Genomic DNA, 144,179 nt, shown 5'->3' on the forward strand with positions numbered 1-144,179 from the left:
CAGTCATATTTTGGTTCCCATAATGAGGTTGGTGTTACCGAGAGATTTGGTACACAGTTGTGACTAACAATTGTGTTAAATACAGGGCGACAGTTACTGAACTACATGAAATACAATCTTCAAACTGCATGGTTGGCCACAGGGCATGATGGGAATTGGCATGCACAGTATGGTTTGGTTTAGCGGTGAAGCCCGTTTTCATTTGGATGAGTTCACCAAGAAGTAAAATTGGCGCATTTGGGGGACTGAGAATCCAAATTTCACAATCGAGAAGCCTTGTCATGCTCATTGGGTGGCTGTGTGGTGTGCAATGTCTGTTCACGGAATAATTGCTGTGATATTCCTTGAGGGCACGGTGACTACTGAAAGTCAGGTGGAGGTTTTGGAAGATGATTTCATCCCCATTATCCGAAGTGATGCTGATTTTGACATGATGTGGTTCAATCAAGACTGACCTTGACCCCATCAAAGCAGGAGTGTTTGATGTCCTGGAAGAGCACTTTGGGGACCGTATTCTGGCTCTGGGGTACCCAGTGGTCACTGGCACTCGATTGGCCACCATATTCTCCAGATCTGAACACGTGACTCCTTTTTGTGGGGCTTTATTAAAGACAAGATGTACACAATAACCCCAAAACTACTGATGAGCTGAAAACAACCATTCAGGAGGTCATCGACAGCATCGATGTTCTGACACTTCAGCGGATCATGTAGCATTTCGTTATTCGTCTGTGCATCATCACCAATGATGGCAGGTATATCAAACATGTCATAAGCTATATCCAAATATCTGTGGTGATGTTTACATGTTGAGTAAAGTGTGTGTACACTGAAGTTTGTATCTAATTTACGTTTTTTTTTCCATATAGTTTAATAATTGTCATCCTGTACATTCAGATAATAGGCAACTGTGTTAAATACATTCAGATACTATAACCTCAGGCACCAAAGTATTTCTTGTTGTAAACAGTACAGGACATTCTGTTAATTGCTACCATCATTCTTTATAAATCAGGAGAAGCGAACTGTGCCATTCAGTCACTACAGCTGTCAGCCATGAACAAAAGGAGATCAGTGACAGTCAGGTAAGTACAGTAACAGCAGCACTGCCAGTTCCTAATGACAGCTGTGGCATGAGAATGGGGCTGCTGCAAAATGTTCCTGAGACCCAGCAAACACTAAAATCAGGTTGCTGCTTCTGATTCCCACTTTAAGAAAATGCTTATGCTGTACGTGATATGTCTTGTCTACATAGTATTTGTTCTATTGCATGATCTGAAGTGATAAATTTAATTTTATAATCACTATTTAAACAAACTGTTATCCTGTTTAAAAGTTCAATTCTTCAAACTGGAATACTTCAAAAGTACCTGATCATGCAAGGGACAGGCATAAATTGAGTGTGTTCCATCCTCCAGACAGCCCTCCATTACAGCACTTGATGAAAACACAGTCAGTTGTTAAAATATACACCTCTGCTACCACTATCAGATTGATTTCTTCATAAACTGACAAATTCTGTCATCCTAGTATACATATTAGTATTACACGAGTGCTGCACAAAATACGTATTTACTAAGAGAAAAACTATTTTGGAAAAGCTCTTTTCATAATTCCAATTATGAAAGAAAATAAGATACATAAATAGGAGAACAATAAAAAGAAATTGCTCCACTTTGAGATCAGAGATTTTGTTTCTCAGATGAAAGGGAAAGAAGGGAGCCAGGGAGCAGGAAGGTTACTATTTAACATCACTTCATTGTTACTAATGATTAACGTTAATTAATGATGTTAATGTTTACGGGGCAACACACCAATATGAATGGCATCCATTTCCTGACATGCCACGCTGTAACATTATACCTCAAAACATGTGTTTTTGAGAGTGCATTAATCTTTTATTTAACACATCTTCAGATGTTTACATTTATTTGTGTGTCTTGAAAATGGTTTCTTTACTTAAATGATGTTTTACAGTAGCTGTCTTAAAACATCTGATGCAACATTCTGCAACACCATTAGTAAAGAAACAATGTTCATGACTTAGTCTTTAGTATCCACAAATACTATTAGCAAGCATTTTTTTAAAATGTTTATCCAAAAATACTTTTGATAACTGACTGTAGAACTATCTGAAAATGCATTCTGGATGTAGTATAATGCGAGTACCTTGCGGTGTCTCGCCCACACAAACTACTTCTGTGGGCCTGACTGAAATCAATTACGATATGGATCTGGCTTGCATTTGTCAACTTGTGTGTTAGTGTACACAACTTTATAATTGTTTTTGCCATGTAATCTTTCAACAGTGATATTTTTCTGCTGCAATTTCAGTTAGGGTTATTCCTTGAAAATGAAAGATCTACATGCAACTTCCTATTCATTTCAATAAAAACACAAATGCCAAAGTAATTTCAGTTTGATATGAAATAAAAAAACTGTTTAAATGTTGCACCTGTAGAGTATGTTACTAAAGCTCTCTCTTTGATTATCAATTACAAAAATTATATCACACAACATTCAAAATTACAATTTAAAATTTATTTGATGCAAAGATACACGTTTCTTCAATGACTGGTATCCCCACACACTTCTCTCCACATCTGAAATTATTTTATCTTCCTTTTGATTAAGTGGCCCCATGAAAATGTGTAGATTTTAGAGTAATCTTATTTAAATCACAGTCTGCCAGTGTTTGATAACACCTTTTCTCTTCAAAAATGCCAAAAAACCTGATCAATGCTTTGTCATCATCAGAGAGTAGTAGTATCAACTGAAAAGAACCATGAAGTTCATGTATCATTCACATGAAGAGGTATCACGAACTTCGGTCCAAAAGGTGATGTGTATTTGATACCAATTTCCTCAAAAACCTGTTGTGGACACCCAAGGTTACAAAGATAAAGCTTTCCATTATTTGAACTGTGAGCAAGTGGCAAAAATGGAAGCAATGAGAATTTAGTGTCAACAAATGCTGTCCCACCAGCTGGTGGATCCAGGGCAAGAACAGGAGCACGACACTCATTTGCCCACATTGCTGCAGGCATGTAGTTAACAAAGTTCCTTTCAGGTGTGCTGGACTGCTCATCCAAAAGTGCCAGAATGATTAAATCAATAGCCAGTGATGGTAAGTCTGCAACGTAAGAAAACAGTGTCAACAGAAACATGAAAGTTGGACACTCACATCAATGACGTTCACTACACTGAACAACAAAACTCTTATAGACTAATGAAATAATAATTTAAAAAAACTTAAAACTTTCACAACAGATTTTTTCTCCATTTAATCTGATGGTTAGGCAATGTTCATGTAAATAAAAAATTATGATGTGAAGCAAAAATCCTTACTTTAAACATAGTGTCAGCCTGACTGTCTTGTTACTCACAAATGATATGGCTGCCTGCTATGACAGAAATGTGTGACAAAACAACTGGGAGGTTCTTTGTTGGTGTCTTTAGAATATGGTGATTACTATACAATAGATAAATAAAAACACTGACAAGTTAACAGTAATTTGAAAAGGAGGAATATCTACTTGGCAATTGTTGAACCAACCAAATTCAGGCACAAGCATGTGCACACGTCATGAATTTAAAGCCATTTTTACTACATATTTTCACTTAAATTTGTTGCCCATGATGTTTTATGAGAGAGACTGGAATCAGACACACACAAAATACAAGTATGTCATGAAATCAGAGAAACTGACCATCTCTCAAATAGCTGAGTTTGGAAACGCTGTGTTAGGGAAAAAGTGAGATTAGAAAACATTTATGGATGTGTACACTGGCAAAATTTCACCACAGACTTTCTGCCTAAGTGCGTTTTGTTTTCATTCTTTGTAGTTCACAATTTTAGAAATGTAGCTTTGCACTCTTGTAGTGCCGCTGACATTTAATTTGTTCTTGTGTTATACAAACTCTCACTACATTCTCCTATTAGTCTCCCACTACTTCCTGTGTGTAATTATATTGGTTCATGCTTGACAACATAAAATATGGCACTTACAGCAACTTTTCAATTTCTTGTGGGTAATTAAAAATATTTAATAAAACTTAAGATTAACTTTATTATGAATAAGATGGACTGTTATTAACCATAAAAATGAGACGTGAGTTGTGGACAGGCTCAACAAAAAGGCTGTTACACACTGAGCTTTCAACCAATTGCGCGAATGCGTATTGTTTTTTATTTTCTGAAGGCAGCTTTGCCTGAAAGCTCAATGTGCAATCATCTTTTTGTTGTACCTGTCTGCAACTTGATGTGTCATCTTTACAGAGAGTAGCAATGTCCTATTCATAATATGGTTGATATTCCAATTTGGACTTCTGATTGTTTGATTAAGATTAACTTTACTGTGAACAATAATTAAAGGACAAAATAGTAATATAGATAAGAACAATTCAATATGCAATTATGAACAATTGTAATACATTTGTATTGTGCAGGCAGTCTCTTATTAACGAATCATGAGAGGAAGCATTTTCATGAATATAATCCAAATTTCATTTCTGGCAACTATTAAGGGAAATAAATCTGCATACACCAAACTGTCTTATTCACAGTGCATGGTGTGTAAGACTTGTATATTTTGAATGCTTTTTGGTTTCTCTCACCCAAAGCACTGTCAAGAGGGAAGTTCAGCATGAGACTACCTGTATAGTAATGTAAACAATTCTCTAGTTGTGACTCTTCAAACTTTCCCAGTGGGTGTGTTGTAAATAGTCTTCACGGGTTTGCCACCGCATCACGTTGTGCAAATTCTACAATATTTCCTCGGAGAAACTGTTCGACATCTTCAGGTGGTTCAACCTTGCTCGTGGCTAGGTACGACTGACGGTATCCGCACACCGACGCCCCGTTTTTAGAACACGGGCGCATGAAGAATGCACAGCCGCGGACATGGACATCACGCATGCGCAGTGATTTGCCATATTCAAACTCCCTCTGCCGAAAACCGCAGAGCAGCTCTCCCGCGCGTGCGCTGTACACTGCGTTTGTCAACAGTGAGACCAGACATTACTCACCAATGGCCGTAACTAGGGCAGTGCTATAAACGGGCCTGTTATCGAAGAATCTCGATTTTCACGTTGTGATTTAATAGCAGCCAATGCAGTGTTCCAGGCTGTGCTCAGTTTAAATCCTGTATCTTTGTTGATGAGATTATACGCTGTACGGATATGTATTGCTTCCTTAATGTCGCAGTCCCAGAAAGATGATGCCGGGGATAAAAGTTCCGCCTTTTCATAAATCATACAATGTCCTGTATTCAGGCAGTGTTCCGCAATTGGCGACTTTTTCGGTTGACAAAGGCGTGTATGACGCTGATGTTCATTGCAGGGTTCTTGTACTCTACAGAATATCTGGCCTATATACGATGCCCCACATTGACAAGAAATCTTGTACACACCACATTTCCTCAGTCCAAGGTCATCCTTAACTGAACCCAAAACTGCAAAACTGAGAAACCTGTTGGCAGAATGTGAGTGTCATACATTTGTCTTTCTCCTGCAGACTGGAGAGGGATACTATAGGCCAGAGCATCAATTACGTGACATTCAGAGACAGGACTAAATAAATAAATCAGACACATTAAATACTGAAGGGAACATTTCTCCTTTGAAGGCAGAAAGGGAAAATGCTATAGTGTAAATAACCTCCAGAAATACCCATGGTAAGAACTCTTAATCAGTTCCTCTCCACAAAGGAAATAATGCACATAGAGTGTTGTGGTGGTCTTCAGTCCTGAGACTGGTTTGATGCAGCTCTCCATGCTACTCTATCCTGTGCAAGCTTCTTCATCTCCCAGTATCTACTACAACCTACATCCTTCTGAATCTGTTTAATGTATTCATCTCTTGGTCTCCCTCTATGATTTTTACCCTCCACGCTGCCCTCCAATACTAAATTGGTGATCCCTCGATGCCTCACAACATGTCCTACCAACCGATCCCTTCTTCTAGTCAAGTTGTGCCACAGACTCCTCTTTTCCTCAATCCTATTCAATACCTCCTCGTTAGTTATATGATATACCCATCCAATCTTCAGCATTCTTCTGTAGCACCACATTTCGAAAGCTTCTATTCTCTTCTTGCTCAAACTAGTTATCATCCATGTTTCACTTCCATACATGGCTACGCTCCATACAAATACTTTCAGAAACGACTTCCTTACACTTAAATCTATAGTCGATGTTAACAAATTTCTCTTCCTCAGAAACGCTTTCCTTGCCATTGCCAGTCTACATTTTATATCCTCTCTACTGCGACCATCATCAGTTATTTTGCTCCTCAAGTAGCAAAACTCCTTTACTACTTTAAGTGTCTCATTTCCAAAGTTTTTATTTCTTCTCCATGGATTTTAATACCTACTCCAAATTTTTCTTTTGTTTCTTTCACGCAATATACAGATTGAATAACATCGGGGAGAGGCTACAACCCTGTCTCACTCCCTTCCCAACCACTGCCTCCCTTTCATGTCCCTCGACTCTTACAACTGCCATCTGGTTTCTGTACAAATTGTAAATAGCCTTTCGCTCCCTGTATTTTACCCCTGACACCTTCAGAATTTGAAAGAGAGTATTCCAGTCAACATTGCCAAAAGCTTTCTCTAAGTCTACAAATGCTAGAAACGTAGGTTTGCCTTTCCTTAATCTAGCTTCTAATATAAGTCATAGGGTCAGTATTGCCTCATGTGTTCCAATATTTCTACGGAATCCGAACTGATCTTCCCCGAGGACGGCTTCTACCAGTTTTTCCATTCGTCTGTAAAGTATTCGCGTTAGTATTTTGCATCCGTGACTTATTAAACCGATAGTTCAGTAATTTTCACATCTGTCAGCACCTGCTCTCTTTGAGATTGTAATTACTATATTCTTCTTGAAGTCTGAGGGTATTTCACCTGTCTCATACATCTTGCTCACCAGATGGTAGAGTTTTGTCAGGACTGGTTCTCCCAAGGCCGTCAGTAGTTCTAATGGAATGTTGTCTACTCCCAGGGCCTTGTTTCGACTCAGGTCTTTCAGTGCTCTGTCAAACTCTTCACGCAGTATCGTATCTCCCATTTCATCTTCATCTACATCCTCTTCCATTTCCATAATATTGTCCTCAAGTACGTTACCCTTGTATATACCCTCTATATCCTCCTTCCACCTTTCTGCTTTCCATTCTTTGCTTAGAACTGGGTTTCCATCTGATCTCTTGATATGCATGCAAGTGGTTCTCTTGTCTCCAAAGGTTTCTTTAATTTTTCTGTAGGCAGTATCTATCTTACCCCTAGTGAGATAAGCCTCTACATCCTTACATTTGTCCTCTAGCCATCCCTGCTTCGCCATTTTGCACTTCCTGTCGATCTCAATAATGAGACGTTTGTACTCCTTTTTGGCATGCTTCATTTACTGCAATTTTATATTTTCTCCGTTCATCAATTAAATTCAATATGTCTTCTGTTACCCAAGGATTTCTATTAGCCCTCGTCTTTTTACCTACTTGATCCTCTGCTGCCTTCACTAGTTCATCTCTCAAAGCTACCCATTCTTCTTCTACTGTATTTCTTTCCCTCATTCCTGTCAATTGTTCCCTTATGCTCTCCTTGAAACTCTGTGCAATCTCTGGTTTAGTCAGTTTATCTAGGTCCCATCTCCTTAAATTCCCACCTTTTTGCAGTTTCTTCAGTTTTAATCTACAGTTCATAACCAATAGATTGTGGTCAGAGTCCACATCTGCCCCTGGAAATGTCTTACAATTTAAAACCTGGTTCCTAAATCTCTGTCTTACCACTACATAATGTATCTGAAACCTGTCAGTATCTCCAGGCTTCTTCCATGTATACAACCTACTTTTTTGACTCTTGAACCAAGTGTTAGCTATGATTAAGTTGTGCTCTGTGCAAAATTCTACTAGGCGGCTTCCTCTTTCATTTCTTAGCCCCAATCCATATTCACCTACTACGTTTCCTTCTCTCCCTTTTCCTACTACCGAATTCCAGTCACCCATGACTATTAAATTTTCATCTCCCTTCACTATTTGAATAATTTCATCACACATTTCTTCAATTTCTTCCGTCATCTGCAGAGCTAGTTGGCATATAAACTTGTACTACTGTAGTAGGTGTGGGCTTCGTGTCCATCTTGGCCACAATATTGTGTTCACTATGCTGTTTGTAATAGCTTACCCGCACTGCTATTTTTTTATTCATTATTAAACCTACTCCTGCATTACCCCTATTTGATTTTGTATTTATAACCCTGTATTCGCCTGGCCAAAAGTCTTTCTCCTCCTGCCAACGAACTTCACTAAATCGTACTATATCTAACTTTAACCTATCCATTTCCCTTTTTAAATTTTCTAACCTACCTGCTCGATTAAGGGATCTGACATTCCACGCTCCGACCCGTAGCACGCCAGTTTTCTTTCTCCTGATAACGATGTCCTCCTGTGTAGTCCCCACCCGGAGATCCAAATGGGGGACTATTTTACCTCCGGAATATTTTACCCAAGAGGACGCCATCATCATTTAACCAAACAGTAAAGCTGCACACAGATTAGCAGGAGAAACAAAAAAAAAAAAAAAAAAAAAAAATATCTGAAACCAGAAGTGCTTAATCTGTGAAATATTAAATTTTGGCTGGAATATATATTGCAACTATTAGTTGAACAGCATCTAATTATTCCAGTATTGGATTATCTGTAAGATACAGTGATTAAAATTTCATCCTTATTTTCATTACTGAGAAGAGCCTGTAGCCTGTCCTACAAATGTAGAACGTGAGTTTGTAATGCTATTGGGTATGTGGGGCTTCACTGCAACTTTTCAGGTGTAGATCATAACACTGCATACCCAGAGAACATGCACATGCAGTTGATTGTTATCTTTCAGATTGAAAATGGGTGAGCCACTAGCATGAGGAACATGGGAGAATCATACAGACAGACTGCACAGACAGTTGCGTGTGGTGCAATGAGATGTTATATGATTGACTCAGGACAACAAGGTTACCAGACGGCATGGGTTCTTGTAGAAGATACCACGAGAAGGTCGTAGGACTGATTGACTGGTTCTGGCGAATAGTCAGAAAACAACACCTGAAATCATGGCAGATGCAACAGCAAGATCACTATGAACTGCCAGGGACAGATTACTGGAAGTTGGGTTGACATCTTGAAGTTGGGTTGACATCTTCAACTGCCAAACATCACCTACTGCTGTCACTGTATCACGGACAACAGACATTCTTTGTGTAGAAACAGGGACATTGGGCAGCATTATGTTGTATTCAGTGTTATGTCTCACTATTTTTGCTGGCAGTCAGGCCGACATTAACACGACCATAGATGACTTGGTGAAATGCCTTGGGAAACATCAATCCTCGAGATGCATACCCCACCAACTCATGTAATCACAGTGTGGAGAGCTAGTGATTATAACAGGTTTTACTCGTTAATTGATGGAGGAACGCTGAATGCTCACCATTATGTGGCAAGAAGGAAAAACCATGTTGTCATACCAATATCCTTCATGACCAGAGTACAAAACGGCATATTTTAACATGATAATGCAAAAATCCATGCCATAGCTCACACCTAAAACACTTTGAAGAACACAAGGACCCTTTACTGGCCTGGCGATGATGATGAAATAATAATAATAATAATAATAATAATAATAATAATAATAATAATATGAAGGTTGAATGAAAAGTAATGCCTCCACCTTCGTTAATTGGGTTTGGATGCGAACATTTTAATAAATCAAATGCAGAAATAATCCTTAGAATGTGATCTTTAATTATCAATATTCACTTTTCCAGGTAATCACCAGCCAATTGGATACATTTCTGCCAATGATGAACAAGTTTCCTGAAGCCGTCACAGAAGAAGTCGTCACACTGTTTCCGCGACCAGTCTCACAGTTCTCTCAACGTCTTCATCAGAAGCATAATGATGTCCCCGTAGATCGTCTCTCATTATCGGGAACAGATGGGAGTCAGACAGTGCTAAATCTGGACTGTACGAAGGATGCTGTACTGTGGTGTGATTCAGTCTCTGAAGTTCTGCTATGGTTGCACCCATCGTGCACTTATCTTCCAATAGCCAAGCAAAGCAATGTGACCCACACGTTCTTGTGAAATGCTTATTGTGCTTGCAATTTCTCTCCAAGTGATATGATCAGCACCCTGAATCGGTCAACATATTGCTTGTGAAACTCGTTGGTTGCTGTCACAGATGTCCAACTCTGTTTGTCGCGCAGATCAGATGTTCCTGCCTCAACATCTTTAAACTTACTCGCCCAACGACACAAGTACTCACATCAACACACTCACCATAAACTGCTTTCATTCTCTGATGAATCTCCTTTGGGGTGACACCTTCTACTGTCAAGAATTCTATGACTGCACGTTGCTTAAATCGCATTGACCGACTGTCTGTGCAGGGTTCCATACTTTACACTGTAACAACACAACCGTTCCATGCTAAGGTTTCCCATCAACTGGAGCTTTAGAGAAGAGGCTACGGTACAAGCCAGTACCTGCCGCATACCAATGCTGCCTACTGTTTAAGAGTTACGAAGGTGGAGGCATCACTTTTCAGTCAACCCTCATAATAATCTGATCATCACCAACACTTCATTTAAATGTAATATGGAGAAGGTTCCATCGTTAAAGTAATTGATTTTTGAATAGGTTAACCTTATATAATTGTGTAGGCATTTGTGGCCAGCGTCAGTCAACATGAAAGTTTTCTGGGTATGGTACCGCGTCAATGTATAAAACTAATGCTGCTGAAGAAAAACCAATGTCTCGACCAGTTGCAGTGGCCCTCTTCTGGGTGTACTGGTAGACTCAGGAGGAGGTCACTGCAACCGTGGCTGAAACACTGGTGTTTCTTCAGCAGCAGTAGGTTAACCTTATCTTATTCACTCCCCCCCCCCCCCTCTCCCCCCTCCCAAGATACACCAGTGTGACCCGTGTAGTAGTTATAGCCTTGGAAACTTGAGTGAAGACAAGTGGAAGCAGCACTTAGAATGTAAAGGGCAAGCAAGGCTGCAATATGATCTGTAGTTCAATTAAAATCACATGATAGTTGACCAAAGCTATGCCCAAACCAATTGCCGTTGCCAAACTACCACTTCCAACTCCTTGTCCGGCTTTCTTTCTTGATGTGTGTGGATCCTGAATCCAGGGTCTAGTTCTTTAATTTCGTATTTCATCACACACACACACACACACACACACACACACACACACACACACAAACGAAATACACACGTGTCATACAAAGACTAACCAAATACTACTGGATCCTTCTGTACAAGACATGATTCAGTGTCATTTATACATTAGATAAGCTTTGCACAACACTTTGTGAAGCCAAATTTTCAAAGGTTGTCTATCATTGCAACTGGCACACAAGAGTCATAAATAAAACAATATTTTGCAGTGTACTGGTATAACTTAGTGGTTAGCATATAAACATGATGTGAAGAAGGTCGAAGGTTTGGATCTTGTCAAAAGCTGCACAATTTTTAATTTCTGTAAATCTAATCAAAAGATTGATTATTATTTTATTCATCTAATTGGTTTTAATGTATTTTTGTTAATTTCTAATACTTTGCCTCACCTTTTTCATCATCATACTAAGTTTTTTATTTGCTCTTATTTTATTCCTATAATTCTTTTTCGTGTGGAGTCTGCTTGTGTTGCCTATAATCTGCAACCAAGTGCCGACTAAGACTGTTCATTGATTGGTAACATGGCATCGCTTGTAGCCAGTGTGAGTATAGTTTAGGCAACCAATAACAGCAAGAAATTGGTTTGCTTTTACAGCAAAAACTGAAAATTTCATATGGAACATGGTTATGCAGACAGACATACTATGAAATTTTTCTGTCTTGAGTTTGCTCATAGAGGTTAGCCTTAAATGCCACAAACAAAATGATCATGATTTAGTTCTGCCGACCGCTGATCACCATTTTCTCAGATACACTGCACACCACAAGGTTACGGTTAGGTTAGGATACGAGTTTCAGTCCAGGACTATGAAACCCATCATCTCCTGCAGTTCAGTGGTTGGTCACTTAGAATCAGCTGTCAACAGAGTCTCTCCTACTTCCGTCATACCTTGCAGTGGCTGCTTCCAACATTCCTTCGTGTTGTACATTAACAGTATTCATGAAGTGACCATCCATATTTGTGTGTCACCTGTAACTGAGCAATAGCCAGCAGCAGATGTGGCAACACTGTAATGGCAAGTGACAGACATCAACTATCAAGTAATTTTAATTGGACTGTAGATAAGAAAGATGCCCAGTGGAAGCTTTGCTCAAAGTACACCATTGACTTGTAGGCGATGAAACTAGCTCCATTTTCACATGCAAGTGCAGTTTACAATACACAAAATTGGTTGTTCATAACTTTACAATGTATAATTTACAAAGTCAAGATGCAGTATGATACTGGTCTGATGAAACACAAGGTGAATTAGCTTCTTCAGGTTCATGTACAATGGAAACCCTGTCCAAAAATAATTAAAGACAATCTTGTCCCCCAGTCATTTAGTATTCTGAAGGCTGCACATACCAGAACAGAAAAGTGATACTATTAAATTCTTTTTTGAGATTAGCATTTGATACTAGATTACTGATCATGCAAAAGTTTTGAAAGAAGGTCAGACTCAGATGGAATGAAGGATTGTTCACAGTTCCATTGAGTGCAAGCTTAAATATGAAGTTACACTTCCTAGTTGACAAACCTTGAACCTGAAGAGGAAAAAAGAAAAGCCATGAGCTTACAAAGTCCATTACCTAGATTTTACCTGTTTCAACAACTATGCAGAGAAAAGTTTGTCGTTGTATCATTCATTTAGGCCTGGAAGAGCAGTAAAAAATGAGACTATGGTTACGGACCTGAGGGTGATACAGTACCATCCAAATGGTATTATCTGCTGCAAGTGCACTTTCAATGTAGTATTCAAATAGTATTATCTACTACACGGTGCACTTTCAACAAAGTTTGGCAAGAAATACCAAGATGTTCAAGAAAAAATCTTAGAAAAGTTTGCTTCCTGAAACTATACAAAGAAAGACTGTACATCAAGAAAGCCAAATGGGATAATTCACAACAACTTAAAGCTGTTCTTCGTAAGGACTGTCATTGGTATTATGACAAATCTCTAACAAATGATTATCACTTGGAGGTTATGGTTTTAGGAGTGACAGCGCAGTGTAGCATAGTTCTTTGTTGCTATTTCAATGACATTTGGCACTTTTTTTGGTATCAAAACTGAACAGTATGGATATTTGGAGTTGTTTTTGTGAGGCCTTTCAATAAAAAATTGTTAATGTTCCAAAATGGTGTTTTTACTAGCTTCCTCAGCATCACAAACAATGTAAAAAAGGTAAGTCTTACAGGATACACTGGCAAACAAATAGCGCATGAATAACTTAGCCTGTCATAAATACTGAGAAAATTCCGCGTACCTCCCATATTACGCTTTCCAAAGGGTATTTTCTTTGTTTCAGTTTCTGGTCTGATCCAAAATCTGATTGTAATGCTACAACACAAATTTAGTGTCCCTATGAAACTTATCACACAATGTAGACAGTTTTTACTCTCTTCTGTAAAATTCATATTTTGCTGGTTACACGCTATTATTTCTTTAACAATGAATTATTTATACACACCTAATTTCTTTTATTTATTTATATTTAATTCACATTAAAATACCAAAGTATCACATGAAGTTGTTATATTATTTCACATGAAGTAAACTGTACGTAATGGATGTAAAAATACTTCCGTTTGATAGGAAATGTAGAAAAAGAAGGACAAATGAATACAGACAGTCTTAAGCTGGACTCAGGTGTAGAGATGGATGGAAGGGACATGTCTGATATTTAAAGAAAAATCTGTTGTATTTTGAACAGTGTTTTCTTGTAATACTGAATGTACAGGGTAATGCGGAGAAGAGAACACAAGTTTTGAAGTGCTCTTAGTCTGTGCTGGGATTTGGAAATGTGATGATGGATTGAGTGTGAATATGCCATTAATAGGGAGCAACACTTAAAGTAGTAAAGGAGTTTTGCTATTTGGGGAGCAAAATAGCTGACGATGGTCGAAGTAGAGAGGATATAAAATGTAGACTGGCAATGGCAAGGAATGCGTTTTAGAAGAAGAGAAATTTGTTACATTGAGTATAGATTTAAGTGTCAGGAAGCCATTTCTGAAAGTATTTGTATGGAGTGTACCCATGTACGGAAGTGAAACATGAACAATAAATAGTTTGGACAAGAAGAGAATAGAAGCTTTTGAAATGTGGTGCTACAGAAGAATGTTGAAGATTAGATGGGTAAATCACATAACTAATGAGGAGGTATTGAATAGAATTGGGGAGAAGAGGAGTCTGTGGCACAACTTGACTAGAAGGGATCAGTTGGTAGGACATGTTTTGAGGCATCAAGGGATCACCAATTTAGAACTGGAGGGCAGCGTGGAGGGTAAAAATCATAGAGTGAGACCAAGAGATGAATAAACTAAGCAGATTCAGAAGGGTGTAGGTTGCAGTAGGTACTTTGAGATGAAGCGTGCACAGGATAGAGTAGCATGGAGAGCTGCATCAAACCAGTCGAAGGAACATGGAAGCAGGGGGAAGAAGGGGGAAACATAGCAATTTTGTGGAAAGAGAAGCAGTTTTCATTGTGGTGGAAGTCAGAAAATTTAAAGAGGAGAAGTGAAGTATTGCACTGAGAGAGAGAGAGAGGGAGAGAGAGAGAGGATGCCTTAAGAAGCATTTCAATATGGGCGAAACATATAAGTTTACAGAAAACTATTGCACTGACACAGTTGCAGTAGAACAAAAATTTTCGAGAAGAGATACGATTCCACATTTGTACAAAGAGGAAGAGTCAGAAGAGGGAAAAACTGGAACAAAGAAGAAAGCAAGAAGCAAGATTTTCAAGACGGGAGAGTCGTCAAGAAATAGGTGCAGAAAAGAATGGGCTGTCAAAACTAACAATACATTAGGAAGAACAACACTATAAATGGTTACATCATGAAACAAGTGCCAGATAAATTTGACAAGGCATTGTACTGAAGAGTTATCATCATTTTGGTTTAGGATAGACTATGAAATACGTCAGTGCTATGGACTGTGTTACTAGGAGAGCCTGTACAGTTATCATTCATGTTCGGAGAATATGGACTGCAAACAGACTGTTTAGTTGTTGGATAAGTTGGAGTACCAAAGCACGCTATTTGAAAATGAAATATTAATAAAATGACAATATAAAAAATGGAAACTCCAGGATGGAATGTAACAATACCAGAGAAGGAAAGTTACTACTCACCATATAGCGGAGATGCTGAGTCGCAAGAGGCACACTAAAAAGATTCACACAATTAAAGCTTTCAGCCATTAAGGCCTTTGTCAGCAGTAGAAGCGTGCGCGCGCGCACACACACACGCACACGCACACACACACACACACACACACACACACACACACACACTGTCATAAATACCGAGAAAATTCCGCGTACCTCCCATATTACGCTTTCCAAAGGGTATTTTCTTTGTTTCAGTTTCTGGTCTGATCCAAAATCTGATTGTAATGCTACAACACAAATTTAGTGTCCCTATGAAACTTATCACACAATGTAGACAGTTTTTACTCTCTTCTGTAAAATTCATATTTTGCTGGTTACACGCTATTATTTCTTTAACAATGAATTATTTATACACACCTAATTTCTTTTATTTATTTATATTTAATTCACATTAAAATACCACAGTATCACATGAAGTTGTTATATTATTTCACATGGAGTAAACTGTACGTAATGGATGTAAAGCGCGCGTTTTCAAACACACACACACACACACACACACACACACACACACACACATATCTGCAGTCTCAGAGAGCTGTGAATTGTGTGAATCTTTTTACTGTGCCTATCGCGACTCAGCATCTCCGCTATATGCTGAGTAGCTACTTTCCTTCTCTGGTATTGTTAAAATGACAATATGCTAGACAATTATATTGTTAATTAAGTCTACTGTTAAGCTCTAAAATACTGTTTCAGCATTTCAGCCAGGCACATTCCAGTCCCACAGCCTCTTAAAAATAGTTTTAAAATTCAACAACGAGTTCTACACCGCAGACAGATAAACTGGAGCAGCAATGGATCGTTTAGTGTTTTTCTCAAATTAATTTTTCATTAACAAGACAGCACTTGCCATCTAGTTCTGTTCCCGAAAATCATCTAACATCTACAACACAATTACACCAGAAATTGTCTGCAACTGTGCAGCATCCAGGTGAGAGAAGAAAACATTCTAGCGATTCAGTTCTGTTGTTAAACTTTGTTTTGCTTCTCAGTAAATTTAATCTCCTAACATACTCCTACATCATCATTTACAAAATACAATGAACAGTAAAAACTGAATCAATAAATAAAAAGTACAACTTGAGATTCTGTACGTATTATTTTCCTGTCAGCCTTAAATTTTCTCATGGTTAAAAGTTGTTACCATGCTATTGAAATTGACTGTGAAAGTGTAAGAGCTTAACTGTTGAATACCACATTGAACTACAGATAAAATATTGACAATGTAATTATGGAGTTGTTCATTTCTCTAAGTACATTCATATTCAATAGTTTCGATTACTTACTCTTCATGAGAATAAAATTAAAACAATACAATGCCATAGCATATAGTGGAAGTTTCTTAATAAATCTTATGTTACTGTCTTTTTAAGCTTTAAATTTTATGTAGAAGTAGCGCCATAAATTTCAATTTGTCAAGTCAATTTATACATCAGTTACTGTTCTATGTAAGCTGCATGCATTTACACACTCTTAGCTTCACACTGTAAAAGACATATTTAATGTACTCAAACAACATTTTTCAGAGAATCCAGAGAAACAGTTCATCTTTCAGATAGTTGTCGATTTATAAGCCATTTTTATTCTGTTTTTCTACTTGCCATTTTCACGTAAAGAGGTGTGTGTGTGTGTGTGTGTGTGTGTGTGTGTGTGTGTGTGTGTACTCTGCCATACATCAGAGGTGTTCATGTGTATGAAAACAGTAGCGCAGCACGCGTAGGCAATCGTGTAGTGGCAGTACGTATCATCATCATCAACTACTGACGAGCAGTTAATTAAGTATTAAACAGTTTTAGTCTGTTGCTCTGTGAGGCAATGAACTTGCCAAAGAGTTTGCTGTAGCTTTGTTGGTCATATGCTGGATTGTCATCTGACGACTGTGGCTTAAGTCTCAATTAGCAGAGTCCATTCTTCGCAGCGTGTTCAACTGGTGGCACAGGTTGGTGCTGAAGATCGACAGACCTCTTCTTTAACATTACCTATAAACTCCTAATGTATGGGGTCAAATTCATGGCCACTATCTCTTGTGTACTCAGTCTGACATTTCTGCCCACAATACACAGCTGTATCTCTTTTCTTAATATCTGGCATATGAGACAGGCAAGATCACACAGGCCTTCCACAACTGCCATAGGATCACAGTCAGGAATCACTCATATCTCTTTCATCTGACTTTTTTTCTGTTGCATTTCTTCGAAATGCTGGCACAACTTGAGAAATTATTCTACTGTTGTTACCTGCTTTACAAGAAAAGCTTAGTACATCATCTTCTGTGACCCATTTCATCAAATTTGAGTTTCTATTGGCTTCTGTCCTATCAGATTCACAATGTTGAATAGGGCCAAAACATCCTGTATGTCAGAGTGTGTTGTTTCCCCATGACAATAGGCCCCTTCTGCAACTGTTCTTTCACTAAGTGGACTTGCTGCTGACTGATTCCAGCTCAGTCTGGAATTTATCCCAGCTATTGAGCTGCTTTTCGTTGTGCTGGTACCACTGTTGGGCTGTGCCAACTATGTAGAAGTAAGTACAAATGCTATCTCATCTGCCACATTTGGAGACTCTGGTGAATCTTTGCAGCCATTTCCTTGGGTCTTGTTCATCATGTCCAGAAAATACTAATGGATGGCTGGTGGTGCAGCTGACGCACTGCTGCCTCGGAATCCAATGGTAACCTGAATATATGGGTCTTGGGAATGATGTACTGCTTGTATTCACTGCCAAAGTGAAGCCATGGTGATGTACATGGTTTGAAGTACCCTGTGTCTCCACCAAACTCTTAAATCCAAAAGCAGGGTCACCAATGAAGTACAACACTTAGCACTGAAGGCATGATTACAGACATCAACTTCCAGCCAGAAAATAACTGAGCTCCTGGACAGACAGTGCTGCTACTTATACAAACATCACTTGTGTGAGTGACTGTGGTTATGACATGACAGTATAGCATGTAAGTTGCAAGTAAAAATCAAAATTTAAAACTGTGTATGTGCTGTTCATGACAACCCTTATATCTATTTAATAGAGGGAAACATTCCAAGTGGGAAAAATATATCTAAAAACAAAGATGATGAGACTTACCAAACAAAAGCGCTGGCAGGTCGATAGACACACAAACAAACACAAACATACACATAAAATTCAAGCTTTCGCAACAAACGGTTGCTTCGTCAGGAAAGAGGGAAGGAGAGGGAAAGACGAAAGGATGTGGGTTTTAAGGGAGAGGGTATGGAGTCATTCCAATCCCGGGAGCGGAAAGACTTACCTTAGAGGGAAAAAAGGACAGGTATACACTCGCGGGGGGAAGGGGAGGGGGAAGGGGAGAAAGGGGGGGAGGGGATGAGTGCACATTTTCTGTTTGTCCTTTCTATTTTGCAAATTATCTGTTAATGATATTTTTAACACTGGTCAGGTCTTTTGCAAAACTTCCACAGAAAATTATGACCACTATATGCCCACAAACACAGCAGTTTGCAATTGTGATAAATATTTTAAGAATAACCACATAAAATGGAAAAAAAAATTCAAGAAGCTGTTGAAATTATAGTTATAAAAAGGCTGGTCAGCATTTAACTTCAGGAGATACAACAGAGTACTGCCAACAGAAATGCTCTAAACAGAAAAAAACAGTCTGTCTAGTTTTTTAATTATTTCTTGTGTCTTCAGGGAGGAAGTGGTGACTCTGGAGGGGCTGGAAAGAGTGAAAGACCTGAAATCTACCTCCCCCTTTCCCAGTTTCCTCATACAATCTGGCTTTCCTCCCAGAGAAAAGGGACGCACATTCTTGAAAGCCAGGAGGAACTTTTTTTTCTATTTTAAGCATTTTTATTGAAAATACTGCTCGCCATGATTTTTGAAGACAAGTACTGGTCAGCCCTTTTATCTCTCGAAAATGTTCTGAACAGAAGTTTAAAGTATCCATTTGGCAAACAAACCTTCAGTATTTGTAAGGATGGTGTTTCCTGTAAACTTATAAAGCTGAAGTTCAGTTCTAACTTCTGGCACCATATTGAGTTGATCCAGTAGAAATACAACTGTTTTCACACCATGGCTAGCCAACTGCCGAGCACAACTTATAGCATATGCACCCTGACGATGTGGGCCACATAACGCTACTACAGTTGGCCACTGGTGAACATTGTGAGGGTTGAGCCTAGTAAAAGAATGAATACGATTAAGTAATCAGCTACATGTATTAACGGAAACAAAAATGACCTGTAGTATTCAAGTTAACAATGAAAATAAACAAACTCTAACTACATTATAACATACAAAATAAAATTTAACAAACACTAAATCATGTAACTGAAGTAAGCATGGTCACTGCTTTTCAGTTGATGTGAGAGTATTAATTAAGTTCACTATTTTTGAAGGGGTAGTGCAGAAGATGTCTTGTAACATTTCCCACGGGCAAAAACTGGTTTATTATTAATCAACTTGCAGTTATTCCTTGTGGGGTGGAGATGGGAATTTTACATGAAAACTTAACATGCTGCTTGTATCTTTTCTGTGTTGTCACTTATCTGTTGCATAAAGATTTGTGTGTGATATGATAAGCCGGGTGGTTACAATTAAAGTGCAGCTACTCACAGAGGTCCACAGTGGGCTGTACTTATAGTATGGCAGTGAAACTTGGTAGATATGCTAACGTGTTAATGAAGAACTGATGTGCACTCGATAAAAATTTTTTTCAATTTTGGCCACCAGGTGCAAATCTGAGGAGGCACTGATCTCATCACCTCTGATGCTCATACTGAACTAACTGTGTAAGAGGTGGTTAATGTTATAATCAACATTATGCCCTACTCACTTGTTTGACCTTTCCTGCCCACGTCCCATTCCTAACCAATCATAGATGGAAACATCTCTATACATCTTTCTTGCATTCACAGTGCCTAATTTGTACCTGGTGGTTAAAAAGGCAACTAGTTTTTTCCAGCATTACTGCATTAAAAATATCTACCAAGTTCCACTGCCATATTCCAGCCCACACTGGACCTCTGTGAGTAGCTGAGCTTTAATTATAACCACCTGGTATTATTGTTGTTGTTGCTGTTGTCGTTGTTGTTGTGGTGGTGGTGGTGGTGGTGGTGGTGGTGGTGGTGGTGGTGTTCAGTCCAAAGATTGGTTTGATGCAGCTCTCTGTGCTACACTGTACTGTGAAAGCCTCATTATCTCCAAGTAACTACTGAAACCTATGTCCTTTTCAATCTGCTTACTGTATTCATCTCTGTCTCCCTCCTCGATACAATTTTTACCCCCCCCCCCCCCCCCTCCAAAAAGCTTTCCAGTACTAAATTGGTAATCCCTTGATGCCTCAGAATGTGTCCTACCAACTACCAACTGAACCCTTCTTCTAGTCAGGTTGTGCCACAAAGTACTTTTCTCCCAATTTCTACTGAGTGCTTCCTCATTAGTCACCCAATTGATCCAACTAATCTGCAGCACTGTTCCATAGCACCACATTTCAAAAGCTTCTATTACTGTCTTGTCTAAACTGTTTATCGTCCATATTTCATGGCTACACTCGAGACAAATACCTTCAGAAAAGACTTTCTAAGATTTTAATCTATATTTGATGTTAACAAATTTCTCTTCTTCAGAAACACTTTTCTCACCATTGCAAGTATACAATTTATATCATCTTTACTTCAGTCACTATAAGTTATTTTGCTGTCCAAATTGCAGAACACATCTTCAGCTTTGTGTGTCTCTTTTCCTAATCTAATTCTCTCAGCATCCAATTCCATTATCATTGTTTTGCTTTTGTTGATGTTCATTTTATATCGTCCTTTCAAGACTCTGTCCATTCCTTTCAACTGTTCTTCCAAGTCCTTTGCTGCTTCTGAGAGAATTATGTCATTGGCAAAAAATCAAAGTTTTACTCTGAAATTTTCTTTGATTTCCTTTACTGCTTGCTAAACCTACAGACTCAATAACATTGGGGATAAGCCACAAGCCTGTCTCACTCTCCTCTCAAACACTGCTTCCTTTTCATTTGCTTTGATTATCGTAACTGCAGTCTGGTTCCTGTACAAGTTGTAAATAGCCTTTTGCTTCTTGTATTTTACCCCACTACCTTCAGAATTTCAGAGAGAGTACTTAAGTCAACACTCTCAGAACTTTCTCTAAGTTTACAAATGCTATAAACATAGGTTTGCCTTTCCTTAGCCTATAGTCTGAGACACAGGGTCACTATTGCCTCACATGTTCCTAAATTTCTGAGGAATCTAAACTGCTCTTCCCCAAGGTCAGCTTGTACCAGTTTTTCCATTCTTATGTAAAGAATTCATGTTAGTATTTTGCAACCATGACTTATTAAACTGATAGTTCAGTAATATTCACACCTGCCATCACCAGCTTCCTTTGGAATTAAAATTATTATATTCTTCTTGAAGTCTGAAGCTATTTCACCTGTCTCATACATCTTGCACACCAGACGGAAGAGTTTCACAAAACTGTCAGCAGTCCTGATGGAATGTATACTCCCTCCACATTTCAGCTTCCTCTTTTTTGCTTAGTACTGGTTTTCCATTATCGCTCTTGATACTCATACCTCTGCTTCTCTTATCTCCATAGGCCTCTAATTTTCCTGTACGCAGTATCTATCTTTCCCCTAGAGAAATATGCTTCTGAATCCTTACATTTGTCCTCTAGCCATTCCTGATTGCCCATTTTACAATTCCTGTCAATTTCATTTTTTAATGGCTGCAACCCTTCCTTCCATCAGTCCCTATACCAGTTCCAAACTAAACAATCCATTGCCCTCACCCACCTAATCCTTCACCTACACATCAACTCAGCCAATGAACACACCCGTCAACTCCTATCCTTAATAAAAGTCCTTAATCTTTCCTCTCCCACATCCACACCGGCTGTTCAGAGCATCCTCCTACAGGCCAACCGTAAATTAGAACAGCATGCCACCCTCCACCTCAAAAAACTATCCAATCTCCTGGTTTCCCACCTCCAGAAAGGCAACTCACTCACCCTTCACAACCTTTCCAGCAAACCTCAACCTCCTCTCATTGCACACAAACCCAGTCTCTCCCATCTACTCGATCTCCCACTTCCAGCTCCACTCCCTCCAAAACCTCAAAATTCCGATCAACACAATCTGGAACCACAACACCCTAATTCAGTAGTTAACCTTTCCTCCATACCTCTCTCCCAATCCAAAACCTCTGTCCTATCCAAAGGCCTCACCTTCAGCCCCACTCCCAGATTCAACCACACAGCCCTCGTCAAAGATTTATTGTCCTACACTCGTACTCTCTGCTGGAAGTATCACTTTGCCACGAAGAAAAATGATCCTAATCCTACTCCTAATGATCCGACTCCCCAAGACACCATCCAAATTGAACCCTGCCTGGAACAGTTCCGTCCTCCGTCACAGCGGGACCCCCCACCTCTTCCTCAAAATCACCCTCTCCAAACCTTCCAGGAATTTCTGACTTCCAGCCTTGCATCTCAATCCTTCTTAAAAAACCTTAATCCTACACCCAACATCACCACTGCTGAAGCCCAGGCTATCCGTGATCTGAAGGCTGACCGATCCATCGTCATTCTTCCGGCGGACAAGGGTTCCACGACCGTGGTACTTGATCGTCGGGAGTATGTGGCTGAGGGACTGCGTCAGCTTTCAGACAACACCACATACAAAGTTTGCCAAGGTAACCCCATTCCCGATGTCCAGGCGGAGCTTCAAGGAATCCTCAGAACCTTAGGCCCCCTGCAAAACCTTTCACCTGACTCCATCAACCTCCTGACCCCACCGACACCCCGCACCCCTACCTTCTACCTTCTTCCTAAAATCCACAAACCCAATCATCCCGGCCGCCCCATTGTAGCTGGTTACCAAGCCCCCACAGAACGTATCTCTGCCTACGTAGATCAACACCTTCAACCCATTACATGCAGTCTCCCATCCTTCATCAAAGACACCAACCACTTCCTTGAACGCCTGGAATCCTTACCCAATCTGTTACCCCCGGAAACCATCCTTGTAACCATTGATGCCACGTCCTTATACACAAATATTCCGCACGTCCAGGGCCTCGCTGCGATGGTGCATTTCCTTTCACGCCGATCACCTGCCACCCTACCTAAAACCTCTTCCCTCATTACCTTAGCCAGCTTCATCCTGACCCACAACTTCTTCACTTTTGAAGGCCAGACATACCAACAATTAAAGGGAACAGCCATGGGTACCAGAATGGCCCCCTCGTACGCCAATCTATTCATGGGTCGCTTAGAGGACGCCTTCTTGGTTACCCAAGTCTGCCAACCCAAAGTTTGGTACAGATTTATTGATGACATCTTCATGATCTGGACACACAGTGAAGAAGAACTCCAGAATTTCCTCTCCAACCTCAACTCCTTTGGTTCCATCAGATTCACCTGGTCCTACTCCAAATCCCATGCCACTTTCCTTGACGTTTACCTCCACCTGTCCAATGGCCAACTTCACACGTCCGTCCACATCAAACCCACCAACAAGCAACAGTACCTCCATTATGACAGCTGCCACCCATTCCACATCAAACGGTCCCTTCCCTACAGCCTAGGTCTTCGTGGCAAACGAATCTGCTCCAGTCCGGAATCCCTGAATCATTACACCAACAACCTGACAACAGCTTTCGCATCCCGCAACTATCCTCCCGACCTGGTACAGAAGCAAATAACCAGAGCCACTTCCTCATCCCCTCAAACCCAGAATCCCCCACAGAAGAACCACAAAAGTGCCCCACTTGTGACAGGATACTTTCCGGGACTGGACCAGACTCTGAATGTGGCTCTCCAGCAGGGATACGACTTCCTCAAATCCTGCCCTGAAATGAGATCCATCCTTCATGAAATCCTCCCCACTCCGCCAAGAGTGTCTTTCCGCCGTCCACCTAACCTTCGTAACCTGTTAGTTCATCCCTATGAAATCCCCAAACCACCTTCCCTACCCTCTGGCTCCTATCCTTGTAACCGCCCCCGATGCAAAACCTGTCCCATGCACCCTCCCACCACCACCTACTCCAGTCGTGTAACCCGGAAGGTGTACACGATCAAAGGCAGAGCCACGTGTGAAAGCACCCACGTGATTTACCAACTGACCTGCCTACACTGTGATGCATTCTATGTGGGAATGACCAGCAACAAACTGTCCATTCGCATGAATGGACACAGGCAGACAGTGTTTGTTGGTAATGAGGATCACCCTGTGGCTAAACATGCCTTGGTGCACAGCCAGCACATCTTGGCACAGTGTTACACCGTCCGGGTTATCTGGATACTTCCCACCAACACCAACCTATCTGAACTCCGGAGATGGGAACTTGCCCTTCAGTATATCCTCTCTTCTCGTCATCCGCCACGCCTCAATCTCCGCTAAATTTCAAGTTGCCGCCACTCATACCTCACCTGTCTTTCAACAACTTCTTTGCCTCTACACTTCTGCCTCGACTGACATCTCTGCCCAAACTCTTTGTCTTTAAATATGTCTGCTTGTGTCTGTATGTGTGGATGGATATGTGCGTGTGTGCGAGTGTATACCTGTCCTTTTTTCCCCCTAAGGTAAGTCTTTCCGCTCTCGGGATTGGAATGACTCCTTACCCTCTCCCTTAAAACCCACTTCCTTTCGTCTTCCCCTCTCCTTCCCTCTTTCCTGATGGGGCAGCGGTTTGTTGCGAAAGCTTGAATTTTGTGTGTATGTTTGTGTTTGTTTGTGTTTCTGTCGACCTGCCAGCATTTTCATTTGGTAAGTCACATCATCTTTGTTTTTAGATATATTTTTCCTACATGGAATGTTTCCCTCTATTGTAACTATATATATATTTTACACCAGTATTCCTTGTTCTCATTCACCATTATTGTATCACCCAAAAGACCCCCAACCATTTGGTCGGGCCAGTACATCCTCAGCTCTTTCATGAGCCGTCCACAGGCAAGTTGTTTACTTTCCTGCCGTCAGTATGACACAGCATGTGGCTGTGTCCCCTGTTCATGATTCTGTATCGATTGGAGAAGCTGTAAGTGGGGTATTTAGGTTCTGCTTTTCTAGAAATAGATATTTATGTGTTTGGTTCAAATTGAACATGCCTCAATTTTGGGGCAACCACTTCTTGGTTTTTCTTTCTGGCCCAGAATTAAGTCTTAGCAGTTTTTCATTTATTTTTGCCTTACCATTGGATCACTATAGTATGATTTGTGTAGGACCCATCTGCTATATTGGAATTCTGCTGTTTTATTCTATGACATGCTGTCTTTGAGCAGTGTTTTGTTCTGAAGGACAATAAATGTTGAGTTCAAAGTTCTGAGCTTTTCCGCTCTAATGTTTTAGAGACACAAGCAGACATTTGTAAAGGCAAAGAGTTTGGGCAGTGTATGTGCAGATGGATGTGTGTGTGTGTGTGTGTGTGTGTGTGTGTGTGTGTGTGTGTGTGTGTGTGCGCGCGCGAGTGTACACCTGTTCTTTTTTCCCCCTAAGGTAAGTCTTTCCGCTCCCGGGATTGGAATGACTCCTTACCCTCTCCCTTAAAACCCACATCCTTTCGTCTTTCCCTCTCCTTCCCTCTTTCCTGATGAAGCAACCGTTTGTTGTGAAAGCTTGAATTTTGTGTGCATGTTTGTGTTTGTTTGTGTGTCTATCGACCTGCCAGCGCTTTCGTTCGGTAAGTCACCTCATCTTTGTTTTTATATATCATTTTTTAAATGTTTGTATTCCCTTTCACCTGTTCGTTTATCGTATTTTTATATTTTCTCCTTTCAACAATTAAATTCAATATCTCATGTGTTATCAAAGGATTTCTACTAAGCCTTATATGTGTTTGATTCTCTGCTGCCTTCCCTGTTTCATCTCTCAAAGCTATTCAATCATCATCATCTGTATTCCTTTCTCCTGTTCTTGACAACTGTTGCCTATTGCTCCCTTTGAAACTCTGAACAACTTCTGGTTCTCTCAACTTATCCAAATCCCATCTCCTTAACTTCCTACCTCTGTGCAATTTCTTCAGCTTTAACCTACAGTTCATTAGCAATAAATTGTCATCAGAGACAACATCTGTCCCTGAAAATGTCTTACAATTTAAAATCTGGTTCTGAAATCTCTGTCATACTATTATATAATCTATCTGAGATCTTCTGGTATCTCCAGGTCTCTTCCACATGTACAACTTTCTTTTGTTATTCTTAAACTAAGTGTTAGCAATGATTAAATTATGCTCTGTGCAAAATTCTACCCGGTGGTTTCCTCTTTTATTCCTTTCCCCCAGTCTATCTTCAATTACTATTTTTTCTTCTCTTACTTTTCCTAATATCTAATTCCAGTCCCCAATTGCTATTAAATTTTTTGTCTCCCTTATTCATCTGAATAATTTATTTTATCTCCTCATACATTTCTTCAATCTGAATCTCTTTGCTATCTGTGGAGCTAGTTGGCAAATAATCAATTTGAAAATTTTCAAAAGTTTTCAAGTTGTGAATTTATACATAATTGACAGTACTGTTCTATATTTGTCTTCTCTCCATATTTTGGTGGTAGTACATGGTTTTGAGGGCTCATTTCCCCGAAACTGCATTATATATCTATGTGATCAGCAATTGATTTTACATTTTAAAATTTCTTTAGCTCACCACAAATGTCCAATTTGTGTTATTTTCAGATTTATAGTGAGAATGTTCTGTACAAATTATGTTTGTTGGGACCACAGATATATTGTGAGGTCACAGATTTTCAGTTTCACTTACTGCTGATTTACTTTATATTTTTATTTGGCAGTGTTTCCACACAATATGCTACATTTACTCTAACTGAGCTATTATTTGTTTGTTTTAATTAAGAACAACACTACTGTTAACACTGTTTCCAAACACAGGACGAGATCGCTGAAATTTACAGCTAGAAACTGTGTTTACAGTACAACTTCTCAAGCCTGTAATTCAGCTAAATTTGTAGTAAATGATTTAATAATTAAGTACACATCTGACAAGGAGAGGGCACGACTTGAGAAATTTATCATGTAGCATTTGTAAAATGCACTGGCTAGCCAACTCCCAGGAAAAAGGTTTTGAAGTTTTACACCCACTTTATACACTAGTTTAATGTTCTCTTGAACTTACAATTTTTAACCTGCTGATCCAGGATAAATCCTGACTCCTGTCATAAGTTTTTTAAGTTATAGTTGGAAGGATTTTTAAATAAAATGTATAAGTAAAACCACTGCAATTGAAATCATTAATGATTTTATTTTACATATAATGCAACGGTTGGTTGGTTGGTTGGTTGGTTGGTTTGTTTGGGGTATAAAGGGACTAAACTACAGGGTCATCAGTCCCTTTCTCCTCACACAAGCAAGGCTCAAGGAACACAAAAACCCAACACCACACCTAAAAAGAAAATGAATGGAATGAACAAAAAATGGGGAAAACATACACCACAAGGAAAAGTAGAAGAAGGTATTAAAACCATAGAGCAGATGGCCTGGGCCGGGTGATCACAATAATAAAAGAGGGTGAGCCAGCCACTCTGCAACAGATTAAAATGTCCACCCCAAAAAGACAAGGCGAGATGAACACATGTAGGGAAAAGACGACCACCATGACAAACAAATGCAAAGAAAGTGCGACAGAGTTAAAATGGAGGGTGGGTGGTGACCTCAGAGAGAAGGCTAAATGCCCACCCTTAGATGGTACGATAAACCCCACCCCCCTCACGAATAAAATGTAAAATTAAATCTGCTGTTATGGCATTGTCACCCCAACACTGAAGGTAGGGTGCTGGGAAGGTTAAAAGTCCGTCGCAGTGGGCAGTCCAGCAAGATGTGGACGACAGTCATATGTAAGCCACAGTGACACTGAGGTGGATCTTCGCGAGGGAGGTGGTACCCATGTTTTAGCCACGTATGTCCAATGCGGAGCCGGCAGAGATCCACAGAGTCCTTGCAAGAGGCCTGCATGGAGGTCTTCCACAATTCCTAGTCTATTTAAGGACACACAGCTTTTGTGTGTACTGAGATTATGCTAATCCGTCTCCCACAGCTGAAAATAATGATCACAGGTCAATTACAGGGATACCAATATCCAGAAGAGGTTTCTGTGTAGCCTGTTTGGGTAGCCTGTCGGCAAGTTCATTTCCTGGCCTGGGGTCCACATAAACACCACAGAACACATGGACTGTTCCAGGTCATAGATGATGGACTCCTGGATGGCCACTACCTAAGGATGGTGGGGGTAGCACTGGTCGATAGCTTGTAGGCTGCTCAAGAAGTCTGTACAGAGGAGAAACGATTCACCAGGGCACGAGTGGATGCACTCAAAAACACGACAAATGGTCGCCAGATCTGCAGTGAAAACACTGCCGCCATCTCGCAAGGAGCGCTGTTCAATATGTCCTACATGAACATATGCGAAGCCAATGTGACCATCAGCCATCGAGCCATCAGTGTAAACCACTTCATGGTCCCGGCACATGCGAGAATTAAGAGGAAGTGACAACGGAGAGCTGCGGGGTTAACTGAGTCCTTAGGACCATGCAAAAGGTCCAGGCGAACCTTCGGCCTAGGTGTACACCATAGAGGTATACGTGAATGGACCTCCAGTATAAGTGGTAAAGGCAATGACTCCACTTCAGACAACCAAGAGATTGGATGTGAAACGCAATTGTAAACCCTGAGCTGGGCCTCCAATGCGGAAGATGAACCGCCATGGATGGGAAAAGGAGATGGTAATTCAGATGCTCAGAAGAACTACGAATGTGTGCAACGTAACTGGCAAGCAGTTGTGCACGCCTAACCTTCAATGGAGGGGCTCCGGCCTAGAAATAGAATGCTGGTCACCGGACTTGTCCTAAAAGCTCCTGTCTGCCAGTCTAACGCCACAGTGATGCACTGGGTCGAGTAAATGCAACACTGAGGGCACTGCTGAACCATACACCAGACTCCCACGCAGTCAAGGCAGGATTGAACAAGGGCTGTGTAGAGAGAGCAATGTGCACCCCAGTTGGTGTTGCTCAGGCTGTGGAGGGCAATGAGGTGCTGCCAGCACTTCCACTTCAGCTGATGAAGATGAGGAAGCCATGTCAATCAGGCATTGAAACACCGTCCTAAGAATCAATATGTCTCCACTACCATGAGTGGATCATCATTAAGGTAAAGTTCTGGTTCCGGATGAACAGTATAACGCCAACAGAAATGCACAACACACGATTTCACAGCTGAAAACTGGAAGCCGTGGGCTAGAGCCCATGACTATGCCTTGTGGAGGACTTCCTGTAGGCGCCGCTCGGCAACACCAGTGCTGGAGCAGCAGTACGAAATGTAGAAGTCGTCTACATACAGAGAAGGTGAGACCGATGGCCTGACAGCTGCTGCTAGACCGTTAATGGACACTAAAAATAGAGATACACTCAATACAGAGCCCTGCGGGACCCCATTCTCCTGGCTACGGGGGGAACTATGGGAGGAATCAACTTCGACATAGAAATTGCGGAGCAATAGGAAATTTTGGATAAAAATCCGGAGCGGGCCCCAGAGACCCTACTCATATAATGTGGCAATGATATGATGTCGCCAGGTTATGTTGTAAGCCTTTGGTAAATAAAAAAGATGGCAACCACGTGTTGGCATCTGGAAAAGGCTGTTCGGATGGCAGACGAGGGAAACTAGATCATCATTGGTAGAGCAACCCCGGCTGAATCCGCCCTGACATGGAGCCAGTAGGCCACGTGACTCCAGGACCCAACACAATCGCTGACTTACATACATTCTAAAAACTTACAAAAAAACGTTGGTGAGGCTGATGGGCCGATAGCTATCCACATCAAGCGGGTTTATACCAGGTTTGAGCACTGCTCTCCTGCCATTGCGATGGAAAGACGCCATTGCACCAGATCCGGTTGAAGATGATGAGGAGATGTCGCTTGTAGTTGGATAAGAGATGTTTGATCATCTAACTGTGGATCCAATCTGGCCCAAAAGCTGTGTCGGGGCAATGCACAAGGACGCTGAGGAGCTCCCACTCTGTAAATGGGGCGTTATGGGGTTCACTGCAGTGTGACACGCACTACATCTACATCTACATCTACATCTACATTGATACTCCGCAAGCCACCCAACGGTGTGTGGCGGAGGGCACTTTACGTGCCACTGTCATTACCTCCCTTTCCTGTTCCAGTCGCGTATGGTTCGCGGGAAGAACGACTGTCTGAAAGCCTCCGTGCGCGCTCTAATCTCTCTAATTTTACATTCGTGATCTCCTCGGGAAGTATAAGTAGGGGGAAGCAATATATTCGACACCTCATCCAGAAACGCACCCTCTCGAAACCTGGCGAGCAAGCTACACCGCGATGCAGAGCGCCTCTCTTGCAGAGTCTGCCACTTGAGTTTATTAAACATCTCCGTAACGCTATCACGGTTACCAAATAACCCAGTGACGAAACGCGCCGCTCTTCTTTGGATCTTCTCTATCTCCTCCGTCAACCCGACCTGGTACGGATCCCACACTGATAAGCAATACTCAAGTATAGGTCGAACGAGTGTTTTGTAAGCCACCTCCTTTGTTGATGGACTACATTTTCTAAGCACTCTCCCAATGAATCTCAACCTGGTACCCGCCTTACCAACAATTAGTTTTATATGATCATTCCACTTCAAATCGTTCCGTACGCATACTCCCAGATATTTTACAGAAGTAACTGCTACCAGTGTTTGTTCCGCTATCATATAATCATACAATAAAGGATCCTTCTTTCTATGTATTCGCAATACATTACATTTGTCTATGTTAAGGGTCAGTTGCCACTCCCTGCACCAAGTGCCTATCCGCTGCAGATCTTCCTGCATTTCGCTACAATTTTCTAATGCAGCAACTTCTCTGTATACTACAGCATCATCCGCGAAAAGCCGCATGGAACTTCCGACACTATCTACTAAGTCATTTATATATATTGTGAAAAGCAATGGTCCCATAACACTCCCCTGTGGCACTCAGACAGATTGTGCCAAGAAAACAAGAAGAAGAAACTGAAGAACACAAGTCATTGGCGTGCATTCCGTTTGTCGGAAACACCTCCAGAAAAATCTGTAGAATCCTGGGGAAACACAATGTGACATGAGTATTCCGACCCCCTGCAAAAACCTTGACTACTGGGTTCAGTGAAACATGACCTAGGCCTTCGAAAACCAGGCGTTTATCAAATTTCCTGTCAGTGCGGAAAGTCATACATTGGGGAGACAGTGCACACTGTAGAATAGAGGTGCGAGGTGCCGCGAACACAAGCGACATACAGAATTACACCAGGCCACTAAATCAGCCGTGGCTGACCATTGTATAAAGACTGGTCATACTACGGACTATGAAAAAACAAAAATACTCTGTCGATCCTCCTACTTTTGGGACTGCGTTAATAAAGAGGCCATCAAAATCCGAATACAGGATGATCTAATTAACAAAGACAGCAGCCTTCAACTTAGTCGGGCTTGGAACCCTGCACTCAGCCTGGAGAGAAAGATGCGGTCCCAGAGATCAAGGACCGCCCCCGACGGCGAGGACCGCCCCTGACGGCGGCAGCAGGGAGACTGCAGACCCCAGTTCAGACCCAGCCGCCGCTTCCCCCACCACCTCCAGTAGCCGCCGTGCCAGCCGCACCAAAGACACCAGGAGAGGAACGGTGGAGGGGGTAACGGCTAGTATATATAGGGCACCGAGAGGAACAGCACAGCATTCGTCAGGAACCACCTGAAGATGGCAGCGTGTAGGTCTGCTGAAATATTGTGGAGAAATTACGACGCAACCTGGTCAGATACCCGAGAACTGTTCAAATTGGAAATACGCCGGGAAAACTTCAGATCGCACAGTTTTCATTGTTGTGGATGAGTTCTTTCTCAGTAACAAATATTTTTTTCAGTCAGTAAGTCCATAGTACTCAACTATCAACATCGCTTCACAAGAAATCAAAGTTGAAGATTCTGGTGCAATCAGATCACCACCACTCAGCAAGCCTATGTAATGAACAACCGCATCTCTCAACAGTAACTCAGCTTTTCACTGTATAATGAGTGTTTAGTAATTTTATCTCCCACTTCTCCTCGTAGTTTCCTTATTAACTGACATATTCACTTCAACAATCTTTAACAATATAAACATTCCAACCTTGGCAATATTTCAGAAATAACTGGCAAGTGTATTCGAGTTTATTCAATACAACCAGTTAAATGTAGAATATGGAAAGCCTGTTTGTACTATTATTTGAATAGCTCCTGTAGTGCCTTGGATGCTCTGAAACATCTGCCTATCAACAGTTAAACTCTTCCACAGAAGAAACATGTTAAAAAAGTTCGAATGAACAACTCGCACCTGCTCACGTATAATAATAGTTAAAAAACACTAATGACTTTTTAATGGAAATAGTACTGTACTAAATCTACTTCTCTAAAAATGGATTTACTGTTACTTATCTATTTTAAAATACAATACATATTAAGTCATTTCATTAGTTTTAATAAATAGCTGCATCAGATACAAAATAAAATCATTAATGATTTCATTTACGATACTGTTTGCAACTACAAAAAATGTGTGTTTTTTTTCACCAGACATGTTCCACTTTATTGAGGTAAAGCATCATCAATGATCTGTTATTATGTTATTTACAGTTTGATTTGTTTCAAGGTTGAAAAACAGTTCATTAACAATATACTGATTTTTACTTACAGTGAGTTCTGTTTGATTTCTCACCTACATTGGGAAATGCTGTTGCTAGCACATCATTGATGTTTTTCTTCTTTAGATACTGATAGTTATTGTCTAATTGTTAGTTGCTCTGCAGAACTATGCATTTTTATTTTTTTTACTCAGCACACTTTTTTGTACACCACTGTCTTCTGTTAGTTAAGTATGTATTGTGGTTTGTGTTTTGTACTGTTGCCATTGTCATTAGTTTGTTTCTGATCTACACTTTTTATTTTTTTAGTTTATTGTACTTGTGTAATTCTATTTAATTATGCTGCCATATATTTATATACTGTGGGAGAGTATTGAAGGAATAGTGATGGAGGTTTTTTTTTGGGTGGGGGAGGGAGAAGCCATGATGAGTGGACATAAGTATGTACTAATGTGATGGAGTGTGAGTTGAAGAAGAAGGTGAGGAGCAAGAAGTGAAATGAAACTGGGAGTGGGGGATTGGGTGAGAGAGTCGGAGATGGTGAAGGATGAAACATGCTCTTTTCTTTTTCATGTAATTTCATCAATTATTTTATATAGAGTCTGGTTTCCAATATTTATTTGTCACTGAGCAACTGTTTATTTTGTGTTAATGGTTTGGGTATGTGGAAGAATTGGAAAGCAACTACAGACAACATGGCCATACAAATGAAGAATTCATTTACAATAGTTTTGGTTATTCATTTTATTTAAAATTCCTTCGAATTATAACTGGATAAAAAATTTTTTGGTGGAAGCTGGGATTAAACCCGGATCAGGAGATTAAAAATTAAGCATACTGCCAATGAGCTATTTTTACACAAGTTCAAAGGAACATTAGACTAGTCTACAAAGTGCATGTAAAACTTTGAAACCTTTTTTCTGGGGACTGGCTGGCCAGTCCATTTTACTACTGCTACAGGATAACATCATTTAGGTAAATGACAAGCCAACCAAGCCTTACTCCAATCTGAATGTTCCAAGTCATGTCCTATCCTTGTGAGGGGCGAACATCCACTCTTTAAGCTCTAATGTAAATTACCTTAGGTATTCTGACATGTTACGGTACTATAATCATAAGCATATAAATGTCACTAACCAGGACACCTTACTTATGGACTTGCACTGACCACGGTGTTACAAATTCAAATAGGGCAGAATTAGTGATGAGAACTACTGAAAACTCTCCCTCGAGTGATGATGCTCTATCCATGAGATAAACAGACTGCCAAACAGTTCTACATAGCGATTTAATCACTTTTTTAAAAAATCGACCATTATAATCTTGAGGAGGACCTTCCACACACAAAATGGTAGCACTTGTACACATCAGATTATGATAATGGATAGTATCTATTCATTTATATTATATTATGTTACCAATAACTGATTATTTTCATTGTTAGATTATGATAAAGAGATTTATAACAGATATTAAACCACAGCATGTGCAAGGGGTAAAATCAGTGATGAAATCAGATTATTCAAAAGATCTTAAAAATTCCCCAAAGAATTCACTAGTTGAAGGAAAATATGAAGGGCATGAATGTGTTGTTCCAGGATACAAACTTGCAACAATGCCTAATGAAGTACAAAAGCAGTAGAAAATCACAGAGAGGATTCCTGAAGACTAAAAGCACATAAGGGTATTCATTATCACTAGTAAAATAGCCTGAAACATAATAAACAATGAAAGTGAAAATGAATATGCCCGTTGTTGTAATATAGCATTAGGAGAACACTGAATGCTGATGAGCAACTCAAAGACAGTATGTGAATCCTTCATAGAACATTTTAGTTAGACATGCTAAGAAGAAGTTTTTGAATCAAAACTAACAAAAAACTTAATTAAAATAGGTAATTCATGTTTTCTAAGAAATGTAACACAATATGTGGTAATGAAAATAACATCAAAACTAAAAATAGAATGTCTAGTGGCTGTGGTGATACATCACCTGCATTACACAAAGAACATACAAACTAATTAATAATACCAGTGACATGTTTAGTAAACAGTTCAAATGTCCAAGGGACCTCTCCTGATATTGAATGAAAGGAAATCTGGTAAGTTCTTAATTTTTATGATACTCTAATAAACATTTGGACTGGCACAAGCTTTATTTTTTTAACAATATATAGTTTTTCTGTTAATACTGAATGCAAGAAAGGAAGGACTGTGCTGTGAAAGTGTGTCGAATAAAACACACACACACATACACACACACACACACACACACACACACACACACACACACACACACACACAAAACAATCTGAACTGTCCACAACTTTGTAATGCTACCCATTTGTAGAGTGAAACTGTGCAAAATAATGTCACTGAAGCTGCTATGCTCAAAGATACAGCAGCTAGAGAAGTCCTCCTCACATCCCATACACCAATGATCCCAACTGATTTACCCAATCAATTTAAGCTGTCTTAGTTAAAACCTACTGTGAGAAAGAAAACAAAACTGCACATTTATACGGGAAAGCACAGTACAGCATTTTCTTCTTCCTACTCGGTTTGAACATAGAACCTACACATTATTTTTTTTATATATATCCCATGGCATATACACAAACCAGTAGCGGGCATAGGACACCACGTGATTGACAGATGAAACACGCATTACCTTTGTCAGTGGTGCCGAAAATGTGGAAGATTTGACTGTGTGATGTGGTATTTTGCACATAGAGGGAAAATAGTATGTTTCCAGACATAAGTTCTTATGCTGAACTTAATCATCTTGGCCCAAACTACAGTCCTCAACATCTGTAAAGAGAATTTAGTTACACTGTACAGTAGTACACATTGGAGCTGCAATTCTCTGGGACCAGTAAACTCACAATTCTTTAATAATCCAATACTTGTGTATATAACAGCTTCAACTGTCCGATTACTTTTATCTCCTGTGTATCATATAATGATATATAAAAACAAAGATGAGGTGACTTACCGAACAAAAGCGCTGGCAGGTCGATAGACACACAAACAAACACAAACATACACACAAAATTCAAGCTTTCGCAACAAACTGTTGCCTCATCAGGAAAGAGGGAAGGAGAGTGGAAGACGAAAGGAAGTGGGTTTTAAGGGAGAGGGTAAGGAGTCATTCCAATCCCGGGAGCGGAAAGACTTACCTTAGGGGGAAAAAAGGACAGGTATACACTCGCACACACGCACATATCCATCCACACATACAGACACAAGCAGACATATTTCAATAATGATATTTTTTGCAAGCACATTCAGTGATATATCTGTACATACTGTCTGCAAAGTGTATTGTGACTAAAGTAAAAGAGTAATATATTAAAATGTCACGTCTGCTGATGATTTCTGCCGAATGAACAGCAAAAATGTTGTAAGCAATAAACTTATTTCCTTTTGTCATTTTGTGATTGGTGACAGTGACAAAAAGTTTTGTAAATGTTTAAAATTATGTTTAATGTTTATTTCAAGTAGTTCAGTATTCTAATTCTCAGATACTGGATGAATGATGCCTGTGTATTTGTGTGCTGTCAGTTATGCTGGCTCAAGACAAACACACAGTTTCTAACAGTAATACTTTTCTTATTGTGTTGGAAGTTTCAATACCAAATTCTACCCCTTAATGTGCAGATTATGGCAGCATTTTAAATATTTAAATTCAATGAATAATTAAATGAAATATGTTGCCCTTTGAAACTATTAGGTAGGCCACCTGCAACTGATACCAGATTCAGGTTTCGCTGCTTAGTAATGTAGATACATATAATGGCCACCGGAGAGCATTAGCACTGTTAGTGTTTAGTTTTGTTACCAGGCCTTGTAGGATATATAAGGGGTGTGAACAGTGTCAGATGTAGAGTGATCACTGTGAGGGAGACATATCATGTACTCATGCAAGACAGTGTTATCAGAACCAGACAGAGTTTGAAAGGGGCCTCATTGGTTAGTCAAGTAATGCAATACCGAGAACTGAGGGCACTCATATGTGACAGTGGCCCAATGTTGGATGCATTGCACCACCAACGGATGACCACAAGATAAATGAGGTCAGGTGTACTCGTCTTCAAGGTTCTGGTCAACCATGACTGGCCACCACTAGGGTGAATTGCCATACTGTGCACCAAACACATAATAAACTCTTCACACCTGTGCATGCCATATGAAAAGAAGTAATTTACTCACTGCAACAGTCTGTGACATGCTGCACCACTGCTCAGAGATGATCAGCAGCTGGACAAGGGAATTATAATTCCATGCACATAAACAACACAGCTGCGTTCGGACTGGGGCTGTGACTGGGAAGCATAAACTACAGATGTATGGAGTTGCATTGGGTTCAGAAGTAACTCGGATGACCGTCGTCAGCGAGTATGGTGAGAACCTGGGGAGAAGTTCCATCTTTGCAATGTTTGGGAGAGGCACAGCAGTGTTACTCCTGGTGATGGCTGGCAGTGATGGGGAGAACTCTGTTGGTACAAAAGTACATCACAGATACCCTGTGTCTTCACACTACCCCTCAAGAGACAGAATGTCAATGGCATTTTTCAACAGGACAATGATTGTCCATGTGACAAGTGTACCTATCAACTGCCTGCGTGATGTTGACGTATTCCTGTGGCAAGCAAGATCCTCAGATCTGTCCCTGATAGAACATGGGTGGGCCAACTTGCCTCAAGAGGGGATGCAACAGCTTTATGCCACCCTTCCTAAGCAGTTTAATGCATGCAACTATGATGTAGATAGTGCAATGTCAGACTGATACATGGGCTAATAACGCCAAGCTCTATGTAAATTTTATTCAGTAGTGTGATCCTAGAAACATAACATGTCTTCCAACCTGTCAAGTTTCATTTCATTTCCTCCTACCCTTCTGAGTGCTTCCCCCCCCCCCCCCCCCCCCCCTTTTTTTTTTTTTTTTTTTTTTTTTTGGTCAGGCACTGCAGTGGACGGCATGTTATGAGGGTACAAGTGGAACCCTTTGGGTGCTTTCAAAAACAACAAGATGATCAGACTAACCCTTATTAAACTGGAGATCAGTACTTTCTTCCACCAAACCCTTCAATTATCCACAGCTAAAGCACATAAATTTACTTGGAAATCATCCAACATCTACATGCCAATGCAGTAGAACATAGTCTCTTCTGCAGTGCGGAGATGGTGCGAACAGCAGCATTTTTATCAGAAAATAAACGCCCATAAAACTTTATGAACAATGTGTCACAACGTATCTTCACCTTCAGGGAGTCCATTCTTTTTAATCAACCCGTGTAATGGCTCACCATACAAGAATTCCTCTCAAGCTGCACATTTTAACCACAATTATAAAAGAACGAAATTTACACAGAAATTAGAAAATTTTGACATACTGATGATCCGCACCTGTGCCCACCACCTAAAAGTTGCAGAGCCATTTCAGTAGCTGCACGGCCCATGAGCTCTATCTGTCGTTCTGCTGTCAGTCCTCTTTCTTCGGCAGCTCGGAGCAGATCACAACGCAACTCTAGACTGATACTGGGGATGACCAAACCATCATCTATAAACAGACAAATCTCTGTGAGTTATCCAACATCATTAATCATCACTGCATTTTTTTTGTAATTCTGACTATGAGTGCAACTGTCACAGTGATTCTATGACTTGCTAGTACATGATGTACTTAGTCTGTATGATCAGAAGTCCAACTGCAGTGGCCTCATTTAAAAACCGTACTTGTATAAAACACTCACCTTGTAATTTCTTCAATTTAGCAGACAGCTATTAGAATTAGCAACTGTTAGACTCGTCTCACTTTTATTTGATAAACACTTATATCTCGTACTGTGTTTTTATCACATACTGCTGATAACAAATGTGCACTTGTGAGCATTAATTTATTCCAGTTTCTCTCTGTTCAAGACAATGTTGCTGATGTGAGCTGCATTGTAAACAGCATCACAATAATCTTTATCATACCACAGTATTTGCCTTAGGCTGAAGTTTGCCTTCGTTAGAGAACCATGGAAGAAAACTAAGCAATTTTTTGGTCTGCCAAACTTGAATCGGTGAATGTTCCTCATACATGTAACTTTGGCCTGTAAGTTTATTTAAGAGGAGAAATCTAAATTAATTATCACAATTGCAAACATTTCTTTAATCATCCGAAAGATGACATCTGACTGCTGAAAAGAAATAATCATGGATAGAAATACCACACACACCTGCACAATTTAACTTCTGAATTAATTTTCTGTTTTTTTTTTTTTTTTTTTTGGGGGGGGGGGACCTTGCCGTTGGTGGGGAGGCTTGCGTGCCTCAGCGATACAGGTAGCCGTACCGTAGGTGCAACCACAATGGAGGGGTATCTGTTGAGAGGCCACACAAACGTGTGGTTCCTGAAGAGGAGCAGCAGCCTTTTCAGTAGTTGCAGGGGCAACAGTCTGGATGATTGACTGATCTGGCCTTGTAACACTAACCAAAATGACCTTGCTGTGCTGGTACTGCGAATGGCTAAAAGCAAGGGGAAACTACAGCCATAATTTTTCCCGAGGGCATGCAGCTTTATTGTATGGTTAAATGATGATGGCGTCCTCTTGGGTAAAATATTCCGGAGGTAAAATAGCCCCCTTTTGGATCTCCAGGCGGGGACTACTCAAGAGGACGTCGTTATCAGGAGAAATGAAACTGGTGTTCTACGCATCGGAGCATGGAAAAGTTAGATATAGTAGGAATTAGTGAAGTTCATTGGCAGGAGGAACAAGACTTTTGGTCAGGCGAATACAGGGTTATAAATACAAAATCAAATAGGGGTAATGCAGGAGTCGGTTTAATAATGAATAACAAAATAGAGGAGTGTGGGTAAGATACAACAAACAGCACAGTGAACGCATTATTGTGGCCAAGATAGACACGAATCCCACGCCTACTACATTAGTACGAGTTTATTTGCCAACTAGCTCTGCAGATAATGATGAAATTGAAGAAATGTATGATGAAATAAAAAAATTATTCAGATAGTGAAGGGAGACGAAAATTTAATAGTCATAGGTGACTGGAATTCGGTAGTAGGAAAAGGGAGAGAAGGAAATGAAGTAGGTGAATATGGATTGGGGCTAAGAAATGAAAGAGGAAGCCATTTGGTAGAATTTTTCACAGAGCACAACTTAATCACAGCTAACACTTGGTTTAAGAATCATAAAAGAAGGTTGTATACATGGAAGAAGCCTGGAGATACTGACAGGTTTCATATAGATTATATAATGGTAAGACAGAGATTTAGGAACCAGGTTTTAAATTGTAAGACATTTCCAGGGGCAGATGTGGACTCTGACCACAACCTATTGGTTATGAACTGTAGATTAAAACTGAAGAAACTGCAAAAAGGTGGGAATTTAAGGAGATGGGACCTGGATAAACTGAAAGAACCAGAGGTTGTACAGAGTTTCAGGGAGAGCATAAGGGAACAATTGACAGGAATGGGGGAAAGAAATTCAGTAGAAGAAGAATGGGTAGCTTTGAGGAATGAAATAGTGAAGGCAGCAGAGGATCAAGTAGGTAAAAAGACGAGGGCTAGTAGAAACCCTTGGGTAACAGAAGAGATACTGAATTTAATTGATGAAAGGAGAAAATACAAAAACGCAGTAAGTGAAGTGGGCAAAAAGGAATACAAACATCTCAAAAATGAGATCGACAGGAAGTGCAAAATGGCTAAGCAGGGATGGCTAGAGGACAAATGTAAGGATGTAGAGGCTTATCTCACTAGGGGTAAGATAGATACTGCCTACAGAAAAATTAAAGAGACCTTTGGAGAAAAGAGAACCACTTATATGGATATCAAGAGCTCAGATGAAAACCCAGTTCTAAGCAAAGAAGGGAAAGCAGAAAGGTGGAAGGAGTATATAGAGGGTCTATACAAGGGTGACGTAATTGAGGACAATATTATGGAAATGGAAGAGGATGTAGATGAAGATTAAATGGGAGATACGATACTGCGTGAAGAGTTTGACAGAGCACTTAAAGACCTGAGTCGAAACAAGGCCCCGGGAGTAGACAACATTCCATTAGAACTACTGACAGCCTTGGGAGAGCCAGTCCTGACAAAAATCTACCATCTGGTGAGCAAGATGTATGAGACAGGCGAAATACCCTCAGACTTCAAGAAGAATATAGTAATTCCAATCCCAAAGAAAGCAGGTGCTGACAGACGTGAAAATTATCGAACCATCAGTTTAATAAATCACGGATGCAAAATACTAACACAAATTCTTTACAGACAAATGGAAAAACTGGTAGAAGTCGACCTCGGGGAAGATCAGTCTGGATTCCGTAGAAATATTGGAACACGTGAGGCAATACTGACCCTACGACTTATCTTAGTAGCTAGATTAAGGAAAGGCAAACCTACGTTTCTAGCATTTGTAGACTTAGAGAACGCTTTTGACAATGTTGACTGGCATGCTCTCTTTCAAATTCTAAAGGTGGCAGGGGTAAAATACAGGGAGCAAAAGGCTATTTACAATTTGTACAGAAACCAGATGGCAGTTGTAAGAGTCGAGGGACATGAAAGGGAAGCAGTGGTTGGGAAGGGAGTGAGACAGGGTTGTATTCTCTCCCCAATGTTATTCAATCTGTATATTGAGCAAGCAGTGAAGGAAACAAAAGAAAAATTTGGAGTAGGTATTAAAATCCATGGGGAAGAAATAAAAACTTTGAGGTTCGCCGATGACATTGTAATTCTGTCAGAGACAGCAAAGGACTTGGAAGAGCAGTTGAATGGAATGGACAGTGTCTTGAAAGGAGGATATAGGATAAACATCAACAAAAGCAAAACGAGGATAATGGAATGTAGTCGAATTAAGTCGGGTGATGCTGAGGGAATTAGATTAGGAAATGAGACACTTAAAGTAGTAAAGGAATTTTGCTATTTGGGGAGCAAAATAACTGATGATGGTCGAAGTAGAGAGGATATAAAATGTAGACTGGCAATGGCAATTGCATTGGTAAAACGGGACCTTCCATAGTGTAGAAAAAAAACATTACCCCACTGAATTATAGCATGCTGTTACCGAATGTAAAATAATGGTGTTCTTTTCCGACATATGAGCCAATGGATTCAAAGGCTGTATTCTGTAATGTTATTTCATGTGTCTGAAGTCTGTAATACACCCTTGCATGACAGTTTATGTACAGACGCTGATCTGAGAGCTAGGGAGGTGCTCAAACCATGCAACTTTGTCCATAAAACTTAAAGAAATTGTGTAGCATAGATAGTTTATTTCTTTGAATTTTAAATTCTCGCTTTTTCTTTACCCCGATGAAAGTTTCGAAAGAACGAGGACATTCTACAGTGATCGGTAGTATTGCGGCAAAATAGTGAAATGCGTTTCTGAAGAAAAGAAATCTGTTAACATCGAGTATAGACTTAAGTGTCAGGAAGTCGTTTCTGAAAGTATTTGTATGGAGTGTAGCCATGTATGGAAGTGAAACATGGACAGTAAATAGTTTGGACAAGAAGAGAATAGAAGCTTTCAAAATGTGGTGCTACAGAAGAATGCTGAAGATTAGATGGGTAGATCACATAACTAACGAGGAGATATTGAATAGGATTGGGGAGAAGAGAAGTTTGTAGTACAACTTGACTAGAAGAAGGGATCGGTTGGTAGGACATGTTCAGAGGCATCAAGGAATCACACATTTAGTATTGGAGGGACGCGTGGAGAGTAAAAATCATAGAGGGAGACCAAGAGATGAATACACTAAACATATTCAGAAGGATGTAGGTTGCAGTAGGTACTGGGAGATGAAGAAGCTTGCACAGGGTAGAGTAGCATGGAGAGCTGCATCAAACCAGTCTCATGACTGAAGACCACAACAACAACAGTCCAGAACAGTGAAACTTATGTGTGAAACTGTAATAACTGAAGGAAAATGGAAGCAGATAGTTATGTATAATGTAACAGTCATAAGTGAAGCACAACATCAAATACATCTAATAAATCATATGTTGTATTATTTCACAGAAGTCTTCCAGTTTTCCAAACAGCTCCACCTAACTGAAGACACTTGGAAAAAGAGAGGCTGGATTCATTTAAGAAAATACTGTCATTTTTCTTGTGATTTGTTTATTGTACATGGTATCTCTTTTCTTTAAAGATAGTGACAATTTTCTTTCCCACTAAAAAAAAACCACTCTCAAAACAAACAAAAACAGAATCACACTCCTCTGTCGAATAAATCAGGTAGCCATAAGCTGAAATCTCACTGTATCGGCAAAAGTAAAAGCTGGAGATGTTTCAAGCACGTAAACATGTCATTACAGATGACTTACATGCATTCCAAGATTAAATGCATGACAGTTTCAGGAAGAGTTTGTTCACTCAGTGACAAAGCTGAGAGAAGAAGCACTGCTAATTCTTTATCACTATCCAGTTCATGCACCTACTGATGTCTCTCAGTCAGAAGATAAAAAAATAAAAACTGTTTTTGCCCAAACACACAATGGTATTAATTCAGCCTCCAGATCAGGACTTCATAAACATATTTAACACTCATCATCACTGTGAACTGCTCACACACGAATAATAAATTTAGATGAGGAAATGAAAATGTCCTTTAAATCTGAAGACTGCTGCAATATTCAGCAGACCTGTCATGATGAATCATCAATCTGACCACTACTAAGAATTGCCAGAACAATGGTTCCTCTGAAGGAAATGCAGCAGAAGAAGAATTTAGTGCTGTAGTGACACAGGTTTCAACATCAATGATATCAGGTCTGCACATGGAGTTCTGTAGTGCAGTAATGATTTTTAGACTTGAGCCACAGGGCAGTCAATGAGGAATCAATTTCAGAGATCATACAAGACAAAGACATTGCTGATGCTGTACAGAATGAGAGGGGTAAAGCAGACACAGGTGATGATTACGAAGAAGAAAACAATGAAGGTGCTCCCAGTACACCTAAAACATTGGGTAATATAACTAAGTGAGAGAAACTGAACCAAAACTGTATTCAGCTGTGGCATTTGATCAACATAAAAACAATAGACACAAAAGAAAATGCTTGAAACGGCCTGCTGAAAAAATCTTACCAACTTCTTTAAAGCAGTGGAAAAATGAACTTACAGTAGCTTGGATACAGTGTTGTTAATTGTGACTCGCATTCTAATGTATTTTATCCACCATAGAGCAATACAGTATTTTATTTGAACTACTGTACTGTTCTTGGTTGGACAACATTTGAGTCAAGTTTGTCAAATTTCTGTATTTGTTACGGCTTTTAAACATTTTTTTTAAATTTAAACATTGTACATTATATAATTAAGTATAACACTGCATTATGTGCTTTTCCAATCTTTGCCATTCTGTAGCTCACTCTAGTTTATTTTGTTAAGCTATAAAAGGGGGGTCATACATTTTTCCTGACAACAGCATTAGATCAAGCCTAAACTGTACCTTTTAATTCGATTTTGAATGACATAACTTAATTTAAGATTAAGAAACATCAAACAAGAGAGAGAGATTTTGTTTCTCTTTTAAATCCTCACTGATAATTCTGATAAAAATACTATAACAAAAATAGTAATTTTTTGAAAATATTAAATACCTAGTTTCATAAAAAATCTACTCATCAAACAGGGGCGGGAGGAAAATATGTAAAGGTAGAAATTTTCAATCTTTCAGAGCCAGTGGCTCCTCATTCTGATAGAAGGGTAAGGAACAGGATTGAAGGAAAACGACTGGTTAGGTTTAGGAAATGGGAAGAGTTCAGAAAAATCACCCAGAACCCCAGATGTGGGAAGACTTACCAGACAGGATGAGAAGGAAAGACCAATTGTTGGGGACGGCACTGGACGAGACAGAAAAACCTGAGAGCTTAAAGGTGGAAGGTAGGGCAAGAAGCAAGACACACATTACTGAAAAAACACCATACAAGAGTTAATAAGAGCAGAAAGCTAAGTGCATTGTATGTGGTTGAGGTAGAGGATGGGAAAAAATAGACATGTCAGAAAATAAAAGATACAGAAAACTAAAGCAGAATGAAGAAAAAGTGTTTACTGAGAAGAAATGTTGAGATCAAAGAAATTAACATAAATTAATGCCAATTAGGTGGCACGAACCAAGGACATGTTGTAATGCCAGTTCCCACCTGGGGGACTTTTCTGAACTCCCCATTTCCTAAATCTCACCAGATGGGTCAATTATCACACAGAAAACTATTTTTCAGTCTCTTGAGTCGTCAATATGCAAAGGGAACCAGATTTTTTTTTTTTTTTTTTTTTTTTTTTTTTTTTTTTTTTTTTTTTTTTTTTTTTTTTTTTTTTTTTTTTTTTTTTTTGGGAGCAATTGATAACTGGTGATGAAATATGGAGTTTCTGAGCACAATCCAGATATAATAATTGATACGAGTGGTGGACTTCAATATCTCATTGGCCACAGAGTGTTGACTAAGCATGTCTTCCATAAGAAGTTTCTGTAACAGGGACAGATAGGCCTGGGAAAGAAGTGGGAAGTGTGAGATATGTGCATGTTTACCCTGATACTGCCAAAAGCGAGATTCCTCACTGTAATAACGCACCCAGGAGAAAAATTACAGTTAATAAAACAGTTTCTGCGAAAGCAAATCAAAGCACCCCCACCTCATCCTTTCACCAACTTCATCTAAGAGCCACCTCTACAAAATTTCTATTTCCATGTTTCAAACTTGTCAGATCATCATTTCAAATCTTCTAAGTTGAGCAGGATTAATTATTTTTAGATTTTAAAAGCACTGAGACAAAATATGGCAAGTGAAACACCGGAAATGATTATTCGAGCTCAGCAATGTTACTTTAAAGATTATTAGGCATACATGGAAACATCTGTAAAACAATTTATCCTCAATTTTCAGAAATATCTTTTGATTTATAAAGTCTCTGAAGCTAAATCACAGACATAATGAAGCATGTTGAAATTATCATTGTGTGTTGTTCTCTTCCGTCTGAAGACTGGTTTGATGCAACTCCCCCGGTTTGTCCATCCTGTGCGATCCTCTTCAACTCTACTTAACTACTGCAACCTACATCCATTTGAACCTGCTTACTGCTGTCAAGCCTTGGTCTCCTCTTCAAATTTTTACTTTTCCCTCTCCTTCTCCCCTCCTCCCATTACCTAACCAACAACTCCTTGATGCCTCCAGATTTGTCCTTATCAACAGATCTCTTATTTATACAGGTCGTCCCACTAATTTCCTTTTACTCAGTTTGATTCAGTACCTTCTATTCAGTTACTAAATCTACCCATCTAATTTTCAGCATTCTTCTGTAATACCACATTTCAAAAGCTTCTATTCTATTCTTGCCTTTACTGCTTACTGTCAACATTTTGCTTCTGTACAAGGCTATACTCAAGACAAATGCCTTCTGAAAAGACTTCTTAACATTTAAATTTATATCTGATGTTAACAAAATTCTCTTTTTTAGGAATGCTTTTCTTGCTATTGCTAGTCTGTAATTTATACTCTCTTTACTTCAGTCCAAACAGCAGAACTTACGACAAAGCAAGTCGGAGCCATTCTCTTGTTCTTATATCACCACTGACAGTAAATACAAATTAGCTACTTTATTATTCAAACAAAGAATCTTGAAGTCTAACTGTTCACAGTGTAATTTCCACATTAATAAATCTTACAGCCTAACTGGTTTACACAGAAATAATTATTATGAATAAATATTCATGATTTGGGGCTCTCAGATGTCATGTGGAGATAGAATTTAGAGTGAGCTGGTAAGTGGTTCTGACTGAAGCAATGTCCTTCATCCGAAAGCCCTCATACCTATCTTCTCAGAAAACATTTCATTTTTTCCACAAAACTTCCTATTTCCTACGTTATTTGTCATCAAAATTTTGCATAGTTTGGGATGTTCCATTTTTGACTGGTGCTTATTTCCAAAACTCAGAGCCATAGTTTTGAAGCCCTGATTTTTCAGATTTGAGAAACATCCACTTGCACTATGTCAGCTAGCTCATTGTTCAATCTAGAAAATTCCATATTTTAGCCATTTCTAGCATTAACTGTGGAACCCCATGGGAGTAAACACAGTATTCACAACATAGTCCACATAAATTTGACAATTTTCCCGTTTTGAACCCATAGTTAAACCAGATTATGCCTTCATTTAATGTAACTCCATATCCACTAATTTTGCTAGCGTTACTGTTATAAAGTAAAATATAACAAAGACTTTTATTCACCTGCACATCTGTAAATAGTAGTAACAATGCTTCAGGCAGTTCGTGGTTTGCATTCTTTTCGTCAACATCTTTATGATCAGATCTATCAGTCATTCCTGGGTTAGTTATCAATGTGCAAACATTTAAGTGTAAATGTTTTTGTGAAAATTTTGAGTCGATCTGGGTTAAGTAATCAATTAGTTAACATCTTACGATCAATCCAAAATTGAAGCATACCACTGGTCAGCTAAATGATTCCGGTCAAATATACTAATAGGATGAGAACAATATAAGGAAAAGCCAAATCATTACTCACTGTAAAGATGACATGTTGAGCTGAAGACAGGCACACTTACACACTAGCTTTCAGCCAAAGCCCCTGTCAGAAAAGGAAAAACAAACACACACACACACACACACACACACACACACACACACACACACACAGTCTCCAGCAGCTCAGATCAGAATGCAAATGTCATGTAGAACATAAGTAGCAATTTGTGAGGGGTTGGGGAAGGAATAGCAGGGTACAGCAGCAGGGAGATGACAGCATTGTACAGCGGAATGTGCAAGGATTAGACTACTGCCAACAGGCACAGCATCAGAGGCTGTGGGGAAGGGAGGGAGGGGATTGTGTGTGTGTGTGTGTGTGTGTGTGTGTGTGTGTGTGTGTGTGTGTGTGTGTGTGGGGCGGGGGGGGGGGGGGGGGGGTGAAAAAGGAGAGGAGCAGGCAAGGGAAAAGACGGACAGGCACATTGGTAGAGGGTGGCACACAAAGGTCGGAGACGCGAACAGACAGGAGGTGACAGGATACAGGGGGTGGAAACTGTAATATCTCTTTATATTCGATGAATTATTTTGATACAATTCTACCCTTGAATGACATTTACAAATTTTCTATCTTCATACTCGTAGAATCCATGCACAAAATAGTTTCATACAATAGCTATGCCATGAGCGCATAATTATTCTTTGTAGTACTCTCTCTGGGGGTTGTAAGGGGGGGGGGGGGGGGAAAAAAAAAAAAAAAAAAAATCTTCCGAGATTGTCTTCATGCCGATTAGCCTGAGCTTGGTTTGAAGAATTGTAATTTGAATATTGAGATTTATGACAAAAGATAACTGAGACGAAATTGTACGATTAAAAGGGAAATATACATATATATTGCTCCTTCATACAAAAGGTGTGTATTTGACATTTGAGAATTAATGATATTCATCGATATATTGTGTAGTTGTTAATCAGAAGGGAACTTCCGAAAGACTGGATACGAACCTGCATTTAATAATCCAAGAGCTCCATTACTTCTTCGGAAGGTTAAACATCATCAAAGCCAAATATCCGCTTGATCTGAGGTTTTCCGACTGATTATACAACGCTCCCAAAAATTACGAGGCATTTTATTTGTACAGATTAGCAGACTGCTGCAAAGCATGAGCCTCCAGAGAAGAAGAATCATTGCCTGATTTCATTCTAACAAGTAAAGTTTCTGAATCATTTGGAGTGAATGAGTTATGACTGTGTTTCATATTATGAATGACTGATTGCTCGAATGAATTGAGAGCTACATAATCACGTAGATAGGACGAAAAATTACAGTGGCGCCAGTGTGACAGGACTCTCTTGGTTTGTTATATAATATATGTATTTTTTGTTTCATGAAAACCAACGAGAACGAGAGGTAACTAATCTGAAGAGAGATTCGGTGCCCATATTAAAAGATTGCTGATACCAAGGAATGATTTCAACTATTGGACAACACTGAGGCTACAGAACAAGGCCAAAGAAATCTAATTTTATTTTTCCTGTAGTTAAAATAGTTTGAAATCAATTTAGAAAGAACTTTTTTCCAGATAGTGGTTAGATTGTAGAACTGTATATTGTGTGATTTTCATATCTGGACATTGAACTTTATACCATCTGTGAAGTAATTTGAAAGTTAAGTGTGTCTACAACAGCAAATTTGAAACTGTATTTAGTGATTAGAACCTGATATTGACAGTTATTTAATGGTATTGACTAGAGCGGCATTTAAAATGTCATTGAATCAGCAACGAGACGTGCAACAGCCTTCAGCTGTTTGCGCAGCAGCAGAGGCCACGGATAGCAATTCTGAGACTGTTGTGGCTAGCGGTAGCAACGTAAATAATCCTGCTGGTTCAGGAAACATTCATACAACAGCTGATCAGAGGGTTGTTAACACATTATTTGTTATTATGCAACAGTTGTCTCTATTAGCCGAAGGCCAAGCGGAGGTAAAACGAGACTTACCCGTTACACAACATGAACTCCAAACTCAATTAGCCGAAAATCAAACAGAATTACAAAATCAATTAAGAGCAACCTTTACTGAATTAGATCAGAGATTAAATACCCAGACACAGGAAATAAAAGAACAGGCAGAAAGTACCGAACAGAATCTTATTGCTCAAATTGAGCAGGTCCGCCAACAATGCCAAGAAAACAATAGTAAATTAAAGGCGGAACTAACCGAATATGTATCCGTCAAAATTGACACGATACAAAAACAAGTAGAATTGTTTCCTCAAGTAATACAAGCTCAAGAGGACATACAGTGTTCCGTAGCTATGATACCAGAAATTATAGAATCACAAGATAATCTAAAGAAGCAATTTGACGAAGTGAGGGAAAAACAGACAACAGTGGAACATAGAATGAATGTACTTGTGGGAAAGTTTTCAGAAATGACATTAGAGCGGCAAAATTTTCCTTCGGAAACGATAGAAGAAACTGTGAAAGTAGCTTTACAGTCAATTTCGGAGAGTTCCGAGGAGAATTTTTTCAACAAAGGGTTAAAGGAAGTTCGTGAACAACTTGGCAAAGAATTCTCGCGTTGGAAAGGAAATATCGAAAGACCACTAAATCTCTCGCAGGAGGATTTATGTAGAAACAGCGAGAAGTAGGAAACAAAACTCTCAATCTGCGCGTGACATTCCGTCCAAGTCAAGATCCGATGTAGATAGAACTGGAACGTCACAAGTTAGATTCGATATAACGGATAGCCACAGGGAAGAGTACGAACAGGATGATTTTTGGAATCGTAGTACCGTTGAGGAAAAGATGATTAAACAGAGACAATTTCAAGTCTTTAACCCTGACAAAAAGAATGTTCATCCTGTAGTCTTTATTTGAAGTTTAAGAGGTCTATTTCCACAATCTTGGACAGAATGGCAAAAGATTAGTTTTGTATCTGGATATATACAAGGATCAGGAGCATTGTGGGCATCTGAACAAACATCTGCTTGTAAATGTTATAAAGAATTTGAGCAGGCTTTTCTAGCAAAATGTTGGTCTGCTGGAATACAAGAAAGACTTAGGCAGGAAGTATTATATCCTGAGCCTTTCTCATTTTCTAGAGGATCTCTAAAGAGATATTTTGAGAAATACATTAATAAATCTTTGTATTGGGATGTACCGATTCCTTTGCCGGATATACTTAGGATACTCAAGTCCAGACTACCCACCAGTATAAGGAATCAGCTGTTATATATAAATGATAAGGATATAGACTCATTTATGACAACGCTTGATCATATTGATATAACTGAGGAGGACAATAAAAGGGCAAGAGAAATGTCATATCAAAGAAGAGTAATAGAAGCGAATCTGAGATGCAACTCGAATGGGAATGGCAGTAATGGTAGCAGTAACGATAATCATAACCAACTACACTCTCCGAGGAGACTTAGAAATGGACAAAATGCAAGCAATAATTATTACCATAATGGAAACTTTAGTAATGGTGCAGCGAGGGGCTATTTTAGGAACAATAGGAATTTTAATCGATATAATCCAATGTATGGCAACACAAGACAGTTCTACCAACACCAGCAGAACAACAATAATAATTACACGAATCAGGCAAGACAATATAGACAGAATTCACCACAACAACCGATAATCACTGAAGTAGCTGAAGAGACAAATCCCAATCAGACCAACAATCAGTCAAACTAAACATGACCGCATCGTGCCCCGGAGGAGCGGTCAGGGGATCTGTTAGGGGCGAAACAGTAAAATTACAATTGTTAAAATATAATGATGGTGAGCTGTTGACTGAAGAGTTAAAGGATTTAATAACGTGTCATAATGACAGATCTAGTGTTCCGGTATCTGAAGTATTTGTTGAAATAGAGGAAGTTCCAACGAATGTGATATTAGACACCGCCACTTCCACCAATGTCATCTCAGGCGCTCTTTCTAGGAGAATTATTAGGAAGAAGAAGGTACCAACTTTGCCGGTACAGAACTGCAAAATCATCGGAGCTGTTGGAGCACGCTCTCCCAATGTCAAAATACAAACACAATTAGAGATGAAAATGGCAAATGTAGTGATAAAATGCACGTTCCTTGTAGTGGAGAAGTTATTAGTGGACTGTATTCTTGGTATTGGGAGTATGCAGGAGTACAATTGTCAGATTGATTTTTTGGAAGGAATAGCTAAATTTAGATTAAATGGAGAAGAGATAGCACTGGCTTTAAATAGAAAGGAAACGGTGCAGGAGAAATATTGTCGCGGTGCCATAATTCAATTAATTGACACTACAAACGGTCGTTGGAAGCAGCTTTCAAAGGATTTGATACAACAGGAGGACTTTAACCAAACAACAATGATAAAAGCTAGTGAATCAAATCAGCTTACCGGAGAACAAAGGCAGCAGCTTCATTATTTGTTAGAGGCATATGAAGAGATTTTTGATGAGAAACCAGGAATTATTAAAGGGTATATTTGTCACCTACAAGTGAAGCCACATCAGACTTACTGTTACACGCACTATCCGATCCCCTGGCATTTAAAACAATCTGTTCAAAGGGAGATAAATAGAATGTTAGAATGGAACTTGATTGAGCCATCAGCTAGTCCATATTGTTCTCCGCTCTTAGTCGTTCCAAAACCTGGAGGCAATGTAAGATTAGTTCTGGATGCGAGAGAGATTAATAAAATAATAGTACCTGTAAGAAATCACCCAGAAAATACAGATGAATTAATTCAAAATTTCCAGGATGTTTCGTACTTCACTAGCGTTGATTTGAGAAGTTCGTACTGGCAGGTCCAAATGGATGAAGAATCTAGGAAATATACCGCATTTATCTATGCTGGGAGAAGTTACCAATTTAGAGTTAGTTGTCCCGTTCGAACTTAATATTAGTGCTGGAATATTTATTTCAGCGTTGGATTATGTTCTTGGACCAGAATTGCGTAGTCGTATAACTGTGTTTGTTGACGACTTATTAATAGCCACGAAAACATGGGAAGAGCATTTGCATATTTTGGAAAGGATTTTTGCTGTTTTCAAGAAAACTGAAATTACAGTAAACTTACAAAAGTCTCATTTTGCTTTACCACAAATTAAGTTCTTTGGACATATGATAGATGCGAAAGGTATCCTGCCTATCGAGAAGAAGATAAGTGCAATTCGAAATTTTCCATCACCACGGAATAAAAGACAGCTGAAGGGATTTATAGGTATGGCATCGTTCTTCCGTCGTTTCATGAAGACTCAAGCCATGAATTCTAAGGCATTAAACCGGCTTCTATGGAAGGATGTGCCATGGCAATGGACTGAAGAATGTGAACTAGCTTTTCGAGACATTAAAGACCAACTCGTTAACGCATCCTTATTATATCACTCTGATATGAATTGTGAGTTCTGTCTGTCCACAGATTCATCGGATGTTGGATTAGGTGTTTGTCTCTTCCAAATAAGGAAAATAAAAGGGGGTACCAACATTCTGCCGGATAGCATTTGCTAGTCGAGTGTTATCGCCCTGTGAAAGAGCCTATACGACCACAGAACTTGAAGCACTTACAGTTATCTGGTCATTCAAGAAGTTTAACTATTATTTATATGGTTCGAAAACGATTGTGTATTGTGATCATCAATCACTAACCTTTTTGCAAACATGTAAATTATTACATCCCAGACTGTCACGTTGGACAATGACACTACAACAGTACCAATTTAAAATTATTCATGTGTCTGGCAAAGAAAATATTATTGCGGATGCACTGTCAAGATCCCCAGAAGGTTTAACGCCGGAAATAGAATCAGTAAATATTTCGGATTTTCCAGTATTACTGCTGCAGGACAATATCTACAAGACTTATTATGTACATCTTTGTAGAGATATGGGAAATTTACAACGAAAAGACCCTCGATGGAAGAAGATAATTCAGCTAAAAGAACAACAAAATTCAAGGGCTAGTTTAGATCATTATAAATTAGTAAATGGAGTATTATTCTTCATATGTGGGAAGGACAACAAACCACGGTGGTGTGTATGTATCCCAAAGGAATATGAGGAAAAATTAATTTGGTTTACCCACTTATCATGGGGACATTTTGGTGTAATTAAATGTGCCAATAAAATAGGAGCATACTGTTATTTTCCGAATATTCGGAGAAAAGTGCACCAAACAATACAAAACTGTTTACTCTGTCAAAAGGCAAAACCGGATAATAGAAGTAGTAAGCATGTTCTGCATTCAATTATTCCACGAGAGGCAAGGGCGTTAATTTCGTGTAATATCTGTGGCCCTCTCCCACGATCAAGAGGAGGAGTCAAATTCATTGTTGGATTCTTTGACGTGTTTACAAAATATGTAAAACTATATCCATTAAAGTGTGCTACTGCTAGAGCTGCTGTTGTGAGATTGGCGCGTGACTATCTTCCACATGTAGGTTTACCGAAATCCATAATTACAGATAATGCCAGAATTTTTACCGGATTTAAATGGAAGCAAACATTAACACAGCTTGGTATTCAACAAATTTTGACATCATGTTACCATCCACAAGGTAGTCCAATAGAATGAGTTTTCCGAGAATTAAACCGATTTATGCGTACATACTGTCACAGTAAACAAACATCATGGGCTGATTATTTGTCAGAATTTGAACAAATATTTAAAAACCTGACACGTACCTCAACTAACTTTACTCCAACAGAGCTTACGTTTAGTCAGATTGAAAAGAACTTCTGGATAAACCATCTGCCAAAGTATGAAGACCAGAATTTAAAACGGGAGGAAAAGATTCAACTCGCACTTGTCAATTTAACTAAAAAGGCAATACAACGGAAATTGACATATGATAAACGGATTCACCAGATTCAGACGTTTCATCTTGGAGAAAAGGTTTTATTGAGGCGACACATCCATTCCTCGAAACTGATCAAGAACATAAAGAAATGGAATCTTATTTATACCGGACCATATGTTATTGTAAATATACCAAATCCTGGATCATACTTGTTGGCATATCCCGAATCGAAAAGAATAAAGGGATTATTCCCCCATAATGATATTAAGAAATTTTTTGAAGGATCGTAGATCTGTGATTTAGAAGAATTTAGAGTGGAATTTGACTATGAGTCGAATGAGTATATAAATATCAAGATGTTTATGTTGTTTAGAGGGTAAGAGACAGTGAGATTACTCCTGTGATTGGTTAAGAGACAGTGAGATTACTCCTGTGATTGGTTAAGAGACAGTGAGATTACTCCTGTGATACTTTAGCACAAAATTTTAAGATAGGTAGAAGAAATTGTTAATTACTAGTGTTTGTAAGTGTGGACTATGAGTAGAAGCCACAGTGATATACAATGAAAGTGCATCAACTTACGTGAGGATTGCGTGTGACACTTTAACAGTGCGGGATATGTAGGTAAATACGCTGTGTGTATGATGTGCGCTGTTCGCGCGAGAAAACAAATGAACTGTGAAATGGAGCAACAGTCGATAATGTCACTGCTCCAAACAATTGAAGAAACTCTATGGTTGCGCGAGAGAAAATTATTATAATTTTTAGATTTTTCATTATGCCTTCTCTACCAGGAGAATTAATTTAAGAATATTAATTAACATTTTAAGAATAGCAGTTTGTGTGTTTCATATTATGGACATAATGGTTGAAATATATTTCCATAAATGTTCATGAGAGAATGAAGAAGATTCTGCGAGTGGCTGATTTGTTAAATGAACATATGTCATCATTAATGATATTTATTTGCAGGTGGATCTATAAATCAATTAATTATAAGAATAATGAAAATTTTTCAGAGAATTTATTTTCTAGAAATTATTCCTTTTGTGGACTCAGTGTCATATGCCTATGTTTAAAATTTTTCATCAGGTGTAAACTGAAATTTTATCCATAATTTCGTAATTGAAAGCAAACCTCGGACAGATTCAATGCTCTACTTCCACCTGCACTATAACAAAACGAAGACTAGATTAAAAAAAAATTTTTTTAAGAGGAATACATTCGATATGAGCTACAACAAAATTTAAATGCCCACAGTCTATTTGGCAATGTTTTGGACAATCTACAGTTGTAATGCAAAAAAACTTTGGTATTGAGGACTACAAAAAAATTCGCGATTATCAGGACTGATGGATGTTCCAGTCTAGTACAGATGGAAGAATATAAGAATCCACTCCGATTTTGAGTTCAACGATGAAATATTGACTTCGTTGCCTTAATCCACTCTCTTCCAGGGATTTATTCAGTCAGAACCTTTTCTTATCCCACTTTAAACCTGTTCCATGTTCACGTCCATGACCATCTATTCCTGAGATCATCTTGCTGTTTCTACGGCACATTACCACTTTCTATCCTGTACCATAAGCCATCGCCTGTCCTACGTACTGCCTCAACCAAACGCTGTACGTTGCCTACCCGCTGTCCGTACCAAGTGTTCCTGTTCCATCGACTTCACAACGAGATCGCCGGCTACATCGTCGAAAGAAGAATTTTGAAAATTTTTTTGAGCAATATTGTAAAATTATTTTGGCTATGAAGCACTTTTCCTTCGATCTAATATATCGAGCTTCTATATATTTCAAAATTACTGGATTTAGGCTTTCCTGTCTTCTTTAATACGCGAGCTGGGGTCTATTCTTCCGGGTTTTCCAGGGTTTCCCTGTGAAGGCCAGTTCCCAAATGGGTAGACCTTTTTCGTAATTACACCAATCTACATATTCCCTGGTTATGTACTCGGGATGCGGGTATACCCCGGTACATGTAAAAGCTACAGCTTAGGTATTCTCCTAACTTACTGTCTTAACGTGATACCCATACTCTCTATAGTAAAATTCTATTAATTCAAAATATTCCTCTTTTGAATAAACAACCCAACAAATTTTTCCTGTTAGCTCGCAAAGTGTATTATCATTAACTTTGCTCGCTGCGAGGGGCAATTGTAATATCTCTTTATATTCGATGAATTATTCTGATTCAATTCTACCCTTGAATGACGTTTACAAATTTTCTATCTTCATACTCGTAGAATCCATGCACAAAATAGTTTCATACAATAGCTATGCCATGAGCGCATAATTATTCTTTGTAGTACTCTCTCTGGGGGTTGTAAGGGGGGGGGGGAAAAAAAAAAAAAAAAAAAAAAAAAAAAAAAAAAAAAGCTTCCGAGATTGTCTTCATGCCGATTAGCCTGAGCTTGGTTTGAAGAATTGTAATTTGAATATTGAGATTTATGACAAAAGATAACTGAGACGAAATTGTACGATTAAAAGGGAAATATACATATATATTGCTCCTTCATACAAAAGGTGTGTATTTGACATTTGAGAATTAATGATATTCATCAATATATTGCGTAGTTGTTAATCAGAAGGGAACTTCCGAAAGACTGGATACGAACCTGCATTTAATAATCCAAGAGCTCCATTACTTCTTCGGCAGGTTAAACTTCATCAAAGCCAAATATCCGCGTGATCTGAGGTTTCCGACTGATTATACAACGCTCCCAAAAATTACGAGGCATTTTATTTGTACAGATCATCAGACTGCTGCAAAGCACGAGCCTCCAGAGAAGAAGAATCATCGCCTGATTTCATTCTAACAAGTAAAATTTCTGAATCATTTGGAGTGAATGAGCTATGACTGTGTTTCATATTATGAATGACTGATTGCTCGAACGAATTGAGAGCTACATAATCACGTAGATAGGAGGAAAAATTATAAAACTGTAGCATGGAGGGTGTGGGGACAAGTATGTTACCATATGTTGAGACCAGGACAATTTCGAGAGCAGAGAATGTGTTGTAAGGATAACTCTCATCTGCACAGTTCAGAACAGATGGTGGTGGAGGGAAGGATCCAAATGGCTCAGGTAGTGAAGCAGGCATTGAAATTAAGGACGTAATGTTTAGCTGCATGTTGTGCCACAGAGTGGTCTACTTTGCTCTTTGCCACAGTTTGGCAGTGGCCGTTCATCCTGGTGGGCATCTGGTTGGCAGTCACACCAATATAAAAAGCTGTGAAATGACTGCAGCAGAGCTAGCATATAACATGTTTGCTTTTCCCAGGTGACCTGGCCTCTGATGGGGAAGAATAAGCCTGTGACAGGACTGGAATAGTAAGTGTCACTTCCAATCCCAACCCCCTGCCACAGGGATCACATCTCTGTGGAAGCCTCTGGTGCCGGATCCACCCAGTTCACCCACCCGGATCATTTAGCTAGAGACTTCTGTGTTTGTGTTATGGGTGCAGACTCAGTTACTACTGACAGTTCCATTTTAAGTAGACGGAACTGTGCTAGTCAATCACCATCTCTGTGTAAAGACCCGGTCTTTTCGTCAGTACAATTCCTTTAGGGCAAGTATATCATGAGTTGGTACTGTTTTCTGAATATAGTCAGAAGTTGTGAAACCACATATGTGTCATCCCAGTATTTGTTCCAAGTCTTAACTTTGTTTTTAAGGGAATTTTAACAATATTGTCAGGTCAAGACCCCATCTCACTTAGGCGAACCAACTATTTCCTTCTTCCAACACCTTGTCACCCAACTCCAAGTGACACTCATGTTTGAGATGCAACAAATCATCAAGTAACAATAAATGTGAAAAGATTTCAAGTTAACCACCATGGTGTTGCGTCCATCGTTTCACAATCAGGTTTGACTACATCTTGTTACCCACATTCTACTTTTGTTGATATTTATCTTATTACCTCTCTGTCCATTCTGTTCAACTGATCTTTGAAGACCTTTGCACCTAAGACAAAGTGTCATACGCAAACCTAAAAGTTTTTATTTCTTATCCCTGAATTGATTTTCCAAATTTCTCTTTAGTTTCCTTCACTGCTTGTCCAATGTACAGGTTGTTGCAGCCTATCTCCAATGTTATTCAATATCTCAATCATTTCTCAACCACTGCTTTCCTTTGATGTTCTTCAAATCTTGTAACTGCTATTTGGTTTCTGTACAAGTTGTAAATAAACTAAAGCTTCTTGTATTTGACCCCTGGTAACTTCAGGATTTCAAATATCATATTCCTGTCAACATGTTCAAACACTTCCTCTGAATCTACACATGCTGTAAATGTTGGTTTGTCCAGCTTAAAATTGATGTGCTAGGGTAAGTGTTATTGTATTGCTACATTTATTCAGAACATAAAATGATCTTCCCTGAGGTTTATTTCTACCAGCTTTTCCACTCATCTTTAAATAACTGAAATCAGTATTTTTGCAACCATGACTTATTAAACTGATAGTTTGGTAATATTCATACCTGTCATCGCCAGCTTTCTCTGGAACTGGTTTCATTATATTATTCTTGAAATCTGAGGTTTACCTGTCTCAAACATCTTGCACACCAGGTGTAATAATTTTGTCATGGCTGGCTTTCCCATGGATATCTCTAGTTTGAAGGCATTTCATCTACTCAAGGTGCTTTGTTTCAAGTTGAGTTTTCCTCCTCAGTCAAATTATTCTTGCACTATATCTCCTATCTCATCATCTGTTACTTCTTGTCCCCTTTCTATAATATTGCCTTCAAGTTACTTTCCCTTCTACAGTGATTTTATATATTCCTTCCACCTTTCCCTTCACTGTTTTCTAGCGGTTTGCCACATGGGTTCTTGGAATTCACACAGCTGCTCCTTTTTTTCTGAAGGTCTCTTTAATTGTATAGGTGGCATCCAAGTTTCCCCTAATCAGAAATGCTTTCACAACTTTCCCTCTTTTGCATTTGTCAGTCTCATTTTTTATTTACAGTTCTGTATTCCCTTTACCCTTGTTCATTTTCTGCATATTTTTTCTCTTTTTATCAATTAAATTCACATTTTGTGTGTTATACAAGGATTTATGCTGAGCCTCTCCTTTCACCTATTTGATCGTAACTACCTTCACTATTACCTCTGAAAGCTACCCATTCATCTCGTCTTGTATTCCTGTACACTGTTTCTGTAAATAAATTACCCCAGTCCCATTTCCTTAATTTCTTACCTTTCTGCCATTTCTTCAGTTTTAATTCACAGTTCATAACCAATAAATTGCAGTCGGAGTCCCTGTCTGCTGCTGCAAATCTTTTTCCATTTAAAAAAATTATCCTGGATTTCCTTTTTTTCATTTAAAACCTTTTTAAAGCTTTTTCTTACCACTATATAACAAGTTTTCTGAATTATCCACATCTCTCGCTTGTGTACAACCTTCTTTCATTTATAGCAATGATTTGTAATTAGTTTGGGTGAAACAGAGAAAGCAGAGAGATAAGCATATGGTAAGATACGTGTCAAATTCTCATGAAGCCACCACATTTGACAAAAATACATTACCTGTGACATATTCTGCCAACCCTGGTGCTGGTACTATAATTTGTCTGTATGAAGCTGGTGAGCTTTCTATAACATTTTCATAATGGCGATATTTTTGATTTCGTTTTGCAAAGTCTGCTTGTCGAATCACATCAGGCCTTTGTGATGCATTGATCTCGTCATAAATTGCCTATAAATAAGAAAACAGTGGAGAGATCGTCCAAAAAAATTGTGATTTATTTCTTAACTACAAACTGTCTAAAAAAATTAAATGTTTCTTTCTCACCTTCTTATTAAATAATGCTAAATTTTTTTCAAAATCAAATTCATGGCCTAATATGTTGTCAACTGATGAGCCAAAGCAAGCTTCATCTCTTTCTGACATTTTCTGGCGAGCTCTGTCCTTTTTGCTGGGTGTTCTGCTCCCTTCATTAACTGCAATAAGTTATATTTAGAAGGAATCACATGTTAACCATTTTAAATATTCATTCACTACACTGTAATTTAGATTAAAATATGCTTTAAATGAAGTAAATTTTGCTGATTCTTTCTCATGCACTAATTTGGTAAAATATTGCACGGTTTCTGTAACGTCATTCAACAACACCCAAAAGCTTCACCAACGTGGTTACTCTGAACTGCATAGAGGAACAGCAGATAACAATACAGATAAACAGACAAAATCTTCATTTTCAAAATATGAAGCAATGATACTGCTTTGTTTTATGAGAACTAACTGTAATCAAGAACTGAAGATAATACAAATAATACAGTGAAGTTCTTTTCCAAGAATTACCAAAGGGAAGAAGTCTAAAGCCGTAGCAAACATTTATCAGTAAATAAAACAAAACTTACAACAACAAACAATATGCAATGCTATTTCACATGAAATGAAAGCTGACACAAATGAGACTGAGTTCACTTAATTTGGCTGTGAAAGATGATAATACCAAATATAGCCAACATTACATAGGATAGGGTTGCGTGGAGGGGATGAGATGTGTGCATGCGTGGCAGCACAGAGCAGGCAAACAAATTCCACATTACCGAACTGCGTTGCTGTGGGCAAAAATCACTTCATTTGCCTATGGTACATTGTATTATACATTCAAATCTGTAAGGGGAATAATAAATTTTAAAACCAAGTTCGATCAATCGTCTTAAGAGAAATTTTGTTTCACGACTTTATGACATTGCGTCCATCTCTGCACAGCTTTAGTCCATGTGATGTCTGAAGGTGAGAACAGCTGACACAGCTTTGTGAAGATGTGAAGTACAATTTTTCTCAAAATTACAACTGTCTACCAACAAGGTCATGAAACTACTTGCAATAAATGTCATTTATTGCGATTTGGGCTGTATTACAAGTAAAAATGTAATATACAACAAAATAAACTTCAACCACAAGCCGAAGTTAACATATTTGCTCAAAAACTGCTTCTACTCCATAGAATTTTTAAAAATGGCATAAGGCGTATATGTGGGTCTTCGACAGTAGTTCAGTGTATAAAGAATTAATGGTAGAAAAGACTAATGTAAAAAATTACTATAAAAATGCTCAGTATGGTGTTATATTTTTCGCTGTCAATGGGCATTGTGGGCGTAAATTAACTCGTTCGACATAGCAGTGAGAGACAGCATTTATAACCCATCGAAAAAGCAAACAATTAACCATCATCTGTGCATAGCCCACGAGACCACTGACTTATAACGCTGAAAACCACTGATATCTCAAAAAGTAACTTTCCCTGTCATTTGAAGGCATGTTCTAATTCGTACGTTGAAAGTGACAGGGATTTACCTGTGGCAATATCAGAGTTTCTGATGAATTTATCCTGCCACATTCTCATAGGTTATTAGAGCATGCAACACACTGAAAAGCTTAACTTCTCATTGGGCAATGTGTTTAATATTATAGTCTGCATACTTCCCAGGATATAAATTCCTAATCAATAAAGGCTAGGAAGTTCTTATATACTGTGTATGCTACTGATATGTTGACAAACACATTTTTTAAACCGTGAGTCTTTAAAACTACAAAATATTACTACTTTACTTTGTTTCAAAATCTACATCATACTACCAGCGTCTGCTATCAAGAGTATGTTCGAACCACATGATCATAAATTACAATGATGGGTAAAGGATTATATCCATCTTCACCTCGCTATCGAAGTACTCTTCCTGAAGCTTTTCAGCATGCATTAGACCGTGCCCACGCCGAAGGGGGGGGGGGGGGGGCGGGGGGGGGGGGGGTGGATTTGTGTCTGTTATCTTAAATGATTTTTTTTTCCTCTCACATAGTCTTTAACCTTTGCCCAAATTAATTTCATGGTACTACATTGAGAATGATATGTGGATAAATGCAAAACTGTGTGACAACACTGACATCACGGAACTTATATATATTAACAAGCTGCAGGAGTTCGGCACGAGTCTCGTTTACACTCTGTGAAATATTTAAATTTTTAAGCTAGGGCAAAATATTCATTCTCCTTGTGTTTGTACTTGCTGTTTTATAGGTAACAGTTGTATGATAATTCGCATGGTACATTACAGTGACTGACTTCGAATCAAGGTACTGCATGAATTTTTCAGTGAACCACTTCACGAAACTGGCTGTGTTTGTTTTTGAATGGTAGTCACAGCCGTTTTTCTTACACATAAACACTAGTTCACTCTCAGCAACAGAACCAGAAGAGCCGGAATGCAGAATAATTATCGGAGAACCTATTCCTATGGGAACTTTGAAACCGCCAGTACCATCACTCATTTTCCAGCAGGTGTTCCTGGAAAGATTCTAATTCACCCACGTTTCATCAAGAAAATACTCTGTTTAACTGCCGCCTCCTTCTATATTGCACATCTTTATAAGGGATGTAGTTAGTGCTGCACCTACGTCACTTCTTTCAACTAAAATCTCTCTTTTTAACATATTTTAAACCAATGTCTTTCAAAATTCTTTACATTGACAAAGATTTTGTGATGTTAGGTATTCACCATCCACACAAAGTGCTTTAAAATCATCATTGTCAAAAGCACCCATCTGTGTTAAAGGTTTCTTGCAATTTCGATGCTTTCCAGGTGACACGAACCCAATTTTCCATAATGTTCCTACAGCTCTGATGCTTCCGTTTACAAGCTTATTTACAGTTCTCTTGCAGTTACCGTATGCTTCTGCAGTCCATTCTTGTGTCTTCTGATGTCAACAGTATGAGTTCCGCTTTCAAATTCACAATTGAAAGAGGTATAAATGTGGTAAATAATCCCCCTTGACTGCTTGTGAAGACAAGCATTCACAGCTATAATGCTACAGGAAAAAAATCATAGACAGTTGAATGAATAATTTGGTTATTGTGAAGTACGACAACAGTGCAGCATGTAGGAGACGGAGTCTCACAGTCTAGATGTAACTTGCAGCTAGCCATTTGGAAAGGAAATGAATCTTATTGGCTAACAGTGGTTAATGTAGGGGGATGCACAGAACAGCAGAAAACTGGGCCGTCTTCCTACATGATGTGGACTTTAGACTGCACCCAACAAAGTATTTAAATATTATGCTGACTGTATAGTCAGCATCTTGAGCCATCCTTCTGACTAGACACAAATCTCAAAGTGTTTTCTCTGATGGACCCAATTATGCAGTTATAGTGAGGATTTACTAAAGAAGTGATAAGCAGGTAACCTCTGCCCATAAACTGACATCACTCCTGTGTTATAGGAGATTTTTTAGAGGGGAGTGGTGGTGGTGGTGACGGTGGTAGTGGGGCGGGGCGGGGGTGGGGTGGGGGGGGGGGGTGGGTGGGGGGTGGGGGTGGGGGGGCAGTGATACTATTGTACCAACTGCATCCTACTTTCATGTATGAAAACTGATCTCCGTACTAGAAAGAAGAGTCACACTAACAAATAAAACTCATGAACAAAATGAACCTCAGCAGGGTGGGATGTTAGATGAGTTTGGTACAGAATCCATTCTCTGATCCCTTCTGTAACCCCCTCCCCCTCCACCCATTGTGCGTACTGTTATGCCATTCCGTCTCCCAAAGCCTGAAAACCCTGCAGTGTAAGACAGAATGTAGGTCAGCTTTGGAACGCCTATCTCCAGAGGCGGTTTCCGCATCGCCTGTTTGGCCAGCCTGTCGGCAAGTTCGTAACCAGGGATTCCGAAGTGTCCTGGGGTCCACACAAACACCACGGAATGGCAGGATTGTTCCAGGGAATAGATGGACTCCTGAATGGTTGCTATCACAGGGTGGCGAGGATAGCACTGGTCGATAGCTTGTAGGCTGCTCAATAAGACAGTACACAGGAGAAATGACTCACCAGGGCATGAGCAGATGTACTCAAGAGCACGAGATATGGCCGTCAGCTCTGCAGTGTAAACACTGCACCCAACTGGCAAGGAGTGCTGCTCAATATGTTTTCCATGAACATATGCGAAGCCTACATGACCATCAGCCATTGAGCCGTTGGTGTAAACCGCTTCAGAGACCCGGAACACAGATGTGAACCGTAATTGTTACCCTGATCTGGGCCGCTGATGCCGGAGATGGACTGCCGCGGGCGGGAAAAGGAGATGGTAATTCGGATGCTCAGGGGAACTATGAATGTGTGCTGCGTAGCTGGCGAGCAGTTGCACACGTCTGATCTGCAGTGGAGGGACACCAGCCTCCACCAGTACGCTAGTCACCGGACTTGTCTTAAAAGATCCTGTCACTAATCGCACCCAACAGTGGTGCACAGGGTCAAGTAAATGCAATGCTGAAGGTGCTGCCAAACCATAAACCACACTCCCATAGTTCATTCAGAAAGGGCTCTGTAGAGCTGCAGCAGCATAGAGCAATCTGCACCCCAATTCGTGTTGCTCAGGCAACAGAGGGCATTGAGGAGCTGCCAACATTTCTGCTTAAGCTGATGAAGATGAGGGAGCAAAGTCAATCGAGTGCCGAAAACCAGTCCTAGGAATTGATATGTCTGAACTACAGTGAGTGAATGGTTCTGGATAAACGGTACTGTGCCGACAGAAGTGCATGACACACGACTTTGCAGCTGAAAAGTGGAAGCTGTGGGCTAGAGCCCATGACTGGGCCTTGTGGATGGCTCCCTGGAGGCGCCGCTCAGCAACAACCGTGCTGGAGCAGCAGTATGAAATGTATAAGTCATCTGCATACAGAGAAGGTGAGACAGAGAGCCCAACAGCTGCTGCTACACCATTAATGGCCACTAAAAATAGAGACTCAATACAGAGCCCTGCGGGACTCCATTCTCCTGGATATGAATGGAACTATGGGAGTCACCAACTTTGACATGGAGAGTACGGAACGACAGGAAGTTTTGGATAAAAATCGGGAATTGTCCCCGGAGACCAATTAGGTGTTGCCGTCTGGAAAAGGCTGTTCGGATGGGAGACTCGATGGACACAAGATTATCAGTGGTAGACCGACCCTGGCGGAAGCCGCCCTTGTCATGGAGCCAGCAAGCCACGTGACTCCTGGACCCAACCCAACCGCCGATATACCATATGTTCCAGCAGCTTACAAAGAACGTTGGTGAGGCTGCTGGGCCAATAGCTATCCACATCAAGCGGGTTTTTACTGGGTTTAAGCACCGGTTAAAGTTCCCCAGTCCGCCTGATGCTGCGGCAGTGACAGGAAGTGGTCACTACCACTCAGGTCGTCATGTGTTCTCCAGTGGATAGATGGAAGAAGTCCTGGGCTGCAAATTGAAATCAATGGCCGAGTAACTACCATGAGCCACACTGAAATGTGTGGCAGCCGCAGTAGTTAAGAGGCAGAGATCGAATTGCGACGGTAAAGTTTCGATATCTCTGCCTCGGCCAGTAAACATGGTACCACCCCACAAGGGGTTATGGGCATTAAAATCTCCCAGAAGTAGGAAAGGGGTACTGCACCATCTGGACAAAGACATACATTGCCAACAGTCATTTCCTGTGCCGTCCTTATTCTGACAGCCACAACTTCAAGAGGGGTTTGAAGGGGCACATGTTCACTACAGACTGAGTTTAGGACATAAACGAAAACTCCACCTGACACTCGATTATAGTTGCTATGGTTCCTGTAATATACCTTATAGCCGCAGAGGGCAGCGGTCCGCATTGCCGGGAACCAGGTTTCCTGGAGGGCAACGCAGATAGCAGGTGTAAAGCTTAACAGTTGCCATAGCTCAGCCAGGCAGTGGAATAAACCGCCGCAATTCCACTGGAGGATGACATCGTGAGATTGGGAAGGCATGGAACATTCAATGAGGCAGTTTACGCCTTAGAGTCATCTGCTGCCACCGATTTATTGCCTGAGCAGTCTATATCCATTGTGTCTGAGGATCTGGCGAGATCTAGGTCCTCAGAGAACGCCAAAGTCTCCACCACATCCTCAGCCGCAGAGCTTGTAGGTAGTGGTGGTGTGGGTGCCACCGCAATTTCCTTGGTCTTAGGGGTTTTCTTTTTGGATTTCTCTCATTGCTCCTTGGCTGTGAGGACTTCACTGGCTCAGTCTCCGGGACTGAGGATGAGCTCTTCAGCCACTGGCGGGTGTCGTCTTTCCCACTAGAAGAAACCTGAGAAGGGAGTGACCCAAGGGACCCCTTCCTAGCAAGAGAAGCCAAAGAAGACGTACACTTCTCCGGTTTAGAAGTGGGGATGGATGTCCCCGATGGTTGGGGGGGGGGGGGGGGGGGGAGGGGGGAGTGTTCCTCCTGAAGTAGGTGTTGCAGGAGCAACAGGGAGGGAAATGCCCCCCACCATCAAGGGCTCTGAGAGGTGACCTGGGTTGGCAGAGCTGATGGTGCCAGAACTGTTGTATCAGCGGTGTAAGATGATGTCATCAGCAAAGGATGCAGGCGTTCAAATTTTCTCTTAGCCTCAGTGTAGGTCAGTCTGTCCAGGGTCTTGTGCTCCATGATTTTCCTTTCTTTCTGGAGAATCCTGCATTCAGGTGAGCAAGGCGAATGGTGCTCTCTGCAGTTGACACAGATGGGAGGTGAGGCACATGGAGTATTGGGATGTGATGGGCGTCCACAATCTTGGCATGTGATGCTGGAAGTACAGCGGGAAGGCATATGGCCGAACTTCCAGCACTTAAAGCACCGCATCGGGGCAGGGATATAGGGCTTTACATCACACCGGTAGACCATCACCTTGACCATCTCAGGCAATGTATCACCCTCAAAGACCAAGAGGAAGGCATCGGAGGCAACCTGATTATCCTTCGGATCCTGGTGGACACGCCAGATGAAATTTACACGTTGCTGCTCTAAATTGACGTGCAGCTCATTGTCAGACTGCAAAAGGAAGTCTCTGTGAAATATGATACCCTGGACCATATTTAAGCTCTTATGGGACGTGATGGTTACAGAAACATCCCCCCGCTTGCCACAAGCAAGTAACTCCCATGACTGGGCAGAGGATGCTGTTTTGATCAAGACTGACCCACATCTCATTTTGGAAAAGCCCTACACCTCCCCAAACTTGTCCTCTTAATCCTCAACAAAAAACTGAGGCTTCATCATCACGAACGATTCCCCATCATCTCTCAAAGACAAAGATACAAGGTACCAGAGCGAATAACATCCGCTGCCATCCTTAGCCTGACATTCCTCCCATGGCGTGGCCAGGGAGGGGAACGATTTGGGGTCGTACTTCTGTGGGTTGAATTGAGCTTGTGATCGCTTAGAGACTGCTGGTGTTTTACCACCAGCAGGAGATGATGGACTATGCTTCATTGCGTGTCATCTGCCCTGATGCCACCCACTACGACCAGGGGCCCTCTCCACAGGTGCCACCCAGCCTCAGCAAAGGCCACCTGGCAGGATGGCCATTGCAGGGAGTCCCGATGCCCCAGGGGGATGGGCATCTACCTCTTGGCATACATGGGGAGTTAACGGCGCAGGCATCAGCAGAGTGATCCCTGTGTGCTCAGGGGGCTACAACCAACAGGGTACATGATGGCCCCACCACAACAGACTGGCTACCGTGCTGGATATGGGGTGCAAAGAAGTCCATGGTCATCGTCGATGCAGAAATCGACACTGCATAGTGCATGGTGGAAAATGCACCCAGGAAGGTGTCCTTGCCCAAGAGATGGAGAATGGGCAGGACTGCAATGCGACGTGGAGAAAGTGGGCTAAAGATCTCAATGCACGATGGACATGATGCACCTTGTAAGGCATTCTTACCCAACTGGCTCGCTTTTCAGGAAAATTTTGAAGAATGGAGGTCAAACCCTACAGGGGACCATGACACAAAGGCCAAAATGTGTGAAACTCCTTTTAGGCACCTCATACGACAGGCAGGAATACCTTGGGCCTATTCCAACCCCCGGACCTGCAGGGGGATACTGAAGTCTTATGATGATTTCTAACACCCTGGAACGATTGGAATGACATATGCTTACAAAATAAATGTACCAACAAAATGCCAGAACTTAATTATACCAGGCACAGCTGAACAAGATCATAACTAGAGATGCAAGGTCCTTTTTTTGACAGGCTGGCTTATCTTGTAATGGAACATCAATTTGAAATCACTTTAAGAATAAACAAACTATGGTTGACAATCTAGAAACACAAGTTGCTTATTATTAATGGTAAGCCTACATAGTAATTAATGTAAGCAGGGGTAGTTAATTACAACTGCCCATCAAAAGACTTGCATCCCTGAGCAATTCCCATCATGAGAGAAATAAAAGAATACAATATTTTGAACGAAAATATATTTTAGACTGTATCAGAAATGCAAAAACATGAAGCGTTTCAAATTCAAGATTCACTAAGACTCCAGAAACAACAGAGATATCTCACCAGTGTTCTGGCGTATGCCAGAATCATCTGCAAGTTTACGTGGTGATTCACGAAGTTGAGAAGTTTTTGTAGTTGCCAAACTTTCACTCATGGAACGTCCTGGTCGTTTTGCAATTGGTTTTGTTACAGTAACAACACTTTGTGAGGATCCTAGTGATTCCACATCATCAACAGCTGATATAATTTTCAGGCTCTTAATATCAATAGCTCTGCAACACAGTTTTTAAATATAATATTAGTTCCACTATTATATACAGTAACTTCACTTAGCTGTTAGAAAAACATTCTCAATTTTGTTAAGTAACACACCGTGAATAAAACATACAAGTTTAGTTTTTATACATATCATGAAAGTTAAGTACACAGAAAACACACATCTTATTTAATATTGGACAACATACTATGTATGTGGCCACATCTGTGAAAGATTTGGCAAATTCCTTGCATGTTCAGAGGACATATTTTGACATCATCTGCAAAATTATATTTATAAATCAGTTCCATTAATAGACAGTGCTGAAAAATCCAATATCAATATAGTACACACATATAAGAAAAGATAATAAATGTCCTTGAGAACCTTAAAACCTTCTCCCCCATTTACTCGAGCCCTTTTGATTAAGTGCACCATTATCCTGCATGGTGACCTCTTCCTCACTGATAATTTCATAAGAATGTGTGTCACCTCTATTTCACCTATGTGGTGGTGCCCCATCAATAGCAGCTCTTCTGGAAGCTCTTTGCCCTGACCTGAACAACCCCACCCCATTTAACCCTCTTCGTCAGAGCATCTACACAAACCTGTTCATGATGCATACATATCCCAAAGCTCTGCCATGACCTTTCCTTTGGACCAAAGGCTCAGCCTCATACTTTTTGATGGATTTTTTGGTTCAATAGTCCTCTATATTTACTGCTGGAAGATTGACAACAACATTGGTTACGCCTTTGAACAATGTGGTGGTCACCAACAACACTTCATACTGTAAGAATGCAGCACTTTTACGACAGGATTAGTGACCAGTATCCAAGTACTTATTATGCTTACATTTAAATTCTCAGGAATTTCCTGATCTGTGGCGATTCTAAGCAGTCTACTGGTCATAAACCAATGCTTTCTTCAGACCCATTTGGCCATATACAATCTTCTTTCTGGCCTCCATGGTACTGGTAGCATGATTTTCTTTCTGGACCTCAAGACATATAGATATTCCTGGGAATAAGCTTGCTGTTGGTTGGTTAGCGAATGAGGTTACCATGAGGGAAACTGGAGATGGGGATACCAGGAGCTGATTTACAGTTAACACTTAGTCTTCAGCTTTTGGAGGCCTGGAACAGGGACAGGCAAGCCATGGCAGCTATGAAGAAGTTAAGAGGAATAAAAGTGTCAACAGCTACTTGGCAGTCTTCCCTTTGCCCTTCCCAAAGAGAATCTACTATCCTTTGCTGGCTCCATATTGGTGCCACCTGGCTAACTCATGCTCACGTCTTCAGATGAGAGGACCCAATCTGTTGTTATTGTTACACCCTGCTGTCAGTAGTCCATATACTTTTTAGTGACCAATTTTGTTGCTGTACAATGTATACTAAATCGTGAGGACTCAATGTGTCATCTGTTTGGTGACAACATTCATGTCATGGATCTAGTTTCACATTTTATTCGAGTGTTTGGTTAATTTATCATCATCCAAAGTTGTCTTAGGCAGCAACTGGGGGTGCTAGTAGTCAGCTGCAGAAGCTGGCCTGTCGTGAGTCAAGATTCAAGGGGCTTTCAGCTATTTTTGATCGGCAAACCTCTCTAACCTCCCTACATTTTATTGCTTCTTTATCTATATTTTTACCTGGTTCTGCATTTCAGGTGAAACTGCAAATGATTGAATTGATTGTCCACACTTTTCTCTTGCTAAAGTCCTTCTGCCTTTCATTATTTAGCGAGGAATGGACAGATTACCTTTAATTTTGTTTTGTTTTCAACCATTCTAATCAATAAACCAGTTCACACAGAATTATCTCCAATGGATGCAGTTAAATTGGTAAACCATGTGTGATTTGGCAGGATGCCCTGTCTTTGACATGATCGCAAATGCCAGCGATAGCTAGAACAAGAAGTGGTAGCCATATGTGTGGGACAGGTTTTGCACCTTTACCCCATCACAGGAGTTGGGAATGGGAGAGATGTAGAAATTAGGGAAAATGTTGCATAGATAAAGTGAGAGGTAGAATACCATTTAGAAGGTGTGTGAAGGATATTGAGGGGGGGTTTTCCTCATTTCAAGCCATGCAGAGTAATAGTCAAAGCCATTGCAGAGAACATGATCCGGTTTTTCCAGTACTGGATAGTAGTGAGTGATGGGGCAGGACAGCAGATGGGTATGAAGCTTGTTGGGTGTGATTCCTTTTGGGCAAAAGCCATCCTTATAGTGGATTCCAGGTGAGTCAAATGGTCAGTTGTGGACAACTACTACCAGAATCCACAGTGGGAGTTGGACAAAAGGGTTAGTATGAATGTTTCCATATAAGAGGCTACCGGAAACACTAGTTGCTGGCTGGTGGGCATAGATACAACACAACTTGGCCCTTACCTATGAAGAAGAGGTAAAGCACCTTATGGTGTTTTATGAGACAGTCTCCCTTAGCATACAGACTTTTAAAGGTAATAAGCTTTCCTATGACAGGAGATTCTTATGTTGGAGTTCTACCTGTTATCTTTGACAATACTGATGATTTTCTAAGACACTCATGGGACTAGTTCTAATCAGGAGTTTGCAGGTGAAAAGGGATATTAATTCTGCAACTTTTAGTACTGTGGTAGTTGTATCTTCGGGTGCACACGCAATAAAAATAGGATGATACGTGTGATGACTTGTTTCATTAGCAATCACTTAGTAGCAGGTTAACCACCTTTCGATACATTAGTTCCCTATTTGAAGAGAGATAGTACATTACAGACAGTAAAATCTGTAGTTTTACATACGCAACAGTCAAAGCCTCTAACACCATATTGAGTACTACTGGTTAACTAAAAATGTCCAAAAATGTCAATGTACAGACGCCACCATTATTACCTTTACTCAATGTCACAGGCAAAGACTACTGCTCCGAGAACAGATCAGGAAAAACATTCCAAGATATTTATACCACGCTAAATGAAATTTTTGTCACAATGTACTCTCGTGCACACCATTCGCTATGTTCAAACATGTAGCACAAAATCGCTCCATATACTTCCTCACACTTCTCCACATATAAGATATTATTTGCAACATTTTGAGGAACATTAGACATTAATGCCTGCGATAGTGACCTTGGGCACCAGAATGATCACAAAAACTGAGATACACTGCCAATAACAGATTGTTGTGTTGTCAATTACCTATGTACCCAAACTGCAATAGAACTGACTGACTGATTCAAGGGCAGGGGGGGGGGGGGGGGGGTGTTGGGGGGGGGGGGGGTGTTATGGGACTGAACAGTGAGGCCATCAGTCCCACAATTCTAAAGTTACGTGCATAGAGACGTCTGTGAAAAGTGGGTGGATCCAGACAGAGGGGTTAAACTATAAAGCAAGGCAGCTAAAAACACACACAGTAGAAGGCATAAAAGATTAAGTCACATCTAAAAACTGGAAAAACAGATGGATAAAATAGTGGTCTTCGCAGGGGGGAGTGGTCATGGGTCCCAGACCCAGAAAACACTAAAAGAGATCCCAACCACAACTGCCCATCCCTGCTCCAGGAGCAAAAAGAGAAGAACAAGAAAAAACTGAAAATGAAAACCACTTTCATGAAGGAAACTGAGGACCAGTTCAACCATTCATGAATCATCTGCTAGTATTAAAGACAAGGAATTTGGAAGGCTATACTTAGTATGAAGGACCAAAAGAAGGGAACATTCCACTACCATATGGGATACTGTCAGTCTGGCTCCACAACCACATTTTGGGGGTAGCTTGCTACACAAGAGAAAACAATGGAAGGGCCTAGTGTGACCGATATGTAGACAGCATAACACAATGGACTCCTCCTGAAACGAGTGCACGGAAGAGTGCCAAACTGCAGTAGTCTCCTTGATTTTGCGGAGTTTATTACTGAGAGCAGCAGCACATTACATGTCATTCCACTTTTGGTCTAAAGGAGATTTGATTTGAATGTGCATATCTGCTCCTGGAATCATGAAAGGTAATGAGGGTTAAGTATCTGCCTCTCTAGCAAAATAGTGCGCCAGTTCATCCGCTGGGAGGCCCACATGACTGGGGACCCAAAGATAGACAACTGAGCATGCGGCATGGCCAAGGGCAAAGAAAGAAGGTCACGGATAACAGAGACTACAGGGTGATGAGAGTAGCATCAGTCTATAGCCTGCAGGCTGCTCATTGGGTTGGTACACACTGAAACACCATGGAGGGAGGCCTGCATACTAAAATGGAGGACCCTGTTAATGGCTAGCAACTCTACTGTTAACACATTACTTGATCCCGGCAATAAATGGTGTTCCATGCCAGGAGAGACAAAAGCATATCCCATCTTATCTATCATTTTAGAACCATCATGTAGAAGATGGTAGCAGTCTTGAACTCATCAAGTATGGAATGTAAATGACGCTGGAATACCATGGGGGCGACAGAGACCTCAGGACTCTGGAATAAGTCGACCCTTATCTGTGGTCAAGGCACCATCCAAGGGGGGCACAGGAAGAAACACACAGGGCAGTTTCCAGGGAGTGGAGGTGGAGATGAAGATGGAGATCCCGATGGAGGGAAGTGAGATGCATTCCAACCTGGCAACCCCATCCAAGGATGGGTATCACGAGGGATACATCCCTTATTTCCAAAGAGGACGGGGTACACGGGATGGTCAGGGAACCGTCGAATGGCGATTGCTTAAGAAACCAGGAGATGGCTCAGTTGTATTTGCAGAGGGGGAATGCCCGCTTCTGCGAGGAGGCTGTTGACGGGACTAGTGCAAAAGGCACGACAGCCAGCCATACCCCATGGTTATGAACGGGGTCAATTAGTTTCAGAGTGGAAGGAGCTGCTGAACCATAAACCTAACAACCGTAATCTAATCTGGACAAAAACAGAGCATGGTAGAGAAGGAAGAAGAGTAGCACAGTCTGCATCCCAAGATGTTTGAGCCAGGAGGCAGAGAGCATTAAGCTTCTGCCTGCATGTAGTCTTCAGGTGGCGAATATGAGGCAGCCAAGTCAGCTTTTTATCAAAAAGAAGGCCCAAGAAATGGAACTGTGCTACAGAATCTAGATGCTGGTCAGCTAAAAAAAGTTCTGGATTGGGGAGTACTGTGGGTCAACATCAAAAACGTATAACCCACACTTTGGATGGAGAAAACTGGAAGTCAGAGGCCCATCAGATGGCGCCTTAGAGATGGTGTTCAGCAGATGTTACCAAGTGGGAGCTGCACCAGATTGGTAACCAGAGGCCCAAGAAAAGGTTCAAGCCCATTGATGGCAATGGAAAAGAATGTGACACTTAACACAGAACCCTGTGGGATATCGTTCTCTTGGGTCTGAGGGGTGTGGAGTGAGGTGCCAATTCGAACCTGGAAGAGCCAGTGGGATAAAAACTCTTAGATAAAAAATAAAGTGTTTCCAAAAGCGCCAGTCATAGAGGGTAACTAAAATGTGATGGTGCCAAGCTGTGTTGTATGCCTTACGTAGGCCAAAGAAGACTGCGACAAAGCGTCGGCGGTTAGTAAATGTCTGTTCGATAGCTGTTTCCAATCTGAGTAAATGGTCAGTTGTAGATCGTCCTTCCTGGAAGCCACACTGATACAGAGACACAAGGCCCCAAGATCAAGTACCCAAAGTAACCTGAAGCTAACCATCCTCCCGAGCAGTTTACAAAGTACATTGGTAGATAGTTGTTGACAGACGCTGGGTTCTTCCCGGGCTTAAGACAGGGATAACCATGCTGCCTTTCCATAGTGAGGGAAGGGCACTTGTGGGCCAAATGTGAGTACATATTGCCTCTGGATAACGTCCATATGTTGGATCATCTGTTGGTGGATGGAATCCGGGCCTGGGGTCGTGTCACGTGAAGAGGTTAGAGCCTGCACAAATTCCCATTCAGTGTTGTTGTTGTGGTCTTCAGTCCTGAGACTGGTTTGATGCAGCTCTCCATGCTACTCTATCCTGTGAAAGCTTCTTCATCTCCCAGTACCTACTGCAGCCTACATCCTTCTGAATCTGCTTAGTGTACTCCCACTACGATGTTTACCCTCCATGCTGCCCTCCAGTACTAAATTGGTGATCCCTTGATGCCTCAGAACATGTCCTACCAACTGATCCCTTCTTCTAGTCAAGTTGTGCCACAAACTCCTCTTCTCCCCAATTCTATTCAATACCTCATCATTAGTTATGTGATCTACCCATCTAATCTTCAGCATTCTTCTGTAGCAGCACATTTCGAAAGCTTCTATTCTCTTCTTGTACAAACTATTTATCGTCCATGTTTCACTTCCATACATGGCTACACTCCATACAAATACTTTCAGAAACGACTTCCTGGCACTTAAATCTGTACTCGATATTAACAAATTTCTCTTCTTCAGAAACACTTTCCTTGCCATTGCCAGTCTACATTTGATATCCTCTCTACTTTGACCATCATCAGTTATTTTGCTCCCCAAATAGCAAAACTCCTTTACTACTTTAAGTGTATCATTTCCTAATCTAATTCCCTCAGCATCACCCGACTTAATTCGACTACATTCCATTTTCCTCGTTTTGCTTTTGTTAATGTTCATCTTATATCCTCCTTTCAAGACACTGTCCATTCCGTTCAACTGCTCTTCCAAGTCCTTTGCTGTCTCTGACAGAATTACAATATCATCGGCGAACGTCAAAGTTTTTATTTCTTCTCCATGGATTTTAATACCTACTCCAAACTTTTCTTACTTACACATTCAGTGTAGGGTTCATTATAGGCTTCAGCTTGGCGAGGCTTGAAACAGAACGGTGTTTCTTCAACTTGTTCCTGCCGGAGAAAGGTAGCAATATAGGAAGAAGACACCGTTGCTGTCACGAAGTGTGTGCGAGGAGTGTCGTGAGGTGTTCTACAAGGACTGATGGATCAGTACATAGAGCACCCTGTAGGATAAGACCCTGGACGGTCGGTTGTCACTGGTGGCCCAGAAGGCTACGGAGCTTGGAACAAACCTGCAATGAGGCATACATCCACAAGGAGAAAACTAGCATCTCAGCATTGCTTTTTACTCTGGTTAAGAAGGTAGCGAGCCTTAGCATGGAGACACTTACAAGCAAGAAGGTTCACCTGTGAAGGATTTTGTTTAAATCATCGCAACATCCGTCTGTGGTCCTGGATAGCCAGGGAGAGGGAGTGGCACCCAGAGGGGAGGTTGTGGGAACTGTAGGGGATGGGGAGGTGGGAGGGGGTCAGGGCTGGGATAAGGAAGAGGGACGAGGGGGAAAGGATGTAACAGAGGCAAAAGCTGAAGAAATCTACAATTCCTGGAGTCAGTCCCATTTTTGGTGAGCCTAAGCGTAAGATACACGATCCAGGGACTTGTACTCTCGGATCTTATTTTCTCTCTTTTAAGCTGGGCAGTCTGGCAAGCGTGGAGAGTGGCAGTCGCAACAATTTACACACACAGGTGGCAGAACACAGGGGCTTGCTCCATGGACTGGGTGTCCACAGTCATCACACAGAGGGTCCGAACACGGCAGGAAGACATATGCCCAAAACGGAAGCAGCAGAAGCATCTCATGGGTTGTGGGATGTACGGTTCATGTCAAATTGGTAACATATGACCTTCACCTTCTCAGGGAGGGTATTTCCCTCAACAGCCAGAATAAAGGTGCTGTATCAGTGTGGTTGACTTTATGACCTTCTACACACGAGGAACAAAGTGAACGTCGCATCGCTCCTGATTAGCCCTGAGTTCCTTATCAGTTTTCAGGATGAGGTCCCCATGAAAAATCACTCCCTGGACCATATTCAGTGACTAGTGAGGGGTTATAGACACCAGGATATTGCCAAGTTGATCACATGCACGAAGAGCTGCAGATTGGATGGCAGAGGAAGCTTTGATCAGCAAGGAGTCTGACCGCACCTTACTGCAAGAATGGCCAGATTTTTTAACCTTGATACGCTTCATGCACCAAGCATCCACCCTGATACTACCCACTCCAATCAGGGGCTCTCCCCATGGGTGCCAGCCAGCCACAGCAAGGGCTGCCTGGCATGGTGGTCATTCCTAGGAGTTCCAATGCTCCAAGATGACAAGCAACCACTACTTGGCACACAGGGAGAGGCAACAACTATCGGTAGTGTTATCTCTGCGTTGTCAGGGGGCTCAGCTAGATGGATACATAACAGCCCACCACATAGACTGGCTACATGTGCTGGTGAGCTAGTAGGCTTGAAGGGGACTATGGCACAGAAGGAAGAGGGGAAGGACAGGTGGGGGGAGAGGAATCCATGCCGTAGATACTGGGGAGGGAGTTGTTCTCCAAATGGCTCACACAAAAGACACAAAATTTGGAGGTGGAAGTTGAACCCCAAGGGAAGTCTAAAATGCCAAAAGGGATGAAAGAACAAGCAAGAGGAAGAAAATTGCAAAGAACACAGGGAACCAGGTGTATAGCTGGGTCAACACAACTCAGAACACAGAGAGGGGAAGAAGGGGACAGTGGAGAAGGAGTGAGGATAGGGAAGGAGGGCATGGTGAAGAAAATGCAGCCATGGAAGGAAGCTGCAATAGCTCAGGACCCCATGTATGAACTCACAAAAGAACTGTGAGCCCCCCTGGGGAAAAGTTGCTATGGAAGTCCTCTGTAATGACTGACTGACTATACACTTTCATGATTGGCAATTCTCATAGTAAATTTCTTAAAAGCAGCAGACTGGGTTAGGGATTTTGTGATCCTTTCCGTTCACATCAATACTGCCACAGATGAAGATAAAAAAACCAAGTATCAGTATCGTGTAGTGATTAAATAGTTGAACTATCACGTAAAGGGTCATGAGTTTGAGATCCGCCCTCTCTGGAAACTTGAATTTGAATACTCAATTATAGTACATTCTAGTTGTTTTCCAGAATAAAATTCAGTTTTCAGTGGCAAATACTTTTTATTACACCTTACTGGTTTCAACAAATCAATCTTTAGTCTTCAGGTGCCTACAGAATTAGAACTATTATATATCTTTAGTATTCTGCTATTCATTTATGTTGTTGTTGTTGTGGTCTTCAGTCCTGAGACTGGTTTGATGCAGCTCTCCATGCTAATCTATGCTGTGCAAGCTCCTTCATCTCCCAGTACCTACTGCAACCTACATCCTTCTGAATCTGTTTAGTGTATTCATCTCTTGGTCTCCCTCTACGATTTTTACCCTCCACACTGCCCTCCAATGCTAAATTTGTGATCCCTTGATGCCTCAGGACATTTCCTACCAACCGATCCCTTCTTCTAGTCAAGTTATGCCACAAACTTCTCTTCTCCCCAATCCTATTCAATACCGCCTCATTAGTTATGTGATCTACCCACCTAATCTTCAACATTCTTCTGTAGCAGCACATTTCGAAAGCTTCTATTCTCTTCTTGTCCAAACTATTTATTGTCCATGTTTCACTTCCATACATGGCTACACTCCATACAAATACTTTCAGAAACGACTTCCTGACACTTAAATCTATACTCGATGTTAACAAATTTCTCTTCTTCAGAAACACTTTCCTTGCCATTGCCAGTCTACATTTTATATCCTCTCTACTTTGACCATCATCAGTTATTTTGCTCCCCAAATAGCAAAACTCCTTTACTACTTTAAGTGTCTCATTTCCTAATCTAATTCCCTCAGCATCACCCGACTTAATTCGACTACATTCCATTATCCTCGTTTTGCTTTTGTTGATGTTCATCTTATACCCTCCTTTCAAGACACTGTCCATTCCACTCAACTGTTCTTCCAAGTCCTTTGCTGTCTCTGACAGAATTACAATGTCATCGGAGAACGTCAAAGTTTTTATTTCTTCTCCCTGGATTTTAATACCTACTCCGAATTTTTCTTTTGTTTCCTTTACTGCTTGTTCAATATATAGATTAAATAACATTGCGGAGAGGCTACAACCCTGTCTCACTCCCTTCTCAACCACTGCTTCCCTTTCATGCCCCTCGACTCATAACTGCCATCTGGTTTCTGTACAAATTGTATATAGCCTTTCGCTCCCTGTATTTTACCCCTGCCACCTTCAGAATTTGAAAGAGAGTATTCCAGTCAGTTGTCAAAAGCTTTCTCTATGTCTACAAATGCTAGAAACGTAGGTTTGCCTTTCCTTAATCTTTCTTCTAAGATAAGTTGTAAGGTCAGTATTGCCTCACATGTTCCAACATTTCTATGGAATCCAAACTGATCTTCCCCAAGGTCGGCTTCTACCAGTTTTTCCATTCGTCTGTAAAAAATTCGCGTTAGTATTTTGCAGCTGTGACTTATTAAACTGATAGTTCGGTAATTTTCACATCTGTCAGCACCTGCTTTCTTTGGGATTGGAATTATTATATTCTTCTTGAAGTCTGAGGGTATTTCGCCTGTCTCGTAAATCTTGCTCACCAGATGGTAGAGTTTTGTCAGGACTGGCTCTCCCAAGGCCGTCAGTAGTTCTAATGGAATGTTGTCTACTCCCGGGGCCTTTTTTCGACTCAGGTCTTTCAGTGCTCTGTCAAACTCTTCACGCAATAATGCATCTCCCATTTCATCTTCATCTACATCCTCTTCCATTTCCATAATATTGTCCTCAAGTACATCGTCCTTGTATAGACCCTCTTATATACTCCTTCCACCTTTCTGCTTTCCCCTCTTTGCTTAGAACTGGGTTTCCATCTGAGCTCTTGGTATTCATAGAAGTGGCTCTCTTTTCTCCAAAGGTCTCCTTAATTTTCCTGTAGGCTGTATCTATCTTACCCCTAGTGAGATAAGCCTCTACACCCTTACATTTGTCCTCTAGCCATGCCTGCTTAGCCATTTTGCACTTCCTGTCAATCTCATTTTTGAGATGTTTTTATTCCTTTTTGCCTGCTTCATTTACTGCATTTTTATATTTTCTCCTTTCATCAATTGAATTCAATATTTCTTCTGTTACCCAAAGATTTCTACTAGCCCTCATCTTTTTACCTACATGATCCTCTGCTGCCTTCACTACTTCATCCCTCAGAGCTACCCATTCGTCTTCTACCGTATTTCTTTCCCCCATTCCTGTCATTCCTAACATTTATGTTAAGTATAAGAAATAAATGACTAAACTTATTTAGTATTAGTTTAGCAGCTATTAACATCTTCTTCATAGAAGCAAACATCATGATATGTCCAGAAATGTATATATTGAATGTCATTATTGTAAACACAGATTGAACGGAATGGACGGTGTCTTGAAAGGAGCGTACAAGATGAACATCAACAAAAGCAAAACGAGGATAATGGAATGTAGTCGAATTAAGTCAGGTGATGCTGAGGAAATTAGATTAGGAAATGAGACACTTATAGTAGTAAAGGAGTTTTGCTATTTGGGAAGCAAAACAACTGACGATGGTCGAAGTAGAGAGGATATCAAATGTAGACTGGCAATGGCAAGGATAACGTTTCTGAAGAAGAGAAATTTGTTAACATCGAGTATAGATTTAAGTGTCAGGAAGTCATTTCAAAGTATTTGTATGGAGCGTAGCCATGTATGAAAGTGAAACATGGACGATAAGTTTGAACAAGAAGAGAATAGAAGCTTTTAAAATATGGTGCTACAGAAGAATGCTGAAGATTAGATGGGTAGAGCATATAACTAATGCGGAGGTATTGAATAGGATTGGGGAGAAGAGAAGTCAGTGGCACAACTTGACTAGAAGAAGGGATGGGTTGGTAGGACATGTTTGGAGGCATCAAGGGATCACCAATTTAGTATTGGAGGGCAGCATGGATGGTAAAAATCGTAGAGGGAGACCAAGAGATGAATACACTAAGCAGATTCAGAAGGATGTACGTTGCAGTAGGTATTGGGAGATGAAGAAGCTTGCAAAGGTTAGAGTAGCATGGAGAGCTGCATCAAACCAGTCTCATGACTGAAGACCACAACAACAACAACAACAACAACCTACAACAGCATATTTTATCACATGATCCATGTTTGTTATTTGACAATATACCTAACAGTGGACTTGGGTATATGTTGATCCTTGTGAAACATATCTGATGAAATAAATACTTTTAGACTTGAAGTGGTAGGGAGCTGGCTGGGGAGTGGAAAAGAGGTGGGAATGAAAATAAAGTTTACTACAAGGAATTTATTAACACAAAAATTGAACCTCTTACCATGAGAAAATACACAGTTAAACACATTCCTTGATATGTAGGAGAGTAAGATGACAATTAAAAAAAACAACAACATAGATTGACCCACACCGAAGGGCCAAAATGAAATTATCAAGTAGCTCAAGAACATCAATTGACTCTACTCAGCAACTGCGAAAATGGATTGAGGCCCAGTGATATGTATCTTTAACAGTTATGCCACAATAATTTAATGTTTTAAGTAGCTACAGTACAAGTGGTTAACAGAGTTGCAGGTTAAGACCAACCAAATAATTATTCTTCACAAGAGAGAAATGGCTTAAGGCCCAATGACGAATATCCACCATGGTGAAATCATTTCCAATAATACAATTATGTGGGCTGGTGCATGAATCTGATAACCTAAATTTAAGAAAAAAAAAGTTAGTACAACTGAGTGACAGTTAATGCCATCTGTTATTTGCTAAATAATGGAGTTTATATATGTTTCCATTTTCACTCCACAGAGGCCATTAGTGGTTCTATGTATTTGTAAGTAAGCATCCTCTTGTGCAGTACTTTGAATTTAAAAAATTGAAACATACTATTAATTGGATAAACATATGAATTTGCTTATTGTGAGAACCACTGATTCAATTAATGTAACTGAAGGAGTGTACCGTATCATCACTAGTGGCCAAAGAGAATAAATTAGTGAAATCTGAATATTAATGTTGCTAATATTCTATTTTCCACATTAATTTCAAGTTAGACAACATCTAAGGAAAGAGGAAGAAAGCATAAGCATGACGAATCACTGTGGCACAGGAAAAAACAGGTAATGAAATGTAGAGAAGGAAAGAAGTACATTGGCTACTAAGGAAGACATGATGCTAAAATTAAAGAAGGTAAACCATGTAACTGCTCGAAGAAATGCTTCCAGAACATTCAAGAACATGAGGTCCAATATCCGATCTCAATAGTACAGCCTTACCGATGCCACTGCTCAGACATTATATTTCTCTGTGAATGCATTACACTTTTGTCACCAAAGAGGTGTTACGTAGCTAGCTCCCAAGAAAAGAGAGAGAGAACTATCAGTGTACACCACCATCTATTTGTAAGTACAGAAAACATTGTAATCTCTTAACAAGGACTAGCCAGTGTTCTTGGAATTAAAACTGCATAAATTAATTATATAACTGACATGATGAAAGCGAATGGAACATTGACAGAAGACAAAATGGAAAGAATGCCAATCAAGACCAAACAATACAGCTGAAGAACAATTTCATTAAAAGAATATCAAATACAAGAGTCATTGCACAAGAAGACATAATCCTAATAGAAAGTAACTGTCTCCAGAACTCTCTAAAAGAAAGCTGTAAGACTTACATATGGAGAGTTGTGCTGGCAATGCATGAGAACCAACAACGTTCACCTTCTTCACACACATTTTCAGAATGTAATTTAATTTACATTTTGGCAAGCCCAGTTTGGATATGTTAGAGAAATGACTATAAGAAGCACTAAATCAGAAACAGAGAAAAAGGAGCATCCCAAGAGACAAAGAGCTGCACCTTCAGAACGCTGTAAAAGCCCAAACGCAAATGCTGCTGGAAGCGAAACACTTTTCACAACAGCATTTGATATGCAGCAAATGTCTACCAACTCCATACATATCTACCAGTATCACATTTTATTTCAGGCAACTGTGGTCACAAAACCTTGGAGTCCATAACTCTAAAGGAGAATGTCACACGCATATGTGATAAGAAGTTACTGCTAGTCGGGGATCACAAGAAGTACTATCATGTTTGTACACATACCTGAAATGATTAGAAGGCTCACAGAAGCCAAACATTTGATTGCTTGGTCACACTCATGTGGAGGCCAAAAACAAAAATGTGTGTGTAAACTATTCCATACAGTGTAACACCAATTTCCTACACCTACGTACACATTTTTATTTTTATCTTGTGACTATGACTTCGGTGTTACAGCAAAGAAGGAAAGGAAAATCCCTGCTTTCCATACACCAGAAGGCCAGAAGGTTGGTATAAATTAGGAGAAATGTACAAGAGAAATCAGCTTTTCATGTGAAACAGATGGTCCAGGAAGACTGTCAGTTGAAAATTTGAAGAACTATCTGATATTTAGGAAGAAAGACACTGATAACATTGTGAGAATACAAAAGGCTGCACCCACATGATTAACCAATGCTTACCAGGAAAATACTGCATTGCATATTCACACAGCCAGAAATGGAAAAATACAAAGCAGTAAACATTGCAAGGACAGGCAAGATATACCCACAACATGCCTAACACCTGTCCACCAATACGGTCTTCCAATCAATGAAGATAAACTGAAGGACCTGAGGAAACTGTGCCAGTTTATACATGAAGAACATCGAGAATTTTATGCTGGACTGAGGAGAAAAGTGCCTACATCATGCAAACCACGGGGTAGAAGGTGACAGATCTACAAACAGAAGATGGGGAACAGCAACACACACACACTGAATGTGTCGGAAAATTCAGGGGATGACGACGAGTAAGAAAAAAAATTATTGTGGTTTATCAGGTCCATGCAGTGAAAGGCTTAAATTTTGTTTGGTGCATATTTTCATTTTTATTTTTTTCATAGAGAAAACATTATGTTATATTGCCAAAAATCTGTGGATAATTAGTTTATATTGTTAGCTTTGAAAAGGCAAACATAAATAAAATATAATCCAATCACAGCCTGTAAAATATCACCAGTTTGCATTTTACTACAAATCTCAAAAGTAACATTGTGTGGGTTATCAGGTTCATTCATCAGGCCACAGAATTTTACCTGCAATTTTCATTAAGGAATATGGTTCCTCACCCACGAAGACCAGTTTACCAGTAACATTGGCCAAACTTAAGGGGACTCAATTACTCTACAAGGAACCTTTATAGCATTTCCAACAAAAACAGGGTAACAGAATTAATGGCCAGTGGCCATGCAACAACTCTACAACTGGTGGAGGTACTTCAGGGTTTATGGAAATTAGTAGCACACACAGAGAACTTTACAGCACAATGGCCAACCAAAACATCAGGTGTCACTTAGATTGACTTAAACAGGATTTAGAAGAAATTGGTGGCATTGAAACACCAAAGCAAGACAAATGCTTGATTTCAGAGATTACAAGAAAGCAAACAGAGGCAGTAGCTGATCAAATATACAGACAAAATCAACTAAGCCTGGTGGACAGAAACTGTTACTAAACAAATGACAAGACAATTATTACACAGGCAGCTAGTTCAGAAAACAGCAAATGACAACTAATGCAGACTTGCTATAATCAGTTTGCCAGCTGTCTTATAAGCTAGATACCTTTTCCAAAGACATTTGAGGATTTTAAAAGATCATTTGGTAAATGCCACCATACCAATCAAAGCATACAATGAGGCCTCTGATAAACAAGGCACTAAATAACGGCTAATCTGTCCTTTGACGCACATGTATGTATGATTGGACACTGTCCTTACTAAATATAAACACCACTGCATAAGACAAATTTGACAAGCACCATGCCCTTAACACAATTCTAGTGAAATGCCAAAACCATCAATGAATTAAAAGGCTGGTGAGTGTTGAGTAAACATTACACTACACTACACTAGATAATATGCCAGGCAGGTACTTAACAGTTAATCTCAGCACGAAGAATGTTAAACACTATTTTAGTAACATGCACGACACATCAAAGAAAGCAGGCAAGCACTGCATAAGCAGTAAGCCAGGCAGGTAACTACAGAATGATTTCACAGAAAGCACATAAAGCATGTCTTGCACACACAAACAAGACAACCATATTGCTCAGTAATGTAACGAATAGACAACAAATCAAAATCTAATAATTATTTATCACAAACTGAGAAAATGTGTTCAGAAAATTGGCCAGATACATCCTAGAAGCACAACACAAACATGTGCCTTTGGCTCACAATAGTGGACCAGAGGAGTGACAAACATCAAGTAGGCCCAAAAGGAACCAGTATGCAAAGGCTCACACATAGGTTGAAAACAAAATTAGTGCTTCACCATATAATCCACAATATGGCACTAAACAGCTCCCTGAGCAGGCTCACTTCCTTGAATGTTCAAATGTTTGTGAATTCCTAAGGAACCAAACTGCTGAGGTCATCGGTCCCTAGGCCTACACGCTACTTAAACTAACTTAAAGTAACTTATGCTAAGAACAACACACACAACCATGCCTGTGGGAGAACTCAAACCTCTGGCAGAAAGGGTCACACAAACTGTGCCGTGGTGCCTCAAACTGCGCGGCTAACTGACAGTTAAACACCAACCGTCATAGTGCCAATAATACTGACAGACCAAGCCACCACCTATCAACTATGTTTGGCCCATCAGACTGCTCACACTTCCTCGATAAACCCAGACCTCCAACTGCCCATTGCTGCCAGCGAGTCACTTGCCATCACTAGCCGGACACATCCCTTTCCTGTCCTGTGTCCCCCCCCCCCCCCCCCAGCAGCTTGCATGACCCCTTGTGGCCCAGTGTTTTCTCTCATCTCCCAGCAATGGACCACAAACATGGGGCAGTTACAATCGACAGTAGACTGCCAAGGGTGTCGTGTGTGCGTGGCATGGGACCCCTACAATCATCCTATATTCAAACTCAATATTCCCTGTCGTCTCATTCCAACAGAAAACACTGATACATTTCAACTGCACCTTTACATTATTTTACTGATATCACACTGAACATATTCAGCATTGGCAGATAGTGCTTTTTGGTTTCGAAGTGTTTTTGTAACTATTCTGTGGCTGCACTATTGGCATTTTACAATGAATTATCCCGGAATACATCTTTTCCATTTCAAAAGCATAAAGTCAAAATGACAATAAATACACAACTAAAATATGTCCGTCAAATTTGCTACTGCAACTACAAAAGTAAAGCAATAACAAACTAGTCTACCGATGGAATATTTATACAAAATCACACAGTGAATATTCACTGGTGATAATAATTGCTACTGTGATACTAAAAATTGTGTAGCTGCTTACCTCAATGTCACTTCTGTGGAAGGATCCGGAACACCGTTGCGAAATGCTTTCCTCAGTGTTAAAGTTTGGTCCTTCCCGTCTACATGACATATTTGCCCCTGGTATTTTCCCAGAGTGTCACCACAGTCAATAGATACAGTATAACCAATCCACTTCTCTGCCATGTTTATTTCTTATTTGTTTCTATAAAATACATAAATTAAAAATGACAGAACATTAAATATTAAGTGCTTGTTCCTATACAGTAATGACTAATAACAAACTTAAATAGGAAAATTTCTCCTCTGAAAAAATAAACTTAAGGGAGAATCTGCAAAGAGTCCCAAACCAAAAGTTTTATGGAATAAAGTGAAAAAGAAAAAAACAGCAACCACTTACTCACAGGCAACTGAATGATAGACTTTAAGGATCAGGAAATTCATTACCTTCATGAGTTCTTAAACTAGGCTCTTCTGCATTTCCACACCTATTATTCCAGGTTAGTAGCAAGCTGTCCTGCTGTGTAAGACAGTACAACCACTATCAAAATTTGGAGTAAATTTATGATCATTGTTTAGCTCTAATTTCAAATTTACTGAAACACAAAACAGAATGTTCCACATGGCGTTATTCTGGCTTAAATCACTGCAACTTTATGAACCAATTAGTTCTCACACCATCAAATCTGAATGCGGAGTCGACAAGGAATTTAACTAAAGACCCATTCATTGCAAACTGTTTGTGTTTGTCACAGTACCTCCATCCTTTGTACTGTCAATAACACACAACCACCACTGACACCAACATCCGAAATTGCTGCAAGGTGGCAGCATATGTCTGTCATGGATTGACTCACTGCGACCTATGCCCAATAAAAGCCACAGTATAATGGAGTTAAGATAGTTCAGTTCAAAGAATCTCATGAACCCTTGGTACTGAACAGCACAGAAATAACTACTTCTTCTGCAAAGAAAAGGAGCACCATAACTTGGACTGGACTGGACTGCACTGAACACACAAATTCTAACTGTAAGAAGTTGTCAGTGTCACTTAATTCCTACAGAAATATAAAAATGTGCATCCTTTGAACTTAAAAACAAACTTTTAGTCACTAATACTGTCCATACTCTATTACCATGATCCTATTTTACAAAGACTATTGTACGAGAGCTCATACTGGCTGGACTGGCAACAAATGGTTGTGTGTGACACATATGTGATGTACACTTTTCCGATATCACTCCTGCCTATGAACAATTATCACGGGTACGTACCCATAAGTGTGAAGACTAGCATACCCTTTTCTCCTCTATTGTCTTCTCAATCATTGCACTCCCTCTCATTTATCTTCAACTTTTACTCTACTACCAGAACAGCACAGAAGAAACACCCACTCTCAATAAAGTACAATCCTCTCCACCACTACAGGGTCGACCAAAGCGTCCGATCCCACCCGTTGGCTTTGACCTGTGACGCAAGGCTGTTGTGGTGCGTGACGTCATGACGGCACAGAGTTTGGTTTGTGAGTGTGGTGTGTTTGTAGATGTCGTCGTGTTGCGGTTCGTGGTGGTGTGTTTAAGGGTTTCGTGTTGTGTGGGGTATTGGGTTCAGTGGCTGGTTCTCGTTTTGGCTGTGTTTTTGGAGTGGAATTGGTTTCAGTGAGTTAATGATTTAGTGTTTTTGCGTGAAAGTTATTGTGGTGCTGTTCACTGTAGATTGTGTGTTAATTTGAATAAATTAATTTGTTGTTGCTCTTGTTAGGTATGGATATGACCGATAAAATAAATAGTGTGCAACTCCATGCTATGATGGGCACGACTCAGTTGGAACTGATCAAATTTCTACAGCTTTTCGGGTTGATTGCGGAGCTGGTTAAGTACACTGTCTGTCAGAATGCAATGACATTCACAAAAGTTCCGGCATCTCGGACCAGGGACAGTCATGAGTGGCGGTGCCATAGGGATAACCTATGGCGCTCCATATGCTGCGGTTCCTGGTTCGAAAAGTCTAGGTTGGACATGCACGAGATTGTGTTGTTGGCACATTATTTTTGTTATAGATCCTCTCAAAGTTTTTGCGCAGATGGGACTGGTGTGAATGAGATGAGTGTGCTTGACTGGTTTCTGTTTTGCCGTTAAGTATGTTCTGAGTTTATTAAGGACAGGGATAAGATGGGTGGGCCTGGGGTTTTGGTGAAGGTGGACAAGTCGCAGTTTGGGAAAAGGAAGTATGGGAGGGGTAAGTCTGTGGTTGGTCCCTGGGTGCGGGGAGCTGTTGTGCCAGGGGACTGGCGTTCGGAATGTGTTTTTAGGGTTGTGTATGGGCAGTCTAAGGCAGAATTAGTGGGGTTAATTGAGGAGTTTATAGAACCGGGTTCCACTCTAGTTTCCGATGCTTTTTTTTCTTATAGGTGGTTGGGTGAGAGGGGGTACAATCATTTAGTTGTTAACCATAGTTTAGAGTTTAAAAATTATGAGACGGGGGCTTGTACGAATACTATAGAGGGGATGTGGGGGGGCCTTAAGTCAGATCTTGGGAGGGAGATGAGGCGCTCTTCTAACCTTCAGTCTCATTTAGATGAGTACTGTTGGCAGAAGAGCGTCCCTGAGGGCAATTGTGTGTGTGTGTGTGTGTGTGTGTGTGTGTGTGTGTGTGCACGCGCTTCGCCCCCCCCCCTCCGGGTTTCTTTTAAAGGGCTATTAGTAAGATGTACAGGCCGAAGGTGGTTAGGGTGGTTTGGGTGGGTGGCTGGCTGCAGCACAGCTCAGGAGGGGAGGGGGGGGGGGGAGTTAGTTGTTGGTAATGTTTGTGAAAGGGGGGGGGGAGGGGGAGTGTGTTGGTTTGTGATTTAGTTGCGGAGGATCTATTTTGTTGCAGTTTTTGTGGAGTTGTAGTGTGCAATTGAGATTTTTTTTATTTTGCGTTTGGTTTTTGTTATGGGTATTTTATTTTGGGGTGAGGGGGGAGGTTGGGTTGGGGGGGGGGGGGGGGGGCAAGTGGGTTGGGTCTTTCTTTTGGTTGTGTACTTGTTTTCGTTGGTATTTGTGTGTGTGTGTGTGTGTGTGTGTGTGTGTGTGTGTGTGTGTGTGTGTGTGAGTGAGTGATTGTGGTGGCCGACCTAGGTTGCGGCGCTGGAAATTTGTTGTGGTAAATTTTCCTTGTTTTTAAGTGTATTTGTTGTGTGTTGGGGTCAAGGGAAGTGTTCCATTACAATGTGTGGTTGCAGCTGTAGGTGTTCCGGTATCGGGAGTTGCTGTTTAGCTATATAGGTCAAGGGAAGTGTTCTATTCCAATTTGTGGGATCGAGAGCTGCTGTTGAGTTATATAGGTCAAAGGAAGTGTTCGATTCCAACTTGTGGGATCAGGAGCTGCTGTTGAGTTATATAGGTCAAGGGAAGTGTCTGATTCCAGAGAATATTGTGTTTAGTGGAATTTGGGGAGTTTTGTCTTGTCAGGTTTTTTCGTCATTTTGTGTGGTTTGGTATGGTGGTGTGTGTTTAAATTTGTTTATATTTACTTTGTGCCCACCGAAAAACCCGCCATTTCCCATGCTTGTCCCGTTAGTGTCACTAGGTTTTTTGTGGAACGTGTGTGTGTTGGTTTTTCGGTGTATTTTCGTGTTTGTTGTCATGTTTACGTAATGACGTCATAGGCGCCATATTGGAGTCATGGTGTTTGGTCGTTTCCGCCATATCTGTGACGTCAAGGGTCAAAGCAGACGAGTGGAATCGGATGCTTCTGTATTTCCCCGCTACACAACACTGCCAAGTTCTGTAAAAGTCATGGGATACCTACTAGTATCACGCTGGACCTCCTTTTTCCCAGTGCAGTGCAGCAGCTCGATATGGCATGGACTCAACAGGCCATTGGAAGATCCCTACAGAAATACCGAGCTACACTGCCTCCTTAGCTGTCCATAATTATAAAATATAGCCAGTGCAAGACTTTGTACATGAACTGACCTCTCGACTATGTTCCATAAATGTTAGATGGGATTCATATCAGGCAATCTGGTTGCCCAAATCATTCGCTCGAATTGTCTAGAAAGTTCTTCAAACCAGTCACGAACAATAGTGGCCCAGTGACATGGTGCATTATCATCTATGAAAATTCCATCATTGAATGGCTGCAGATGGTCTCCAAGTAGCCACACATAGGCATTTCAAAGTCGGTGCTCCGTGTGAACACAGCCCACACCATCAGCTTGCACAGTGCTTTGTTGTCAACTTGAGTTCATGGCATTGTGGTGTCTGCACCACACTCGAACCCTACCATCAACTCTTACTAGCTGAAATCTGGACTCATCTGACTATGCCACAATTTTCCAGTCGTCAAGGAAACTAACAAGATTATCGTGAGCCGAAGACAGGCACTGCATCAGTCATCATCTGCTGCCAAAGCCCATTAACACCAAATTTTGCTGCATTATCTTAACAGATACGTTCTGTCGTACATTCCACGTTAATTTCGGCAGTTATTTCACACAGTGTTGATTGTCTGTTACCACTCACAACTTCACACACACGCCACTGCTCTGGATCGTAAAGCAAAAGGCCAATGCATTGACCGTGGTAAGAGGTAATGCCTGGAGTTTGGTGTTCTCGGCACACTCTTGATGCTGTGCATCTCAGAATATTGAATTCTCTGATGATTTCTGAATGGAATTTACCTTGCCCCTATCCCCAACCACCATTCTGCATGAAAGTCCATTAACTCCTGTCATGCAGCTATAATCAAGTCAAAAACCTTTTCACATGAATCTCCTGAGTATGAACGACAACTCCAAAACTGCACTGCCCTTTTGTATTTTGTGTAGCCGATACCCCCGTCATCTGCATCTATGCATATTGGTATCTCATAACTTTTGTCACCTCAGTGTGCATGAATGAAGCAATTGCATACTTAACCGCTATACCACGATTTAGTGGTTATAGTACTAGCTGTAGAGCTAATTATGTTTACTCAAATAACCTTAAGGTAAACACTAAATCCTGAAAATCTTTATGTTCAGCTTATATCAAATATCATTACAGTATTATCATCAAATTTTCCTTATCAAAAGCACAAGTAATTTATTACATTGTTTCTGCTTCTAAGTATAATGAAAGGGAGTACTGATGGTTGCGGTGACAATGTGGTGGGGGTTATCCTATGGCAATGCTGAGCATCAACATACTATATTCCTTTTATGAACAGTGATAACAAGACTTTCTGCTCAAACAGTGTTACTATGACAGCATCCTATGGTAATGTATTAGTAGCTTCCTTGAGAACATTTAGATATACATCTACATGTATACTTTGCAAGCTACCTTACTATGTGTGGTGAAGGGACTTTGTGTCATTGTCAATTTTGCTTTTACTGTTCTAGTCGTGAATGATTCGCAGGAGAGCAATTACTGGCGAGCTTCAGTGTGAACTGGAATCTCTCTAACTTTACCTTCATGGTCTTTTTTTGGCAGATATACATAGCAGGAAGCACTATATTAGTTGACTCTTCTAGGAATGAACACACTAAGAATTTTAACAGTAGACCATACCATGATGCACAACACCTCTCTTGTAGTGCATGCCACTGGAGTTGATTGAGCATCTCTTATGATTTCCTGCTCACTAAATGAACCTGTAATGAAACGCATTCCTCTTCTCTATTTCTTCTCAATGCTGTCTGGTTGTCTGGTACACATCCCACACTAACGAGCAATATTCGAGTATTGTTCGAACAAGTGTTTTGTAAGCTACCCCCTTTGTTGATGGACTACATTTCATGATTTTATTTTCACTTTAAACTGCACTGTACAAATACTCCTAGATATTTTCTGGGCATGGCTGCGTCCAGTGATTGTTCTGCAATTGTTTAATCACACAGTAATACTTCTTTCTGCCTATTTATGCAAAATATGTTACATTGTCAATGTTGAGGGTCAGTTGCCAATCCCTGCACTATGCAATGATCCACTGTAAGCCTTCCCGCATTTTGCTACAATTTTGTATGCTGTGACTTCTCTGCATACATCTGCAAAAAGCCTCATTGAATTCCCAATATAATCCACTGTGTTATTTACACATATTGTGAAATTAAACAGTTCAATAACTCTCCTTTGACATACACCCATGTTACTTTTACACCTGAAGATTTCTTTCCATAGAGGATGACGTGTTGTGTTCAATTTAGTCACACAGCTGGTCCTTTAGGTGGCAGTGCAGAACTATATCAAACACTGTACTGAAGTCTGATAGTAATGTGAAAGTATGAAGAGCTGTCATTATCAGTCCTCGGGGAAGAAAGTGACCCCACAACTGCCACCAAGACAAGCACTGCCTGACTCAATACTCTGGTAGGATCAATCCACAACCTTCCTTGTCATCATTGGGAAATCCATGCAGAAAGGTGAATGGACATCACAGACAGATTATTTAGATCTTTGCAATACAGAATACTTTGCACAAATTAGATGTTGTCAACGTTTGGGAGTGAGAGGATGGCTCCCTTTATGGACCAGACCCATCACGACAGCCAACTTGCTGCAAATGCCACTGATACCAAAACAGACCAAGCACACAGAATGCTGTGCAAAAGCACCCCAGTTCTTACAGGATTAGAGTGAAACATTTTTTCTGTTCATCAATCTACTTTCAAGTAGCAGAATCACCAATTATGTTTTTCTTTCCACACACATTCGTAGAACAATTAATGCCAGAACAAGAAACTTCAGAAGAGGGAGGGAGGAAGATAGGCAGGATTTAATGTTCCTATACAAAACAGATCACAAGAGACTAAGCACAAGTTCTGAATAAACAAGCTTGGGAGAGGGAATCTAAAGGGTGAAGAGACATCTGGTAGTGTGTTTCCTTGCACTGACCTTAAAAATTTACATAGCCCAAAGCAACCTGAATGGCCAGAGGTGTTTCAACCTAGTTCCTTATGGATTTGTGCCTTATCGCTTCCAACACCTCTCAGTGCTAAAGAATGGCAATTTGTATCCAATTTAATACAGCTCTTAAAACATATCAAATAATTCTAAAGTGTTGATTCAAGTATTTGTTAGTGTAATCTGTAAATAGCCATAATAAAAGCAAAGTATTAATCGTAATATGAAAATGAATTTCCCCTAATGTGCATAACAAAATTATGAGATTACTACAAGAGCATGCTGAAAAGTGATACCTACAAATTCACGTGAAAGCCCTTAAAGCTTTTTATATAAAACAAATTTTATTAACATATTACATCTTTATTCTCCATGTCTACACATTTATTTCTCAACATGGTCAACCTGATGCCAAACAAATTTCTCCCAACGAAATACCAGTTTGTTGATACCTTCACTGTAGAATATTTGAGTTCTTTGATTGGAGCCACAATCTCACCTCTGCTTGCACCACTTCATTACCATAAAAATGAGGTCCTCTAAGTTTTTTTAAGTTTTGGAAACAGAAGGAAATTTGTTTTGGAAACAGGAGGAAATCGGATGGGGCCAAGTCGGGACTGTATGGAGGATGATCAATGATAGTGAACCCAAGGCTTTTGATTGTTGCAGATGTCACAGTGCTCTTTGTTGGTATCACATTGTCATGATAAAGGACAGGGTGCTCTGTGAATGGATGAACTCTTATAATTTGAAATTCAATAGCAGCACATTGTTTCTCAGGCATCAATATAGTAACATTACACCGCCATGTTCCATGCTACAATATGGAGTCCCTAGCAGCAGAGGGTTGCAAATATGTAGACATGACAACTAAATACGTAGAATGTTAATAACATATCTAAAAACAAAGATGATGTTACTTACCAAACGAAAGCGCTGGCAGGTCGATAGACACACAAACAAACACAAACAAACATACACACAAAATTCAAGCTTTTGCAACAAACTGTTGCCTCATCAGGAAAGAGGGAAGGAGGGGAAAGACGAAACGATGTGGGTTTTAAGGGAGAGGGTAAGGAGTCATTCCAATCCCGGGAGCGGAAAGACTTACCTCAGGGGGAAAAAAGGACGGGTATTACTCGTGCGCGCACACACACACACACACACACACACACACACACACACACACACACACACACACACACACACACATATATATCCATCCACACATATACAGACACAAGCAGACATATTTAAAGACCAAAACCCACATCCTTTTGTCTTTCCCCTCCTTCCCTCTTTCCTGACGAGGCAACAGTTTGTTGCGAAAGCTTGAATTTTGTGTGTATGTTTGTGTGTCTATCGACCTGCCAGCACTTTCATTTGGTAAGTCACATCATCTTTGTTTTTAGATATATTTTTCCCACGTGGAATGTTTCCCTCTATTATAAGAATGTTAATAACATTTATTTTATTTAAAAAGCTTTAAGAATTTTCACATACAAAATTGAGAGGCATTACTTTTCCGTTTGCCCTCATTTTCTATACATTCTACAAAGTTAACCATCATCGGATTAGAAACTTTCTGGCAGATTAGAACTGTGTGCCGGACCACGACTCGGAACTCGGGATCTTTGCCTTTCGTGGACAAGTGCTCTACCACCCGAGCTACCCAAGCACGGCTCACGACCTACCCTCAAAGCTTCAATTCACCCAGTCCTGTGAGGACAGGTTGTGAGTCATGGTTGAGTAGCTCAGATGGTAGAGCACTTGCCTGCAAAAAGCAAAGGTCCCGAGTTTGAGTCTCGGTCCAACACACAGTTTTAATCTGCTGGGAAGTTTCATATCAGAGCGTGCTCTGCTGCAGAGTGAAAATCTCATTCTGGATTATCTGGTTAGTTTAAGAGTTAAGCTGCAACACAGTTGTCACAATGAAAGCTGGTTATACTTAATTGTGCATCTATAAGCAGTCCTGTAAGCAGTGTCACAGTACAAGTATTAATACCCTAAATAACAAGCTATTAAGCATGAACACTCAAAGTATTAGGCTGCAAAGTAATAGGGAATCACAAAAGATACGTATTCATTGTCAGAAATGTTACAAGTATTCAAGCATAGCACTACAGTACAGAGTTTTACTGGTTTGTAGTGGGCAATGACAATACTATGAACTTATCAGTAGCACATCATATGACAACTTGCAATAGCAAGTGAAGCTTTCTTGAAAGATTTTTCAATACTGAATATAAATTTACACGTTTTTCAATACTGAATATAAATTTACATGTTTGGAAGTATTTGCTGAAGATATATGGAGTGTGGCCTTCTACGAAGCCAAATGTGGATGATGAAACAGTATTGGCAATCACAACAGAAGCCTTTGAAATGAGGCAATACAGAAGAATAGACGATTAGGCTTAGATAGCTAGTGCAGATAATTGATCAAGAAGTACTCAAACAGATTGGGGGGGAAAAAAAGGAATTTAACGTACAACCTGTTTAAAATACAGTATATGCTCAATTGAAAGGACACATACTAAAGCAGATGTAATAGTTAGTTTGGCAATGGAAGGAAGTGCGGGGGAAGGGGGTTAAGTTATGAAAGGTGTCCAAGGCTTGTCATCAGTAATCAAAGTCAAGTAGATTGAAATTGGTACTTCAAGATGAAAAGAACTTTCAAAAGAATGACTAACATGGAGACCTGCATTGGACCAGTCTTCTGACAAGAGACCAGAGAAATATCATAAAGTACTTCCACTGTTTTCAGAAATGCTGACTGTCACTCACACTCAGTGAAACTTTATTACATGAAAAATGAGTAGTAGTTCACCTTGGACATCTGAACTCTTTTTTTAAACAGTATTGCAACACCACAAATCCAGCTTTGCTTTACAGTTAGTGACAATTACAGTGGAAGCCAAGAGATAGAGGAGGTAACTTCTGAGTTAGAAGTATCTAGTACCAGAGAGAAGAGAACTTCCTTTACTATAAAGGATTACCTCTAATAAAGATAAAGGGCCACTTCAAGCAGTATTGCAAAAGTCACTGGGCTATCAACAAAGCAAAACCCATACATATACTACCCACAAACATTTCAAAACTCCAAGGACAATGCCAAGACAATTTTGAACAATATTATGCGTTATTCAAATAACCTTTGCAAAGCAAATGATCCAGCATTGAGACATGTCCAGAAAAGATCAATCACTTTGACATCGTATACACGAACAGCAGAGATCAGTTTTCACAACTCATCTGCTGGATCACAATAATAGTCACTCTTATAGGTACGATATTTTCAAGTACAAAAATCTTGTTCCATCATGGTAAAACAAAGCAAGAAAAAATATTCAGATTGTATTTTCTGTGACTGCCAAAGTCTTCGATTCTGTTGGAAAGAAATTTCTAATGGGGACAATAGAATTGAATGGTTTTATTAATAGCATTTTCCTTGGCTGGATAGAGTCATTGCTTAACAGAAAACAAACGACTACATTAACGAATGGTATCATGGGAACTGATCTGAATTCAGATTGGGGAATATTGGTACTATGTAAGATTTAAGCTTGGCCTTCTTTTATTATTGACATTCATGATCCACCAGGAACTTATCAAAAAACAGAATTGATTGCTGGTAACTGGAGTACAAATGACCACAGGTACTGAAGGAGAGATCATGGTCCACACATTGGATAAAGCTTCATGTGTGAAGTCCCAAGGCACCAGAAAGGATAAATTCTGGTGGTACCACTTAATGGATACATTAAACAAAAGGCTCAGTTTTGCCTACATTACAGTAAGAAATTTCTGTTACTGTATTGACCTTACTCGTACCACACAGAAGACTGCTCGGTTGTAGGATTAACGGAACTTTATGTGTAATAGGAAGCACCGTTATTATTGTTTTGTACGATAACTAGTTATAATAAGCTTTACTATTATTTTACATAAATTCAATGGGCCTTGCGCTATTGAAATGTCTATTAGATTCTCTGTACAATTCCAAACAAGGAATTTGCGCTCCGTTTTGTTTTCCCTACATGATCATTCAAAACTTCATTAACATGAACATACTCAATGGTGAATTACCTTTAATTTTAATGATGTTACGAGCTCAACGTTTTTTCCTCGAGTTACAAATAGTTTAAGGTGAGGTTCGACGCATTCAAAATAACAATTTGTTCGACATTCTCAAATCGTTTACTCAGTTACGATTTCAGGCACTTCGCTTATTGTTACGATATACTTTCCACATCATACGTAACTACACGGATTGCATAGAACGCTTTCAAACGCGAAAATGATTTACAACCAAAATGACAGTACTCGCATACAGCCTGTTCGCAATTTATTTCTTCTTCACCTTCAGTATCTGAAGTTGTCAAACAACATGCATTTAATTCTTGTTTGTAAAGATACTTTGCCTATTGGTTCTAACCTCCTTCGATAGTTCGACCTATTGACACACATGCAACGATAGTGTCGCCGCAGTTAGTGGCATCTGCAGATGCAGTTCTCTTTATTTATTTATTAAACTATGGAAATTATTTGCCCATGGACTCTATGTTAACTTACCACCGAGAGTATAGAGGCCAATTCACGCTGTCCGTCGAGAAACCGTCATATCATGTTACCATCACGTCAAGGTGTATTCACACTGTCTGAGTGTCCGTCACGTTACGACACTTCAAGTCATTTGATCTCAACTGGCATTGCTGTTCTCAAGTATTCTTTTAGCGGGAATTGCGATCTTCGTATGATGATTTTCAACTGTTTTTATGCGCGAAGTGCACATACACAACGCGGTAGCTTATATACGTGAATTCTAGAATCCACATTTGTGCGAAAATGAAATTGCGTGGACCCGAAAATATGTCATTACCTTGTATAGAAAGGGAATTTCACAAATTACACAAAGAACGTGAGTGGGATGGATCTCCATTTTATATTCTGGAACGTGGAAGCATCACTTTTTTCATTTGTCATATCAAATTGCGCCCAGAATTACTAAAAGAACACAGTGCTATGACTTGCCATCACATCCCGTGAATATTTGGTTTATTTGAAGTTAACATCAGTTACTAACCCAATGCAAATTTTTGCACAATAGTAATGTCTCCCTCCATACGTTCCCATTCATGTTATATAGATTTTCTTCTCGTGTTGTTAAATTTGGCTTTTAATAGCACATAACGAACAACTGATATTAGCCGCGAACACCACGACAAAACGAAATATGGAAACCTGCCCATGGCCGTGTATTGTTCGCGCAAAGTTGACACTCGGCGCGGTGGCTGATGGGAGCTGCAGTAAATAAGAAATGACTTTACGGTCATTCCCGTCAGCAACCGCGCTGAGTGTTAACTTTGCGCGTGTAGTATACTCTATAGGGAGGAAATGGGCTTGTGGGTCATTTGATTAGCAACCGATGGGTGACGTCAGCAATCAAAACTTTCCTCCATAGAAACCTTGATGGTGCCATGGCGTGACGTGACATGAGGTGACATGACGGCCAGTGTGGAGGCCGCCATTTGAAATGCATGGCAGAATGTTTTGAAGGGAAGTGACATGAAGCCCAGTGTGAATTGGTCTTAATTCTTCTCTGGAGGAAAGTTTTGATGGCTGACGTTATTCGTCGGCTGTTGGTCACGTGACCGCCGGCTTGTGGGTCACGGTGACCCACAAGCTTCGTTGTTTGTTTATTTTGTTTATTAGTCCTTCAAATCCTATATGTATAGAATATATACAAGGATATTGGACATGGTTAGGTATTTACAAGATAAAATACAGTTTGTATTGCAATCCTAAGGACTAGATATTGAAGTAATTTAGCACAGATTCATAAATACAACAAACATTACAGGCAACATACAAATTAGAATATTAATAATGCATCTTTATTTTTGTTGTTTGGCTTTTATATATTCTGTCAGACTGTAAAAGCAATGATCAATTAAATATGCCTTTACTTCAGCCTTAAAACCACAGAGTTTACCTATTGATTTAATATGTTTAGGTAGATTATTGAAAATCTTTATCCCAGTATGTAGTGTGCCTTTTTGGCACAATGATATTCTCACCCGTTTCACATGAAGGTCAGATTTTTGCCTTGTATTGTGTGCATGTATATCTTCATTTTTTAATAAGATATCTGGGTGTCTATTGATATATTGTTTGATGAAAACTGATGTTTCATAGATAAAAATGCAAGGAAGAGGAAGAACTGACAGTTTTTTGAATATGGGTCTGCACGATTTCGTATTGTTTACCCCTTCAATAATTCTTAGTATTCTCTTTTGCACCCTGAAAAGTTTAATATTTGTTGTTGTATTGCCCCAGAAGATTATGCCATATTTAATTACAGAATGCACATAGGAGTAGTATACATTTAACAGGCTGGCTTTGCTGCAACAAGTTTTTAAGATCCGTATCATGTAATAGGTTTTGCTTAGTTTTCTTTGCAAATATTCGATATGTACCGCCCATTTTGTGTTGTTCTGGAGCCAGAGTCCCAGAAATTTAGTGCTGTCAACACTTTCAAGAACTCTCTCCCTAAGTTCTATTTCTATGTTTGGGTGGTGTCTTCCTTTTACATTATAGAAATTCAGTCCTACTGTCTTTTCTTTGTTTATAATTAGCTTGTTGTAGCTGAACCACTGTTCTACACTGTTCATTGTTTGGATAGCGGAGTCTTTAAGTTTTTCTTCTGTTTTACCACTAATAAGGAAGCTTGTATCATCTGCAAATTGGAGGGTAGTTTGGCAATACTTGTTGTACATAAGATCATTGACATAGAGGAGAAACAGAATGGGTCCTAATACTGATCCTTGAGGGACACCATATTTCACATTTTCATATCCTGAATAGTAGTAGCTGATTTTGTTATGGTCAGTATATTGCACTTCAACCACCTGTTTGCGACCACATAGGTATGTCTTGAGCCACTCATTGGATATACCTCTAATTCCTAACTGGTCAAGCTTCTGCAGTAGGGCACTATGGTCAATGACGTCAAAAGCTTTAGATAAATCAAGACATATGCCTGTCACAAACTCACCTGCATCCAGTTTAGTATAGATTTCATTAAGAAATTCAAATATTGCACTTTCAGTTGAATAGCCTTTCCTGAAGCCATGCTGTGAAGGAGAGAGAATCTTATTTTTATTTAGGAAATCAGACAATCTCTTATAAAAAACTTTTTCTAAAATTTTAGAAAATACAGGCAGTAGGGCTATTGGTCTATAATTTGAAACACATTCTGGATTTCCTTTTTTGAACAGTGGTTTCAGCTTTGCTGTTTTTAAGCATGAAGGGAAGGTTCCTGATGCCAGTGAGCTGTTGCACAAATGTGTCAAGGGTTCAGCTAAGGCAAGACAGCATTTTTTAATAATTGCATCTGGTATTCCATCAATTCCACATGAGTAGCCTGTTTTCAAGGTTTTTATAACTGATAAAATTTCTTCAGAATTTGTGGGTGAAAGGAACAAAGATGTAGACACATTTCTCACACTATTGCATGTTGGAGGTGATATTTTGTTGTGTTCTTCCAGTCCACTCACCAACTTTTCACTTACATTTGCAAAATATTTGTTGAAAGTCCCTGCAATTTCTGTTGTGCAAGAAATCATTTGTCCTTCATAACATAAGTTCACATTTTTATATTGTTTAGTTTCACTTGTTTGATTTTTTATAACTTCCCATATAGCTTTAGACTTGTTTTTTGAGTTTTCAATGTATTTGTCATTTGCCATTGTTTTAGCTTTCCTTACAACATTTTTGAGGAACCTCTTGTAATTCTTCAGGTACAAATGAAATTCATGAGGCATGTTCTGTGTCTTTGCTATATCGTGTAATCTTCTTTTCTCTGCACAAGATATTCTAATACCTATTGTAATCCATTTGTTCTTCTTGAAGTTAGGTTGACATTTTTGCTTTTTTAATGGAAATGCAGCTTCAAAGTATGACATGAAGATTTCCATGAATTTTTCAAACTTTTTGTTAGTATTTTCACAGGTATAAACTTCATACCAAGTTTCTTCACTTAGTCTCTGTACAAAAAGGTTTATTTGTTTGTTAGTGAATTTCCTTGCTTCTTTTACAAGTTCCTCTTTCTCAGTTGTTTCACTTCGGGTGTGCAAAGCAATAAACTGTGCATAGTGATCACTAAAGCCAGTATTAAGATTTCCGGCACATAAATTGTGATTTACATTTGTGTTTATTAATATCTGATCAATTGTTGAGCTAGTTGTTGGTGCAACTCTTGTAGGAGAGTCTATGGTGGCTTTTATGTTATATGTTTCCAGTAGGGTCATCAAGCTTTGCTGGTCTTTTGAGATTTCTTGAAAATCAATATTAAAATCTCCACATATGATCACTGTTTTGTTGAAGTTTTTTATAGTATTTAAAGCTGCTTCTAGTTGGTGACAGAAATCATTTAAGTTCCCATCAGGGCTCCTATATACACAGATGATTATTAATTTTAATGCAGAGAGTTCAACTGCGGATACTTCAAAAATTTTCTCTTCAGCTAACAGTTCAATGCATTTTATGTTACAATAATCAATGCCACTTTTAACAAATATACATGACCCTCCATGACTGGATGTAATTCTAGAAAATGATGAAGAAAGATTGAAGTCTGCAAGTTTTGTGACTGTCATTGCATCTTTAGGCAGCCAGTGTTCGGTTATACACACTACAGAAACGTTTTTTAGCTCATCAGTACATAAAATTTCAACTTCACTTAATTTGTTTAGCAATGATTGGACATTTTGATGAATCAGCATGAAATTAAAGGGTTTGTTAGGCTTTGGCATATTGTTAGACTTTGGCATATTTAATTGATCACTTACCTTCAGCCTGTCAATAAAAAATCATTCAGGTGTGCTGGAAGTACTGCTTTTCTTTTCCCGACTGCACCTATTCTTCTATTATCATCTGCAGCAGCATTTTCTTCTGTGTCTGGTTCCCCTGGTAGTTGTTCAGCTGCTGCACCTGCTGTTGATAATATTGCTGCTGGTGTTTGAGCTGGGTCTGCAATTGGTAGAGCTGTTACTGCATTCATTGTGCCTGAATATTGGAGGCACCTAGTTCCTTCTTTTGTTGTTGATGTTGGTGAGTGAGGTCTTGCTGGCGTTGTTTCCTTCGAATATTTGGGGGGCCAATCCAGGATGAATTTACTTTTGAGTGTTTGATGCCTCTTGGTGATAATTTCTTCAATTTTTCCGACGAGCAGTTTTTTCCCCATGTTGTTAACGTGCAATCCATGTAATGTGTGGAATCTGCGCCCAATATTATTAACATTTACGTGTTCTACATTTCTGAAATGTTTGCAAAGTAATGAAATTTGTTGGTTGGCATTGATTATTTCTTTATTTACGCATGACCAAGACGGTAAGTCATGCCGATGTGGAATGTTCAGCACTAAAACATTTGTGTGTGTCAATTGTCCTAAGCACCTTTTTAGTTCTTGTTTTGCTTTGTGGGTTTCGTTTTTATATGCGTCATTTGACCCACTAATTAGCACAACAAAGTCTTCAGAGGATAAGTCAGCAACGTCTGTGGATCGTACATGATTGCAAACTTCCGACATAGAAGCACCAGGCTTTATGTAAGCGATTGTTTGTAAACTGGACTGACCGTTCAGAAGGCGAGCAAATCCACGACCATGACTGTCTGCCATCAAAACTACTTTTCTTCGTTTAGGTTTCTCTGCCTGTTTAGAAGGTCCACCGTCGTTATGGCCAAACAATTTAGTATCAGCGCTGGACATATACTTCATATTTGGGTCACGTAAGTGTTCAGGTCTTTCAGTTTCATTTCCTTTCATAGCAGTAGTTGAGTTGTTAGGCATTCTTTTGGATGTATCACTCCGTGTATTTTTAGTTTCATATTCAGCTCGGAAGTTAGTTTTATCACATGCACAATGTTTCTTACCTTGCACGGTTGATTGCACACTGAACCTGCTTGTAAATGCGGTATTAGGGTCATACAATAACCTTTGTTGAGAATAAGGCACTTTGTTTTTCACTTTGCCTGGAATTTCGTGGTTACTGTGAGGCAAGTTTGATGTAGGTTCACACTTTCTGGTCGTAAGTTTTTTTAGTTCACTCATCAGAGTATTAATGGTTAATTGCAGACTACTTAAACGATCATTTAACTTTCTGATTTCATCACTACAATTCGTGCACACGCTGTTTTTATCGGTGTAATTTTCACTTTTTCCCGCATGAACACTATGCATATCAACACTAGCCGCCATCTTGCAATGTTAACAGTTGTTTGTTGTTCGTTATTTGTTACAAATTTTTTGCTTCATTATTTCTTTTGTTAAAATTTATAATAAATGACGACAAATTAATTGAAGCAGTGAGACATCAGTCTGAACTGAACAACATGAGCGTTTGAAATTACTTGCGCTTGATTACATTTTTGAAGTTTATCGTTGTAGATTCCATACCTTATTTAATGTTTTACAATGAAATTGATTGCAATATGGCTGCAAACTGAAGTGGAAAAGTACTGTGGGTAGAGTCAGATTGATTAGCAGATGGAATTTATTTGTATTTTGTCAGGCATTTTAGTGTTTCATAAAGAAATACCCTGAAACTTTCAGACACTGTAAATTGTTTGTTTCAATATGTACTTAGGGCAGCCCTCTCTATTGTTAAGTAGCTCTCTGAGTTGCCTCTGAAACAGCTTATAAAGTATCACTGGTCAATATTTATATGGTTTCGTTAGCTAACCCAGTACAAATAAGGCACTTGAACTATTAAAAGCAAAATTTAACAACATGTAAAGGAAACCTATATATCTTAATGGGAAAGGCGTGGAGGAAGATATGACTATTGCACAAAAATTTGCACTGGGTACTAAAGTTAACCTTGAACAAATCAAATATTCATGGGATGTGATGGTAGCTCATAATGCTGTGTTCCTTTTAGTATTTCTGGGTGCAATTTTATGCAACACATGACAAAACTGATGCTTCCACGTTCCAAAAAATAAAATGCAGATTCTTCTTCCTCAGACTCCTTGTATGATGCGTGATAGTCTTCTTCTGTACCAAGTAATGACATTTTTTCGGATAGAAGCACTTTCTTTGTGTTGTTTTACACTTCTGTCTTCCTTCTCTAGCATACAAGCTATCCCGGCAAGCTGGAATCCATTTAAGTCCAATAAACGCCATTTTAATATAAATAGGGACTCCAGCATCCACGCATATAAGCTCTCACGTTGTGTGTGTGCACTTAGCAAGTAAAAAGTTGAAAATCATCTTTCGAAGATCGCAATTCCCGCGAAAATAACAATTGATATGGTTGTTGGGGTGAGTGATAATGTGAATTGTCCAGACCTGAGGTAATTATCGTTTGGCAGAACCAAAAATCGTCTACCCAGAAATGCGCGCAGCCTTTATAGCATGTAAGTTTTAGTTATGGAAGATTTTTTATTGCATGTTTATAGGACAGAGAAGCTCAGAAAACACCCTCACCTAGCGCGGGAAATTATTTAATTTGACACTGAACTATTTAAACACGTAGTAGACGTGCAACTGAGACGCAGTGCGATTCGTCGTGACTAGGCCCTCCTGTCGGGTAGACCAAGTTTTTCGATTTGACGCCACTTCAGCGACTTGCGCGTCGATGGGGACGAAATGACGATGATTAGGACAACACAACACCCAGCCCCTGAGCGGAGAAAATCTCCGACTCAGCCGGGAATCGAACCCGGGCCCTTAGGATTGACATTCTGTCGCGCTGACCGCTCAGTTGCCGGGGGCGGACGCAGTGCTATTGAGACGCGGTGCAGCGGCAGCCGCCGAGACGAGAGGACGCGCAGTAGCAGCAGCAGCACTTGTGTGATAAACAGTAAATTAATTTAGTATTTCTTTTTTGTTCACATGCTTCTGCAAAGAAGTGAACTGTACATGCCTATTTTACTGTGTAGACTAGTGGTTAGAAAATTAATCGTAGTTTTTGTTGTTGCATAAGTCTTGTGAATATCCTTGCGTAGCGCGGCTTTCTAGTGTAAATTTTCTGTGTAGAGGAATTTATTTCTGTTTAATAGCTTGCGGTCTCAGACTACAGTGAGAAATCTGAACACCAAGTTTTAGTGTTACTTTATTCTCCTTTGGTACATTTTCAAACCCAGTAGCACTATTTGAGACCTTATATCTATTTTATACACAGTACGATATGGCTAGGGACTATGCTTGTTGTGAGCGGACAAAATGAGAGTTGGCTGCTGTCATTAAACAGCTGGAAGCTGCGTTAGCTAGCGTCGACAAGCTTCTAGCTAATGCTCGAGGTTGCGGTGACGTTGGGGCGCCAGTGAGACCTGCGATACCTTTTGTGCCACTGTAATTCTCTGGTGACCCAGACGTCACTGTGGCTTCCGATACACAACATCTGACCGGTCCGTCCTCACTCCAGAGTGGGTGGCAGACAGTGGTGGGTCCACGTGTCACTGGAAGGAAGATGAAAGGGGGAGCAGGCCGTGCAGTTGGCTCTCTACGTCTTAGCAATAGGTACGAGATGCTTCCCAGTGATGATGATAACTCTGAGCCAACATGCGATGCCTCTCCTGTTGGGCCACTGGTCGATTTTCCTGCCCAGTCTGGACAAGTACAGAGGGTGGGTTTGCTAGTCATTGGGAGCTCCAATGTTAGGCTGGTGATGGAGTCCCTCAGGGGTTGGGTTGTTTAGGGGAAGAGACCAAACTGTGAGGTCATCGGTCTCATCGGATTAGGGAAGGAAGTCAGCCATGCCCTTTCAAAATAACCATCCCGGCATTTGCCTGGAGCAATTTAGGGAAATCACGGAAAACCTAAATCAAGATGGCCGGATGTGGGATTGAACCGTCGTCCTCTCGAATGCGAGTCCAGTGTGCTAACCACTGCGCCACCTCGATCGGTAGTCCCTCAGGGAGATAGCAGGCAAGGCAGGAAAGAATTCCAGTGTGCATACGGTATGTTTGCTGGGAGGTCTCATCTGTGATGTGGAGGAGGCCCTGCCGGCAGCTATCGAGTGCACTGGGTGCAACTGGTTGCATGTAGTGGCACATATCGGCATGTATGACGCCTGCTGTTTGGGCACTGAGGCCACCCTTCGCTCCTTTCAGTGGCTGGCTGATTTGGTGAAGGCCAAGCTGTTTATTTGTAGCATTGTACCCAGGCTTCATCGCAGTCCTCTGGTTTGGAGCAGAGTGGAAGGTCTAAACCAGAGGTTCAGACTGCTCTGCGACGGTATCGGATGCGAATTTCTCGATCTCCGCTGTCAGATGCAGAATAGTAGGGTTCGCGTTAATAGGTCAGGCATGCACTACATGCAGGAAACGGCTACTAGGGTAGCGGAGTACATGTGGCCTGCACATAGGGTTATTTTTTTAGGTTAGAGGACCCCTCCCTTGGGTGCAAACGCGATTTGCCTGTTAAAGATTAATGAGTTTAATAAACTACAGGAGTATCCAAGTAAAGGTCTCAGACTTAATGTCGCTTACTGAAGGTTATAATGCACAGATAGTATTGGAAACAGAAATCTGATTGAAGCCAAATGTCAATGACAACGAAATCCTAAGTTGAGATTGGAATCTTCCAGTAATTTTCGGGTCTGCAACCGGATCCCATGAACATTCTGCCACAATATTTCGCCCCAGAGACATCCGGCCATCCTCAGGTGAGTAGACGAAGTACTGAAGAGACCTGATGAAGTCATGATATTTATAGCGAATTCCGTACATGCGAATTGTACTGGTGGTTTATGGCGCATGCGTTAGAAGGTGACGTGTGCGAGGCAGCTGAGTCGTGTGTGCTGCCCTCTGTGGTGAAGTAAGAACAAACTAATCACTAAGTATCGACTGAGCATGTCGATTACGTTGTGACTTCATCATTTTAATAGTAGAATTCCAATTTTTATCAAGCTTAAAGCCATTGTCACGATTAATTAAATTATCAGCAAGACACATTTCCACAACTTGGCTGCCTCGCGCATGTCACCTCCTAATGCATACGCCGTAAACCACCAGTATGATTCGCATGCGCGGAATTCGCTGTAAATACCATGACTGCATCACGTCTCTTCAGTAGTTCGTCTACTCACCTGAGGATGGCCGGACGTCTCTGGACCGAAATATCGTGGCAGAATGTTGATGGGATCCGGCTGCAGACCCGAAAATTGTTGGAAGAAGAAATACGCTGGGAAATTTTCAGAAGTCACATCAGATTGGAATGTTTTTCATAAGGACAGGTTAGTCGCCAATGGTGGCGGCAAGTTTATTACTGTAAAAAAAATCGATAAAATCTAGCGAGGTTATCAAGGATTCCAAATGTGAATTAATCTGGGTGAAACTGAATATCAAAGAACAGTCAAAAACGGTGATTGGATGCTTTTGTAGACCACCTGGGTCAGGATCTGTAGTTGTAGAGCGCTTCAGACAGAACTTGCAGAATATCATTAGTAATTTTCCTGACCATGCCGTTATAGAGGGGGTTACTTCAACTCGCCAGGTATATATTGGGAGTGTTATGCCACCAAAACTGGTGCCAGAGGCAAGGAATCATATGGTATTGTTCTGGATGTCTCGTCCGAAAATTACCTTGAGCAGATAGAGAACCAACTTGTGAAGGTAACATCTTAGACCTCCTGGCAACAAATAGACCTGAACTTACCGAATCAGCTAACGTAGAGCAAAGTATCAGTGATCATAAGGCTGTGACAGCATTTTTGTCGATGGACCCTACCAAGAGTGTTAAGAGAGGTAGGAAGATATACACTCCTGGAAATGGAAAAAAGAACACATTGACACCGGTGTGTCAGACCCACCATACTTGCTCCGGACACTGCGAGAGAGCTGTACAAGCAATGATCACACGCACGGCACAGCGGACACACCAGGAACCACGGTGTTGGCCGTCGAATGGCGCTAGCTGCGCAGCATTTGTGCACCGCCGCCGTCAGTGTCAGCCAGTTTGCCGTGGCATACGGAGCTCCATCGCAGTCTTTAACACTGGTAGCATGCCGCGACAGCGTGGACGTGAACCGTATGTGCAGTTGACGGACTTTGAGCGAGGGCGTATAGTGGGCATGCGGGCGGCCGGGTGGACGTACCGCCGAATTGCTCAACACGTGGGGCGTGAGGTCTCCACAGTACATCGATGTTGTCGCCAGTGGTCGGCGGAAGGTGCACGTGCCCGTCGACCTGGGACCGGACCGCAGCGACGCATGGATGCACGCCAAGACCGTAGGATCCTACGCAGTGCCGTAGGGGCCCGTACCGCCACTTCCCAGCAAATTAGGGACACTGTTGCTCCTGGGGTATCGGCGAGGACCATTCGCAACCGTCTCCATGAAGCTGGGCTACGGTCCCGCACACCGTTAGGCCGTCTTCCGCTCACGCCCCAACATCGTGCAGCCCGCCTCCAGTGGTGTCGCGACAGGCGTGAATGGAGGGACGAATGGAGACGTTTCGTCTTCAGCGATAAGAGTCGCTTCTGCCTTGGTGCCAATGATGGTCGTATGCGTGTTTGGCGCCGTGCAGGTGAGCGCCACAATCAGGACTGCATACGACCGAGGCACACAGGGCCAACACCCGGCATCATGGTGTGGGGAGCGATCTCCTACACTGGCCGTACACCACTGGTGATCGTCGAGCGGACACTGAATAGTGCACGGTACATCCAAACCGTCATCGAACCCATCGTTCTACCATTCCTAGACCGGCAAGGGAACTTGCTGTTCCAACAGGACAATGCACGTCCGCATGTATCCCGTGCCACCCAACGTGCTCTAGAAGGTGTAAGTCAACTACCCTGGCCAGCAAGATCTCCGGATCTGTCCCCCATTGAGCATGTTTGGGACTGGATGAAGCGTCGTCTCACGCGGTCTGCACGTCCAGCACGAACGCTGGTCCAACTGAGGCGCCAGGTGGAAATGGCATGGCAAGCCGTTCCACAGGACTACATCCAGCATCTCTACGATCGTCTCCATGGGAGAATAGCAGCCTGCATTGCTGCGAAAGGTGGATATACACTGTACTAGTGCCGACATTGTGCATGCTCTGTTGCCTGTGTCTATGTGCCTGTGGTTCTGTCAGTGTGATCATGTGATGTATCTGACCCCAGGAATGTGTCAATAAAGTTTCCCCTTCCTGGGACAATGAATTCACGGTGTTCTTATTTCAATTTCCAGGAGTGTATTTGCTCAGCAGGGGTGACAGGATACAAATTTCAGAATATCTCAGCAGTCAGCATGAAATATTCGGTGATGAGGACGAAGATGTGGAGGACAAATGGAAAAAATTCAAAGGCATCATTCAATATGCCCTAGACAAATATGTTCCTTGTAAGAATTTAAGGGATGGGAAAGATCCACCACGGTTTAATAACCGTGTTAGAAAAGCACTAAATAAACAAAGAAGACTTCATTTCAGATTCAAGAGAAGTAAAAGGGATACCGAAAGTACCCTCCGCCACACACCATTAGGTGGCTTGCGGAGTATGATGTAGCTGTAGAGGGGGGCCAGAACTAAGTATGCACTGTAGCTAGCTTTAAGATTGGCAATCTCTGCACATGCGCACAGAACAGGGTAAGCCAACAGATCACTGCCAGACGACAATCGTACCTTGGCAAAGAAATGCCAGGCAATCTACACTTAGATAAACTTTACAATATAAGTTGACTAGTAAGGAAGTAAAACGTCTACACTACAGAACTAAACTAAAATTACGAAATCAGGAAGAAGTAAGCTAGGGAATATACACATCAAAAAAAGTTTTGCATCACCCCAGTTCCCAGAACTCCTATACAGACGTTGACTGTGGATATTGTATCACAGACACAGTCATACCACCAGGGAGAATGTACATGGCTCCTGTTGTCCGTAGTTTAACTGTGCCTAGACGGTCAATACCGCAGTTCGATCGCGTCTGCAACGTTACTCTGCGCCAGGAACGGCTCTCAACAAGGGAAGTGTCCAGGCGTCTCAGAGTAAACCAAAGTGATGTTGTTCGGACATGGAGGGGTTACAGAGAGAGACAGGAACTGTCGATAACATGCCTCGCTCAGGCCGGCCAAGGGCCACTACTGCAATGGTTGACCGCTACCTACAGATTATGGCTCGGAGAAATCCTGACAGCAACGCCACCATATTGAATAATGCGTTTTGTGTGGTGTCACCGCCAGACACCACACTTGCTAGGTGGTAGCCTTTAAATCGGCCGCGGTCCGGTAGCATACGTCGGACCCGCGTGTCGCCACTATCAGTGATTGCAGACCGAGCGCCGCCACACGGCAGGTCTAGAGAGACGTCCTAGCACTCGCCCCAGTTGTACAGCCGACTTTGCTAGCGATGGTTCACTGACAAATTACGCTCTCATTTGCCGAGACGATAGCTAGCATAGCCTTCAGCTACGTCGTTTGCTATGACCTAACAAGGCGCCATTATCATTTGCTATTTATCTTGTGATGCCTGTACCGTTAGACCGATGTTCACCAATTATGGATTAAAGTTAAGTATTCCAGAAGCTACGTACTTTTTTTACTAGACTCAACTCCTTTAACTGTTCCAGACCTCACGCCAGCCTGCGTGAGCTTAAACGCGTGCCTTTCGGCTATCTCATAGTGGCTTGGCTGTCTTGCCAAGTCACAGCAGTTTGGCGCCGAGGATTGGCGACGAGCTAAATCGCGTTCGTATCTCTACAGACTGATTTACTTGTGTAATGGCTTCGCCACAATCTCCAGATGTACTGTCCGAATTTTATCGCTTACAGAATCAGCAGACGCAGGCCTTACTGGATGTCCTTGGACAGCTCGTCCAGGGTCAACGTGCAATGCAAAACGATGCGGCAGCCGCCGCTTCACTGCTACTGCAGCCACAAAACGCAGTTGCACCACCTTTTCGTCCTTTTGATGCTGCACTGGAAAGCTGGACGGAGCGGTCACACCAATTTGGATTCCATCTCGCCACCTACAGAATTCAAGGTAACGAGCGGCAGCCTTTCTTATTATCGTGCGTCGGCGTGTCCATGTACCATGTGATAGTGAAATTGTTTCCCCGACGCGACGTAGCAACTCTGTCCTACGACGAAATTTTGTCTGCATTAGATGCATATTTCAAAGAATCATTCAATGTAGTTGCCAAACGGTATCCGTTCTTTCGTACAAAACGTACGGCCGGTCAGACTAATAGGGAGTGGGTTGCAACCTTGCAAGGCCTTACTAGGGATTGTGATTTTGAGTGTCAATGTGGACTCCCTTATTCAGATACTATGGTACGTGATGCAATTGCACAGAACGTTTCTGATGTTCGTTTACGGGAACAGATTTTGAAACTAGTCAATCCCTCCCTTCAACAAGTGATGGACATAATGGCTCGGCAGGACACACTTGACTTTGCTCAGGAATCATTTGAAACTTCACCGGCCGTGTGTCACATTAACTGGCCCACCGGGCGCGCTGTACGGAACAGTAAACAGCCCTCGCGCCCGTCGGCACAGCTGCCGCCAAGCTCTCCGCCACGTGTGCCGCGCAAGCGAGCAAATGCGGTGATAAAATCATGCCCGCATTGTGCTACTAGACATTCGCGTGAGAATTTCCCGTCACGCCAAGCTATTTGCTTTTTCTGTAATAAAAGAGGACATGTTCAAAGTGTTTGCCAGAAAAAGCTCAGATCGGACACTCACAACCATTCCAGGCCCTTTGCTTGGCGCCGGAATCGGAATCGAACCAAGGATACTCTGGCTCGCGAACCTTTGCCCATGGAAATTCATGTAGTTCATTCCACTCTGCCCAGCGCCACTCTCTCTAACGGTGACTGTGTTCATCCCACAAATAGTGTGCGTCGACGTCGACGGAAATCCCGTCACGTCGCAAGTGATTCTGTACCAGTGTCAGTTCACGTTGCACGAGGCAGTCGCTCTTGTCGTCAGCAGGACAATAAACTTTTTGTAGACTTGGACAATAATGGCAACATGATATCATTCCAGCTCGATACCGGAGCTGCAGTTTCCTTGACCAATCAAGACATGTACAAACAGCTGGGCACCCATCCATTGCGTGCCGCAAATGTTAAGTAGTTATTCAGGACAAGCAGTCCCTGTGTTAGGACAGTGCAACCTTCTTGCAACATACAAAGGACAAACAAAACTTGTGTCATTGTACACCCTTCGTTCTTCTTCTGCAGTGAACTTGTTTGGTTCAGATTTATTTCAGTCATTTAACTTGTCTATAGTCAATCAGGTGCTATCAGTGAACCAGACTGTGCCTTCAGACAGTGTTTCTCGTCTATGTGAAGAGTTTGCAGACATTTTTGCACCAGGCCTCGGTTGCGCTAAGAACTATAAAGCACATTTGGAACTGAAAGTAAACGCGCAACCGAAATTTTTCAGAGCGTGCAATGTTCCCCACGCACTGCGTGATGAGGTCGCAAGAACATTACACGATTTGGAATCACAAGGTGTAATTGAACGTGTGCAGGCTTCTCTCTGGGCATCACCCTTAGTAATTTTGCAAAAGCCTTCCGGAAAATTGAGACTTTGTGTGGACTTCAAGGCAACAGTGAATCTACAACTAGTGATTGCAACTTTTCCTTTACCCCACCCGGAAGATCTTTTTGACAAACTGTGCCCGGGTGAATATTTTTCGAAGTTGGACCTAGCAGATGCGTACTTGCAAATACCGGTGGACGAAGAATCCCGGCGCGTTTTGGTGGTTAACACGCATCTTGGTTTGTACCGATTCAAACGACTGCCATTCGGCTGTACATCCGCCCCTGCATTGTTTCAGCAATATCTACAAACTGTTTGTGCATCGGTCCCTACTGCAGCAAACTATCTGGACGATATTGTGATATCCGGAAAGACGGAAGAAGAACATTTAGCCAATCTCAGAACATTATTTCAGGTCTTGCGACAAAATGGTCTTCGCTTGTGGAAGGACAAATGTGTGTTTTTTGCTCGTGACTTACCCTATTTGGGACATGTACTCAATGCCCAAGGCATATATCCGAGTCTAGAGCACCTCCATGCCATAGAAGACTTGCCTTCGCCGCAGAATTTGAAGCAGCTACAGAGTGTGCTGGGAAAAATAAATTATTATCATCGCTATGTGCGCTACGCCTCTTCCATTTCAGCTCCGCTTCATCGCTTACGCCGTAAAGGTGTTCCGTTCGTCTGGACGACGGAATGCGAACGCGCCTTTCGCCAGTTGAAATCGGCGTTGCTTTCCAATGCTTGCCTTACGCCATTCGATCCCCGGAAGCCCCTTTTGTTGATGGTGGATGCATCGGATTTCGGGATCGGTGCCGTGCTTGCGCACAAAGATGGATCACACGATCGCCCTATTGCCTTTGCGTCCAAATTGCTCTCGTCTGCACAAAGAAATTATTCACAGATCGAGAAGGAAGCTTTGGCTCTCGTATTTGGTGTTACTAAGTTTCATGATTTCTTGTATGGTCGTCACTTTACCATCATCATAGACCACAAACCTTTGACATCGCTTTTTCATCCGAACAAGCCTGTACCTCCACGTACAGCGCAGAAATTCATTCGCTGGTCTATTTTCCTCTCGCAGTACCGCTACGATATCTTGTATCGGTCCACTGCTAAGCACGGAAACGCCGATGTGTTGTCCCGTTTGCCTGTAGCTGAGGACAGAGCATTCGATTCTTCCGAACTTGCTTGCATGTTCATTGATGCGGAAACCGATGACGTGGTCGAATCGTTTCCGATTGATTTTCGTCGTGTAGCTACAGCCACAGCTGCTGACCCTGTCCTTGCTACCGTTTTGCGTTTTGTTGCTACGCAATGGCCCTTGTCAAAGTCACGGATCGAGGATCCATTGGTTAGCCGATTTTTTGCTCACAAGGAGAGACTTTTTGTATGACGTGGTGTTTTGCTATTGCGTTCTGATAATGATCAGTCCAAGGTCGTGGTCCCTCGTTCGTTACAGTCCTCTGTCTTATGGCTTCTCCACCTAGGACATTGGGGTATAGTGAGAACGAAACAACTTGCTCGTCAGCACTGTACTTGGTTCGGAATCGATGCTGCGATTCGAATATGTGCTCTTCTTGCATGTCGTGTGCCGAACAACAATCCGCACCATCGCGGAAATTCTTTGCATGGCTGAAAGCCATTACCCCTTGGCAACTCTTACGCATCGATTTTGCTGGTCCATTCTGGAATGCTCGATGGTTGGTTGTGGTAGATTCATTCAGTAATTTTCCTTTTGTTGTCCGGATGTCTTCCACGACGTCTTCTGCCACCATCCAAGCGTTATCTGCTATCTTTTGCATTGAAGGTCTTCCACAGACTATAGTTTCCGACAATGACCCACAATTCATGTCCGCAGAATTTCAGTCATTCTGCAAGTCCAATGGTATTCAACATCTGCCATCCGCGCCGTTTTCGCCGCAGTCAAACGGTGCCGCTGAACGATTGGTCAGGACTTTCATGTCCCAGATGTTGAAGTTAAAAGAGTCGAATTCTCGGGAGGACGCGTTATTGCTCTTTTTGTCATCGTATCGCTCTCAGCCCCGAGATGGTCGCTCGCCGGCTGAGTTACTCCACGGTCGCCCTCATCGCACCTTGATGTCTTTGCTACATCCGCCGCATCAGGTTCCTGTGCAACGGCAGACACCTGCTTTTGCTCCGGGCGACGTTGTCTACTATCGTACCTATCGAGATTCACGGCGTTGGCTCAACGGGCACATTCTTCGCTGCCTCGGCCGCGCTATGTATCTGGTTTTGGGGGCCTCTGGTGAGGTGCGTCGGCATCTCAATCAGATGCGCCTCTGTCGTCGCACGGGTTCTGCCGCTCCCCGTCTGCTTTCAGCGACGGTGCCGTCCGGTCAGCGTCCTGGGGACCCATCTACTGGCTCGCCTCATCCCCAGGTGTTACCGACGCTGCCTTCCATTTTGCCCCATGGCGACGCGCCGCCGCCTGTTCTCCCGCCGGCGACGCCCGCAGTGGACGCGTCGCTGCAACCGCCGAGCGCCTCACTGGGTCACGAGTCGCCGACTCTTCACGTGACCAGTTGTCCTCCGCCATGGACCTCTTGCCCGCTCCGGGCCACATGGCGTCTTCGCCCATCGCGTGCCCCGACCCGATGGAGGTCGACCCTTCGGCCCCTCCTGTCTCTTTACGGGCGCATACACCGCATGTTGGCGTGCACCCTGGACTAGGTTTTCAGGCGTTTCCTAGCTCCCCTCGGACCGAATGGCAGGGTGCGGGTGGCACAGTCTCGCCTGTTGTTAGGCTCCCCACCTCGTCGCATACGTCAACATGGGATCCTCCCCACGGCGGGCGGAAGCCTTATAACACAACCGTTCGCCGATTTGCGGGGGAGGAATGTGGTGTCACCGCCAGACACCACACTTGCTAGGTGGTAGCCTTTAAATCGGCCGCGGTCCGGTAGTATACGTCGGACCCACGTGTCGCCACTATCAGTGATTGCAGACCGAGCGCCGCCACACGGCAGGTCTAGAGAGACGTCCTAGCACTCGCCCCAGTTGTACAGCCGACTTTGCTAGCGATGGTTCACTGACAAATTATGCTCTCATTTGCCGAGACGATAGTTAGCATAGCCTTCAGCTACGTCATTTTCTACGACCTAGCAAGGCGCCATTATCATTTGCTATTTATCTTGTGATGCCTGTACCGTCAGACCAATGTTCACCAATTATGGATTAAAGTTAAGTATTCCAGAAGCTACGTACTTTTTTTTACTAGACTCAACTCCTTCAACTGTTCCAGACCTCACGCCAGCCTGCGTGAGCTTAAACGCGTGCCTTTCAGCTATCTCATAGTGGCTTGGCTGTCTTGCCAAGTCACAACATTTTGTACAGCCGTATGGACCACGACACCACGCAACGCGACACAGATGATTCCAACAACATGCAGAATGGACCGCTCAGGATTGGCATCACGCTCTCTTCACCGATGAGTGTCGCATATGCCTCCAACCAGAGAATCGTTGGAGACATGTTTGGAGGCAACCCGGTCAGGCTGAACGCCTAAGGTACACTGTCCAGTGAGTGCAGCAAGGTGGAGGTTCCCTGCTGTTTTGGGGTGGCATTATGTGGGGCTGACGTGCGCCACTGGTGGTAATCGAAGGCACCATAATGGCTGTATGATACGTGAATGCCATCCTCCGAACGATAATGCAACGATATTGGCAGTATATTGGCGAGGTATTCGTCTTCATGGACGACAATTCGCGCGCCCATCGTGCACACCTTGTGAATGACTTCCTTCAGGATAACCACATCGCTCGACTAGAGTGGCCAGCGTGTTCTCCAGACATGAACCTTATCAAACATGCCTAGGATCGATTGAAAAGTTCTGTTTGTGGACAACGTGAGCCACCAACCACTCTGAGGGATCTACAGTGAATCGCCATTGAGGAGTGGGACAATATGGACCAACAGTGGCTTGAGGAACTTGTGGATAGAATGCCACGACAAATACAGGCATATATCAATGCAAGAGGACGTTCTGCTGCGTATTAGAGGTACCGGTGCGTACAGCAATCTGGACCACCACCTCTGAAGGTCTCGCTGTACCATGGTACAACATGCAATGTGTGTTTTTCATGAGCAATAAAAAGGGCGGAAGTGATGCTTATGTTGATCTCTATTCCAGTATATATATATATATATATATATATATATATATATATATATATAGAGAGAGAGAGAGAGAGAGAGAGAGAAGATGATACATTATGATATTATGTACAGGCTATATAATACATACAGGGTGGTCCATTGATAGTGACCGGGCCAAATATCTCATGAAATAAGCACCAAACGAAAAAACTACAAAGAACGAAACTCGTCTAGCTTGAAGGGGGAAACCAGATGGCGCTATGGTTGACCCGCTAGATGGCGATGCCATAGGTCAAACAGAAATCAACTGCGTTTTTTAAATAGGAATCCCCATTTTTTATTATATATTCGTGTAGTGCGTAAAGAAATATGAATGTTATAGTTGAATTACTTTTTTTCGCTTTGTGGTAGATGGCGCTGTAATAATCACAAACGTATAAGTACGTGGTATCACGTAACATTCCGCCAGTGCAGACGGTATTTGCTTCGTGATACATTACCCATGTTAAAATGGACCATTTACCAATTGCGGAAAACGTCGATATCGTATTGATGTATGGCTATTGTGATCAAAATGACCAATGGGCATGTGCTATGTATGCTGCTCGGTATCCTTGACGACATCATCCAAGTGTCCAGACCGTTCGCCGGATAGTTACGTTATTTAAGGAAACAGGAAGTGTTCAGCCATATGTGAAACGTCAACCATGATCTGCAACAAATGATGATGCCCAAGTAGGTGTTTTAGCTGTTGTCACAGCTAACCACACATCAGTAGCGCATAAATTGCGCGATAATCGGGAATCTCAAAAACGTCGGTGTTGAGAATGCTACATCAACATCGATTGTACCCGTACCATATTTCTTTGCACCAGGAATTGCATGGCGACGACTTTGAACGTCGTGTACAGTTCTGCCACTGGACACAAGAGAAATTACGGGACGATGACAGATTTTTTGCACGCGTTCTATTTAGCGACGAAGCGTCATTCACCAACAGCGGTAACGTAAACCGGCATAATATGCACTATTGGGCAACGGAAAATCCACGATGACTGCGACAAGTGGAACATCAGCGACCTTGGTGGGTTAATGTATGGTGTGGCATTATGGGAGGAAGGATAATTGGCCCCCATTTTATCGATGGCAATCTAAATGTATGCTGATTTCCTACGTAATGTTCTACTGATGTTAGTACAAGATGTTTCACTGCGTGACAGAATGGCGATGTACTTCCAACATGATGGATGTCCAGTACATAGCTCGCGTGCAGTTGAAGTGGTATTGAATAGCATACTTCATGACAAGTGGATTGGTCGTCGAAACACCATACCATGGCCCGCACATTCACCGGATCTGACGTCCCCGGATTTCTTTCTGTGGGGAAAGTTGAAGGATATTTGCTATCGTGATCCACCGACAATGCCTGACAACATGTGTCTGCACATTGTCAAAGCATGTGCGAACATAACAGAAACCGAACTACTCGATGTTGAGAGGAATGTCGTTACACGTATTGCCAAATGCATTGAGATTGACGGGCATCATTTTGAGCATTTATTGCATTAATGTGGTATTTACAGGTAATCACACTGTAACAGCATGCGTTCTCAGAAATGATAAGTTCACAAAGGTACATGTATCACATTGGAACAACCGAAATAAAATGATCAAACGTGCCTATGTTCTGTATTTTAATTTAAAAAACCTACCTGTTACCAAATTGTGAGCCATATGTTTGTGACTATTACAGCACCGTCTATCAAAAAGCGAAAAAAGTGGTCCAACTAAAACATTCATATTTCTTTATGTACTACATGCGTAAGTAATAAAAAAATGGGGGTTCCTATTTAAAAAAAGCAGTTGAGATCAGTTTGACCTATGGCAGCGCCATCTAGCGGGCCAACCATAGCGCCATCTGGTTTCCTCCTTCAAGCTAGACAAGATTCGTTCTTTGTAGTTTTTTCGTTTGGCGCTTATTTCGTGAGGTATTTGAGAGGATGATACATAATGATATTACGTACAAGCTATTTGCATTATGGCAATCAATAAATAGGCTTGGCACAAATACATATTGAAACCAACAACTCGCAGTGTCTGAAGGTTTCAATGTATTGCTTTACGGAACACTAAATAATTATAGTGATCATAACAAATAGTTAACACTATAATAATAATTTTCAAAGAGGAAATGGAAATGGGAACTGTCACAATGGAAATCAAAACATGGAATGAAAGATTTGAGGGCAGGCACATCACAAAATGCAATACCAAATACGTGGTTGGGAAACTAGAGATTGTGACATCTCAAGTCCATAGGTGACGAAACAAACTGGCACTGAAAAGGACAAGTAGTTTTTTAAAATTCCGTGGTTGTGAAGATTTGGCAAAGGAGCCACAAATGTTGGAGATGGAGTTTATAAGAAATAAAAATAATATGGGGAATAATTTTAAGTGGCACAACCATAAAGAGGGCGTAAGAGATATTGTAAAATGTGTTGAAAGATTTGATAATAGTGATATGGTGCTGAAGAATTTATTTTGTGAAAGGGAAGTGGATGATGGGATGATTGTATGTTTAGTGGAAAATATTGTGATCAGAAGAGAGGATGAGGTGGATCTGAATTTGGTGGAGGTGGAATCTATGACGGATTCCAATGAGGCACTAGTGTGTATCAACAATTGTAGTAATGTAGGTTAAAGTAGTGAAGATGATTTTGTGTTCGAGAAAGGAGGTGAAGCTATCAGTGAAGGTGTTCTAGCTGTAGTCTCATCAGCTGGAAATGAATTTTGTGGTGTATGTGAAGGTATTTGTGAAGGTGGCATAGCAATAGTCCCGTCAGATGATGATAAATTTTATTATATATCTGAGAAGTGCATGATTTATTGCTAAAGGGAAGTCAAGGTGATGTTATAGGTATTGATTTTGGGAAGGTTGAAGCTACTGATTTAGATACCTTAGAGGAAGGTATTTTTGCATACTTGTATATTCCTTTTGATGGAAGCATGAAGATTGAATTGTGAGTGGATGTGGAAGGATGAATGTGAAAGTAACAGGTCGTGGATCAGAATGCTGAAGAGTTCTGAGAGTAGAGAAGCTGTAACACAGACAGAGATAGATCCGAGTTTGGCGGAATTTGTGTGTACTGCTAATTGTAATGTGGAACAATGTAGTAGCGGCAATTTATGTGGTGTATCAGCAGTAGCTGACAGAGTTATTGGTGGTGATTTCTATAATGTATTGATGGATGTAGTGGATGTTTTAAGTAACAAATATTATGAATTATCGGTGGATGTTAATGGAGTTAATTGTGATAAGGTTTGTAGTGATCCGACGGAAATATGTGAAGTTTTGTGTAAGGGAGATGAAATTTTGAGTTGTGTGGGTAATTGTGGGAACGTTGCAGCTATCTATATTGCTACATCACAGGAAGGGAATAGTGTGTTTGATGTTTATGATGGCGATGAAACACAAGATTTTGAGGGTTATTTAAATCCTACAGATGATTTAGAGATAGATTGGAGAATGCAGACATGGTTAAAGAGGAAAATATTTACTTAGAAGGCAATGTTAGTACTGAATGGTACGGCAAGAAAGAAAGTGACTACTCTATTAATGATCAGAAATGGTACGGGAAAATATTGAAATCTTTACTACCCCACTGGTGGGCACAGGAGTAAGTAGCAAGAAGTTTTGAAGGAAGAAAAGACGAAATCAGGCTATGGAAGTGTTTAATGAATTGTTTGATGATGAGATTGAGGGTTGGTCTGAAATTATAATGTATACCATAAATATGGAGGAGAAACAAAGGGACACTGAAATGATCTTTTGAAGGAGCAATGTTTAGAGAGGGGTGAAATTAAAAACGTGCAGCTTATAAGTAAAATGATCGACACTCATGAAGACAGAATGCGTGTGTCTCTTGAAACTAAAAATGGTGTTCCAGAGACAGTCACAAATTTTATCTATAAAAGCAAGGGTCCGTTGGTGAATGAAGAAAGAGGGCTCTAGTTTGATCAGTTCAGAAAACTCAAAAAGTGTTATTGAAAAGACACTCACACTGGCGAAATAAATGTTATAAGAGGCAATGGTAGCAGTGTTTCACCTTACGAATGAAGAATGTTGTATGTATCAATATAAGTGTGTAAGTGAGTGTATTTTGTTCGTAGTTTTAAGAATTTTGGGGGCTATTTCTGTTTTGGGTATAGTAATGATGAGTGTGAAAGAATGTGATCAATTATGAAGACACGATTTAATGCAAGAAGGGAATATATATTGACCACACAAGTTTAGATGTGAGGAGGTCGGCAGAACATAATTAATCTAGTGATTTATGTAAGAGAGAACATGAATCCTTTGTGCATAAGATTTAAATATGTTATTTGTAGTTTGTTGGATGAGTTTCTTATGTGGTATATTTAGTCTAGTGGTAATTACTATTCTTACAAAATTAGATACATTGAGGTCACCAAGCAACATTAAAATTTCAAACTACTGGTCGGGAGAGAAGGGGTATTTGTGTGAAAAGCATAAGTTAAGGTCGGCAGAACATAATTAATGTAGTGCAGTGGTTCCTAACAGGTGGTATGCGGGCCCCTAGGGGTCTGCAAGCTATGCCAGAGAGGTCCGCAAGATGCTATTAGAATAAAAAAATATATTAAATACATTTCGTATGATAACAGACTTTTTGTTTTGGCTGCTCAATATTTTTTCAATAATGAATATGTCAATGTTTTTTCTAAGTACCAAAAATAGAAAACATATAAAAAGACTCTTAATTTGGCTTTTTTAGGTACTTGATACAGTGATATGACAAGGCACCAATCATGCTCGATGGAGGGCCCTCGAGAAAATCTTGTTTGGAACCCCTGATCTAGTGATTTATGTAAGACAGAATATGAATCCTTCGTACATATGATTTTCAATGTGTTATTTGTAGTATGTTGGATGGGTTTATTTTGTGGTATATATAGTCTAGTGGTAATTACTATTCTTACAAAATTAGGTATGTTGAGGTCACCAGGCCACATTAAAATTTCAAACTACTTTTCATTAGAGAAGGGGTGTTTGTGTGCAAAGCATAAGTTAAGGTTTTGGAGGTATATTACATGGGTCAGTTCTATAATGTATATTGTTTTGGAAATGTTTGTATAAGTAAATGTTGAACATAACTTCATATACAGATCATAAGAATAATTCTAGGGATAACTGTTTTATTATATGAATAGGACACTGATGACTTTATTGTACTGATTATCAACTGAGGAAAGGAGAGTTAACTGGGACCATTCAGTTTTTTAAAGTGTCGATTAGATGCAATAAAATACTGAGAAATGATAAAATGCTTATTGACTTATGGCATTGAACAAATCTCCTAACACAAAAGATATGTTTTCTAGTAGGACATGGACAGAGTATATGAAATGTTGCTCTGAATGAAATCTGTCTTCAGCAATGCTATAAATAAGTTTTAACTTTGATATCTTGTCTGACAATGTATTGACTCCACAGGCGAGGGCGTTCAGTGCCCAATCTATGGGGATTTGGAAAGTGATATAATTACTGGTAACACCACAGTTGTAGTTTGACAGCTATCATACTTCAGCATTCATGGTGGCTGTGGACTGATACGTGTTTTGGTGCAGTACATGGCCAAGGGGGTCATGAATTTTGGCAGAAGTGGCTGGACTGTGAATAATTTAAGCTTTGACGCCAGAACACCTATCTTGTGCTGCCTTTGTAATAGTGAAGCACTGTGAAGAAATGCCCAAAGCAAAACGTAATTTGAAATGAGAACAGTTGAGTTGTCCCATAAGTTTCCTTAAATTTATTTGATTTATGTTTATTAATGCATTTAACTAATATGCTATAATTTCTATAATTTGTGACAGCTGGAGAAAATTAATGTTGATAATATGTTATGACACATCATAGGAGGTACATGCTGTTTCATACAGCACCACATAGGTACTTACACTATTGTTGTGACATGCAAGCCCATGTTCTATTTGTTATGTCATGTATTCACTTATTACGTTATTTAAGTACATCAAATTTGGAGCAGCCTGATGTGCCAAGTTAACGGCCTAATATGCCACATTCAGAGGCACTGACTTACAAAAAATATTCGGGGTGGGGGGGCATACTGGGGGTCTTGCCCCAGGAAATTTTCTAAATTTTGAATGAAAAATAGTGAATTTTAAAGTTTTTTAAGCATTTTAGAATCATATGATCAGTGAATATATAGCTCTGAAAAGACTGAAATTATGTTTAAATAAATCCTAAACTATCATTAAAAGTATAAAATATAAAATATTGCTGTCACAAAGTAATAGCACTTTGATTAATAAGTGAAATAGGCAATTTACGCTTGCTTTGAATATGGCTCAGGGTTCATTAAATAAAAACAATATCTCAAAGTTAATGCCTTAATACAGTTAATAAAGTTAATACAGTATGCCTAATACTTTCAGTCAAAAAGTATATAAATAGCGGGTTTCAATTGGGTCTTACACCTTAAAAATATTTAAATATTTGAAAATAACTAATACAGTACTATAGTAATACAATACTAAAGTAGTACTAATATTTCTAAACTGAAAATTTAACATTATTTGTGAATTTAATTCTCTATTTTATAAAGATTTTTAATATTGATCTGAATGCCATTATTGCTTCTATTGAATATGAAGTCGTTGATGACTGGTCGGATATTCAGTTCATCCAAAACATCTCGGTGGGCATGAAGAACAGCCAAGTTGTTCAATAGCTTCTGTCCCATTGTTGATCAAAGACATCACTTCAGACGTCTAAGGGCGCCAAATAACCATTCTGTTGTTGCTATCATGATTAGAACTACTTGGAGAAGCTAATGCACTTCACTACTTCAACATTTATCCAACTGCAGGCTCTTGTGTAATGTACTTTCTTACATGATACGTGTTTTTTAAGACCAGATGTTTTTCATTAGCGATATTGGCTAACATATCCAATTATAAGCGCTGTCTCTCAATATCTAGGTCATTTTTAAAAAATCAGTTGGTTTTTCCAAATTTGTTTCACCTCTGTTTACACTCTTATTCAACTGCAATGACCTGTGTGGGGCCAGTTGAAGCAAACCGCTCAGTGCTGCAAGATTGCACCGTTTCACAAACTTCAATGTAAATAGCTTTGTTGTATTCCTTTGGAGTGTTGAAAGTGTGCAGCGAGCTGGCTTCATTGTTTTCATACTTCTTCCAAGGAAGCGAAGGATTATCAACTTGTGAAGGTTTTTCTTTTAAACACAATTCCCAAATGTGTTCAAAACTATCACGCCTTCCATTTAATATACAAATCAAGCCCTCATATATTTTTTCCAGATCAGCAACACTTAGATGAGGACATTGAATTTTTTCATTGACATCCTCTACTGGGTTCATTGCATGGCAATAAAGACGTAAAAAGAAATACATCTCGAATTGTGACATTAACTCAAGGTAGCCTGCACATTTGTTACCTGCTTCTGTTTTTTCCACTTCAGAAAATGTTTCAAACAACTCTAGAAGCTCTTCTATCTTTTTCAATGTTCTCAAAATACTAGAAGCTCACATAGACCATCGAGTCGGGCAAAGGGGTCATAGACCAGCTTGGTTGTTGGTGCTATCACAGCATATGCTTCTGAAAAGTCCCATCTTTTTGTTGGATTCCCTTACTGTCTACAACTGCCAAGTCTAAACTGTGAGCAGTGCAGTGCACATAACATGCTTTTGGTTAAATATCCAGAACTAACTTTTTTAGTCCTTTGAACTTACCTCTCGTATTTGAGGCACCATCATAGCACTGTCCTCTTAAGTTATCCACCCATTGACAAATCAAGACGAGCAAAAACATCTTTTAACCCTCTAACGGTAAGGTGAAGTTTCCTGACATAAACAGTAAGGTGGGGTTGGATCAGACCCCACCCTCCAAATATCGATTTTTCGGAGTAAAATAAAAAATGGATAATGGGAAAAAGTTTTATTATCAATTAAACACATATTTGTTATAACAACAAGTTTTTTATTTTTATGGTCAATAAGTAAGAATATAAATTACTTTCGAAAAAAAATAGGAACTTGATTACAAAAATACCTTAATAGAAATATTCTCTATAAAATTACTGAAAACATAGCAAAAATCAATAGATTCAGTCATCAACTAGGAACTTGAGTGTTTAGAAATTCTAAAGATAGGAACTAAATGAGAAACATCTCTTACTAATTGTAGAAAATAATTATAGTGTCAGCAGTTTCGAAATACACTCCTGGAAATTGAAATAAGAACACCGTGAATTCATTGTCCCAGGAAGGGGAAACTTTATTGACATATTCCTGGGGTCAGATACATCACATGATCACATTGACAGAACCACAGGCACATAGACACAGGCAACAGAGCATGCACAATGTCAGCACTAGTACAGTGTACATCCACCTTTCGCAGCAATGCAGGCTGCTTTCTCCCATGGAGACGATCGTAGAGATGCTGGATGTAGTCCTGTGGAACGGCTTGCCATGCCATTTCCACCTGGCGCCTCAGTTGGACCAGCGTTCGTGCTGGACGTGCAGACCGCGTGAGACGACGCTTCATCCAGTCCCAAACATGCTCAATGGGGGACAGATCCGGAGATCTTGCTGGCTAGGGTAGTTGACTTACACCTTCTAGAGCACGTTGGGTGGCACGGGATACATACAGACGTGCATTGTCCTGTTGGAACAGCAAGTTCCCTTGCCGGTCTAGGAATGGTAGAACGATGGGTTCGATGACGGTTTGGATGTACCGTGCACTATTCAGTGTCCCCTCGACGATCACCAGTGGTGTACGGCCAGTGTAGGAGATCGCTCCCCACACCATGGTGGCGGGTGTTGGCCCTGTGTGCCTCGGTCGTATGCAGTCCTGATTGTGGCGCTCACCTGCACGGCGCCAAACACGCATACGACCATCATTAGCACCAAGGCAGAAGCGACTCCCATCGCTGAAGACGACACGTCTCCATTCGTCCCTCCATTCACGCCTGTCGCGACACCACTGGAGGCAGGCTGCACAATGTTGGGGCGTGAGCGGAATACGGCCTAACGGTGTGCGGGACCGTAGCCCAGCTTCATGGAGACGGTTGCGAATGGTCCTCGCCGATACCCCAGGAGCAACAGTGTCCCTAATTTGCTGAGAAGTGGCGGTGCGGTCCCCTACGGCACTGCGTAGGATCCTACGGTCTTGGCGTGCATTCGTGCGTCGCTGTGGTCCGGTCCCAGGTCGACGGGCACGTGCACCTTCCGCCGACCACTGGCGACAACATCGATGTACTGTGGAGACCTCACGCCCCAAGTGTTGAGCAATTCGGCGGTACGTCCACCCGACCTCCCGCATGCCCACTATACGCCCTCGCTCAAAGTGCGTCAACTGCACATACGGTTCACGTCCACGCTGTCGCGGCATGCTACCAGTGTTAAAGACTGCGATGGAGCTCCGTATGCCACGGCAAACTGGCTGACACTGACGGCGGCGGTGCACAAATGCTGCGCAGCTAGCGCCATTCGACGGCCAACACCACGGTTCCTGGTGTGTCCGCTGTGCCGTGCGTGTGATCATTGCTTGTACAGCCCTCTCGCAGTGTCCGGAGCAAGTATGGTGGGTCTGACACACCGGTGTCAATGTGTTCTTTTTTCCATTTCCAGGAGTGTATAAAGTTCTTAATAATAAATGTCTTTGTACACATAATGTAATAGGAACAACTAATAAATGTATAATATTATCCCGGAAAGGATCACACACAGCCCTGAAAATACAAATTTTGCACAATTTATCACATCTCAGTTTCTTTACAGCCAGGGCATATAATAACTTTATGCTCTCCACATATAGGACATTACACTTACTAGAAAAAGCATTCCCCTTCCTATCTTTTGATCTGTCACAAAAATCACATCTTCTTTTCTTTAGTGGCTGTGCTTGGGTAAGCTTGCCTAATTCGATTGGTTCTTTTTCCAAAAGTTTTCCAATAGGCGAATGGAGCTCACGGGGAAGATGTGTGTTATTCAACCTCTTTTCCATAAGAGGTTTTGTCAAAGAGAGAGTAATATTTTTGAGAAATGATATTCTCATGCCATTTGAAAAGCTGTCCATTTTGCTATTGCTTTTGTAAATGATAAAACTATTTATAGCAGCGATGTCTAAAATAGCGAAAAAGTACTGCATGGGCCATCTTATCGATTTTCTTTTTGTGGTCCTGCTGTGGCAAAGCATATCTAATACATCGACCCCTCCTTTAGTTAGATTGTAGAACTCCACAATTTCAGGCTTATTTGATTTTTCATTTATCTCTCCAGAGAAGTGCATAGACGATATCAGTAAAACTTTTTTATTTTTCTTTGGAGTAAATGACACCAAAGTTTTGCCGTCGTGATACATAAATGTTGAAGAGCCTACTGGAGCGGAAAGCAGCATTGATGGTGGTATTTTCGGTTTGTTCGTCCTCAATGTACCTACAAATGTGAGTTTCTTTTGGAGGAGGGCGTCAGTCACCTCCAGTGAGGAGAACCAATTGTCTGCTCTAATGTTTCTATTAGAAACCCTGATAGATTCCGTCAGGCGCAAAACATACTGGGCAGGTAAAGGCAAATCTCTAGATCTCCTCTTTACTCTGTTGTCCTTGCCGGTGTATGGAATGCCACGCAAAAAATTGAATGTCTTTGCGTCACATAGTGACAATATTTTCAACCCATATTTGTTGGGTTTCAAGGGGATATACAGGGCTATTACAAATGATTGAAGCGATTTCATATATTCACTGTAGCTCCATTCATTGACATATGGTCACGACACACTACAGATACGTAGAAAAACTCATAAAGTTTTGTTCAGCTGAAGCCGCACTTCAGGTTTCTGCCGCCAGAGCGCTCAAGAGCGCAGTGAGACAAAATGGCGACAGGAGCCGAGAAAGCTTATGTCGTGCTTGAAATGCACTCACATCAGTCAGTTCAACAAAGATCCACCAACTGCTAACTCCATTCGGCGATAGTATGCGCAGTTTAAAGCTTCTGGATGCCTCTGTAAGGGGAAATCAACGGGTCGGGCTGCAGTGAGCGAAGAAACGGTTGAACGCGTGCGGGCAAGTTTCACGCGTAGCCCGCGGAAGTCGACGAATAAAGCAAGCAGGGAGCTAAACGTACCACAGCCGACGATTTGGAAAATCTTCCAGAAAAGGCTAAAGCAGAAGCCTTACCGTTTACAATTGCTACAAGCCCTGACACCCGATGACAAAGTCAAACGCTTTGAATTTTCGGCGCGGTTGCAACAGCTCGTGGAAGAGGATGCGTTCAGTGCGAAACTTGTTTTCAGTGATGAAGCAACATTTTTTTCTTAATGGTGAAGTGAACAGACACTATGTGCGGATCTGGGCGGTAGAGAATCCTCACGCATTCGTGCAGAAAATTCGCAATTCACCAAAAGTTAACGTGTTTTGTGCAATCTCACGGTTTAAAGTTTACGGCCCCTTTTTCTTCTGCGAAAAAAACGTTACAGGACACGTGTATCTGGACATGCTGGAAAATTGGCTCATGCCACAACTGGAGACCGACAGCGCCGACTTCATCTTTCAACAGGATGGTGCTCCATCGCACTTCCATCAAGATGTTCGGCATTTTTCAAACAGGAGATTGGAAAACCGACAGATCGGTCGTGGTGGAGATCATGATCAGCAATTCATGTCATGGCCTCCATGCTCTCCCGACTTAACCCCATGCGATTTCTTTCTGTGGGGTTATGTGAAAGATTCTGTGTTTAAACCTCCTCTACCAAGAAACGTGCCAGAACTGCGAGCTCGCATCAACGATGCTTTCGAACTCATTGATGGGGACATGCTGCGTCGAGTGTGGGAGGTACTTGATTATCGGCTTGTAGTCTGCTGAATCACTAAAGGGGCACATATCGAACATTTGTGAATGCCTAAGAAAACTTTTTGAGTTTTTGTATGTGTGTGCAAAGCTTTGTGAAAATATCTCAAATAATAAAGTTATTGTAGAGCTGTGAAATCGCTTCAATCATTTGTAATAACCATGTACGTTTTGAATGGACAGGCACCCTGAAAACTCAGTAGAGTCTCATCTACTGCGACATAAACAGATGGACTATAATTTTTTTCACTGTTAGATTCAAACATGACCCACACTTCTCTGAAAGCCGCAAATTTGTCGTTGATTTTTCTGGCCTCTCTGGTGGCTTTATCATCGAAGCGGAGGTTTTCTAGAAGAAATGCAAACCTTTTCTCGCACATAGTGCAACGGAACACTGGAGGTCCATAGGTTGCTGAGAACATTTCATCTACACAGAGCATAGAATTTTTTAGGACACCACTCATGAAGAGAGGGCCCATCAACCCTTTTATTTCAACGCTCTCTGTTAGTGAATGAAACCCCTGGACCGTATAGTACTTTTGCCTAGATTTCCTGATTTCAAGAGTTGTGTAAAAAACAATTTTTTCTATAATTTTCGACCTTTATAAATAATAAAATTACCTCCAATTCACTAGTGACCCCCCTTGCTTCCCCACGTGGAACAGGGAGATGAGTAATAATATTTGACGCTGGTGTCCTAGAAAATTTTTTATGGATGGGATAGTTGGTTCATATCATCTGTAAGTCTTTACCTAGCTCAAAATTTCTCTCATCATCTACATCCGACCGAGAATTATCAAACTTGACTGTTCCTGCTGCACAATGAAATACATCATCCTCGTCATCAGTATTAGATAATACATCATCCTCGGTTTCTGAACAGTTTTCTGCATCGATATTGTCGTCATCCTCTGACTCAGCCTTCTGTCAGAGAAACTCGTCGTATATCTCCTCAGGAGTTATAAGGAGTTGAGGTGCCATTTTAGTAAGATACTAGAAGAGAAAACAAAACTTAGATGTAATATAAACATCAATATGGGGTTGAATCCTCCCCACAAAAGAAACTAATAAATGTGACGTAAACAGTAAGGTGGGGTCGGATCCAACCCGAGTGTGGGTAATGTAGGTTTCTGATAGAGAGGGTATCAGCAGGTCACTCACCAGACTGACGTGGCCTCCTCAGCGTTCTCAGGACGACTGGCTGGTAGGGTAGCTGGAACCACAGCGCTCTCAGAAAAGGGAGTGGGCAGTTGTAAACAAAACAGACTCGCTGGGGTCGGACCCAACCCCAACCTTACCGTTAGAGGGTTAAAGTACTAAACAGAGTTTATGATTCAGTGTTGGGGGTCTCGTATAAGCCAATAAAGTCTTCATTGATGATTAAGTAATCATCAACAGTACAAATACAAAATGACACTTATTCGTGAATCGAAGAATCACTTGTTTCGTCAGCCATAACAGAAAAATGTTTGGTATTCTTGATTGAAGCCAATGCCTTTCTCAACACAGACTTTCCTAGTGGATCAATGATCTCGTTTTGAATATTGTGGAACGTCTACTTATACCCCGAACGCCCTAATTAGTCTTTAAACTCAAGTATGTCATTATTTTGGAGTTCCAACAATGGAAAAAAGTTGAATTTACATCTTCATCCCCTCTAATTGCTAGTCTTTGTTGGCACAGAAACTGCACAGTAGTAAAAATCGTCTCAAGAGCTAAACGGCCTTTCTCCATATCACTATCTAACTGTTCATTCAACTGGGAGGCTACACTTCGGTTAGTGATAGAATTTGGTTTCAGAACACCTTCTTTATGCGTAAACGTATTTTCATGCAGACGGAATTTTTCCAAAACCTTTTTCCAGTTGGAAAACCTTACGAAAGTAAAAATATCTTTTTTTGAAGAAAATTTTAATATATTTTTAGCATCTGTCTCTTTGTAGGTTTTGCTAAAAACTTTCTCGGTAGATACTTCATATTCTAGCCATGTATATTTGATCAACTAAGACTTCTGAAATTATCTTCCCTTATTGGATTGTCCAGGTTTCGGCTGTGAACGGTTTTTGCCAGAAGATGGCGAAGCAATTGACTGACCCAATAATTGTTGGAGGTTGACTTGCAGTATCAACGACTTCCAAGAGCGCCTTTTTGGTAACAAATTTATCCATTGCAAACTTAATTCACAATACACTAAGAGACTAAAGTAAACGAATAAAATATAGTCATAAAATAGTCCACAAGAGACTAAAGTCGGAACACTAAAACGTCTGCAGCATGCACTGAACGAAACTATCCACACTGAATGAGTGCGACTGCAGGTTGGGCTTTATATAGCCGCGGCATCGTAACGTCTCGAAGTGTCAAGACGATGTGAGGCGGAGGGTTCCAGGCGCTTCTGCTCCAGTCCTTTTGATGTCGCCACAGCAGCAGCGCTGGCCCACCGGGGCCAGACTTCACCTGAAGGTTCGCACACCAGGTTAAATACTAAGTGTGCCTGCAGCACCACACCATTATCATAACTCACACCACTCGTTTTGAGTTAACCTGATTACTACCATAATAATTATTTGTTTTAACTCGTTATTGAATGTATTTTAAAAGGTACCTATCGTCAAACGAGGAGAATAAAAAATTCCAACATAATTTTGTGGTTTTACAAAGCATAATATAACTAACAATTAATACAATTAACAAATTTTTGAGGGGGCTTGGGCCCCCTCGGGCCCCATGGAGTCGGCGTCTGTGGCCACATTAACTGGAGGTGTACGACATTACAGTATGTATGTTAGCTAATCAGCCACCTCAACTGATATGAGGTGAATTGGTTTGCAAGGCCGAACGCTAGTGGGCCCAGGGCTCACAGCACAGCATGGTTGGTTCATTCCAAGCACTATGGCTGGCCCAGCAGCAGTGACTGCTGCTGGCGAACCCATGTGCAGGCAGACAAGCTTGGCAGGAAATGGGTAAATCCCAGTCTGGGGAATTTAAACAGAGGTCGGTCAATTAGAAGAAAAGATGATGCACCAGTAATGGCAGAGTGTCAGACAAGGTGAAAGAAAGCTTCTTCAAAGGCTATGAAATTCGACAAGAAATCACAAGTTAACTTATAAAGCATATCTGAATACATCTGTGATCTCAGAAAAATAAGGCGCATCCAGTGACACAACAATGTTGTCAATATCTTTAAAACTACAGAAGTTAATATTTTGCAGTGACTAAATATTTTCAGAATGAACCTCTGAATTAATAACATTTTTAAATGCTTCAAACGATTTTAACAAATGATATCTCTGATAATAGCATTGCACTATAGCTATTCTCCCTGAAAGTCGAGTATCTGTATCTACTGTACTTCTTGATTTATTGCGTTTTTTATATCTTTTCACCATCGAAATGTTTGTCAGAATATTGGTACGTTGCACAATAACACAGAAAATTAATGCAGCACAGATATTTCAGAACTTGTGTAGTTATTTAATGAATACTTTACTAATTTTTCTCGATATCTACAAACTGTTGATTACAACTGCTAATATAAAATCGTTATAATTTAAGAAGTGGTCAATCACATGTTTTAGGTTGCACCACATTTGAAAATAAGGCCAAAAGGCCCTTCTGTCAAGCAGACATAACAATTGTTTAAACAATATTTAACAACGATCTGTTGTCATTTACTGTGAGTACACTTGTGCAAGAGCAATGGCTTATTTATTAATGAACAAACCTTTATAAGTATTGTGCATGGTCTGAGTGTGACCGAATTTTTATAACATTTCTTTTTTTAAAATGCTGTTTGTAATCCATTAGTTCAGTCCAGAAAGTGGTCAACTTGAGTCAAATCATGTTTATAAAACACGGGAGCGATGTATTTTTGGTAGAGATGGCATTTGGCCATTGGAACGGCATGCAATGACAGAGCACTACTGTAGTTAAGTGTGTATGGACACTTTTTCGAATGATGCACTCAAGGGAGCGGTTATGGACACTTTTCAATTAGATCTCGAAGAAGACTTTTTTTACATCGGTTCTTGAAGATGGCAGACCTGCCGGTGATATAGTTCGTTTTTGGCTTAGTGGATGATAGTTTCTTGGTGGTGAACAGCTGCTACAATACTTTGGCTTTCGAAGGCACTTTATGTTGGGTTCTTGAAGGAGGCAGACCTGCCTGAGATGAGGTGAATCATGCGGTCCTGTAGGTAATTGATTTAGATGGTGAACGGCCGCTACGATACTTTAACTTCTACCAGTTGCATTATAGAACTGACAATAGACCTAGTATGAGTTTCTACTGGTTATCTCACATGTGTGTTAGTTCGTGAATCATCCACGTTGAACTCTGAAATTTTTCAGTTGGTGATTATTTCATGTAGTGTGATCATGAAATGGACTTAGTTTTCGCGAATCTTGGATAACTATTTAGCTTCGGTGTTCTGCTACCATTCTCATAACGGTCTCAAAGCATTTTCACATGATTTGATAAGATTACTTCCTGTCCGCATTTTAAATGGGTATCATAGGACCACTTACCATTTAGCTGAGATATTCTTCCATGAATACAAATTGTTTAACATAATTCTCTGTCATCTACATCAGTTACAGAAGCTAGAATTGAACCCATTTATTATTCTTTTATATTTTACTTTGTATTTCTGTGTATTTATTAATTCGCAGTTCTATCCAATGCAAAGACTATTTGACTGCAGAACCACAGCTACAGACTATTATTGCAACGAATGAGCTGTTGAGCATGAAAGCAGGCATGTGTGGCTCGATCTATGACTACATCGAGTTATTCATTTTAAACAGAGCAGTGTATAATCTGATTACCTAGGGTGCAAGCAGCATCAGGTAAAGTTGCAGCTGGTTTGCTCTTATGGACTGCTGGTTAGAGAACAACTACTCAGCAGCAGAAAACTATTTGGTAATATCACACTGTAGCTAGTCTAATCTAACCTAATGGGAGCAGTATGTAGAGGGATGTATTATATTTCCAGATTCAACATTAAATTTTGTTCTAAAAGCTTTGCAAGTGGATTTTTATGGGACAGTTTGTATCTGTCTTCAGGTGCTGTCATTAAATGTTTTTAGTTCTTTTAGCATCTTCGAGACACTCTCCCATGGAGCAAAAAAAGCTGTGACCATTTGTGCTGCCCTTTTTTGTATGTGTTCAGCGACCCCAGACAGTTCCATTTGGTCCCCATCCCACACACATGAGCAATAATGTAGGACTGATTGAACAACCATTTTGAATGGAGTCTCCTTTCTAGACTGATGGCATTTCCGTAGTATTCTAGCAGTAAACCACAGTCCGCCATTTGTTTTACCTATGACTGAGCCTATGTGATCATTCTAGTTAACATTCCTCCAAACTGTTGTGCCATGCAATTTGCATGAACTGACAAAGGACAGTTGTCGACAACTCCATTCAAGATAACGTGCTGCATCCTCTCTGCCAGAAAATCCTCAGTCCAGTTACAAATTTTGCCTGATATCCCATATGACTGTAAGTTTGACAATAGACATAGATGTGGTACTGAGCCAGATGCCTTTCGGAACTCAAGAAATACTGCATCTGCCTGACGACCTTGATGCATGGTTTTTGGTACATCACATGAGAAAAGTGCGATTTGGGTTTCATGTGATCGATGCTTTCAGAATCCATGCTGGTTTGCATGAAGGAGGTAATAAATCTGTTCGAGATACCTCACTATATTTCAGCTCTGAATTTGTTCTAAGACTACAGAAAATGGATGTCAAGGACATTGGATGGTAGTTTTTTGACCCAATTCTGGTAGTCTTCTTGTAGATGTGTCTAACCTGAGCTTTCTTCTAAATACTGGACAAAGTTTTTGTTGGAGAGACGTACGGTCGGCTGTATTTAAAAGGGGTGCTAACTCATGCACAAATTCAAAAGAGAATGTGACAGGGATGCCAATGGGACCTGGAGCTTTGTTCAGTTTTAACAATTTCAGCTATTTCTCAATGCCACTGACAGTTAAATCTGTTTCACACATCTTTTCAATGGTACTAGAATTAAATTGGGGCTATACTAATGGGTTTTCCTTTGTAAAGGAACATATGAAAATGGAGTTAAGTACTTCTGCTTTTGCTTTGCTACTCACAATTTCAGTCCGTGGTGCATCGTTTGGTGGCACTAATTGCCATTACTTATGACCAGATTTTATATGAGTTTTTGAACAATCTTTTGACAGTAGTCTGCTATGGTAGTCATTGAAGTCTTTACACATTCCTTTCTTGACAGATAAACACATTTCATTTAGCATCTCCTATGTACAACCCTGAGCATTGTTTTACTACTATTATGCAAAGTCTTTTTTTTTTTTTTTAGAAGTTCCTTTACAATGTTTGTATACCACAGAGAGTCCTTGACATCATGAACTATGTTACTGAGCGCACATCTCTCTAGAGTAGTAGGGCAACAGCGGTGCAACCCCACTCTTCATTGTTGCCAGATTTGTTCGAGATGGCGGATCGATAATGGTGTCCATATATGTGGCAACGTCACAGTGATGTCATGCAAGAAGATCAAATTTTGGGGGGAATATACGTCAATTTCGCTATCTCCACTAACCTAGTCCCTCACCTCCCCCCCCCCCCCCCCTGTCCACACCATTTGGAAATTGGCAGGAAAAGTACACAGTTTGTGCCAGGCTGTTGGAAAGCATGGATGTAAGTTTTTATTTTCTATAGATTGTTCCCATCATCTCCCTTCTTGCCCCATCGGGAAATTGGTGGGAAAAGGACTCACTCTGTTCTGGGCTACTGGATATGACAGACGTAAGTCTTTGTTTTGCATGCATTGTCTATTTAAACAATTTGAGTTATCATAGGTGGTAGATCCATCCAGTGTGTTTACCATGAGGTCCGTGTCCAATTGACCTAATTCACACACCGCCATCAGAGGGAGCTATCGTCCCTCCCCCTCTTGTGATGTAATCCAAGATGGCGATCTGAGGAAAATGGTGGGAAAAGGACTCAGTCTGTGTCTAGCTACTGGACTTGGAGGACAGACATTAATTGTGTACTGTGTTCAATGGGCGAGATGTCTGTGCCAGAGATGGAGGAGTATATTAGCATCTGAGGACTGTGTCGATAGCATTGATTTTTGGTGAAGAAAAATATGCTTCATGAAATAATGAATATGGGGCTAAGTTATGCTTTACAAATCATACTGATAAATGCATGTGCTGTAACTGTAGATCATTCTATAAACGCCCAGTCAGTCAATCTTCTGAAGCCAAAGAGGCAAGATATTCACCCCAGAGTTTCCACACCAGCGTTAATAGAAGGAACAAGCTGGTTACAGCACAGCCAGGGCATGGCATGGCATGGCATGGTCACGTGGTACTTCTAAGCAGTTCCTGTTGCATTGGAAACACCTGCGGCCTTCTTCCTTCCCATCCCTTACACACGGATACCCTTTGCCTTTGAACACGCAGATACCCTTTGCCTTTGAACACGAACTGCTTCGTGAGTTATTACATCTGGTGGTGTGGAATATTGTCATATACATATCATGAAGATCACGGGAACTAAATGTACTACTGCACAAAGAAAGAGAGAGAGACAGCCTTGCAAATGCTGTGAGAATATTTAAACAACTACACGTTTTATTCCAAGGAACACCGCCACCGCCACACTTCAACACAGACTCTAAAAAGTTCGTGACTCACTTGTGAAACTGTCCCTGAAACACTTTGCTCCCTTTTGTGGGAAATACACTTGTCTTTGAGCACGTGCTGCTTCAGGAGTAAATAAATCCAACAGAATACGTTGGTAAATACATATTCAAAAAGAGATCGCTGCACAGTAGTTTTCCTGTTTTGCACTGTATACCACCACACTTGAACATGGACTGTAAAAAAATATTGCGGCACACTTGTAAAATTTCTCAGTCTTCCTCCACTACTCCGAAATATTTGCATGCATAAACAAAGTAGGTAAAGTGTTTAACATCCCAATACATTTGCAATTTTGCAGATGTTGTTTGAAATACACTTGCACACAAAACACTGCATTGTCTTCCCAGTGTGGGGCGGTGGGTGGAATAATAGAATAAATGTTTTGTATTTATGCTGTTGTTTGCCGTTCTCAACACTGGCTCTCTAACTACAATATTGGCAACCAGAAAGTGATTAGCAAAACGTGAAGCCTGTAATTAGAATTCCTAGTGCCAACTTCATCTGAGAAATACATTTATAGCTACAGTTTATAGCTCTGAGGAATTAGGAGATTGTCTGGGATTCATAATCAAAAACCATTCTCTCTAAAATGTTTCCTATATTCTGAAAGTCACAGACCAAAAAGAATCCACACAATCCAACTACCAGAGCAGTTCAGAGTCTAATGCGCTGATGCAACTGTAACTGTTCAAATTAAATGTTTAAGTGAATGCTCACCATAATTTGATGATAATGTTCATCAAACGCCATGCTAAATAATGGTAGAATGCTTGTCCTCCGGCGGCACGTGAAAATATGACATATGCAAAATGAAGATAGATCATTAAAGTCATCCCAGAATTAACACTTCACTCGAAAACGATTTCATGGTTACGCGTATCCCGAGTAACTTATTACGGCATCCGAGGCTGTTTATAGCAATGATACCAATGCTACACAACTGCCGGCACAGGTGGTGCGCTAATCAACGTCTGGAGAGAACTGGGGCCTAATTTCTCTCGCGCAGTGTTCTTACATACATAGTCGCGGTGTAGACGGCTAAGGGAACGCCTGATCAAATCTGCTCTTCCGACTAGCCGCTGGGCTAGTAATGCAGCACTTTAGTTATGGAATAAATCATTGCTTCCTTTGCTGATGGCCAATGAAGCTCTCAATTTAAATGTGCAATCAGCACACAGGTAAGTAATCATAATAAAAGTCTGACGTGGCTACGTCAAATATTTTGGGCGAGATAATTAATTTAATTACAGTACACGCAGTAGACGAGCTCGGAACTTGCCCTTTGGAGATACGCTATCGCTGTAGTTTTATAGTTATTCAGGTGAAACTTCTCACATCTTTATGATTATAGCGGATCTCCCTTCTACTTAAATTTAAACATCCTAGTTTTATTTATTCGCCTACTTAATCTATCTTGCTTCCTTAATTTTTACGATAAAAACCAGAAAATCATGAATTTCAACTAAAATTTTAATTTGTGAGATCCAGAATACTGTTTCTACTAAATTATTACGCAGAAGGAATCTAAATATAACTTTCAAGTTTCTAGCTCTTTTCTGTTGCACCAATGATTTTTACAGAAAAACTTCCAAATTTCGAAAATGGTTAAAGTTATTGAACTGATATTCAACACATATTGATTTAGTATTACTCCTGACTTGGTAGAAACGTTTCAAGTTATTTACTTGATTTTTAAAGTATTGCGCAACATTTATGACGTCAGAGCTAGTTACAGCGGACTGGCTGGCACACAATGGTAAGACTGACGTGAATTTTATAAGGCGTGAGTAGGCTGCTTCCCTACATCACCCTCTACTTAATTTTTTTGAATGTAAATGAAAAAAAAAATTAATTAAAAAAGGGAAGCAAGGGTACAGCTTAACTACCGATGAAAAATTAAAATTGAAATGTACACATATAGAAATATTAAAAGAAAACTTATTACCTACTATGATTATTTAAATTACTGGGATGTTCACTGCCTCTTAAGCAACATTATCACTCAAAATATAAGCAAAAATCAATGAAACACTTTGGCATACATATTGCCTTAGACAGACAAACACATAAAAATATGTAAAATTATGAAAATCTTTAATTCATTAAATTGTCTGTAAATATATTTTTTTACATACATAAATTCAAAGAAAATAACACAGTTATTCAAGCTATATAAACAGATAATTATATCTTAGCAGTCTTTTCTAAACCTAAAAGGAAATTCCACAAATCATACAATTTCATTTTTGCACACGTGGTTGTAGCCACTTTGGCTGGCGTTCTACACTTCCATTCACACGGGTAGAGGGGTAAGTTGCTATGGTGTGCGTCCTTCACATCCACTCTAACTTACATGGGGAAAGAAGACAGGTCACTATGATTGGTGTCCAAGTCACTCCACGCTTTCACGCAACTACAAGGGTGCCATTATCTGGTTTGTCCTGTAGAACAAACAGAAAGAATGCCTCAGACTCTGTTCATATAAAATCTAAGGGTGGGTTACAATGAAATGGGGATACATATACATTTTATCTTTCAGTATGTTGCTGGAACAAAGTTAACAGAACTTTTTCAATTTTATCTCACGGTTACTTAACTGTCATAAAATCGGTAAACAAATGGCTCAAAACGCCGTTAGTCACGTACTACAGAAAATTGTGCTCAAGGCATACAATCATAAATCCTATTTAATCTCAGTTTATTATTTCTGGGCCGGAACACTGAACCAATGCTCGGTACATTCCTGACAAATCTGTATTTTAATTACTTAACTGACTCATCTTCGATTACCTTATTCTTAGTGATAGTATGAGTATATTTGATTAGTAGTTGTCTTCTCAGCTTCTTTGTACATGAAACTTGTGGTAATAGTACAGTTCTGAGTGTTCAAAACACACTACGTTTAGTTCACTACTAAATCCACTTATTGGTCTTCTGCTGCTGTGTCAGTTCCACATCTGCAATTATGTACTTACTTACTTTGCTAGTGTATGAACTTAAGTAATACTCACTCCATTAAAATTTAAAGCATAGGATAGCACATTTATTTCATATCTATAGTGTATTGCAGCTGATCAGTTTGCTCACGTGGCAATACATTTCCACTTGATTGGATGCTGAAACCACAAGTAGTCTCTCTCGACCCACTACTAAAGTAGTAATTATGGCCGAGCGTAATGCTAAATTCCTTAAACCTATAGGACACCATGAACTGCTCTGTCTTATCTAACATAAGGGTACCTATGGTCGCATTCACGCCTCCAGCTCATAACCTCAATACATGTAGGTGTGTCCTGTCACACACTAAACCAAATAACAGCCAGCTCCAACCTTATAAATATTTCAAGGACGTGTCCTTCACGTCTCAACCACAAACACTGTTCAATTCTATTACACTGCCATTGCTTGCTACACAAGGTGAGTTCATTTTTACAACTTATCTGTCTATTTTTCATAACACTAAGCACTCTCTCTTACTATTTATTGGTTAGCTCTAATGCATACATTAGGTCTCATTTCCACTTCAGATCCAGCTTATAAACGAACTTGTATATCTTTTTTAAATATTATTGTGGGACCATTTCCAATAAAACAACAACTTTGTACTTATAATATTACCAGGGTTCTATACATACTTGTTACTCAAATATCTTTGTATCTTAATTACATCATACTTCTCTGTTGTTTATGTCACTGTTAGGTTTGTTACATTATGTATTTTCTTCACTAATCGGTGGATAGAATGGTTACAGAACTCATGGCTTGACAGCCATGACAGAAAATTTTAGTATTGCAAAGAAGGAGTCGAAACTTTGGCAGATAGGAAAGATGAAGATAGAGTGAGATCCGAAATGGGAAAGAAGATCTCACATAGCTGGGACTGCACAGCTGCCACACTGTGCAGAGGTTACAGAACAACCTCCTCCCAAGAGAATTCATTGGTTTCAGAAAATTTTCGTATTGGGAAGAAGGGGTCAAAATTTTAGGTGGATAGGAAAGCTGAAGAGAGAGTGAGATCTGAAATGGGAAAGAAGATCTCACACAGCTGGGACTGCACAGCTGCCACACTGTGTAGAGGTTACAGAACAGCCTCCTCCCTACAGAATTCATTAGCTTAATGCTGGCTGGATAGTCATACCGGAAGATTTTAGTATTTGAGAGTAAGAGCCGAAATTTTGGTGGATAGGAGAGATGAAGAATGAGTGAGACCGGAAAAGGAAAGATCTCACACAGCTGGGACTGCACAGCTGCCACACTGTGTAGAGGTTACAGAACAACCTCCTCCCTACAGAATTCATTAGCTTAATGCTGGCTTGATAACCATAACAGAAAATGTAATGTGTTGGAAAGAAGAGGTCGAAATTTTAGGTGGATAGAAAAGATGAAGAGAGAGTGAAATCTGAAATAGGAAAGAAGATCTCACACAGCTGGGACTGCACAGCTGCCACACTGTGTAGAGGTTACAGAACAACCTCCTCCCTACAGCATTCATTCACTACCTATGAACTTCTTTAGGTCGATCACGTTCCTGAGACCGAATAGCTTCTTACTCTTAGGGTACTCTAGCCTATATGCATTGGCATGTGGTTTTCCTATGATCCTGAAAGGTCCTTGGTATACGAACATGAATTTCTTTGTTTCTGCATGTATTTTCTTTGATTTTTCCTTGGTTTTGACAAGGACTAACTAACCGGCTTCTTCTTCTTCTTCTGTGTTTAGCTTACTTTTACTAAGATTAACACCTTCGTCCCAATATCTCCTATTTCGTATAGGCAGCTCCCAAATTTCATCATTAGTTACTACATGTTTATCAATAAAAGGTACCGTAATTACTCCGGTTATTGGCAAGACCAATTTTAACTGGCTTCTTTCAAAGTCAACAACACGCTGATATTTCGACAAGAAATCTATGCCAATTAAAACCTCAATACTGAGATTGTTTACAATTAAGCATGGATGATCAATTAAATTACCATTAATATCAAAGGGCAGTAAAGCTTCTTGCTTTACTGTTTTTGACACCTTGCCAGTAGCACCAATTATTCTTAGTCCTGATACCCTCATTACTGTAAGCTTGTCTTTACCAGGTAATGCATCAAAGAAGGACTAAGATATCGCATTCACTTCACTTCCACTGTTTAAGAGACAACGTACATTGATACCCAACATATTCACTATTATTAAAGGGAGGCTTATTCTAGGTTGTACAGGTGGTTCCTCAAACTCATCCAATAGTTCCTTTTGGATTTGTCTCCAACTAAAGTGATCGACATCTGTCTTCATTACATTTAGGTCAAAGTGTGTAGGGGTTTCCTGAACTACATTTTCAGCTGCCTTTTCCAGTCGGCATATTAATTTCAAATCGAAACACTGCACGACTTCATTACATTTAGTTTGCTGAACACGACCCAGATTACTGTAGTCTGAGCGATTCTTCGCCTCCAGACTGGGCATAACACTAGTTACAACTAAACCACTTTCACTATTATCGTCTGGTTCCTTGTCCAGTGACAACTGGTCACAGCTACTGGGTTCATCGACCCCCAACAGGCTATCCTCTACATTCTCACTTACCTCCTGTCCTAAATCTATTAGTACAGTATCAACATCCTGCACAGGCACTTTAGATAAGAGCACATCATCCTCATCGTAAATATAAGCATGAATTTCTTCTGCTTCTTCACCTGACAATTCAGTATTTTGTAGCTCTTCCCTACCGTTACACTGCTGCGCCTTCTCTTTCTCTTCCCACTTAGAAAGCGCCTCTAACACGCAATCTATCAAACACTGTGAGTGGTTTAATATTTCTGCAGGATCATTGGATGCTACCGACCCATCATCCGAATCCTCAGTTTGAGTATTCTGATCTGTCATACTAATTACTGTAATTACTGGCTTAGGAAAAGCAATCGCCTCGTGAGCGCCAGTATCCTCATAGACGGGAACTAGTTTTCCAGCCTCTGCCTACTACTGTTACCTTTATTTGCATTATGGTTAACTGGCACAGCATTGCTTTCAACATTGTTGTTTACTTGCACATTTTTGTTAGGAACAAAATTACTATTATTTGGATGCCATTGTTGGTTCTGGTAATTATTTCTCCAATTCCTACCTTTCTTAGGATGGCGAACACCTACTGTTCTGATGTTTACATTGCCATTCTGCTCGTTCTTAAAATTAGTAAGTGTTATTAGCATTTCTGTTATTACGTGCTTGCTCCTCATTGGCAGCCACACACTCTACACGTTCCAAATATTCAATGAAACGATCCAGATTGTCTCTAGGGGCAGATATAATTCTAGTTTGCCAATACCATGGCAGTTTGGCTTCAAGACCTAGTATTATCATTTCAGGTTTTAGCTTTTCGGCCAAATGTGACAAACGTGAGATCCATGACCTGGCAAACTCTTTAATAGATTCCTTGCCTGCATTGAAGCGTTTTCCACTCCAAAATTCTGTCAACACTTCATTTTGCTTATTGCTAGACCAATACTCATTAATGAAAGCTGTTTTAAATTCCGCTAATGTTTTACACTTCAACATAACATCAGCTGAGCAACGCAAGGCGTCACCCGCTAAATGGCTTCTAATAAATGAAATTTTCTCTCGTTCAGACCAAGTTGATGGAATCACATCTTCAAAATCGTTCCAGAAATCTAGCGGGTGGATATTTTTATCTGGATCGAACCGCAAGACTGGCTGGCACACAATGGAAAGAGTGATGTGAATTTTATAAGGCGTGAGTAGGCTGCTTCCCTACACCAGGTGCATGTGGAACGGAAATACATTATGGCAAAATACACTCGAAAAAATACATCGCTAAAATAAATGAGTACAAATACACTGTGTCGAAACCCTGAAGACGATCCTGCAAATATTGTTAAATACACTATCACAGTAGTTTCCTACACAAGCACTGTCGTAACTGGGGGACTCGCAATGTGGCTGTGTATCCGTGGGCAGCTGCATTTCACCACAGAGTGTTGTACAGACTGGAAGCTGGGGTTTTCTGGATGGATCCACGAGCGCGCGAAAACGATGGCCGACACCAACTTGTCTTGCATCCTCTGAACAGCATTCTTCTGTAGGTGGGTTACAAGTCGCACTCCTATTGGCTGCTTGGGTAAAATGGTGGGTGGAAGGTTAGAGGTTATATAAACCCTCGTCGTTGTGCACTCGCTTTCATACTGCCTTTACCATTTTACCCATGTGCTTGATCGTGTGCTTATCAGCATTCCTAGTTTTCCTTTGGTCGCTTGTCTGGTACTCATTTACATTACAAGATGGAACATTCTGCCAGTGACAGCATCAGTGGCAGCAGCAAACGCCTTCGCCAGTACAGTCTACCACATAAGTTAATTGTCCTAATCGTTCAATGTTCCTATGTATGCCTTGTAATTTTAGTACGTATCATAGCACTTGCTTAGGTCGTCGTCGGTAGATGCAAACCTCCATACTATCGAGCTATTGAAAGGCTCGTTGCTGTAATTTTAGTGAGTGACGTATTTTTATTGTGTAGCTGGTATTACAGTCCTTTTTTTTGTCTTATAGTCCTCATCCCTGAGATGCTTGCTGATCCTTATGGACAGCTGCAGTAGTCTGAGAGACTACTGCAGCATTAGCCTCCAGCTATATTAACAGAGTCTGCACACAAGAAATTAAGGGCATTTATTTTTTTATTTTTAACTTGTGGCTGTCAGAGAAAATATTATTTGTTCTAATGATGAGGGCTACAGAATGTATTTACATTTAGATTTCGTAACATGATGCATTCATTTGTGTGAGACATATTCTTTGCTTCTCCAGATGTTTCTATGGATGAGGGGGGAGACAGAGGGGTATGTGTCGAGGCTTAGGCCCAGTTTTGTGAGTAGCAGAGTACGATTTTCAAATTCAGTGTGTTTTGTATATACGTAACTTCAGTGAATTAACAAATACGATTTTTTGTTGTAACACCACTGACTAAAATAATCAACAAATTTTAAATTAAGGTTATTATCGAGAATGTTTAAAAATATCTGCAGTTAAACCAGTACATAAGAATCCTTATAGTATCACCAGATAACTATCGACCAATATCACTTATACCCATAATATTAAAAATAATAGAAT

General features: G+C 40.7%; 1 protein-coding gene and 1 long non-coding RNA gene across 3 annotated transcripts in view; one reads left to right on the forward strand and one right to left on the reverse strand.

The window, feature by feature from the left end:
- Positions 1-2,519: 2,519 nt before the first annotated feature.
- Positions 2,520-97,567, reverse strand: LOC124615548 (enhancer of mRNA-decapping protein 3). Of its 2 annotated transcripts, none has more exons than XM_047143522.1 (8): positions 97,432-97,567; positions 86,006-86,188; positions 68,644-68,852; positions 60,116-60,264; positions 59,851-60,019; positions 38,442-38,595; positions 19,321-19,538; positions 2,520-3,133 (listed from the first exon to the last, which is right to left on the reverse strand). In XM_047143522.1, the coding sequence occupies exons 2-8, from the start codon at positions 86,167-86,169 to the stop codon at positions 2,793-2,795; spliced, it is 1,404 nt and encodes a 467-aa protein (XP_046999478.1). In that variant the 5' UTR covers positions 86,170-86,188; positions 97,432-97,567; the 3' UTR covers positions 2,520-2,792. The 2 variants fall into 2 exon arrangements, with proteins under 2 accessions (XP_046999478.1, XP_046999477.1); XM_047143521.1 differs by lacking the exon at positions 97,432-97,567 and adding an exon at positions 96,946-97,260.
- A 34,175-nt stretch (positions 97,568-131,742) lies between these two features.
- Positions 131,743-144,179, forward strand: part of LOC124615381 — a 14,491-nt gene continuing 2,054 nt past the window's right edge. Inside the window, exon 1 of the long non-coding RNA XR_006979784.1 lies at positions 131,743-131,775. This is a non-coding gene — a long non-coding RNA (uncharacterized LOC124615381). The remainder of the gene's footprint in view (positions 131,776-144,179) is intronic.

Source organism: Schistocerca americana, chromosome 5 (genome assembly GCF_021461395.2).
Source record: "Schistocerca americana isolate TAMUIC-IGC-003095 chromosome 5, iqSchAmer2.1, whole genome shotgun sequence".
NCBI lineage: Eukaryota > Metazoa > Arthropoda > Insecta > Orthoptera > Acrididae > Schistocerca > Schistocerca americana.

Bases quoted from the DNA above. Each gene is read 5' to 3' on its own strand.
- LOC124615548 (XM_047143522.1), bottom strand. From the start codon at position 86,169: ATGGCAGAGAAGTGGATTGGTTATACTGTATCTATTGACTGTGGTGAC. The intron at 38,596-59,850 runs GTAATGTATTTT...GTCTGTTTATAG, and splicing joins GTTGGCAGAATATGTCACAG to ATGATGGTTTGGTCATCCCC. The intron at 19,539-38,441 runs GTGCGGATCATC...TTCTTTTACTAG, and splicing joins CTTTTAGGTGGTGGGCACAG to GCTCAACCCTCACAATGTTC.